The sequence below is a fragment of the Malus domestica genome, chromosome 12 (assembly GCF_042453785.1).
Source record: "Malus domestica chromosome 12, GDT2T_hap1".
Lineage (NCBI taxonomy): Eukaryota > Viridiplantae > Streptophyta > Magnoliopsida > Rosales > Rosaceae > Malus > Malus domestica.
The window spans coordinates 29,129,346-29,251,328 of NC_091672.1; the positions used below are offsets into that span (position 1 = coordinate 29,129,346).

At 37.2% G+C, this 121,983-nt stretch overlaps 11 protein-coding genes and 1 long non-coding RNA gene across 43 annotated transcripts in view; 4 read left to right on the forward strand and 8 right to left on the reverse strand.

Moving 5' to 3' along the window:
- Positions 1-1,635: 1,635 nt before the first annotated feature.
- On the reverse strand, positions 1,636-4,137 carry LOC103423570 (gibberellin receptor GID1C-like). 2 transcript variants are annotated; one of them, XM_008368635.4, is made up of 2 exons: positions 3,792-4,137; positions 1,636-3,153 (listed from the first exon to the last, which is right to left on the reverse strand). In XM_008368635.4, the coding sequence occupies exons 1-2, from the start codon at positions 3,888-3,890 to the stop codon at positions 2,158-2,160; spliced, it is 1,095 nt and encodes a 364-aa protein (XP_008366857.2). In that variant the 5' UTR covers positions 3,891-4,137; the 3' UTR covers positions 1,636-2,157.
- A 7,537-nt stretch (positions 4,138-11,674) lies between these two features.
- On the forward strand, positions 11,675-12,654 carry LOC103423571 (histone H2AX). The gene is made up of 2 exons (XM_008361661.4): positions 11,675-12,015; positions 12,317-12,654. Exons 1-2 carry the CDS (start codon positions 11,812-11,814, stop codon positions 12,536-12,538), a joined length of 426 nt encoding a protein of 141 aa, XP_008359883.1. The 5' UTR covers positions 11,675-11,811; the 3' UTR covers positions 12,539-12,654.
- Positions 12,655-13,848: 1,194 nt separating this feature from the next.
- Positions 13,849-18,009, forward strand: LOC103423572 (probable protein S-acyltransferase 17). The gene is made up of 10 exons (XM_029090074.2): positions 13,849-14,132; positions 14,227-14,320; positions 15,154-15,248; positions 15,332-15,499; positions 15,620-15,692; positions 15,797-15,849; positions 16,321-16,412; positions 16,514-16,566; positions 17,005-17,130; positions 17,347-18,009. Exons 1-10 carry the CDS (start codon positions 13,984-13,986, stop codon positions 17,623-17,625), a joined length of 1,182 nt encoding a protein of 393 aa, XP_028945907.1. The 5' UTR covers positions 13,849-13,983; the 3' UTR covers positions 17,626-18,009.
- A 514-nt stretch (positions 18,010-18,523) lies between these two features.
- LOC103434000 (cyclin-L1-1) lies at positions 18,524-21,547 on the forward strand. 2 transcript variants are annotated; one of them, XM_029090075.2, is made up of 7 exons: positions 18,524-18,701; positions 18,810-18,983; positions 19,092-19,173; positions 19,558-19,698; positions 19,896-20,065; positions 20,214-20,484; positions 20,784-21,547. In XM_029090075.2, exons 2-7 carry the CDS (start codon positions 18,832-18,834, stop codon positions 21,318-21,320), a joined length of 1,353 nt encoding a protein of 450 aa, XP_028945908.1. In that variant the 5' UTR covers positions 18,524-18,701; positions 18,810-18,831; the 3' UTR covers positions 21,321-21,547. The 2 variants fall into 2 exon arrangements, with proteins under 2 accessions (XP_028945908.1, XP_028945909.1); XM_029090076.2 differs by having other exon boundaries at positions 18,526-18,695.
- A 998-nt stretch (positions 21,548-22,545) lies between these two features.
- Positions 22,546-28,201, reverse strand: LOC103428206 (protein BONZAI 3-like). 2 transcript variants are annotated; one of them, XM_029090079.2, is made up of 16 exons: positions 27,849-28,201; positions 26,158-26,205; positions 25,850-25,998; positions 25,702-25,750; positions 25,550-25,606; positions 25,049-25,228; positions 24,813-24,947; positions 24,643-24,704; positions 24,428-24,524; positions 24,226-24,340; positions 24,047-24,123; positions 23,735-23,872; positions 23,454-23,612; positions 23,249-23,362; positions 23,062-23,158; positions 22,546-22,854 (listed from the first exon to the last, which is right to left on the reverse strand). In XM_029090079.2, the coding sequence occupies exons 1-16, from the start codon at positions 27,990-27,992 to the stop codon at positions 22,730-22,732; spliced, it is 1,746 nt and encodes a 581-aa protein (XP_028945912.1). In that variant the 5' UTR covers positions 27,993-28,201; the 3' UTR covers positions 22,546-22,729. The 2 variants fall into 2 exon arrangements, with proteins under 2 accessions (XP_028945912.1, XP_028945911.1); XM_029090078.2 differs by having other exon boundaries at positions 22,546-22,857.
- Positions 28,202-34,800: 6,599 nt separating this feature from the next.
- Positions 34,801-44,212, reverse strand: LOC103430493 (haloacid dehalogenase-like hydrolase domain-containing protein Sgpp). Of its 25 annotated transcripts, none has more exons than XR_011573962.1 (14): positions 43,868-44,212; positions 43,097-43,122; positions 42,920-42,950; positions 42,023-42,085; positions 40,842-40,974; positions 40,132-40,172; positions 39,955-40,037; positions 38,871-38,994; positions 38,516-38,667; positions 38,050-38,433; positions 37,688-37,805; positions 37,457-37,586; positions 36,368-36,674; positions 34,801-35,126 (listed from the first exon to the last, which is right to left on the reverse strand). XR_011573962.1 is itself a non-coding variant. In XM_070809605.1 (14 exons), the coding sequence occupies exons 8-10, from the start codon at positions 38,880-38,882 to the stop codon at positions 38,080-38,082; spliced, it is 249 nt and encodes an 82-aa protein (XP_070665706.1). In that variant the 5' UTR covers positions 38,883-38,994; positions 39,955-40,037; positions 40,132-40,172; positions 40,842-40,974; positions 42,023-42,085; positions 42,920-42,950; positions 43,097-43,122; positions 43,868-44,212; the 3' UTR covers positions 34,906-35,259; positions 36,368-36,674; positions 37,457-37,586; positions 37,688-37,805; positions 38,050-38,079. The 25 variants fall into 25 exon arrangements, 8 of the variants coding, with proteins under 8 accessions (XP_028945915.2, XP_070665706.1, XP_070665701.1 ...); XM_070809605.1 differs by having other exon boundaries at positions 34,906-35,259; positions 38,050-38,164; XM_070809600.1 differs by having other exon boundaries at positions 34,906-35,259.
- A 268-nt stretch (positions 44,213-44,480) lies between these two features.
- LOC108170931 (uncharacterized) lies at positions 44,481-49,427 on the forward strand. The gene is made up of 4 exons (XR_011573976.1): positions 44,481-44,623; positions 45,229-45,289; positions 46,855-46,923; positions 48,182-49,427. It is a non-coding gene; the product is annotated as an uncharacterized lncRNA (long non-coding RNA).
- A 1,774-nt stretch (positions 49,428-51,201) lies between these two features.
- On the reverse strand, positions 51,202-58,066 carry LOC103414125 (protein BONZAI 3-like). 2 transcript variants are annotated; one of them, XM_070809599.1, is made up of 16 exons: positions 57,670-58,066; positions 54,932-54,979; positions 54,635-54,783; positions 54,487-54,535; positions 54,335-54,391; positions 53,869-54,048; positions 53,634-53,768; positions 53,464-53,525; positions 53,277-53,373; positions 53,075-53,189; positions 52,896-52,972; positions 52,581-52,718; positions 52,292-52,456; positions 52,087-52,200; positions 51,900-51,996; positions 51,202-51,743 (listed from the first exon to the last, which is right to left on the reverse strand). In XM_070809599.1, the coding sequence occupies exons 1-16, from the start codon at positions 57,829-57,831 to the stop codon at positions 51,619-51,621; spliced, it is 1,770 nt and encodes a 589-aa protein (XP_070665700.1). In that variant the 5' UTR covers positions 57,832-58,066; the 3' UTR covers positions 51,202-51,618. The 2 variants fall into 2 exon arrangements, with proteins under 2 accessions (XP_070665700.1, XP_070665699.1); XM_070809598.1 differs by having other exon boundaries at positions 51,393-51,746; positions 57,670-58,024.
- Positions 58,067-64,845: 6,779 nt separating this feature from the next.
- LOC103423660 (protein BONZAI 3-like) lies at positions 64,846-71,540 on the reverse strand. 2 transcript variants are annotated; one of them, XM_070809609.1, is made up of 16 exons: positions 71,198-71,540; positions 68,455-68,502; positions 68,158-68,306; positions 68,010-68,058; positions 67,858-67,914; positions 67,392-67,571; positions 67,157-67,291; positions 66,987-67,048; positions 66,800-66,896; positions 66,598-66,712; positions 66,419-66,495; positions 66,104-66,241; positions 65,815-65,979; positions 65,610-65,723; positions 65,423-65,519; positions 64,846-65,266 (listed from the first exon to the last, which is right to left on the reverse strand). In XM_070809609.1, the coding sequence occupies exons 1-16, from the start codon at positions 71,357-71,359 to the stop codon at positions 65,130-65,132; spliced, it is 1,782 nt and encodes a 593-aa protein (XP_070665710.1). In that variant the 5' UTR covers positions 71,360-71,540; the 3' UTR covers positions 64,846-65,129. The 2 variants fall into 2 exon arrangements, with proteins under 2 accessions (XP_070665710.1, XP_070665708.1); XM_070809607.1 differs by having other exon boundaries at positions 64,846-65,269; positions 71,198-71,504.
- Positions 71,541-80,388: 8,848 nt separating this feature from the next.
- LOC103423573 (protein BONZAI 3-like) lies at positions 80,389-85,675 on the reverse strand. Of its 2 annotated transcripts, none has more exons than XM_008361664.4 (16): positions 85,318-85,675; positions 83,896-83,943; positions 83,595-83,743; positions 83,447-83,495; positions 83,295-83,351; positions 82,929-83,108; positions 82,693-82,827; positions 82,523-82,584; positions 82,306-82,402; positions 82,102-82,216; positions 81,923-81,999; positions 81,608-81,745; positions 81,319-81,483; positions 81,114-81,227; positions 80,927-81,023; positions 80,389-80,733 (listed from the first exon to the last, which is right to left on the reverse strand). In XM_008361664.4, the coding sequence occupies exons 1-16, from the start codon at positions 85,477-85,479 to the stop codon at positions 80,609-80,611; spliced, it is 1,770 nt and encodes a 589-aa protein (XP_008359886.1). In that variant the 5' UTR covers positions 85,480-85,675; the 3' UTR covers positions 80,389-80,608. The 2 variants fall into 2 exon arrangements, with proteins under 2 accessions (XP_008359886.1, XP_028945910.1); XM_029090077.2 differs by having other exon boundaries at positions 80,389-80,736.
- A 29,503-nt stretch (positions 85,676-115,178) lies between these two features.
- LOC103450979 (uncharacterized) lies at positions 115,179-120,318 on the reverse strand. Its single transcript, XM_070809610.1, has 5 exons — positions 120,283-120,318; positions 120,131-120,168; positions 116,704-117,914; positions 116,506-116,622; positions 115,179-116,394 (listed from the first exon to the last, which is right to left on the reverse strand). The coding sequence occupies exons 3-5, from the start codon at positions 117,826-117,828 to the stop codon at positions 115,468-115,470; spliced, it is 2,169 nt and encodes a 722-aa protein (XP_070665711.1). The 5' UTR covers positions 117,829-117,914; positions 120,131-120,168; positions 120,283-120,318; the 3' UTR covers positions 115,179-115,467.
- A 1,596-nt stretch (positions 120,319-121,914) lies between these two features.
- Positions 121,915-121,983, reverse strand: part of LOC103430494 (uncharacterized) — a 1,868-nt gene continuing 1,799 nt past the window's right edge. For both annotated transcript variants that reach the window (XM_017330978.3, XM_017330979.3), the window contains exon 3: positions 121,915-121,983. This exon is cut by the window's right edge and continues 485 nt beyond it. The gene's annotated coding sequence lies outside the window, so the exon portion shown is untranslated.

Consider the following 121,983-nt stretch of genomic DNA (forward strand, 5'->3'; position numbering starts at 1 on the left):
AGTTGAGTTTTTCATGGAAGAAAAAATGTATTAGGAATTGTTTTCATTATCTGTATGAATAATTTTTTTATTGATGGTGTCACATCCTGGCCCGGGCCCCCACCACATCCCGGACTCGACTCTACCGTGGCACGATTGTTTCTGGGAACTCAGACAAGAACTTCCCAGTGGGTCACCTATCCTGGGATTGCTCTCGCGCGAACTCATTTAAGTTTGGAGTTCCGATGGAACTAGTGAGCTCCCAAAAGGCCTCGTGCTAGGTAGAGATGAGAATATACATATAAGGCTTATAGGATCCACACTCGTGGACGATGTGGGATCTTACATATGGTATTACTATTTGATTTTATTTGTAATATTTGAATTTATTTTTTAATATATTTAACCTATTAGGCACAATAACAAAATTGTGCTAACATGACTTGGAAAAGAGGCACAAAAAGACCCTTATTTGTGTTTACCTCTTTGAGCACAAAAGACTATGGTTCCCAATGGTTAAAGGTAACGTTCTTAGAGCAAAAAGACCCTTATTTGTGCTTACCTCTTTGAGCACAAAAGACTATATGGTTCCCAATGGTTAAAGGTAACGTTCTTAGAGGGCACACACTGCACTGTTGTTATTGGTCTATGGACACATATGTTGGTGCCCTTTGGCCTCAAAGGGCACAAATAATTTTATTGTGCGTGTTGTCCATATTTTTTGTAGTGATTTCACACAATCTCTCTCTCTCCAAGACTCCAACGCTCAAATATCTCTTTCTCTTAAAAACTCCGAATTACCTGATTTGTGAACTCTGAAGTGAGAGATGCAGAGAGAATCCCAATAGGACAAAAGTAACCCACTTCCTTTTTTTTTTTTTTTTTCACCCTCTTGAAACGAATATGCACAGAGATGCTTGGATGCGACCAATTATATTGTACTTTGGTGCTGGTAAACTTTGTCCCCTAGCCAATTGCCCTCTTTTTCCTTTCTCCCTTTTGTGAAACCTTTTGGTCACTTGTTCGAAAATGTAATCAATCATTCGCTCTACTCATAAGGAAAAATTTTGCCTATACATGATCAGTGAGATGATATTGGGTACTGCAAAAGATATATGTCATAATTGAGACATAAAAGATGAGGATGGCTAGTGAAAAAGCAGAATCTCTTTTGCACAGATGGAAAAATCTTGGCTATGGCTATAGATATACGTAGGGAATGAGACGAGCGATTTTTTTTTTGCAAATGCACAATCTCAATCTCATTACCGTCCAATAAACGCTTGTCACGTATTCAAAAAGTGAATCACGTATTTAATAAATGTTTATCATGTTGTTGGAAAAGTGAACCACCAATTCAGTGAAAGCTTGCTACGTGGTGATTAGTGACAAGAGAATTTCTCAAATCATACGTTGAAATAGAAATATATTCCCATGATAAGGCTGAATCTCTCCTACCATATATACCGTTCTTCACATGCTTAGCAGCTTGTGTGGATGATGTAAGTCATTCAACTTCTTCAGGAAACAAGGTAGTTCTCCTTCTTTTCCAAAAGTTAAGCGGAAAAAGAAGTACCATTCACAGATTAATTACCAAAAGAATGTAGCAGATTAGAGACCGAGGAGTTTCAAATCCATTGAAAATTTGAGCAGAGATTTCAACAAAACATCCACTGATTTTAACATTTCTTAACACACGTAGAGCATAGCAAACATTGGCAACTGCCAATACACAAACATCTTACACAACATTAGAACACACACACACACACACACACACACACACACACACACACACACATATATATATATATATAAACATTACAAGAACAACTCGACCGTGGATAGATTCTGTTGTCTGCAAAAGCTTTATTGAACAACAACAACAGTAAAGCCTTATCCCGCTGAGTGGGGTCTGCAAAAGCTTTATCGAACCAACTAACAAAATACGATGATCTAGCTAGATACAGAATCATACACTCGTTTGCATCTAACAACCAAAGCTAGCCCTCCGCAGACAAGAACCAGGTGAAAGGAGGATCTTAGTACCACATTTATCAATACAACAGTAATTACTATAGCTAGCTGCACAATCTTACAAACTGCAAACAAACCCTTCATTATTCAGGGAATATCAACCTTAGGTTATACGTCACCGCATGGTAAAAGTCAATTCTATTAATAGTCGGAGCACACGAATTTACTTATCTCATCCATCACGGTGTAGAAGTGCTCATTATTCGGCAACAGGTAGAAACCAATTGTGGCATGCTCAAGATACATGAGTTTCACGTTTATGCCAGCCCTCTCGAGCCCTCTAGCATAAGCCAATTGCCAGTCCTGAATAAGATCCAAACCAGCCACCACAATAAGGCTCTTCGGGAACTTGACAGCTTCGAGGCTTTGACCCCGGGGACCAAATGGGTTACATGCTGGATGGTCCCTATCTTCTCCCTCAGGGAGTAAAGCTCTCCAGTACCAGTCCCGGTCTTGGATGGTGACAAAGTATTTCCCATCCAATCGCATCTCAGATTCAGTCCGCTCCTGCCCACCAAACATAGGGTTGAGCAGTATATTTCCCAGTACATTGATTCCAAATTCTACAGCTCTTAAAGCAACATTGTGTACAATGTTCCCACCAGAGCTATCGCCAGCGAGATAGATATGAACTTTTGAGTCCTTCGTACTTTTAAGCCATGGTCTAGATTTCACCCACTTCAGGGCTGTCCACCCATCATCATAGGCACATGGATAACGATTTTCAGGTGCCCGGCGATAGTTCACAGAAACCACTACAGCCTTGCAGACACCAACTAGTCGGCGGCACAAAATATCATATATACCGCTGTTTGAAGAGGAGTGTACAAAGCTCCCACCATGGAAGAAAACTATGACAGGAAGAACCTCCTTGTTCACAGGTCTCTTAAGATCAACAATGTTCAGCGGGGATAGATCAGCATTGTCTGGATGATAGATTCGACTTAGCAGGCTAGTTTCGCGGTCGATGATGACGTCAAACGAGACAACCCCATCAACGGGTTTAGCATTGGCTGGCACTTTCCGATCAAGGAACTCCGCCAAGTGGCGGTTGAAAGTCCCGTCAGGGCGGCGTAGAAGATTGTATGACAGCTTGAAATTGGAGATGAGGACCCATGTATTCAGTGGAACCACTGTCTGTTAAAAAAGCATCAGATCCCAGAAAAAAAATTACACATGTCAATGTCTTATTCCAACATAACCGCAACTAAAAATCCAAAACCGCAACTAAAAAGCATCAAATCCACTGCCGGTATTATAATACCGGCTTCATCACATCTGGAAAAAAAAGAAGAAGGTTTTGCTACGATTCAAGGGGAATAGAAACATCAAAACGAACAAAATCATTCCCATAAAGCTGTAGAATCGACCGAACAAACCGAAAAAAACAAAAAAAACATGTTCATGATCTGTAGCATTTTCTTAGACCGGAAGCTTTCCCATGACAAAACCACAATATTAAATCCATCAAACAATCAAATCTCCAAACAAGAACATCTTCAGAACATGATGAGCTCGAACAAGCAAAACAAACCCAATAAGCATATCCATGTCAAACATTAAAAACAGCTAAAAACCTCAACTCAAACAAGAACAACGTCTTCATCCCAAAGAAAGAAACAAAACAAAAACAAATCAGCTTTTTAACAACAAAATCACAAACTAAACACCATATCCCAGAGAATCCATTAAGATAACTCCATACAACATTAAAAAACAAAGAAAAAACAAACTTTCAAACTTTGAATCAGCAAAAACCAAAGAAAAGTTGTTACCCTGGATTCATTAACGTTGACTTCATTGCCCCCAGCCATGGAAACCGGTTCTGAAGAATTTCCACTCCAAAATCTACGCTTGAAGAAAACCCAACACATTTCGAGAGCACAGCAAACCCATCTTAAGAAACCTCACGTATTCAAACGCAAACGCAAAAGCAGAAACTAAAAAGCAAAGCCAGGCAGCCAAAACGAGCAAGCAAAAGCACCTAACTTTGAATCTCTCTCTCTCTCTCTCTCTCTCTCTCTAAGATCGTACTCTCTTAACCCATTGGTCTCAAGGGAAACCTTTCACTGTAGTGTATTCATGTGATGAAATCACAAATCTCATACAATATTCGAACTCGGGTTAGGGGGATTCCAACCTATGCGCTTTCCACTATTTTTGTTTTTATTTAATAATTTATTAATGATTCATGTTAGTTTTTTTTTTTTTTTTTTTTTTGGCCAAACGGTAGATTTGTTAGACTAGGGGTTAATAGGATTCGAACTCACGCCGTAGTATAAAAGGTAATATTTATCTCCACCACTGTGGTTAAGGGTCACTTGCAATTCATATGTTAGTTAAACAAGTTGCTACAAAAGGGCCTTATTGTGTTGGTGGGTGATGTCGCTTTTATACAACATAGTGGGGAAATAAGACATTCCGACATCCACTTAATATGGTGTCGGAGTTACTGTCGGTTGTAACTGACATAAACTGTTAATGTCGCTTATAACCGACATTAATTTTAATAATTTTAATACTAGTGTCACATTAAAAAAACTATTTTAATATTTTTAATACTAATGTCGCTTAGAACCGACATTAATTTTAATATTTTTAATACTAGTGTCGCATTAAAAAAACTATTTAAATATTTTTAATACTAATGTCGCTTATAATCGACATTAATTTTAATATTTTTAATACTAGTGTCGCATTAAAAAAACTATTTTAATATTTTTAATACTAATGTCGCTTATAACCGACATCAAGTTTTGGAAAAAAAAAATTAAAATGGCGGGTCACTAAACTTTACAAAATTTCAAACATTGTCAAATTTGAAATTTTCACAACACTCTAGTAGACTCCCGCACAAAATTCTAAATATAAAGGAAGAGATCACAGTCCCTACAGCAAAGCAGCTCCTTCTTTGCTCCTTCTTCGCAGCCATAGCAGCAGCAGCTCATTCTTTACTCTTTCTTCGCAGCCACAACAGCAACAACAACAATCGCGGTTTCAAATTCAATAGAGCCAAACCGATTACAAATTCTGTGTACAAATTCTTCAGATTTTGATATTTATTTTGGCTTCTTCTCTCAGATTTATTTTCAGTGGACAAGTCGCCAGTGCAGTACTTCATGCAATTTCTGGGTTTATGGGCGTTTTTTGTTGGGTGAAGAAAAGTAGGGATTAGGGATGGGTAGGACTTAAATCCAACTAAATTAGCACTTTAATTTTATGAAATCCTTCATCACCCTGACTTGGGAAACCGAATGGTGGTCTTGTATGTTGGGTTTGGAGTTAGGATGGTGTAGCATAGAGAACACCATGGTTTTTAGCGAGTGGGGATGGAACTTGATGTTCTAGTCCTTAATTCAACCCATCAACCCTCCTATTCAATCTCTGGTAATGTTTTCAAGCCATGCATGTTCGAATCGACTTGGAATCCAAGGTCTAAAATGCCAGTAATTTTCTGTTCTTCAATTCTAGCATCTGGCAATTTCCTCTGGCAGAACTCCGACGAGTTCTAAATCAAACCTGTCCCAAATTATGGAATTTCTCATATGATGTCTTCTTGCATCTCAGATTAAATATGGATTCGAAATCTGGGTCTTTAACCTTTGTGGTTTGTTCTTCACCCCAGGTTCTGATGTGGAGCTCTGGCGAGGAACTCGGTAATGTTGAGGGTCCCCTGAGCTCGAATGGGTTCTCATTAAACATTTCATGCTCTGCATGTTTGAATTTACCTAAATTTGGAGGTGCTAACCTATGCATAACTTTCGTTGATTCCCCAGAATTGTTCCAGCAACACCTGTTATTGAACTCCCATGGTATCAGAACATCCGATGAGTTTTGGATTAAATCCGCTTTAGAAGCATGAAATCTTGCAGCAGGTTAAGGGCCTATGAGAAGAAGGTGAGGATACAGAGAGGGTGAAGAAGACCATGAAAAAGAAAGAGTTCTGGAAAGAGGCAAAAAAAAAAAAAAAAAAAAACCAATTATTAGGTGGTGTCACTTATAGGCGACATTATAGTGGTTATTTTATTTATCCAATTATCAGGTGGTGTCGGTTAGGATCGACACCAGTCTGGTACTTAATGTTGCTTGTAGGCGACGCAATCTTCGATGTCGCTTTTAAGCGACGCTGTTGTTCTTTTTTATTTTATAATACTTTCCTTCTTGGTGACGGATTAAGGGGGATAAGCGACGCCAATACTCTTTTGTGACGGTAGTATTGGTGTCGGTTCCACTATGCGACATTGCACGATTTAATGTCGGATTTTTACCAAAAATCCGATAGTAAGTGGTATTTTTTGTCGGTTTTATAGCGCCATTGATATCTCCCTTTGTAGAAGTGTTGTTCAAGCAAATGTGGTTTCAGTAAGTTGGTTTGTCGTTGAGCATAACTGTATAAACAGTGTGTGATCCATGTCGAACAGAGACAAACGTTAACAATATGCGACATTCCCTTGTAGAAGGGCTCTCAAGTGTCTACCGCAGAAAACATAATGACGATTCCTAAGAGCTGACACAATCATTTACCATATCATCAACGCAATGTGCATGTTTTCACACTTAAATTTAAATTCAACGATTTACAAATTAGAGTGTAAATAAAATTGTTAATTAATTCAACTTTTTTGTATTTAATAATTCATTAATAATAAGCATATGTAAATGCAAGTTGGTTTTGTCAATAAGGTAACTATATAAACTGTTTGTGTGAATAATGTTGACAAGAAAAGAAAACCAATCATATATGAGATTATCTTGTGGAATGGCTCTCAAGTGTACGTCGCAAAAAATAGAATGAAGACTCTCAAGAGTTGATGCATTCATTTAGCATATCACTGTAACAATGTACCCACCATCGCAATCAAATTTAAATGCAGTTATTGACAAATTAGGTGTAATTAGATTTGTTAATTAACACATTTTTATTTTGGTACTTAAATTCATTAATAATGCAAATGTGAAAATGAAATTGACAAGTTGTTCATACAAATTTGGGTTATTGATTATTAAGTGTAACTGTATACGTTGTTTGACAAGTCGAACAAAGATGATAACAAACCATATTCGAGATTCCTTACTCAGTAGGACTCACAAATGCATGTTGCATAAAACATGATGATGACTTTCAAAACCTACCGCAATCATTTAACACATTATCAACACAATGTGTCCACTATTGTGCTTAAATTTAAAATTCAATTATTGACTTATTAGAGTGTAATTAAAGCATGTAATTCAATATTATAATGGAGAGGATGTTGGATTTCCATCATGCGTCTCGGATTCGAAAGTCAAATGTGAATGCGAGTTAGGCAAATTATTTTAATAAATGTGAGTTATGCAAGTTGGTTTATCGTTAAGTGTAACTATATAAACTATCTGACTATGTAAACCATAAGTCCAATTATCGACAAATTAGTATATTTTTGAAGCGTTAATCAAGTTGGGTTGTCGTTGCTTTGCAAAAGGAAAAAAGTTGGTTTGTTGAGTATAACTTTATAAACTACTCAACTGTGTGAACTACGTCGAATAGAGATGAAAACCAACCATATGATCTTGAATTTCTGTGTGAAAAAGACTCTCGCGGGATGGATTAAAGGTACGCTGCAAAAAACATGTTGATGAATTCAAAGAGTTGATGGTATCGTTTAGCAGCTCATTAGAGCAACCAAGCCCACTTACGTACTCAAATTTAAATTCATCTACCAGCAAGTTAGAACATGTATGATTAAATTCATTTTATTGTATTTAAGAATCCATTAATAATATATATGTTGATTATATCAATTGTGTTTGTTGAGTATAACTATATAAACTGCTTGATTTTGAGACACACCAGTCAAACTAGACGAAAGTAAGCCATACTTACCTCAAATAAAAAGAAATGACTCTGTATATAAGCAGCCGAACAATGTCCAGATAAATGTACTCATCCCAATAATTAAGTAATGAGGTAGCAAGTTTGTCCTTTTATATACCTTGATTATTGCATGTAAAGTAGGAAAAACTAATATCAAAAAAGAGGAAAAAAATAAGAAGATAAAAAGGAGAAAAGGAATTGGATTCCATCTGGATCTACTTTATCCCACATCTTAACCATTCATCATGTATTGTGAGATCATAAATCATTTGACTTTTTATTATTTAAAATTAAATACAAATAGTATGTAACGAAAACTGATCATACGATATACAATGAACGGTTAAGATGTAGAAATACCCTAAATCCTCACAAAATGGATCCGGAGAGGATCCTCTTCCGAAAGAAAAGCAGGTGCATCATATCATCTTTGTAGTGCTGGAGTCGGGACTCAAGTGGTCGTTGTCGACGAAGCTTTCACCATCAAACTTCTAGTTGGGGTGGGACTTTCACTTATTGTTGTAGCCCACTGCCCCTTGCAAGCATTCGAGTAAGTGCTAGGTCAACAATTAGGAACTGTTTTTGGATCCCTTCTGCCTTTAACCCGTTTGCCTTTCCTTTCTCTTTTTCCTTCTTCATCCTTCCATCTCCAAAGGAAAGAGACAAACATCCTTCTGCCTTTAACCCTTTTGCCCTTCCTTTCTCTTTTTCCTTCTTCATCCTTCCATCTCCAAAGGAAAGAGACAAACCTGCTATCATCATCCCACTAAGTCCTGGCTCTATTTGAATACCATTTACGTGTCATGAGACTCATGACGTGACGAGAGAAATACTAATCACGTGATATAACGATGTCAGATAATGAGAGAGATACTTAGCCATATAACAAGTCAATAAGGTTACCTGTTTTCCAAGGATGTGGGAAGAGAAAGTCTGTCGTACGCAAGCATACACTTAGTTAATTATATGACAATTATGCTAAAAAATGATTATGTATTTCAAACAAATGAAGTTGTGAATGACATCTTCGTGATTTGATGTTCTAATACATACACAGTCTATTTGTTATTATATAGTTGAATGACTAAATTATCTTCAATTAAAATTAAGAAATTAAACGTTTTTTTATCGTAAATTTTATTTGATCAAGATACGTTGTTTGCATATAGAGAATACGCGCATGGTGGAAATACAGGTATTACCCTATTTGTCCTGTTCTGCAGTTTTGGCTCTTCTATTGCCACTTTCCTGGTCGACGTGTTCATGATCTCTATCTTCCCCTCTCATTCCTTCATTTTGGGCCTGATGGGCTTGCATTGTTGTGGGTCTGGACTCTGAACTATGAAATGGGCTTAGATTGGATAATTCTTTTTCTTTGGGTTTAGGGGAAGTTGGACCACGAGCCTGATAAGGTCAAACTTCCGACTTGTCTTGGGCATCCATAGAATTTTTCTGATAGTCCTATGGACGGCCGAAATTCTCAGTTGTTTATTGGCAATAATAGAGTGTCTAGAGACAATTCTCGAGTGTGTAAAATCACAAAAAGTTGTCACATCATGTCCAACAAGAATAAGATCCCAATCCCATCCTTTCGTCGTATACGCGAACATGGAGAAAGAAACATGTGACAACGTCGCAATATCCCAACCTATTCACGCACGACCATGATTCTTGTCTCACTCAAACGTTATCGCACAATCAGTTTGAAATACTTCCATGAACTCACGATGACATTTTCGTTGCAGAAAAGTTCTCTTTCCAATAAGGGAGTCCAGTAGTAATTAAACCTAGCTGGAAATGAATTTTTTTTGGGTTTTTATATTAACACCCCACAAAATGTTGAATGCACCCCACATTAAAATTTAATATTAAATGACTTATTTACTCTACTATGCAATGACAATTTTGACCTTATTAGGTTTAAAAAAAAAATAAAGATTTATAAATACACCCCAAATCACTTTTAACGTATTATTTATCTTCTCAACTATCAAACATGTTGATTAAGAAAAATTGTTTTTGACGAATGGAACACGAAATCGATGTTTCAGAAGCTTCACATGAGGTAAGACTTCATAGTTTTCATTGTTTTAGTGATTTCGATGACATCGATAATTATTTAATCTTGTGTTTGCTGCATTATTTAAACTTCTATATTCATATTCATCTTTTAGTGTTCATATGGTTAGATTCAATCCTTGAAAATTAAAAATGAGTGTTATAAGATTTGAGAAATGTGGGGTGTAAAGAAAATGTGGGGTGTATGTACAAAATATAAGATGTATATTGAGAATGTGGGGTGTGGGGTATTATGGGAAAGTAAGTGGGGTGTATTAAGATAATTTTTAAGTGAAAAAACAAATGTGGGGTGTATTAAGTTTGTGGGGTTTATTCAACAATTTGTGGGGTGTTAATATAATTAGCCTTTTTTTTTTCCTCTTACTCCTCCCACGAATCCAAAAGTAAACGAGAGAACGTGGTCGCTGGATCTAATTAGATGCGGTACGAGAAAAAGTGTCATTACGGTGCACCCTTCACATGAAGAGGATCCTCTCCGGATCCACTTTGTGGGGATCCCACATCTTAGCTGTTCATCGTACATCGTTCGTCCAATTTTCGTCTGGTACTATTTGTATTTAATTTTAAATAAAAAAAGTCAAATGATCTCTATTTTCACAGTACGCGATGAATAACTAAGATTTGAAGATCTTTAGGATTCCCACAATTTGGATCGGAATGGGATCCAAATCCCCCTTCACCTTCATTGCTTGTCAGTCTTATCCAGTTCTCACAGAACTGACTCTTCCATCATGATTCGTGCAGCTGGAAGCAAAAGCATCTCAAAAGATTCCTGGGAATCTTGTTTCGTGGGCCCAACCCAAATCGTACTGGTACTAATCCCCGCACGCTTGATCAATTGGGCTACGGATTTTGACTAAAAGAAAAACAATTGAGCTCAGGATCAACGGCCCAAAACAATTGCACCACTGACTCAACCAAACGCTATCGTTTATTGGTTGTCAACGAAATGTGCATCTTGCCGATTCCATTCCACTCTCGCTTTTATTGGACGGTGATTTTCACACTTTATTTTACTTTTCATGCGTTTTTACAATTTTTTATATTTGTTTGCGTTTTTTAAGTTAAACAATTGATTCGTACTTATATTAAATAGAAATTTGAAAGACGTACGAGTAAATACGTGAGCAAATAATTATTTATATTCATTTAGCGGGAAAATTGGCCAATATAAAAGTTTATAGAGCAAATCGTGCAGTAGATCAGAGTTTAGGGCCGAGGGGGGGGGGATATTGCAAAATACTAAAAATAACAAATGACATTTATAGATGGGACATTTGGATGTGAGCAATTGGCTAGTTGCTTGTTCAAAGAGAACATTGGCCAAAATAAAGGCTTGGGGACCAAATCGACAGCATGTAAAAGTTAAGCGGGGCGGGGGGCAATGTGGAAAAATACTCCAACGAAAGAAAAAGCTCGCAAAACGGGAAAGCCAAAGCGGTGGACTATGAAAAACGAATATTTAAATTCCCGCGAATTTCCACACTAGGTGCCACGCTGGCAATCCGTGCGCCTACCCTCTCACCCAATCAGATCATAGCGTCGCCTCCTATATATTCCAAATCCCGAAAGATTTTTCAGTGTAAACAATACACGAAATAATACATCACTATACAAATAATAAAATATATATATTAAAAAATTAATAATTTTAAAAATAAAATTTAATACCACTCTTATTAAACACGATGTACCATTTATATTCCTATCCCAATTAAAAATTTCTCCCAACCCCAACACATTTCAATTTCACAAGCGCCATCTCTGTCTCGCGCATACTTCACTGTCGTCAAAGATTCGATCTTTTTCTAGGGTTAGGGTTTCTCTGTTCGCTATTTCTGTGATTCCGTCGCAGGAAAATGAGTTCGAAAGAAGGAGCGTCGACGAAGGGAGGCAGAGGCAAGCCGAAGGCCTCGAAGTCTGTGTCGAGGTCGCATAAGGCTGGCCTTCAGTTTCCGGTGGGTAGGATCGCCCGATTTCTCAAGTCCGGAAAGTACGCCGAACGTGTCGGTGCCGGCGCACCTGTTTATCTCTCCGCCGTGCTAGAATACCTCGCTGCTGAGGTTAGCTTGTTTTTCATCTGTGGGTTCTATTGTTTTTGGGTTCGATTTTGATTGTGCAATTTCATGTTTTTGGAATTTGGGTCGATCTAATTATGAGTATAATTTTCTGGGTATAATCCGATATCTGGATACAAATCGGATTAGTAATGTGTTATTAGGATTTGAAATTCAACATTTGTTCGTTATTGGTGGGTTTCGATTCCCTGGAGTTTGATTGGTTAAGATTTTCATGTTTTTTGGCATTGTATATCTCGAACTTTAATGGGTTTGATCTGATTTTTTCGTGTGAAATTTTGTCTAGGTGTTGGAGCTCGCCGGAAACGCTGCAAGGGACAACAAGAAGAACCGCATTGTACCAAGGCACATCCAACTCGCGGTCCGGAATGACGAGGAGCTAAGCAAGCTGTTGGGGTCTGTGACCATCGCCAATGGAGGAGTGTTGCCAAATATCCACCAAACCCTCTTGCCGAACAAGGGTGGAAAAGGCAAGGGCGATATCGGTTCGGCCTCTCAGGAATTCTAGGTCTCTCTTGTGGAGTGGAGATGATCAGTCGCTGCAGTTGTATGATATGATGGCTTTCTTTTTCCTTCTTTTAGTAGACCTTGAGATGCACATGGGATTTCTATGACGTAAATGAAGTGGTCGTCTATAAAAATATGATTTTTTGTTAAAGAAAATAATACCGGAATTTTTCTTTAAAGTTTTCATGATTTAATCCACTTTTATCTATCTTTGTAAAAGATAGATTGTTTTCATGATCGAGCGTCCTGGTATGAATTTGAGTTGATTGTCTATGAGAAAATGGGGGAAAGAAACGCAACCCGTTTAGTTAGAGGTGGGTATCGGGTGGTTCGGTTTGTTGTGAACTCAAACCTGCTGGCCAACCCAATGTGATTGGGCTGCCAATATTTGAAATCATTGTCACCCGTCGAAACATTCAAGCTATCCCCAATTGGGTTGGGCGTAATTACATTGTTCCCTGTATTAATCTGTAACAGTGGATTTAATGGGTTTTTCACTTGTAAAAAGTATTATCAAAAGCTTACAAGTGAAAATGAATTTAATACCAAATTAGATTGTTCATTGTGTAGTTTCCTAACTCTTTTTCTTTTGTAAAATATATCGTTGTACTAAAAAAAATTATACATTAATGAGTTTTACCATTGATTGAGCTGTAAATATATTTTTAATATAATATTTAAGTTGAAAATTGAAAAATAAATGAGAAAAAATAGTATTGGGGGAAAACATTACTGAAATTGGATTCCAAAATTAAGATTATCAACGGAAAGTCTTACATGAATTTTCTTAACCTCACGGTGCGATGAAGGTGAAAGCAAATAGATTTTATGATGGCTTTTGCACAAATTTACAAAATTGCATAAAAATCGTGATTATTAAGTCCACATTTGAGGAAAATGCAAATTTTGTAATTTTAGGAGAGATTTTTTATCATGATTAAGAAAAACTTTATAATGCATTTAAAAAGAGTTCTCACCATTTATTGAACCAAAAATATATTTCAATAGAATATTTAATCTGAAAATTGAAAATAAATAAAATAAAATAATAGTGCGACTCAAAACATTAACGAAACAGGACTCTATCCTAAAAAATATTAACAAAGAATCTTACATGAATTTTCACGATTCCACGAGACATTGAAGGTAAAAGCCTATTGATTTTGTGACGATTTTTGTCTTATCTTGCAAAACAGCCTAAAAACCGTAATAGTTAGTATTTACAACATTATTATTTTTATAAAAATGTAAGCCTTTTTTTTTTTTTTTTTTTTGATTAATTTACAAATTTGTCTAATTTGCAATTGAGGGCACATTCTTGGTAACGACGCGCAGTCAGCAACTGCAAGTCCTGAAATCAACCGGCGGCCCTTTGTCTCTCTCTTATCTCAGTCAGAGAGAAAGTCAGAGGAGTGAGAAACAGTACAGAAGAGAGAGAGAGAGAGAATGGAGGTACAGTGGATTCTGGTGTGCCATGGTTTAGTCACACTGCTCGTTCTAGTCTCCTTCCTCTGCGGCCAATGGCCCATCTTCGACGGCACCCCCATCCAACGCATCAACCACTTCCTCACCTTCGGCGCCTACGATTACTTTCAGTTCAGCATCCTCTCTCTCTCTCTCTCTCTCTCTCTCTCTCTCTCCTCCCCTCTCTCTATCTCTCAGATTTAATTTCTGATCTTTTTTGCGCAGACGGTTTGTTGGGTTTGTGTTTGGAGCCAGGGGGACAAATGCCATAGCTTCCGCGGAGTATTTCTGCTGCGATCGACCCAATCCAATCTTACAGGTTCCTTCTTTTTCCCAGCAACAGAATTGAATTTTACTTTTGTGATTGAAATTTGAAGAATTTTGGAGAAATTTGGGTTCTGGTTGGTTGAATTTGTTCATGAAGTTGTAATTTGTTTGGGAATTGAAATTGTGGGTTCAGTTATGGGATCATTCGGGTTCACGGTGTTGTTACTTTTGGTTAAAGTTGAACTTAGTTTTATCGGATGACTCAGCGAAAGAGATGCGGAACAGAAGTGGTGGCTTTCCTAAATCAATGGGTGTTTTAGTATTTTAAATTCTTGGTGAGAGGCTGATTCCAGTTATCCTTTATTGTTGTTTTCATTAAGGTTTCTGTACTTTCGCTTCCGCTAAAATATCTAAATTCCGCTGCCCAACTCTATCCTACATCAGAAAGGTTTTGTTTTTCGCTTTTATATGCATTTGCAATGGGATTTTTGTTCCATTTGGTAGTTGCATTTTGTTGAATTTCTGGTTATCTAGTTGCTTAGAGTAAGTAGGAAACGGGAAATTGTTGGGGAGGAGTTAAAGTGTGAGGAAATGTGGTTATATGAGGAACTTGACAATGGAGGATCTGATGCTCCCAAGTTACGGAATTTCCAGATAGAGATGTATGAATGTGCTTAAAGTTTGTAAATTTGAAAGAATCATTAGGAATTGCTCAATGTTCAGTCACTAGGAACTAGGTGGGAAAATGCTGCAATAGGAGAAAGAAAAAAACTAGGTATGACCGTAAACATGAATGCCTTCTATGTTTCCATTAGTAATGTACTCGGAATTATTTCCTTTTTACCTTTGATTCGGTATTAATCATTAGCTTTCTGCTTATTGTAGATCATTTATTTTGCAATAGTAGGAGGAACCTATTACTTGGTTGCAACTTCTTCCTTCCGTTACATTCCTGGCTATTATATAAGTGAAATTCACAGGTATGCGTCATGGATTAAGTTTATGTAAAGTTTTCCATTTTCTTTGTACTGAATCCTCTACACAACTTTTTTATTTATTTCAGGTATGCGAGCTTGTTGGCTGTTGGCGTTGGTGTCCTACTCTTTCTATTGGCTAGCTTTTCTGATCCAGGAACGGTGAAAGCTGATAATGTTTCTCTGTATCTCTTTGCTTATCCTTACGATAATATTATATATTCTGAGAAAGACTGTTCAACATGCAAAATTCCAAAGTGAGTCCTCACCCCCATGGTTATTGTTTTTAAAATAAATTTGTGCTGTTTGATTTTTCTTCCTTCCTTTTCTTTTCTTAATTTCTCCTTTTTGCTTGTCACTCTTCCTCTGTGGTTTAGACCTGCTAGGTCAAAGCATTGCAGCATATGTGATCGATGTGTTGCCCGTTTTGATCATCATTGTGGATGGATGGTCCGAAACTCTCCAACTATTCTTCTTTTTTCCTCCATTCCCTCCATATCTGGGCATTCCATTTGTTGCTTATTGTAAATTTGACCCCACTGTTTTTATTGCAGAATAATTGTATAGGTGAGAGAAACACCCGGTACTTCATAGCTTTTCTTTTGTGGTGAGTTCTATAGTGATGCAGCAAGTGTATGTTTATTTGTGTTGTGTGGCCTTTTTTTTCTTCACCGCCTATGCTTCCCAAAGAATTGATTATACATATTGAATTGTTGATAGGGATTTTGATGGTAGCAATTGTTTTACGGTTTGAGAATGTGCTTACTGATAATCAATGTTATCACCTAGAATCTCTGGTTGAATTTTAGCAATCCAATCTTGGCGTATGATGTTTACGTAAATAAAGATAAGAAAACTTTTAGAACTTATGGTCTTTGAGGTTTTAAATTTGTAGGTCATGGATTTTTCCATTTCACTCTTGAAATTCAGAGCAAATTACACTGGAGAAGCTCCAAGATTGCTGTCTTAAAGTTACTCGTCTAAATGCTCAGTCAATTTTAACTTTATTATAGCTGTGAGGTAATATATGGTAATCATTTATTTGTTGTTTGTTATCATTTATCTAGTGCTTTTTCAGGCACACTTTACTTTGCATATATGGAACAGTGGCGATTGGGTTAATTCTTGCTGGACAAGTTAAAGAATTCAAAGTTATTGATATTCTAACCGGTAAGTTGATTTGGTAAATTAATTTTCATACCAAGCCTCCTACTTGGTTGTGTTGCATCTGAACCTAACTGATGTTCCTTTCCTTAATTTCTTCGTTGCAGTTTATTATGGTGTAGATAATTCTTTTCGCCGTTTAACGCCACATGTTGTGCAGGTACGTTGATTTGTTTTGTTATGGGAATTGAGACGAGCAATAGCTTCCAATGATAAATAATTCAGTTTCTGAAGTTCAAAATCATTTTTGTATATTGCTGTTCTCGGCATATTTGGAAACATTTATATAAGCATACATAACATAAGTGAAAAAACTTGTACCCTCTGTTCATTGTCAAGCTGACTTACTGTACTTCTGGTGATCCCTTAGCCATTATTGTGTTTCTGGATACAACGTATTGAAAGAGCCTGTCTTTACATGGAGGTGACAAATAACCGTTCACTTTAACTGGTAGAAAAGGCCTAGTTGGACTTCACCATTCATTTACTTTCCATGATGTCTCCAATAATGAACTGTAGGCTTGAGATATCGGCTCTTTTTATTATTTTGGCTTTTCCATGTCGCTCATTGCTTAATTTTTTTTCTGATGTTTGACAGTGGTTGTTGGGCGCCTACAACATTCAAATACTTCTAATGGTGTTTCTTGCAATTGTTTCACTACTATTGGCGGGTTTCTTTGGTTACCATGCAAAACTTTGTCTTTCAAACACTACAACTAATGAGGTCTATTTCGCTCTCCAACTTTGCTAATAATTTAATTTGTTAATGTCTTGGTAAAGTTCCAAAGAAAGGTAGGCTAGAGTTAATTAGGCGGGGATAGTTCATTAGGCTTCACCGCTGCAACAGAAGGACTCCCAGGAGATAAGAAAGCTTTAATGAACATGGCTTCTTTTATTGCTGATACAGTGGAACTTAGCGTGTTTACTTCTTTTGAAACAGACTTTCAAGTGGCAAGACTACTTAAGCTGGCAGAGGAAGCTGAATGAAGCAAGGGCGAGTTCTGCAGCACTCAAAGCAAGTATCAATGGGACAGATAGTGAAAGAAAACCTCCAGAGAGCAAATGGAGAGCCATTTTCCGAAGATCACCACTCAAAGAGGTGGATGTTGTGGTTAAAAATAACATGTACGATAAAGGATTCTTCCAGAATATTCTTGAGGTCATTGTTCCCCTCTCAAGAAGACCGCTGGCTTCGCAAACCAAATCAAAGTCTGGCTAAGAAAGACTTCTGGCTTCCTGTTGATGTTGTATGCTTGCTTCTCGTTGTTTTTTCCACCAACTGATCGGCTTCAGAGCCTGTCAACCCAAAATTTCTCAATGGCCAGCAACAGCAAGAGACGGAGTGTTTTTGCTGTGCAGATGTAGCACGATCGGATGCTTATTCTAGCGTTCTGTAACATAACTGGTTCTTGCGGATGCCTAGGGGCTAGGCTGAATGTTTGTGGTTGGCGGATTATTTGACAAAAGTCGATTTGCGTACAAATGGTGTCATTTAGCTTAGGGGATTTTGCTTGTATAAAAGGCTAGCCAGACATTTTTCTCTTTTATTTTCTGTAACATGATACACTTTACTCACTTATTCAACACAAGAATGATTCAATTATTCTTTAAACTTGCATCGCTATGTTATTTGATATCTACGCCTCCCATTCGGGGAAATCTTATCACCTATTGTATCTCGTTACGTCACGTGATGAGAGAAATTCATACATGCTGACGTAAACAGAGAATAGTTAAGAATCTCCACTCGCACTCTCATGGTTGCTAGATCGAAAGCTTGTATTTTTATAGCCGGTCAAAAAGACTAATTTGGGCGAACGAGAGTTGATTGAGTTGGTAAATACCGTTTTTTTCGCTATATCAAAGCCTGAGTCGAGTTCCGTTGCCGACAATCCCTCTTGGTAGACGATCTGTGAAAACGAAAAAAATGACTAAAACCCTCTCTGTAAGTCCTTAAAGAGACTTGTGATATACCCTGTCCTTGGAATGAGATGGCTTCACCTCCCCCCTATACATTTTCTGCCAAAAAAACAAAAGTCTAATCTGGGGTAAAACTGTAAAAGAGGTGCAGTAAATGTGCAGGAATTAAAAAGAACACAAAAGTTAAGGGGCCAATTGAAAACAACCCAAAACAAACAGGGAGCAGAACCAAAAAACAGTTAATTTTTCCCCCAAAACACAGCCATCTCTTTACGTCGTCGTTTCACTACCATTCTGAAATGCTCAGAGCCAATTTCTTGGTCTCATGCATCTTCTCTTCGATTAACTTCTGGGCAACCAAACGGGAAGGTAAAGGTTCGTTCTCGTCCCTTCGATTACCAATTTTTCTCTGTAAATATCGAAACTTTTATTTTTATTTTTTCAGATTTAATTGAATTTTTTTGGAAATTTAATTTTGTGCAGAAGCTTGTTAGGGTTTTGGACGATGATATACACGGCGATAGACACCTTCTACCTGACCGACGAGCAGTTGCAGAACTCGCCGTCGAGGAAGGACGGGATTGATGAACCCAAGGAAACCACGCTCAGAATCTACGGCTGTGATTTGATCCAAGAAAGCGGAATTCTGCTCAAATTGTATGCTGTTTCCATTTTTTTTTTGTTTAAATTTGTAGCGATTATGGTTCTTCTTTAATTTGAGGGGGAATTACTAAATTTTGATTTGCTTGATTTGATCACTTGCAGACCTCAAGCTGTAATGGCGACTGGTCAGGTTCTGTTTCACCGCTTCTATTGCAAGAAGTCCTTTGCTCGCTTCAATGTCAAGGTATTTGCTTTATCTGTGCATTTAATTTATTCATTTATTGCGATTACCTGAAGCATTCCACCGCGATTAGGAGTGTTCGGTGTACTTATATCTTCGATTTGCCCATATAATTGTATTATACGACGTTGTTTTGACAACCCATGTTTTGAAATTGAGAGCAATGATTGATTCCTTTTAACTTTTTTCCTCCTAAGTTTTTTGTTATGTGTGCTGATGAAAATGTACCTCATACAATCGCATACAGCGTTTATTAGGAAAAAGATGTCCGCTGTAGCTGTAGTAGGTTAAATGAGTAGCTTTTATCTCTTTGTTTTCTTTCAGTATTCTCCAATCTCTCGTTTCATATTTGCATTAGTAATTTAGTAATGTGATGTTTTCTTGTAGAAAGTTGCGGCTAGCTGTGTGTGGCTTGCATCGAAACTGGAGGAATGCCCTAAGAAAGCCAGACAGGTGATCATTGTTTTCCACCGGATGGAATGCAGGAGGGAGAACCTACCCATTGAGCATTTGGATCCATATTCAAAGGTTAGACCGACATATGCTATATTTGTATAGATTTCATACTACAATCATTGTTTTTCATTATCATCCTTTTGAACCCAACGGATCAAATCTATTGTCTCCCTCTTTGGTGTGCACAAGTGAATGGTTTTAGTCCTTTTATTATCACACTTAGTAAAGCATATCAAAGTTTCAAGCTTTTTGTTTTTTTGTTTTTCCAGAAATATTCGGACTTGAAGATGGAGTTGAGTAGAACAGAAAGGCATATTTTGAAAGAGATGGGTTTCATTTGTCATGTTGAACATCCTCATAAATTCATATCAAATTACCTTGCCACTCTGGAAACACCTCGGGAATTAACACAAGAAGCCTGGAATCTAGCAAATGACAGGTACTTCTCTCAACATACCCCAATTGCTAATTTACTTTGAGACCTTCAAACTTTATATTGGTGTTTATTTATTTAAAATTTTCTTTTTGCTTGGTATATGTATAGATTCTGATTGTTGGTTAAATTCTCACGAACTTTTTACTTGCAGTTTGCGCACAACATTGTGTGTTCGATTCAAGAGCGAGGTGGTTGCTTGCGGTGTGGTTTATGCTGCTGCTCGGAGATTTCAAGTACCACTTCCTGAAAATCCACCATGGTGGAAGGCATTTGATGCTGAGAAATCAGGGATTGACGAAATTTGTAGGGTTCTGGCTCATTTGTACAGCCTTCCTAAAGCAAAGTACATACCAGTCTGTAAAGAGGGTGACTCTTTTACATTCTCTAACAAGTCATGGATTTCGTCTCTGCCAGTTACAAAGGTAATTCTGACTCGTTTTCTTCTAATTTTTTCCCCTCCCCGTTATGATTTATTTAGAGCCAGGGGGCTCTATGATATTCTCTCTTATCTCTACAGCTGCCATTTTCAACAGCTTATTGCATCTTGATACTGTAAGTGCTGCTGTTTTTCTCTAGGAAGGTTCATTAGATTCATACAATCACCTGCTTATCGGTGGTTTAACAGCAGCACTGCTGGCTGCAACCAAGAATGCAGCTGGAGAATATGAAGAAAATGAAAATTACATAACGTGGATTTTTCCTTCTCATTGCTGTTTTGTAGGAAGTTCCAAAGAATGCTCCCGCTCCCGCAGCTATTGATGATACCTCTAATTCAAAGGATACAACAGCATTGAATCCTGAATCTAGTGGATCAAAGGGTGTGTTGGTCAAGCTACCCGTTGACAAGCCAAAGGACTCTAAAGAGAGTGGTGATGAAGCCAAGAGCATGGCTGTTGAGGGAGAGGCAAGAGAAGATGTCAATATGAAGTCAAAGTCTGAACGCCGCATGGAATCAAGCGGTGATAAAAGCAAGGACAGAGAGAGGGACAGGGAAAGAGATAGGGAAAGGGACCGGGACAGGGACAGAATAAGGGCTCGGGATCGTGATAGGGGCAGGGATTCTGACCGAGAACGAGATCGAGAGGAGGCCGAGAGGGACAGAAACAGGGATCGGAGTCGTCGTTCAAAGGATAGAGCAAAAGACTCAGGGGGGCATTCAGACAAATCGAGGCATCACTCGTCACGCGATCGTGACTATCACAGTTCCTCGTATTCTTCCCGGGATAAGGATCGCCATAGACATCATTCGCATGCTTGAACTAATAGCCAAGACGCCTCTCCTTTTCCCTTGTAAGTGAACGAAACTGAACGTACTTCGGCTGCATTTTTACAATTTTTCAGATGTAAAAGTGAATTAGATTTCGGTAGGATGTGTGCAATGCACAGCATTGATCCTTCTAAATCTTCATTCTGTTGTTGGATAGTTGAATACTTGAATTACTTGTGATATCCTTACATCCTTCTTGGTTGAGAACCAAACTTGTACCTCCGAAGTGTCGTGATATCTGCACCTTTTTTTCTTCTTTCTCATGTCCGCATGTGAAAACGCTTTTGGTGAAAATGTTTTTCAAACCAATCCTTGGTAAAAATGCAAGCAAATCTTAAAAAATCATTTGAAGTGCTTTTCGCTAGGGATAATGCTAGGGAGATCAAAGTTTTAAAACCAAATAATGTGGTTATTGATGATTAGATTGTTACTTGAGTGTTGATTAACGGGCCTTTTACTTATTGGTGACACATTATTTAGTTTGCAAATTTGATTTAAAATTTTGATCTCCGTGCATTATCCTTTCACCAAAAGTGTTTTCAGTCATTTAAAAAGTACATCCAAACGAGACCTACACCACCATCATACCATAATTACTAATTATAACTAATTAACTAGTGATTAGCAAACTAATTATTTCGTGTGTAAAACTTAAACTTATAAATCTTCATGTTTTCGAAAACCGCTCTGCGCACTTTGGCTTCCTCCACTTCCAGCTTCGGCTGCTTGTCACTCACGAGCCTCGTTTGGTCTACATATTGAATTGGCTTTGGTTTTACCTGTTGCAACTGCTTCAGTGAAAGAGAACATTTTCCGTCATGAATATCATAAAGAGTCCCCTCTGCAATAGAATGGGGGATCAATGGTTAAATGACAGCTTAGTTGTTTACATTGAGAAATATGTTTTTTCTTGTATTGACAATGAAACTATCATGGCACGTTTTCAAAATATGAGATCTCATCGTGTACAAATTTAGTATTTCTAGCTTGTTTAGCACAAAGATTATGAATGAAAATTGTAGTTACCATTTATTTGTTCAATGATATTTTCGTCTTGTTTTTATTTTTGGAGCTTTTATATTGGAACCACCCTAAGTTAAAATCCTGAATCTGCCACTAACTGCAGTCATAAGCATTGTTAGTTGTCATGAAAACTTTTAATCATGCCAAAAATCATCGAGGCAGATGCTTGGACTGCAAGAAAGAACACCACCAGGGTCAAACAGAGATTTTATAAATTTCTGATAGATTCTAGAATTTGACGTTTATCAATCAATGAAATGCGTTGTAGTATCGAGCATTCGTATCTACATTTCACACTGTATTAACATGAGTGCTCGATAGTACAAAGTATTCGGTATGTCCCTTTACAACGGTACAAAGAAGAAATCCGTCAACGGTCAGGCAGGTGATGCTTGGGCAGCGGCATTGAAGGTGAGCGGCTTGATGTCCATGGAACGCATGTAACTCAAAAACTGTCCGGGCAGCTCTTCCAAAAGACCTTGAACAACAGAAATCTGCCCACCTGCTTACAAGTTACAAACCCCACAGATTTTGTCAGCTAAAATACGATAGAAGACCCGAGAAAAAATAAATTTACGATTGCCAATTTAATACAGGTTGAATGAAAGTCTGAACCACAGTTCTAGTAACTTCGCCTCACACGATGTTGACGTGCACCTAAAGGTACAATGGATGTTTAGAAAGAGAAATGGAGGTCATGGATACTTACTCTGCACATCTCTCATTGGAATGAACTGGACAATGTCACGCGTAGCTATGTGACCTGTAGAACTTTTTAATCGTTGCCCGTTGTCAGCGTCAAGGATCTGCCAAATACAAAAGATTCAGACGAAACTTCATGATATGCAGAAATCAAAAACCAGTATGTGAAAATCCTGAATAACCACAAGTATTACCTTCATTTGTTTGAAATCCGCATTACCAACTCCAACGATGAGGATTGATAGAGGAAGATTAGATGCCCTCACCAAAGCATCTTTTGTTTCTTGAAGGTCAGTGAGGATTCCATCCTAGAAAACAAGATGGCATTTATATTATCAATTTTGGTAAAACAAAGAACCGAGGAGTTAAAAATTCAATTTGAATTCGTCGGGCTCTTACCGTTATAATGACCAAGACGTAGTACTTGTTGGACGAGAGGGACCTGGTGGCAATTTTAGCAGCCCTGTTAACCACTGGGCCAAACAACGTCGGTTCTGACAGAGCAATATCGCGTTGAGCATTGGCATAAGCAGCCATTATGCCTTCAACTCCGACAACCTGTTAAATAAACGACACAATTGAATTTACTGAGATGGTCAAACAAAATTAGGCCAGTGTATTGAACGAGATTGCAAACCAAGGGTAAAAGAGCATTGCAAAGAGTTAAACTACTCCTTTACCTCAGATTCACTTGAATCTCCATTCAAGTTGAAGCAGTATGATACAGTTCCATTAGCCGTCCTTCCTCCAAAGCCCCAAGCAGGAAACCTCTTATCAGCATCGTAGAACTGAATGACTGGTCCTACTTCTGTTATAGCCTGCAAATGACAACATCTAATCAATCAATATGCTTTCGCTAAATATTGAACAGAAAGGTACCCGTAACAACAAAAACTCGAGAACAAACCTTAATTATGTACCAATTCATTACACGTCTGCGAAAAGAATGTGGTCGATAAGATAGAACTATCCCTATTGAAGCACATGCTTACCTGCTGGTAAGAATTCAGCCCGCCATTAGGATCAATGTAGTGCAAAGACTCGGGATTTCTAGGATCTCCATTTGAAGCTGGACAAAATTTAATATTCGAAACAAGAAAATATATCAAACCCATTAACTTTTGCAGAATGAAGACTGAATTAAATTACCAGACTATCAGACATTGCTTACCCGTAAAATCAACTGCAACCATGCAGTTAAGCTCAAACCCACTAGATATATAGTCAACAAAGGTGAATTGTTCTTTCTCACAAAACTGATCCACAAATAGCTGACTCTTCAAAACCTACGTTAGCAGATTACAAAGCAAACGTGAGTAAATTCAAATTGACATGAAATACTAAGGAATTGGACTGCAAGATTAAATATATACCTTTTCATGACCCGCACGAGAAGATGGAATAAACATGTTCGCCCCACGTTCTTCTCTGAGTAGTTTTTCAAGGTCTGCTACTGATTTTCGGAGTCTCCTGAGTAAAACGAATAGAGGGTAATTTCAAAACCTTCATTTTTTTGTGTTCCAGGCGCAAAACAATGATATCATGCAAGAAGTAACAAAACAAAGAGTTGGAACCAATCAATAATTACCCAATAAGAATGTGTTTGCCATTGCTGTTGAAATCAAAACACTCAATAACCAGCGGGGCGTCCTGCATCAAATTGAAGAAAATTAAATGATCTCTCTATTGTATTTGTCAATTACCAAAATTTATATACCCTAATTTAACAGGTAACCAAGCAATAATTCACAAGCTTACCTTGCTTCTGAACTGTTGCATACCCAGGCATACTGGTTTCCAGGTCGGGTTTAAATTGTTATCCACCACTTCAGTCTTGCAAATTGGAATAGAATCCCCAGTCTCAACAGTTCTTGATATTATTAAGAAAGGATCCTGAAGTGAAGAATCGGGAAAAGAAACCTAAGAATCATACAATATAAGAAATTTGTATATACAAGTAATAAGATCGCACGAAGCTTCTTTGAAATGCGTACGCTTTTAGAAAAGAGATCTTTGTTGTCCAAGTGGGCACAGCGGAATTTAATCTCTACAGCACTCCTAGAAGCAATAGTTTCCTCGGCATGCACGGTGAGTGTTCCAAAGTTTCTCAAACCTCCATGCCCCTTTTTGCCTTTCAGAGTCATTGTTGAACTTCGATTTTGTTTAGTCACAATCTGCCGTCAGAAAAGAGAGTACACAGCAAACTGTAAATTAGGTTCGACTTCATTTACTAGAAAACGATGAAATCTTAGGTACTGATTTCAATACATTTTGGGCAACAGTTTTGCTTATGATTAAGTAAAGAAAACCACTACAAGCTATATCGATAACTTTCCTTAGCTGCATCAACGGGTGAGTAGTGCAGTAACTATAACATTGAAAATTAAACATGAAAAGAAACACATAACTCAAAGTATTAATTAAATGAGTCTATATATACATATCACACCAGCTCAATGAAAATATATGAGCTGAACAGATTTCAAGAGACTTACCTCTGAAAGGTCACAACTGCCTTCTCCAAGAAACTCTTGATCCCTCAAATTCAGAGTCTGCAAGGCAACAAAATAAGAAGGTTAACACATGAATTGTATTAGGTTTTTCGTTCCAAAAGAAACGTTAAAAATTCAAAGAAGTCTCGTCATACCTTTACAGGTACATTGTGGAATTGTGTATCAACATCGTAGACACAGAATCTTGGAGGAGAACACAAGAAAAGAAAATAAGCAAACGTCTGATAAACTACAAAGATATCTTCAGAAACATAGGTGCTACAGAAAATATGAGAAACTTACATCAAATTCTGCACCATCTCGAACTGATAAGCTACTGAAACGTTCTGTATCCATTCCGGATTTAAATTGTTCAGTATGACTTCAGTTCTCCCGAGTTCCTCTAGCTTACCATCATTCTTCTTGAGGTATACAACCACCATAGGATCACTCTGAAAGAAAAATAGAGAATTTTTTAGCCTCGATAGTAAACTCGTAGCGGTCAGATGATACTATTACAATTTACAATAACTTTGTTACTAACTTAGATAAAACTTAACCAGTAATTTAACTGCTATGTTATCACAAGTAAGGTGACATGGATAACATACCTTGGAAAAGAGATCACGATCAAGCAGCTTGGATGCTGAAAAGGATAACTGTAGCACAAAATTGAAAAACATTAACACAAAAGAACAAAAACAACAATCAAGCCTAATTCATTAGACTTCTAGTTTGTCATTGCACTCGGTTTTGAAAGACAAAAGGTGAAAGACGAGGAAATAAAGAAACAAGGCCCTTGGAATTTGGAATTTGCACCAATCACTTGAGACAAATAATATTTTCAAAATACAGCTACAAAATTAAGAAAGATGATCACATTGTGGGAGTATAAATTTTTTAGAATCTTGTGAGGTTATAAAATATATGCACCCAATGTATGAATAAAATAAAATGAGACTTTGGATGCGGTCATTAGATATAAATATTCTTTGATTGAAACCTTATTGGTTTTTAATTTTTTATCGAAGTATCTGAAATTAATATGATAATTTATTTCTATGTACGTTACTATATTTTTTAAATTAAAAATTAGAAATTTTAGTTGTTTATATAAATGATATTTTAAATAAAAAACCATAATTTGTGGGATTAAAAATATTAAAATATAAATATACTATTGTGTGTGTGTATATATATATAAACATGGGTACATTCATCAAAATTAACCAAAAAAATTATTGTATCAAAACATGGGTACATTCTTCAAAATCACAAAAAAAAATAAAGATATTAGGCTTAATAATATTAGTAAATTTCTTTGATTAAACTTGATATGGATATATTTTAAAATTAAAGAAAAAAGAATTAATATATTCATATAAGTTTAAAAATTGATTAGAAAAAAATTGAATAGATTTTATTTGAAAAAAGGGTACATTTTACATATAACAAATTGATATATTTAAGAATGAGTACATTTTCAGATTAAAAGGTTTTACATGAATGGGTACATATAATTAGCATGGTACATTTAGCAAAATAAAAAGTACAAATAAAAAAAATATGAATAAAAATACAAATAAACTTTAAAAAATATGGGCACAAAAAGAATTAATATATAGGTACAAATTAAAACTAAAAAAAAAAATAGTACAAATTAAAAAAAAAAGAATTACAAATTAAAAATAGGTATAAACTAAAACTAAAAAATATATAATAAAAAAATTAATCATAAATATAAATATACTAATTATAATATTTTTAACATTAAATGAATATATTTAAAAATAAAAAAAATTTATTATTTAAATAATTAATGATGCTATTAATACATAATTACTTTCATAAAAAAATTTAAAAACATAAAATTTTAATCGAAGTAGTAAAAAGAAAGATGAGAACGTAATTTTTTCTAAAATATCTTAAAATAAAATAAGATTCGCAAGGTTATCTCGGGAGGGGATCCTCTACGGACCCAAACCCACCGGAGCCTCCGGATCCGTCTTCTTTAAAGGCCAAGTCGGCGTCGTGGGCTTTTCCGGAGTCGGCGTCGTGCTTTCCTCGGAGTTGGTTGTCGGAGAAGATGCAGAAGATGCATAATTGAAGAAGAAGACAAACAAAGAAGGAAGAAGGAAGTGAAGAAGAAGCAGAACCAAATCTGCAGAGAAGAAGGAAGAAGGAGGAAGATCCGGAGGTTCCGGTGGGTTTGGGTCCGGGGAGGATCCTCTCCCTATATTGATAGCCAAAATAACTAATAACTAATATCCAAGAAAAGAATGAGATAGAAATTCCGGTGTACCTCGAGTTGCGTAAAATGCGGGTAAGCACCATGCGCCCTGTAAAAGAATTCAATGGCATCGTTGTGAGCGCCGTCGTTCTCGGCGTCCGGTTCGGTGCCCACGGCGGCCTTGCCTCCCCTCAAGTCCGAAAGGCGTCCTCCCATCCCTTTAAATCAAAAATCCCCAACCTTTATCCGTACTCTCTCTCCTCTCTCTTCGTCTCTCTGAAATTCGGGAACCCGGAAGCAAATTGCGACTGTTAATCGCAAGATCAGTCTGCTAATTAGGAGATTTTGCGTGATTAAGGTTCGTTAAACCCTAAGGATTATGGGATTTGATTCTTTGCGATGCGCATATATGTATACATATTATAGGATCAGGATCCTCTCCTGAGCAAATGGAGAGGATGCTCCTGCCAGGGTCCATCGGACCGTTCAAATTTTATCCAATGGCTACGATTATTATAATTTTAGTAGAGCTCTCTGTTTGTAGCCGTTGGATAAATTTTGAACGGTCCGATGGATCAGGTCGGGAGGATCCTCTCCATTTGCTCAGGAGAGGATCCTGATCCCATATTATATATATATTGGTGCTTTATACATTATCCTCCTTAACAGTAATTTTTCAACGCGGATAATAGATGGTTTAATGTCTCGAAGCTTCACTTTATGAAATTATTTTTAAGGAAACTTGATATAAGTCTAATTTTTTGAATCAATAGTAGGAATAGTCTAACTTATTAAAATAAGTTTAATTTCATAAATTTAATTATTTAATTATCAATAATTATCTCTTCAGTGATAAGAATTATTATAAAAATCAATTTCTTTGTAATTATCTCTTTGATTATTTCTTTTTATTTACTTTTTGTTATTTCTTTGTTCTTCCCCCTGCTTTAAACCTCATTTATAGATTTTATTTTTAATTTTTATAATCAACCTATACCACAGGTTAATTGTATTTTATCTACCTATATGACAGATTCTTTTTTATAAACATCATGTCATAGATTAATGTGTCTTGTTTGTAGGTATATTATTATTTTCTACATTTTAATTAGATTTCATATCTCAGTTATAGGTATAATATACATTCATATATTTGTTACTTGAATTAGGTAGAATGTTTTGCAAATAGATTTATGTTTGTATATTAGTTTTTTTGTTATAAGATATTGATTAGATTTTTTAGAGTTGGAAAATGCATAATATTAGAAAATTTTAATTGATTTTTAATATTTTTAGAAAATATAAAATAAGTATAAAAAAAATGAAAACATATAATTAGATAATTGGACTCCCTCCTAAAAACACTTTATGTTTTTTGAGCTGGATCTAAAAGCCCCTATTTTTAATACATCAATATTTTCAGGATATTTTCTATTAAGGGGCTTTTCTCTCTCTCCCTGATCAAAATTTCCAGTCTTTCCAGGACATTCCTGCAAATATCATAAACCTCTCTCTCCCTCATCAAAATTTCCAGTCTTTCCAGGACATTCCTGCAAATATCATAAACCTCTCTCTCCCTCATCAAAATTTCCAGTCTTTGCACGACATCCCTGCCAATATCATAATCCTCTCTCTATTATCCAAAGGAATTCCCTAAATTAATATTTTATATTATTTAATACATATTTAGTAATATTTTATTATTACCATTGTCTTTCTTTTTTCATTCCTAATTTTTTTTTCCCTCTGATCTTCCTTTTTATTCCTAATTTTGCTCCGACCCTCTCCCTCCCTTCATCTTTTTCTTTTCCTTTCCACTCTCTCCTCCCTCAAAACAGCGTCATTCATCACCCCCTTTTGTTCTCTCTTTTTTTTTTTTCTTTCCTTTTCTTTGCTGTTGTGATTCCTCTAAATTATTTATGGCACCACAGATTCTGATTTCCCAACTTCAAATCCCACGAAAATTTGAAATCGTGCAAACGCTCCTCTCTGCAGCACCATGGATTTCACAACCACTTTGTTTCTCGCCCCTCTGAGAATTGGGCGGTGGGTGTGGTGGGTTTCAGCTCTGGGTATAGGTTGCCAGAGTTGCAGAGAAGCAGACGACTTGCAGCGTGCAGACATTGTACGCAGCTTTAGAGACGGGATTAGCAATCCCATATGTTTCGGGCGGCCTAGCTAAGAACTGGTAGTGAAGGATTTAGTCGGCACTGAGTCCAACTTAGTCCATTAAACTTAATCCTTGTTCCAACCAAACACGGATTAGAAATCCTAGCTAAGTCAATCCAGTAGAAGCAGAGATTTGAAGGCAAATCGATCAGACCGCAGAAGCAGTGCCGGAGTTGTACCTCCAGTTGCGTAAGAAGCTGGTAAGCACCATAAGCACCGTGCGCCCTGTAAAAGAATTCAATGGCATCGTTGTGAGCGCCGTCGTTCTTGACTTGGGTTCGGTGGGCCTCGTTAAACCCTGAGGATTATGGTATTTGATATTTAGGCAGTGAGATCGTTTCTTGCATGTATGTAAGAGGAATGCCTGCCAAGTGCGTGCTTTATATGTTTTCCTGCCTTACCTGGATATTTCCTCGAAGCTTCACCTTATGGAATTTCCTTGAAGCTTCAATTTGTGGAATAGTTGAACAGGTGAATAGTTGATTGATTTTCCTACTTGGTTGGAAATAATGAATATTCTTAAGAAGATTCCGGTCCAAGTTTTTTATTGAAATATCCAAGTTCCAACAACCCACCAACAAGTAAATTTGTATTCGAAAATGCTTAAGAAGATCCTCTAAACCAAATTAAAATAATGAAGAAATAAAATTAAAATAATTTCCTAAATTTTAAGAAAATGTTTCATGAATTACTAATTTTCTAAACCAAATTAGTGAGAATGATATGACGCGCAATATTTGCTCAATTTGTTTATGAACTGAAATAACCAAATAAACACATTCATCAAATAGATTGGTTTACTAGTTTGAGGACTAAATGGAATCGAACCAAATCAAACTGAATCGTTGAAATTGCTTACAAGGGTTGGTGCAATTGGTAAGGGCGTGAATGTGGTTAACCGCAATCCAAGTTCGATTCTCGCATCCAATAGTTCTCGTTGGTGCGAGATATGTAAATTTCTATGTAAATCTATTAAGTAGTAGCTAGCAGCAAGGTTTAAAATATCGATATATTATCCCGATATTTCTGATCATTGATATTTTAGACCTTGATAAGAACTCTACGTGGTATTAAGTCACTCATGTATCTTACCATACAATGTATAAAGTGTAAAATATTGTACTAATTCATTATATATAAATGATTATGGTGTGTTTAAACTTCTTTCATTAATTACTACATATTTTCTACACTCACAATATTTGTCAGCTCGCCATATAATCAACTTACATCAGTTAAATCCATCATGCAATGCATTTCCTTCCAATTTTTTGTAATAAACTAATAGATAATTGACTAAATAAACATCCTGCAAAGTTTCAATAAAAATTTCCAAGTTTTTCTTACAATTTCCGTGGTTTTTATTCAATTTTTATCGATATCAATAATATCCCGATATTTCCATCGAAATTTTCGTGTTTTTGAATTACCAATATTTCCGATATCATCGATATTTTAGACCTTGGCTAGCAGTTAGATGTTATGCGTAACGCTGATAGTAAGAGTAGCCAATTTCCTCATTTCTTCTTCGAAGTTGGACTTTGGAAAATTTTGAATTGTATGGCATGTGGGAAACAAATACTTGGGAATAAACTTAAGCGACTCGACTCCAATGTTTTTTTTTTTTTTTCCATAGAAGTTGATTTCAATATGTTTATGGAAATTTTTCTTACCGCGGTTTTGCTGGCGTCACCAGAATGACATATCAACTTTATATTCTATATATAAAAAAAAAAAAGGTTATCAACTTTAGACAAATTTGTCAACAATTTCTTGGGTATGCTTGCTGCTGATTGCTGACCATCTCATTGCAACGTTATTGAAATCTCAATCACACGTACATACGTCCAGTGACGTATTTAAGATTTGGATTTTGGGGAATTTCAATATTAAAAGTTTAAGTTTTTAGACAGAAACAAAGCCAGAAACACGTAAAGAAATTTAGTTTATTAACTGAGGTACTTCATGGAACACTAATGGGTTTGTTGTCGTCAGCTAAACTATGTTGCATAGATGTCAACACATGTCGACATATGCCGAAATAATCTGATTAGTGATATCGAGAGAATTTGTCAAGTGATGTCAGCGCAACTTGTCGAGATATGCATAGCAAACATTACATCAAACACTTGATAGGCACAAAATAACATGTACCAAATAAAAGAAAAGGGTCGTAGGAAGACGTTCACATGTATATTTTCTAGACTTCGAATGGTCCTGAGATCACTTGGTCCCAATGCGCATCCGCCTCTGCATGCGTGTAGACGTTTAGATAGTTTAAATACAATGTGAAATCTAGATCACACAAAATATCCCTTCATGTATAGAAAGGATTTGGATCCCATCCGAATCCAAATTGTGGGGATCCTAGGGATCCTCATATCTGAGTCATTCATCGTGCATCATGCGTTCATAAATTATTTGACATTTTTTTATTTAAAATTAAACACAAATAGTACCTAACGAAAACTAGCCGCACGACGTACGATAAACAGCTAGCATATGGGGATGCCTAGGATTCCCACAAAGTAAATCCCGAGAGGATCCTCTTCCGTTGTAATTTTAGTCACTATATATTTTTAACATAATATTTTATAACATTGGCCTATGAATTAAACCGTGGACATGAGATGGTGGAGTGGAATATTCCACTTTTAAGAAAATTTCGTTGGTAATATATATATATATATATATATATATATATATATGTACAAACCTTTTACTTAAAAAAAAAAAAGATTTCTATTCTTTTGGTAAAAAATGAGGACTATTCCATACATTAGACCATCTCTAACCGAGGGCTGGCCAGAGGGTTCGTTTTAGCCCTCTGGCTCTCCAAGATTCTCCAAGATATTAATATTTTAATGAACAGTACATGGCCATATTTGCCTCCATCTCCAACCGAGGCCCAGAGGGCCAGAGGGCTCGTTTTAGCCCTATCACCAAAAACCGTCTCCAACCGAGGGCCAAAGGGTCATAGGGCCAAACATAATTTATTATTTAAAAACTACAACTAAAATGTTGTTTAAGTTTCATGTTGTATAATTTTTATGTTGGTTAATTTTATTTAATGTTGTTTCATGTTACTTAATTTAACTTAATGTTGTATAATGGCTTAGGAAGTTATAGGAAAAAAATAGAATTTAAAAAAAATATGAAACAAATTTTGTGAAATAGAAGTTATAGGAAAAAATAGAAGTTATATGAAAAATTTTGTAAATAAAAAATAATAATAATAATGTAAAAATTTTTTTTTTTTAAATCAAATGCAACGGCTAGTAGCCGTTTCATTTGAATTTTTTTTAAAACAATCTTGTCGGTTATAACCGACAGGAATACACCATTATTTAGTATATTAAATAATAGTATGTATTCCTGTCGGTTATAACCGACAGGAATAACAAAACTATAAAAAAAAAATAGCCAGCCCTCCAGCCCTCTCTGATCCCGTGGGGCCCTCCCAGATTCCAGAACCCTCTGGCCTAGCCCTCAGTTGGAGACGGTTTTAGGGCTATTTTCGGCCCTCTAGCCCTCTGGACCCTTCGGTTAGAGATGACCTTAGTTGATTGATTTTCCTATGTGGTTGGAAATAATGAATATTCTTCACATGTGCATTTGGAAAGGTTGTGGGTTGGCGATTTGACTGATTAGTAGGGTTGGCGATTTGACCGATTAGTAGTTGGCGATTTTGGCTGACTAGGCGGAGACCAATTCGAGTTTTTGTTTGAAAGACAAGGATTGTCTGCCCTTTTTGTTTCCATGCCCTCCTGTACTCTTTTATTTTGTGTGGTTACAGTTAAGTCACGTCAACATTTTATATTGTTTTTTTTATAGAGATAATAAGACAAAATAAATAGTAATATAAAATATTGACGTGACTTAACCGTGACCACACAAACAGGATGGTATATAGAAGGACATGAGAACAAGGAGGCAGACAATCCTTGTCCTTGTTTGGAATATACGATGCCGGTCCCAGTTCCAACAGCCCGCCGACTAGTAAATTTGTATCGAAAATGCTTTAGAAGATTCTCTAAACCAAATTAAAATAATGAAGAAATAAAATTAAAATAATTTCCTAAATTTTAAGAAAATGTTTCATGAATTACTAATTTCTAAACCAAATTAGTGAGAATGATATGACGCACAATATTTGCTCAATTTGTTTATGAACTGAAATAACCAAATAAAAACATTCATCAAATAGATTGGTTTACTAGTTTGAGGACTAAATGGAATCGAACCAAATCAAACTGAATTGTTGAAATTGCTTACGAGGGTTGGTTCGGTTGATAAGGGCGTGCATGTAGTTAACCGCAATTCAAGTTCGATTCTCGCATCCAATATTTCTCGTTGGTGCGAGATATGTAAATTTCTACATAATTCTATATAAGAAGTAGCTAGCAGTTAGATGTTATGTGTAACGCTGTTGATAAGAGCAGTCAATCTCCTAATTTCTTCTTCAAAGTTAGACTTTGGAAAATTTTGAATTGTATGGCGTGTGGGAAACAAATAATTGGGTATAAAAGTTGACTTCAATATGTTTATGGATAAAGCTTAGTCTATAGCAAATTATTTAGACAAGACTTTTTACCGCGGTTTAGTTGGCGTCACCAGAATGACGTCAATATTATCACGAAAGCATGCATCAAATTAAATGGTATATCACGATCAGGTATCAACTTTAGATAAATTTATCAACAATTTCTTGGGTAAATATGCTTGCTGCTGACCATCTCATTGCAACCTTATTAAAATCTCAATCACACATATATACGTGCAGTGACGGATTTAAGATTTGGACTTCAGGGAGTTTCAATGTTAAAAGTTCCAAGTTTTTAGACAGAAACAAACATGCAAAAAACAATTAGTTTATTTACTAAGGTACCTCATGGAACACTAATAGGTTTGTTACCGTCAACTAAACTATGTTGCGTAGATGTCATCACCTATCGACATATGCCAAAACAATCTGATGAGTGATATCGAGAGAATTTGTCAAGTGATGTCAGCTCAACTTGTCGAGGCATGCATAGCAAACATTACATCAAATACTTGGTGAACACAAAAAAACATGTACCAAATAAACAGAGGGTTGTTGGAAGACGTTCACATGTATATTTCCTAGACTTCGAATGGTCCTGAGATCACTTGGTCCTAATGTGTAATGTGCATCCGCCTCTGCATGCGTGTACACATTTAGATCGTTTAAATACAATGTGAAATATAGATCACACAAAATATCCCTTCATGTATAGATAGGACTAGTAATATGCGCGCACGATGCTGCGAGACTTGAATGCACCAGCTTTAACTACATAAACAAGACACATTTAACCCGAAAAACATTCAACATAATCATGTACAAACAAAAAGGATAGATCTAGGAAATTATTAAAAGCATTGTAACCGTAGATCCAGGAAATTACAAAAATTCATCTAGTCAAGAGACAATATAATAGTTGTGGGAAGATGAGTATGCAACCAAGAATCTAAGATATACTTTGACTTGCAATTCCATTATAATTTCACACAAAAATAAAAGGACCAACTAAAGAATATATCGATATGATTTTCAACCTAGCTATAAAAAAGAGCTTTATAACAGCACAATCAACATTATTTGAACTCAACAAAAAAGAAACTGATTGCATGTTATAAATTCCATAGGTAATTTGATTTTGCAGATTAAAAAGAGTGAAAGAATATTGAAAATTACTAAACCCCATCACAACAAACCCATACCTCCCTTGCCTGTTCCCTTCAACCCTTGCAGAAAATCCTCCCATCTCTCTCACCCCTGTCCCGTCTCTCTGTCTGTGCAAATCAAAGAAAACAAACCCAAAACCAAATCCCTGAAATCCCTCGCCTAAATCCTCCCACATCTCTCTCGGACACCCCCTATCTCTGACCTGCAAACCCTAAACCAAATCTCCTAATCCTATCTTAGACCCCCCTCATCTCTCTGCCAATCGCACAAACAAAAACCCAAACCTAATCATTCAAATCCCACCAAAACCTAATCCTTGAAATCCGATCCAAACCTAATCCTTAAAACCCCTTTGTCTCAGACACCCAACACCTCTCTCCCTCAGATAGCCCTAAACGAAGTGCCTTACAGGATCGAATCGACCTGCAACACCCTCGGGCGAGATTGAGACTACTTTTCATATTTTCATTTTAATGTACTAGCAAGGAAACGATAGTATATTCCAAAATTAGCAGTTTACAGAGAAATATAAATAGAGTATGAGCCACAATCAACAACCAGTAAGACTGAACCACGGGAAATGAACAAACGAAAACCATAAATGACGACCAAAAGAGCCATCTTTACAAACACAAAAATGGTAAACAGAATGCTTGAAATTTAAGGTTTAATATGAACGGGTAAAACTGAAACAGCATAAGCTGATGCATACCAAAAGCTTGTCTCTTGTGGTATGAAGCCATATGTGAAGCCATCTGGGAATTTGTAGGCACATGAACATAATCCGTTGACTCCAAATCACTCTCAGAGTAACATGTATGCAGTGAGCTCAATCTGTTGGCAGCCTCAAAGTTCACCAAACTGTCTGAACTTCTGTTATGCGGTGAATCATTAGAACTACATGTCATTAACGCATGCCATCTACTGGCAACTGTCACTATACCTTGGGCACTACCGGAAATTTTAGTAGCTGCGTGCAAGGAAGGAATAATGCCGACAACCTGAACCATTGTGGAGACCTGAAAATTTGGAGAAGAAAGAGGAAGGAAATTTAATGCATTAAATTTTAGTCTGCAATCAATGATGATTAGAGAGTTTTCAGAGAGGTCCAGTGTTAAAAGGGGAATCCATTATGGTTTTGAATCTAAGCCTGTAAGATTGACAAGTTAATCAACGGAGAAGTAGATACACAAAAAGCATTGAACTTACTGCAAAATCGCCAATATTCATTATCCAATTAACCTAATTGTATTAAAAACCTAGCAAATCTGCATTAAATTAAGCATATTTTGCAGTAAATTATCCATCTTTTCACAGTAAAGCAATAAAAAGATCATGAGCAAGTAAATCTGGACCACTACGATCAAAATTCCAGCAATCAATAACCATAATTATAAATTTTGACAAACTTATAGTTGCTACAGTGTTTGACAATGATCATGTAAATGCAGAGGCTTGGCTGAAGGAGAGGCATTGAAGAAATCCAGAAATCCTTCCATGGCAAACTTAATTGTACAACCATGGCGTGTGTGTTGTATGCTAGATGCCCCCTCTTTTAACAACACACAATAGCTTATGCAAATGCAAAGAGACTTCAACATGTTTCATTTAAAATAAGTTTACATTTTGTAGCAAATGCGTATGGCGAAATAGTCTATAAATAATCATACTGGCAACCAAACAGAACAGTTCAAAAACTTCAATGGAAATATAAATTGCAGAAAAAAAACTTGAATTTCCAAACCCATTTCCAAACCCTCAAAATAAAAAATTCAACCAGAGTAAATGTAAGAAGAATTACCAAGAACTGAGAGCTGCAGACAATCAAAATGCTCATGATCTTGGTCGTGCTGATGAAATCCAAATCTGTACTTTCATGTCCTCCTCGGTCAATTCCTTGAGAAGCTTTGATATCGCCAACAATGTCTCCTCTTTGTGGTCGTGCCAACCGCATGCAATTGAAAACATTAAGCATCAAATTCAATAAGCAAGCAATAAATTTGAAATTAAGAAAGCATAAATAGCTTATTACCATCTGAGTTCTGTCAAAAACATCTCTAACGGCTCAATAAATGATACCCGGTCTGTTTCGGAACCGTTCATGGTAAAAGTCTTCCCACTACTGGTCTGCCCATAAGCAAACGCAGTGCCTGCAAATATTAAATTAAACGCAAAACACCATGAAAGCAGAACGAACAAAATTTGATAAAAAAAAAAAAAAAAAAAAAAAACACACCCCTGCAATTAAAACAGAGAAAAGAATTTGTTCAGTGAAACACCCCCAAAAGGAAACACCAGAGCCGTTCAATGTATGCAACAAAATGATTAAGCTAAGCTCAATGTGACCAAATTTGATTTCAAATAATGTAAAAAAGTAATGAGAACTAAACTAACCTTTCTTTTTCACATGAAGTAAAATGTCTTCTATGTCGTCTTTGTAGACAATGTGCTATTCATGAACAATGTTTCCTTCAGCTTTGAAATAGTATTTGGACAAAAAAACACAAACCTGTATTCATAAATTTCAAACCATCAAATAACTAAGTGAAAAAAAATCCTAGATTTAAAATTTGTAAAAGTACTGGATAATAAATGGAGAAATTGAACGTCTAAAAATAGATATTTAAGCATGGTCTGAGCATTGGTGCCCATATCAGGTGCGGGAACAGTATGAGTTCCAATGAGGTCATGGATTTTCTCCATTTCAACCCACGATCTTCAATCCATTTCTTCACTTTATAGAGACCATTCACGGGCTTCAATTTATATACAGCCAATCTGTTTCCATCAGGGAAATTATATAAGGTGGGAACCAGAAAGAAATGCTATGCACACAGCACAGAGAAAGTGAAGCTTTTACCTGCGAAACATGGCTTCCTTGTCTTCTGTGAACTTTAAGCCTCTTTCGAAGTCATCAGGAAAGAGTATCCTGGCAACATCATCATTATGCTTCCCAGCGAAATTCTCAATATAGTACTCCTCAGTAATCGGAACACCTCCGTTGAAACCTATCTGTTAACTGTCCCACTTCAGTACACCTTTCAGTTGTATATAAAGCTTATAAAAAGTATGAGCTACTTTCATAATACGGTTGATGCACCTTTTGTACTTTTCACAGTGCAATATGAATGTAGTTAACAATAGGTAAATTTATTGCCCGACAACTCGTAAGAACAAGGAAAAGACCAAACAAAAAGAGAAGACTAATACTCTACCTCTTGTAGCATTTCACGGAAGGCATAGTAATGAATTGGATCCGAATCACACAGCGTTCCATCAATATCAAATATTACTGCTTCAAGTGGAGCAACTCCAGAGAGTGAACTTTTGCTGGTTCCACTGACACAGAAAAGAAAAATAAAAAGACAATTAGGCATCAACATCAGATGGTGTTTTAGAGAAAAGTTTCTCTATCCTGATATTTAACACACAAAATTTGAAATCTAAAGCACTTAGCATACTTGAATAAAAGAAAATTTAACTTGACAAAGAAAAACCTAAATGATCCAAACTGTGAATCGCTCACTCCATTCCTAAATAAAAGAAAACCAAACCAAGTTCACCAAGAATTATGCATGATTTTTGAGAAGTTATACAATGAATGATATAACATTGTTAAACAAACATGGATAGGAGCTGATCTTAAAATTTATTTAGAAGTGGTAAATCTTATGCAAGCCAAAGAAGATTAGGAGCAATAAATTACGAAACATTTCCAACTCTTTTTACCTAGCATATCATGTCCTTTTATTGCTTGTGAGTAAGGCCTGATTCACTTCCTTAAGCCTGGGGATCTCAGCTTCTTCAAAATGAGGCATCTCTTAACTCTAAGGAACTGACTAAAAGGGCCATCTGGTTTAACATTCATAGTGAATCTCATCACCTGTGGTTGTATTTTAAGTATCTTTAAGAACCAATCGGCCATGGTTTGTAAGCCAGGACTGAACTTAGAAAAAGATGATTCCCAGTAACATTGATACTTAAATTTGTGGTAGAAGGACTGGAGTTTTCGCTCTTTTTTCTTAAAGATAAAGAGACAAAGACTTCAATTGGATATAAGGATTTAAAAGAATGAATCCACATTTTGACAATAAGCTCAGATTTGTTAGAACCATAAAGATATAATATAATCCACGAAATGATCAGATTTAATGTAATAACTGAAACTGAAATGACTATGTCCAATGAATGATTTGAAATCCATGTAATCCTTCAATCAGATAAATACAAACATTATATCCAAGCATAAAAACATGAACCAAAATTACTATGAAACTGGAGCTTAATAAACATACGCACCTGCAGTTATTGCCTCATTAAGAATATCATTGAAACGGTGTGAATCGAGTTTAGGATCAGAACATATCACTGAACAGAACAGTCTGCAAGAGATTGAAACTATAAGTATCAAAAAACAGGAATCCAAATAACCAAAAGGATAAATGCCTGTTCATATTCCCCTTGCACCGTTTGTACCTTTAATTCAACTCCGCTTCTAGTGATCAAAGATTTTGTTCCTGGAATGCAAGCTTTAATTACAAACCGGGCATATGATAGTTGCTCGTTTTCTTGGCATCCATAAAAGCTAAAAGCTCTGCCGATTAAAACCCTTTAACCCTTTCCCCACAAAAGTTACTGCGATCTAAGGAAACCCATATGAGAACTTGATTAAGAGAAAAAAAAAAAGGCTGCGTTTTGAAATTCCTCAGTACCAGCAGCAAAAAAATATTCAATTTGAGCTTCTAAGCTAATCCGAAAAACAAAAGTTTTCATTTTCTTAGCAACCAAACAAAAAGAACCAGGGCCTTGCAATACAAAAGCAATAAGCGAATATATATTTTAAGGTTTTCAGACGATGTGCAGCAATATATGCCAAGACATGGCAAGTAAGAAGAAAGGAAGATGAGTCAAAGTCCAAAAAGAGAACTATTACAGCTCGTCTTATGAGTCAGTTTCAAGTTAGACTATGCATCGTATTCCAAAAGTGAGTAAATATTCTAGTCATGTGACACAAATGGGCAGTAAAAATTTAAGTTTATGAAGGCATCAGTAAAAAGCTCCATGGATGTAGATAACAGACTATCAAAATTTCCAAAAATAGTGAGCTCCGTTGCTGAACAAAGCCAATTGCTTTCCTACCTTCCAAACGGTAAAATATTAGAAACTACTGGCAACAGAAAAATTACCCCGAAAGAAGGCTTGAAATCAGCAGGAGCTCCATCTTTATCGCCAAAGTCACCACTGAGCGCACAGGGTCCTCCATAATACCCATCCGTGTCAACACCGAATCTACGCTCTCCATCAAAACGAGATGGATAACTGGTAAAGATGATCAGCAAACCCAAATTCTAACCAAAGTCACTTCCAATCATGTCAAAATAAATTCTCACAATTAAAAAATGTTGCGAATCAGAAAAGCAATTTCTTCCTGCATGACCAACATTATATCTACCAAAAAATTATTGGTTAAACCCAAAAACAAAGACCAACAGATTTGACAACCATTTCAATAATCTATTGTGCCTGAAATAAGTTTCAATTACTCCAACCCTTACTGCAGATTTTTGAAACTCTGAAAGCAAAACAATTTTGGTTCAAAGGTATCAAATTTAATCAATCAAACCAACTTCCTACACAAAATACATGTACATAACAACTTATCAGCCACGTAAACAAACATTTAAAAATTAATATCAAATATCAAATCAAATTCAACAAAATCAATCAAAAAATCGAAAAAATTAGCAACTCCAATTAGAAAAATTAACAAAAACCTAATCTTTCTTTGGGTACCTTCAAAGAGGTACATGGAGATCTCGCAACAGTCAGAGAAATAAACAGATAAACATTTTCTTTTCCTATCATTTCAGTTTCTAAGGAACCAAACAAAGGATAAGAGGAAATTGGAGCAAATTCGAAGCGAAATGAAGAACTACAGATAAAATAGATAGCCAAAGCTTCTCAAAGCCACCCCTCCTTATTACCTCCACATACAAATGCTCCCCTCTTGAATTCACATATATAAACAGCAATTTATATTGAATCAAAGATCCATACTTTTATAATTACACTAAAAGTTTAAAACCACCTTTAAATATTCTATAAAAAAAATTCTCAGAAATGCATATCAGTCCAAGGTCTCAAGTTCTCAAAGTGGGGAATTATTGATTAGAACAGTTAATTCATTGGTCCTTTTGAACGAATCAAGCATGCCATTTGAAAACCAATGTATAGTTTTAGCATGTTTTTTTGTTAGATGATCAATCTACACATACACACGCATATGTACATGGATATATACAACATAGAAAATAAACATAACTAAAGATAAGGACCACCATCAAAATTGAACGGATAACGAAATTACCCTTGACATATCACCTTCTTTCCCATCTCTAATGCTGTCATAAGTCCCTAAAGTAGCAACCGCCTGAAACATGAAGAAAACCAGAGCAGAATACCCCACTCAGTATTATGCAAGTTCCCAAGAGTAGTCCACCACCTCATAACCTACTGCTAAACTACAAATGCAGTTCAGATTGACCATCAAATTACACATTCACCAGCCAGAAATCAAAAGCCTAAATTATGGACATTCATTAAAAGAGTATGTAAATAAGAAACGAAAAAGGAACCTGCATTTGGTTTCTTGAGAAGCAAAGGGCAGAAAGCAACCAAAACACAGACAAATGAACACGGTGCAAATCAATCAAAATCCACTTAATCCATATATAAGAAGAAACACTCTACGCATATACTTTGAGTAACATAAATTATACTGAAAAATTGAAATTATTATTGATTAAGCCCACCAAAGTTTCTCAATCACTTCGAATGTCAACTCATTGTTTGCAAAAGATATACAAAATATTATATTAGTTGGGTTACACAGGGTAATGCACTGTTACAGTGATTCTCACATGTTGAAAGACCGACAATCAGATTGTTGCACGTGCAAAAAACATGATTATACAAATCATATATAAGAGAAAGTACTATATAGGTATACTTCAAAGTAACAAACTTTATACGAAAAATCGAAATTATTATAGAGTAAGGACAACTACATTATACAATCAACTTCGAAGTGTTATCCATTGGTAAATTTTCAGTATTAATTCTATTGGATTATCCATAAGAAATTAAGAATCCAAAACTGCATCAATTCTTAGTTCAAAGTTCAAACCTACAGCCACTGTGCTTATGTGGTCTAGACCCAAACAGTACGAAAATCCAAGCAAAACAACCGAGGAAGTCTTTTTACCTAGCCGCAGCATGAGCTGTGTCAAATCCACCTACATGTCAAAACCCTATACTTAAGTTTCATAAAAAAAAATTTAAAAAAAAATAATAATAATTCCAAATAGAAAATCATGACAAAAAATTGGATTAATTGACACTAATCCAAGTCAATGAAATAGCCAAGGTTAAGAATCCATACCCGAATACACTTGTTTCGCACAGTTCCTGCACCCAATCAAAAATCAATAAATGGTACTAATACCAAATTTGAAAGAAAGTATTTGCATCTTGCATTCAAATTCCAAAAATCAACTCAAAAGAAAATAACCCATAAAAAATTAAATTAGAGTAAGCAAACCCAAATTAAGTAAATCAAACACTTCCAGACATAATGTCAAATATAAAAAAGAATTTTCCCTCGCCAGAAACCAAGAACCCTAATCTGATCAATGCCCCATTAAAAACAACCAACTAATCAAAACTTCCAAACCGACTGCAGTGGCGGACTGCAAACAATTTTCTTTTGCTTAGCGGGAGAAATGGAGGCTCTGGGATTGTTGGGGAAATGATGGAAGCCCATAATTTTGAAACCCCAGAGAGAGGAAGCTCCGAGTTACAGAAATGGAGGCAGGAGCCGATGCTATTGAAGAGATCAGCTCAGTTTTGGGGTTCTGGCTGCCAGGGTTTGAGAAAGGGGAAAGGAAGGCCAAATGCACACAGCCATGCTTTCTCCTCTCTCTCTCTCTCTCTCTCTCCCTGTCCATCTCTCTCTGTAAAATCAGAGAAAATCGCATAGGCCCTAACCTACCTAAATCTCTCTCTCACTCAGTCCACACCCGTAGCTCCCATCTCTCTCCAATCTGTCAGTCCCTCTGTCCCCCTCCTCTCCTCCCCCAACAACCCTCTGACCGATGCATCAACCACAGGACAAAATAAGCCAGCTTTTAATTCTGTTTACTGCCTTTAATACCTGGTGAGTAAATGGAAACTGGAAAGCTTAGAGCAACTCCAGCGGGATGAATTGCTGGAGGGACCGTGGGTGGAACAGGGCCGGATCGCCCGAGGGAGGAAAAACAGAAACAAAAATACTTATATATATATATATATATATAGCATAGTGGAGAAGAGAGAAGGAGAGAATAGGGAAAAGGAAAGAAGAGAGTCGGAGGAAAAACAGAGGAAAAAAGAAAAAAAAAGGGATTGGGCAAAGCTGCCCAACCTGGAAGAAGAAGAGAGGGCGAATTAGGAGAAGAGAGAAGGAGAGGATGGCCAACCAGAAGAGGGAAAGGAGGGAAAGGAGGGAGAAGGAAAATGAGGGGAGCAGTAGGGTTTTTTTTCGACCCGCGCGAAGACCTGGTTTTGTAGGGTGGTTTCCCGACGGCTTTCCGTCCAAATTTTCGGTTTTCTTCAACCTCCCATCACCCTCAAACACTCTCAAGATATCCCAGCATCCAATTCGACCCAAAAATCAACGAGTTTTGTTGTGATTTCGTGAAGAACACCCACACGGGTGCCGTGAGATCTTTGCTCCAAATCTACCATTTCTGAAACAATTTCTTTCAATTACCACTACCCATACACTTCCTTGAGCCTAGAAACAATGCCCAATTGTTGGTTGGGGCGGTGGAGTTGAGTAGAGGACGAATCAATCACACCCAAAACTAGGGTTTCCGATGGGTTTTGATAAAATTGGAGCATTTTCAAGCAAAATTGGCCTTGGTCACAGGTATGAAAGTTGTTCTACTCATTGAGATCTTCAAATCTGCAAATTTTAGTAATTTTTAGAGATAGTTGATTTTTCTGGCGAGTCGGGATGGCCAACCACCACCCACGGCGACGCATAGCCAGAGGGCCGCCAATGCTATTTTTAGGCTATATGTGATGTCTTGAATTCATTTTTTAGAATTGAATGACGTAGATTGATTGTTAGAGCCAAAATTCTCTAAGATACGTTAATATGCCATTATATGAATCAACGATCCGACTGTTGGATCGTCATCCAATTTTACTAGGTTATTATTCATAATTTTTTAGGAATATAGGAACTTACGGATTGGGAATCCGACGTACGGATCTTCTCGAATTGGATTGGTAAGTTCGTAAAATAAAATGTTAACCGCCACTTAGTTTTGGCAATTGGCGGAGATCCGACGGTTGGATCGTTTCGAAAATTTAGTATGTTATTCTATAAGTATAATGTGGATCCTTGAAAGTTACGGATCAGAGATCTGAGTTGTAGATCTTCTGGACCGAATTGCGTAGACTTATGTGCGATGTAAGTTATGTATTGTATTAACGAGAATTCTGAGATATGGTTTGATAATTGGTCAGAGGCGCCGATCGTTTGGGACGCCTTGATGTTCGTGCTAGGAAGTTGTAGCGCGGACTCCAGGTGAGTGGATCTTTCCTTGCTCATCATATGTTTCATGATTGATAATTATATAAATGCTTTTAAATAAAACTGAGAAATTTATGTCATGACATAAATATATATATATATATATATATTTATACGTTATAATTTACTATGAGATGGTTTAGTTAGATTTCATTGTGATCTATCCATATGCGTATCACTATAAATTATTATTGCAAACTACGAATGGCTTGATCCCTGTTTAGGGTAGTAGGCAGTCTAACGAGACGTTAGATGCAACTATATAAGAAATGAGATTAAATAATCGAGACCATAGCCTTATTTAAGGAATTGAGCAATGTGTGTGGACTTTTGGTTTTAAGTATATATGTATACGCTTGATGTTTTTCCTAGAAAATGCAATTAAATGATTTATGCTTTAAAAATGCCATACCTATTGAATAATGCTTAAACGATGAGTTGAATTGTTTACATATATATATATATATATATATATATATATATATATATATAATTGTGGTGTTGTGAAAGCTCTGAAGTGCAAAAGTGAACGCAGGACACACAGGTAAATTCAGGTAAGTTCAAGTAAGTATACGGTATTAGTTGAATTGATGGGGTTATGATATAACTACATTTTCGTTTTTAGCAACTCCGACACTGTCATATAAGTTGCAATAATAGGCAATTCCGGCATTGTCGTACAGGTTGCCTATGAGTCATACATGTTGTATTAGATGCATTTAAAGCTTATAAACTTGCACCCCGGGTGATTTTGATTTAGCCAGAGATATGGTACATGCCTATTTATAATGTTACATCCCACACCCTATGCTCACATTGGATCCAATTTAGGTGCACAGTCTTATCGTACAGACCACCATAGGTGGTTCCGACTCGTAGGTGACTAGCGATTTATCGCATGGCTATCTTGAGTGTGTAGAATTGAGCATAACTATATTACACCCAGTCTTGTCGTACAGACATTTTCAATGGTTCCGACTTGTGTGCAGAGTATGTCGTATAGGTCACTAGAGCTGACTCTGACTTACATGCTAGCCATGATTGATGAGATATGTGAAAAGATATAAATATGTTGTATAGGTCACTAGAGGTGACTCTAACTTATATGCTAGCCATGATTGATGAGATATGAATATGTCGTATAGGTCACTAGAGATGACTCCGACTTACATGCTAGCCATGATGGATGAGATATGTGATGAGATATGAATATGTCGATATATCACTAGAGGTGACTTCAACTTAGATGCTAGCATATAATTATGATGGGATATATGATGAAATGCTAGCATATATATAATGAATATATGTGATGAGCTAACATATGTGGTGAATACGTGATGAGCTAGCAGACGTGATGAATATGCAATAAGTTAACATATGATTATAAATATGTGAAGCATGACTTGAATCGATATATGTATATAAAGATGTATATTTTTATATTCTAAGTCTAGAAATTATACAGGTGTTGTAGTGATGGGTTATAGAAATTTACATGATTTCTATTAAAATTTCATTTACTGGGCCACTCACCTTTGTCTTGTCTTCCTCCCCAGGTCTTCTTAGCTGAGCTTTCTTATCGTCGAGGAATCGTGACAATTCTTAGTATTGAAGATTATTCGAGGGTACGATTCTTAATTCACTCTTCTGTACTTGCTTATGCTCTAACGTCACGTGAGAAGTGAGTTTATTCCCGCTCACCAGTGCACTCTGGTATTTAGGCACTTTTAGGTTTAAATTTATTCACAATATTTCCACATCATCTCACTTTATGGCTTCATCACCTTCCAGGTGTTGGCCAGCACAGATCGATTCAGAGTCCTAGTGGACATTCCGGGTCTGGGTGTGTCATGCTAAATCCTATTTAAAAAAAAAAATTAAAAACAATCCTAAATGCCTTATTTAAATCAAAATTTATACAGAGTAAGGAGGTTAAAAAGATTTGATAAGCTAATTAAACCTCAGGCAGAGTGTCACTCACACATGCCAAACTATACTATATCCCAAACCTCACTTAAAAATACACCAAAAAATTGGAATGATTTCATTCTAATCTCAAAACAGAAGGCCAAATATTGAGCATTAACTAATGAGAACTAAAATATGTATAAACTCAAGAATTCAAAGTTTCAAATGTGCCATGCCTTGGAAAAAAGTACAACCAAGATTTGGCAACCTTGGCCTATCAGATACCCCCAAAACAAAAATAACAAAGATCAATAAAAAAAAAGGTCAAAAGTTTAGAACAACAAACAACATAAAAAATTACAGAACGCTGAAAATAATATAACTCGTGCAGCACGTAGACTACATACTTAAAAGAAGTAACAACCTGCCCAACTTTTACTGCTTGCAGCAACTTTTCCTCTGTGAGAAAATCACAATAGCCTAGCAAATAAGATGTTACACCAATGAGTGTGAGTCAGCATTGTTGAACAACAAAAATATACAAAATAAAAAAAATAGAGTCCATACAAATTGAGTCAAACTACAAGGTAAAACAAAATGTAATCCAACCCAAAAGATGAAGATGGGCTTTACATATTGGCAAGATAGAACAGAACGGAACAGGACGGGACAGAACAAAGATTTCGTGTCATGTTTGATACTAGCAAGATAGAACAGAATAGAACAGGATTAAATGACTAACTTACCTTTTTATTTGACTCTCTCTCTCTTCCGTTTCTCTACTTTCTCTTCTTCCATATGTTTCTTGTTCTTCGCATGCCCAGATTGATCCTAGTAAAAATCAAAACCATACCTTCTCTTCATTTCATTTTCTTTTTCTTCAATTCAAACCCATATTTCTCTTCTTTTAATTTCTTTCTCTTCAAACCAAACACAGAAAAAAATCCCAAATTGTTTTTTTTTTTCAATTTACAGAGGCTTTATCGGAGCGTCGGAGAAGAAGGTAGAGCGCGGAGGGACTGAACCGGCAGCCGTGGTCTCCTCTCTGCTATGCGACAGAACCGGGTTTGGTGTTTGTTTGTTTGGGGGTTTTGGTGGAAATTGAATTTAGAGATCGATCGATCGATCATCGATGGCAAAAGTTTTGAGCAAAACCAGCCTGTTGTCGTCCTGGCATCATCATCATCAAAACCAAAAAATCAGTATCTTTGTTTTCCCAAAGAGTTGTAATTACAATAAATCAGGGTCTTTCTCTTGCTCTTTCAAACTGAATCTGGACATTTCATCACTATCCTTGTCCACAACAAAGAGTGATTTTCACGAAAAAATGATTGCTTTTGGGTTGCTGGGTTGGTGGTGGAGGAGGAGGCTACAAGAGAGAGGGAGGGTAATGAAGCTACGGGAGATAGGGAGGCTATGGGAGAAAGAGGGAGGGTAGACAGTGGAATTAAAGAAAAAGAGAAGGGGTATTGTTGTCCAAAAAAATTATAATTTTTTGTCACATGGGTTGGAACAAGTCGTTCCAGGGGTAAGGTGGAACCAAAAAATGACTAAAATTCGTTTTATGGGACGATGTATCTCAATCAATTTGGCGCACCAGATATGGGACGGAATGTCTCGTCCCACTGCGTTCCGTCCTGTCCCACTCGGTACCACAGGAAAGGGACCGGGACAGGGACAGAATACGGGCTCGGGATCGTGATAGGGGCAGGGATTCTGACCGAGAACGAGATCGAGAGGAGGCCGAGAGGGACAGAAACAGGGATCGGAGTCGTCGTTCAAAGGATAGAGCAAATGATTCAGGGGGCATTCAGACAAATCGAGGCATCACTCATCACGCGATCGTGACTATGACAGTTCCTCGTATTCTTCCCGGGATAAGGATCGCCATAGACATCATTCGTATGCTTGAACTAATCGTCAAGACGCCTCTCCTTTTCCCTTATAAGTGAACGAAACTGAACGTACTTTGGCTGCATTTTTGCAATTTTTCAGACGTAAAAGTGAATTAGATTTTGGTAGGATGTGTGCAATGCACAGCATTGATCCTTCTAAATCTTCGTTCTGTTGTTGGATAGTTGAATTACTTGTGATATCCTTACATCCTTCTTGGTTGAGAACCAAACTTGTACCTCCGAAGTGTCGTAATTTCTGCACTCTTTTTTTTTCCTTTCTCATGTCTACATGTGAAAACAAAATTAATAATTTTTTTATTTTAAAATGTATATGATAAGTACGTGTATTAAACTTGAGAGTACAACTACGGTCTCATTTGGAAGTGTTTTTAAAATTATTGAAAACACTTTTGGTGAAAATGTTATTCAAACCAATCATTAGTAAAAATGCAAGCAAATCCTAAAAAATCATTTGAAGTGCTTTTCGCTAGGGATAATGCTAGGGAGATCAAAGTTTTAAAACCAAATAAAGTGGTTATTGATGATTGGATTGTTACTTAAGTGTTGATTAACGGACTTATTACTTATTGGTGACACATCATTTGGTTTGCAAATTTGGTTTAAAATTTTGATCTCCTTAGCATTATCCTCTAACCAAAAGTGTTTTCAGTCATTTAAAAAACACATCCAAACGAGACATACACCACCATCATACCATAATTACTAATTATAACTAATTAACTAGTGATTAGCAAACTAATTATTTCGTGGGTAAAACTAAAACTTGTAAATCCTCATATTTTCGAAAACCGCTCTGCGCACTTTGGCTTCCTCCACTTCCAGCTTCAGCTGCTCGTCACTCTCGAGCCTCGTTTGGTCTACAGGATTGGATTCGAGCGTGTTAAACACGTACAGCATGCAGTCCGGAAACTGCTCAAACCGGCCTTCCTCAATGCGGTTCAAAGCAGCCCTTCTCTGAGTGCAACTGCAACCCAGCACGAATATTCGAGTACGAGGAATGTCGTGTTTGGATGAGGGACAGTATGGGATCCAACCCATCTTCATCTTCTTCAACGGGACGATTTCCTTAAAATCGTTTTCGGGATGTTCGGATTGCTATCTCTGAGGGAAGGCGGAGAAGGCGGCACGACCGCCACCAGAGTTGGTATAACAACATGTTCATATTCATTCTCCGTACTCCGGAAGAGGTAGACATTGTTGTTATTGTCAAAAGTGTCGATACGGAGCTTTCGGCCTTGTTCGAAAGCTTGTCGGAGATTAGAGAAGTCCCCCTTGAAGTTGTTGTGCACTTGTTCCAGCTGATCCCAGTCTTCTATCCCGAAAGGCAACGCCGCCTTCAGTAGGTCCTCCTCCAAGTACTCCGCTCCGGGCGGCTGGACCTGCTTTCGCTTTTGTAACGGCAGATCAATGTTGGTGGTGGAATTGCTAAACTGTTCATCCTCCACTTTCTCTCCCTCGTTTTACAAGATATTCGCAACAGGTTTTGCCGTCCTCTTAACTCCTCCATTCCGCATTCTTTTTTCTTTCGAGCAAAAACGCTTACGAGCGAAAGTGCTTCTCTAATATAAACAACTGTTTTGTTCCCGAGTCCAGTTAATTTCTGTTAGGAAAAAGAAATCAAATTATCACATGCTGAAATAGGCATTTGGCAAGCAGGATCCCATTTGAAATTTGCTTTTGGATAGGCAAAAATGTTTTACGACAATCAAAAGCGCTCCTAGTTAAGTTTTTTTAAAGAAAATTTGCGTTTTTTGGTCTGAAAGCAACTTTTTTGTGAAGCAGTTGAATTAATCAAATTTTTTACTAAGGACTCAGTCAAATTTTTTTTTTAAGAAGTACTTTTGCACAATCATTATATTAAAATTCAAAATTTTTTTAGGACTCATTCGCAACTTACAAACAAAGCACTTGGAAATAATTTCTGAAGAAGCATCTCATACGCGCTTTTTCAAAAAACACTTCTATAATACATGAGTACTTTCATTTTCTTGTCAACCGCAGTCATAAGCATTGTTAGTTGTCATGAACACTTTTAATCATGCCAAAAATCATCGAGGCAGATGCTTGGACTACAAGAAAGATCAAAATTTAGAGATTTTATAATTCTCTGATAGATTATTGAATTTGACGTTTATCAATCAATGAAATGCTTTGTAATATCAAATGCGTTGTTGTAGTATCGAGCATTTATATCTACATTTCACACTGCATTAACATGAATGCTCGATACTACAAAGTATTCGTGATGTCCCCTTACAAGGGTACAAAGATTTGCCATAGTTAATGTGGCCTCTCTCATTTTTCGGCTTGAACTTTAACTGCTTCATGTTCCAAAACCATCCTTAACTAACTAAACATGTTTTGTCCCGGAAGATTTCATAAAGGACCCCAACTAACTAATCACTAGCTAATATTTGTCACAGAATTTCTACGGCCATTTTTCGACCGGCCGGTGTAATGGCGGGACTCAAAACGAAAGAAGAAATTCATTGACGGTCAGGCAGATGATGCTTGGGCAGCGGCATTGAAGGTGAGCGGCTTGATGTCCATGGAACGCATGTAACTCAAAAACTGTCCGGGCAGCTCTTCCAGAAGACCTTGAACAACAGAAATCTGCCCACCTGCTTACAAGTTACAAACCCCACAGATTGCCAAATTAGTACAGGATGAAAGAAAGTCTGAACTCAGTTCTAGTAACTTCGCATCACACGATGTTGACGTGCACCTAAAGGTACAATGGATGTTTAGAAGGAGAAATGGAGGTCATGGATACTTACTCTGCACATCTCTCATTGGAACGAACTGGACAATGTCACGCGTAGCTATGCGACCTGTAGAACTTTCTAATCGTTGCCCGTTGTCAGCGTCAAGGATCTGCCAAATACAAAAGATTCAGACGAAACTTCATGATATGCAGAAATAAAAAACCAGTATATGAAAATCCTGAATAACCACAAGTATTACCTCCATTTGTTTGAAATCCGCGTTACCAACTCCAACGATGAGGATTGATAGAGGAAGATTAGATGCCCTCACCAAAGCATCTTTTGTTTCTTGAAGGTCAGTGAGGATTCCATCCTAGAAAACAAGATGGCATTCATATTATCATTTTTTGTAAAACAAAGAACCCAGGAGTTAAAAATTCAATTTGAATTCATCGTGCTCTTACTGTTATAATGAGCAAGACGTAGTACTTGTTGTTGTTGGACGAGAGGGACCTGGCGGCAATTTCAGCAGCCCTGTTAACCACTTGGCCAAACAACGTCGGTCCTGACAGAGCAACATTGCGTAGAGCATTGGCATAAGCAGCCATTATGCCTTCAACTCCGACAACCTGTTAAATAAATGACACGATTGAATTTACTGAGATGGTAAAACAAAATATAGTTCAGGTGTATTGAATGAGATTGCAAACAAAGGGTAAAAGAGCATTGCAAAGGGTTAAACTACTCCTTTACCTCAGATTCACTTGCATTTCCATTCAAGTTGAAGCAGTGTGATACAGTTCCATTAGCCGTCCTTCCTCCAAAGCCCCAAGCAGGAAAACTCTTATCAGCATCATAGAACTGAATGACTTGTCCTACTTCTGTTATAACCTGCAAAGGAAAACATCTAATCAATCAATATGCTTTCACTAACTATCGAACAGAAAAGTACCCATAACAACTAACCCTCGAGAACAAATGACCTTAATTATGTACGAATTCAATACACGTCTGCAAAAAGAATATGGTGGATAAGATAGAACTATCCCTATTGAAGCACATGCTTACCTGCTGGTAAGAATTCAGCCGGCCATAAGGATCAATATAGTGCAAAGACTCGGGCTTTCTAGGATCTCCATTTGAACCTGGACAAAATTTAATATTCGAAACAAGAAAGTATATCAAACCCATGAACTTTTGCAGAGTGAAGACTGAATTAAATTACTAGACTATCCGACATTGCTTACCCGTAAAATCAACTGCAACCATGAAGTTAAGCTCAAATCCACTAGATATATAGTCAACAAAGCTGAATTGTTCTTTCTCACAAAATTGATCCACAAATAGCTGACCCTTCAAAACCTACGTTAGCATATTACAAAGCAAACGTGAGTAAATTCAAATTGACATGAAATACTAAGGAATTGGACTGCAAGATTGAATAAATACCTTTTCATGACCCGCACGAGAAGATGGAATAAAAAAGTTCACCCCACTTTTTTCTTTGAATAGTTTTTCAAGGTCTGCTACTGATTTTTGGAGTTTCCTGAGTAAAACGAATAGAGAGGTTAATTACAAAACAATGATATCATGCAAGAAGTAACAAAATAAAGACTTGGAACCAATCAATAATTACCCAATAAGAATGTGGTTGCCATTGCTGTTGAAATCAAAACACTCAAAAACCAGTGGGGTGTCCTGAATCAAATTGAAGAAAGTTATATGATCTCTCTATCGTATTTCTCAATTACCAAAATTTATATACTCTAATTTAACAGGTAACCAAGCAATAATTCACAAGCTTACCTTGCTTCCGAACTGTTGCATACTCAGGCATAATGGTTTCCAGGTCGGGTTTAAATTGTTATCCACCACCTCAGTCTTGCAAATTGGAATAGAACCCCCAGTCTCAACAGTTCTTGATATTCTTAAGAAAGGATCCTGAAGTGAAGAATCGGGAAAGAAACCTAAGAATCATACAATATAAGAAATTTGTATATACAAGTAAAAATATCGCACGAAGCTTCTTTGAAATGCGTACGCTTTTAGAAAAGAGATCTTTGTTGTCCAAGTGGGCACAGCGGAATTTAATCTCTACAGCACTCGTAGAAGCAATAGTTTCCTCGGCATGCACGGTGAGTGTTCCAAAGTTTCTCAAACCTCCAAGCCCGTTTTTGCCGTTCAGAGTCAATGTTAAACTTCGATTTTGTTTAGTCACAATCTGCCGTCAGAAAAGAGAGTACACAGCAAAATATAAATTAGGTTTGACTTCATTTACTAGAAAACTATGAAATCTTAGGTACTGATTTCAATACATTTTGGGCAACAGTTTTGCATTTGATTAAATAAAGGAAACCACTACAAGCTATATCGATATCTTTCCTTAGCTGCATCAACGGTGAGCAGAATAGAAACACATAACTCGAAGTATTAATTAAATGAGTCTATATACATATCACACCAGCTCAATGAAAATATATGAGCTGAATAGATTTCAAGAGAATTACCTCTGAAAGAACACAACTGCCTTCTCCAAGAAACTCTTGATCCCTCAAATTCAGAGTCTGCAAGGCAACAAAATAAGAAGGTTAACACATGAATTGTATTAGGTTTTTCGTTCTAAAAGAAACGCTAAAAATTCAAAGAAGTCTCGTCATACCTTTACAGGTACATTGTGGTATTGTGTATCAACATCGTAGACACGGAATCTTGGAGGAGAACACAAGAAAAGAAAATAAGCAAACGTCTGGTAAACTACAAAGATATCTTCAGAGAGATAGGTTCTACAGAAAATATGAGAAACTTACATCAAATTCTGCACCATCTCGAACTGATAAGCTACTGAAACTTTCTGTATCCATACCGGATTTAAATTGTTCAGTATGACTTCAGTTCTCCCGAGTTCCTCTAGCTTACCATCATTCTTCTTGAGGTATACAACCACCATAGGATCACTCTGAAAGAAAACCACAGAATTTTTTAGCCTCGATAGTAAACTCGTAGCGGTCAGATGACACTGTTACAATAACTTTGTTACTTAGATAAAACTTAACCAGTATTTTAACTGCTATGCTATCACAAGTAAGGTGACATGGATAGCATACCTTTGAAGTGACATCAAGATCAAGCAGCTTGGATGCTGAAAAGGATAACTGTAGCAAAAAATTGAAAAACATTAACACAAAACAACAAAAACAACAACCAAGCCTAATTCACTAAATGGTGTCGGTTGTATGACTCTCCGTACGCCACTGCACTTGGTTTTGGAAGACAAAAGATGAAAGACAAAATCCAAAGGAAATAAAGAATCAAGGCTTTTGGAATTTGGACCCAGCAAATTATCACATTGTAAAAATGGTTTTGTCTTATGGTCCCCAAGTCAACATTGGCATAACAAAATAAAAATGAGAATCTTGCTAATGTCCTGTTTGTGACCCTCTCTAGGCCATCCATGCTAATAAACACTTGTGAAACATGCAACCTCACGTAACACACCAATCACTTGTGAAACATCCATGCAAATAAACATGATACACATAAAGTTGACATACTATTTTGGTCAAACATTTGGAACACATTGTAAACCAAATATGACTTGGGTCCTTAAATTGGGGGAAATCTTATTTCAGACGGTCAGATTTCATGCCTTGTCCAATCACTCAATAAGATGTTTGCACTAACAAGCGTATAACTGTTTACTTTCCACTTTAATAATTTCACTAACAAACATATTCACATAATACGTTTGGATGATATGTTGAAAGTCAATAACGTGTTATCTGTTCGTTAATAGACGAACGTGGTTAGATCGCCTAACACAAGAGTCTCACCAACATTTGGATGAGTGGGTATTGTGACGCTTGGCATTTTAGTGGGTATTGTGGATACATGGGTAACACGCCACCTTGCAATGAACTATGAATGAAAGGAAAACTAATGAAAATAGCTTGAAAACTTTAAGGGTGTGTTTGTTTGGGCTCACAAACTTTCATTGGACTGGACTTGACTAATTATTAGTCCAGTCCCATGTTTGTTAGGCAACGGGATTAAGTTAAGTGGGATTCAATCGGACTCGCTCCGACTATCTCCTTCGCTAAGAGTTCTTAGCGAGCATCCTAAAAAATGACGGGATTGCTAAGACCGTCTTCGAAAGAGTTCGCTCGTCCTGCTTCTCATCTTCGTCTTGCCGGTCCCGCTCCCTCATCCTAGTCTTGCTCTCTCATCCTCGTCCTGCTCTCTCATCCTCGTCCTCATCCTGCTCCTCTCCGATTTGGTTTTGCAGATCTAAAATTATTATTGGTTTTTTTTTTTATCGATTTTGTTGTTTTGGGTTCCAAATCTCTGAAATTTTTGAATTTTTATCACAAAAATTGGGTGCGATTGTGTTTTGTGATTGGGTGTGTTTTTTAATTGATTGCTACCCATTTATTTTCAATTTTTCTTGACAATTTGATGATCCTGAGAGATGGGAAATCCGTCCATCTCTCACTAGATGAACGAACGGGTTTGTAATCATTTCCCTTTTGGGTTTCTATCTTGAGAATCATGTGAAAGGGTTTTGATTTTTTGGTTTCTGGGTTTTTGAATTGGCGGCATATTATGGGTCTTTTAATCTTGAAGTTGTTGTCTTTGTTTGGTTTTTGGTGGCTATGTATATTTGCAGGGTCTGGATTTGTTTCTCAGGACCTCTATCAGCATGGGATTTTCAGTGCTTCCATTAAGCTGCCAGCTAATTACACTTCTGGAGTTGTTGTGTTTTATGCGAGTTCATTCTGTTTTTCTATTTGATTAAGGTTTTTAATTTGTTTCCCTCTTTGTTTGTTGTATGATTATATCTAAGGTTGTATGATTTTATTGTCAACAAAATAATATGACCCAGATTTTTACTTCTCAATTTTACAGTTTAGTAAAGATTCAATCTTTATGGTTATCTGATTAATCTGAAATTTGTTTGTTTTAAACTTGGTGGCGTGGAACCCAGAAATGTTATGGAGATCTATCAATATCCCAAGTAAAAACTTGTTTTTCAAACTTGGTGGTGTAAACAGTACTATTTTTATTATCCTGCTTCTTAATCCGGTACTACACCAAACGCTTCACTAAATTAGTCCAGCTTAATCTAGTCTAAGCTAGTCTAGCTTAGTCTTTGAAGCTAGTCCAGTCCGAGATAGTTCGGTGCAACAAACGCACCCTAAGTTTTAATGATAAGGACAAAATAAAGGATAAAGTGAATAGTATCACGTTTGACTTTTTAGTGTAAAAATATGATTTTTCGTTAAAGTGAACAGTACCGTGAACTTTTCGTTAAACCTCGAATGAAACTTCATCTTCAAGACTTCAACAATATAATAGTAAAATGGTCTGAACTTTTCAATTTTCTCTGCAACCTAACAGCAGAAACTCTACAACAACAAAACAAGTTTCCACGACTCGAATTTGTGATATTTCGATCATAAATGAGCAACATTTTCGTAATGCTAAAAAACTCAATAAATAAAAAACATTTGCAATAAAAAGAAAAAAAAAACAAAATTTGAGACAAATAATATTTTCAAAATACAACTACAAAATAATATTTGCAAAACTCAAAATATATCCACTCAATGTATGAATAAAATAAAATAAGATCTTGTAAGGTTATATTTATAGCCAAAATAACTAATAACTAATATATATGTATATTTCGCAAAACTCAATATATATGTAAATTAAATAAGAAATTCCAAGAAAAGAATCAAATAGAAATTCCAGAAAAACAAAGAAATTAGAAAATTCAAAGGTTCGAGGAGTAGGGATTTGAAGGCAAATCGATCACCCTGCAGAAGCAGTGCCGGAGTTGTACCTCGAGTTGCGTAAAAAGCGGGTAAGCACCATGCGCCCTGTAAAAGAATTCAATGGCATCGTTGTGAGCGCCGTCGTTCTTGGCGTTCGGTTCGGTGGGCCTTGGCAGGGCCCCGCCCACGGCGTCCTTGCCTCCCCTCACGTCCGAAAAGCATCCTCCCATCCACTTCAATCAAAAATCCCAAACCTTTATCCGTACTCTCTCTCTCCTCTTTCTTCGTCTCTCTGAAATTCGAGAACCCAGAAGCAAATTGCGACTGTTAATCGCAAAATCAGTCTGCCAGTTAGGAGATTTTGCGTGATTAAGCTTCGTTAAACCCCAAGGATTATGGTATTTGATTCTTTGCGATGCGCATATATGTATATATAGGCAGTGAGATCGTGTTTCTTGCATATATATATAAGAGGAATGCAAACTGGGTGCTTTATACGTTATCCAGCCTTATCCGGAAATTTTCTCGAACGCGGATTTCTCGAAGCTTCACTTTATGGAATTTTTTTTTACTGTGTCAATATTTTATATTAAGAGAATGGGAGCTCAATTAAGCTACCATTTTATGGAATTTACTTCAAGTATTTCCAAATAATGAAAGAAAAGTCTTTTTTTTAATGGAAAATCAATAAAAATCTTAGACAAATATAATAAAATTAACCTAGCTTCTCAATGTGAATAGAAGTTTTGAATTTCCTACGTGATCGATTTACGAGACTTCGTACTTATAATCAGAATTGTTTATATTGTAAATAATTACGTAAAGATCATATGTGCAAAAAATTAATAAATTATGAGATCATTCAATTATTGAATTATATAAAAATTTCTGAATGAATTTCATAAAAGAATCATGAACCGTCTATTTATTTGCTAAAATTGATTGACTAAACGATTTTTTCATTAATTTTTTTTGTAGAAATATTTTTACATAATGAATTATTATATGAACTGCTCTATTATTCTCTAAATCGACCACAAAATATTTTGAGGAAGAACTCATTTTAGGAGTCAAACCCATTTTTAAAAATACTTTTTTAAGTCATAGAATAGTTTTCATATTAAGAATGAAGAATTAATATTTTTTTAATTTTTCTCTTAATAAACAATATGAATGGACTAAGCCTCATAATGGGCGGCCATAATAGTGTGGTTCAAATACATCTTTGACGAATCGAATATAAGACATCTCACTTACAAGTGAAGAAAAATACTCTTATACCATAGTACTAAGTAGCAATATTTTGTGCTTTTAAAAGAAGGTGAATTAAATCTTAATATTTTTTGTACTTTGCAGCTTAGTCGAGTTGGCAATATGGTACTTCCCTTTCTCTCAAGTTCAAATCCTCATTTCATTTCTGTAATTTAGTTAATTTATATAAAAGATTTTATTTTTTGTCAAAACAAAAGTTCTTATTTTATTTATTTATAAAGAATAATACAAAAGTTAAGAAAAGGAATTTCACTCGCCTACGTTTTGGTATTTACCAATGAAGTTCACTTTTTTGGCTTAACTATTAATGTAGAGTTGATCGTTTCAATTTTTTTTTCATGTTGGGAAAATACTTTAATTATAAGAAAAGGAAGCAACAAAACGTGTGAAGTCCCAAGACTGCTCACCTAATTTGAGCCCCCCTGTGAAGCCGTCTTTCGTATGAACCTTCATATTTATCTAATGGTGGATAAACTTCTGAGTTTAGATTAAAGAATTATTATTGTCACTCCAAAAATTTCATTTTGCACTCCAAACTTTCTATATTAAGTAAAAAAATTACACTTGTGAGGAGTGTAGAATGAGATTTTTGGAGTGTTAATAACAATTCCCTTAGATTATTCCTTATGTTTTGGTAAATAAGAATAATCTAAACCCATAAGTTTATTCACTATTAGATAAATCTGAAAGTTCATACGAAAGAGGTCCTCACAAGTAGGGGTGAATTCACTTTGGGGCAAGGTGGGTCACTTGACCTCCACAAACTCAAAAATCCTCCATGCAAGAGTTGGATATTGCCTTTGAAAATCTGAGATGCTCGTGAAAGCTATCCTCCAACTGCTTTTTGAATTGCCTTTATGGTTCCTAGGCATGATAGTTGCTAGCCTTATGCATTTGTATGTGTTGCTATAGCCATCTGTCGATGGGCTCACTCGGCATATATTGGCATCTATCGACAAACTTGCTCAAAAACTACTGACATCAGTAGACATGCTTGCGCGAAAGATGTTGACATGTGTGCAATACGAATCGACAAATGATCTCAAACCTATCAAGGCTCGATAAAATGCTAATTTGCTTGCCATTCCGCCTAAAAGAAATTTTGCTCGCTAGTCTTATTGAACTCCTCCCAATATATTTCATCGATCTACCATTGCTCACAAGTCTTGAAAATGAAGCTTTAGGTGAGCAAGCACAAGGGATAATCAAGCAGATGAACGGTCTATACCTAACTCCAAATTCAACAACAATCCTCCACACCCAAAAAAATAAATAAGACCACAATAATGAAGAAATACAATTAAAATAATTTCCTAAATTTTAAGAAAATGTTTCATGAATTACTAATTTTCTAAACCAAATTAGTGAGAATGATATGAAGCACAATATTTTCTCAATTTGTTTATGAAGAGAAATTACAAAATAAAAACATCCATCAAATAGATTGGTTTACTAGTTTGAGGATTGAATGGAATCGAACCAAATCAAATTGAATTGTTGAAATTGCTTACAAGGGTTGGTCCATTTGGTAAGGGCGTGCATGTGATTAACCCTAATCCAAGTTCGATTCTCTCATCCAATAGTTCTCATTGGTGCAAGATCTGTAAGTTCATACGTAAATATATATATGTAGCAGCTGACAGTTAGATGTTATGCGTAAATCTTTTCGACTTAAAATTGTAGATATTCTCTAACGCTGGTAGTAAGAGTAGCTAATCTCTCTCTTTCTTCTTCAAAGTTGACTTGGAAAATTTCTACCTTCCCTTGCAATACTCCTGTCGGGGTAAGAGTAGCCAATCTCTTCCCTTTCTTCTTCAAAGAGGTCGAGGAGTTCCTGTCCCATTCATACTACTGTGGCTTATGGAGTGTGCCAATAATGCAATATAAAATATTGGGAAACAAATACTTGTGGATAAACCTAATGACTCGACTCCAATATGTCCTTCTTTTTTCTTTTTCATAGAAGTTGACTTCAATATGTTTATGGATAAAGCTTAGTCCATAGCAAATTATTTAGATAAGACTTCTTACAACGGTTTAGTTGGCGTCACCAGAATGACGTCAATATTATCACGAAAGCATGCATGAAATCAAATGGTATATCACGATCAGGTATCAACTTTAGATAAATTTATCAACAATTTATTGGGTAAATATGCTTGCTGCTGACCATCTCATTGCAACATTTTTAAAATCTCAATCACACGTACATACGTGCAGTGACAGATTCAAGATTTAGACTTTAGGAAATTTCAATGTTAAACGTTTAAGTTTTTAGACAGAAACAAAGCGAGAAACATGCAAAAAAAATTTAGTTTATTTACTGAGGTACTTCATGGAATACTAATGGGTTTGTTGTCGTCAGCTAACTATGTTGCGTAGATGTCAACACATATCGACATATGCCGAAACAATTTGATAAGTGATATCGAGAGAATTTGTCAAGTGATGTCAGGGCAACTTGTTGAGACATGAATAGCAAACATTACATCAAATATTTGGTGGGCACAAAAAGACACGTGCCAAATACGGAGGGTTGTTGGAAGACGTTCGCATGTATATTTCCTAGACTTCAAATGGTCCTGAGATCACTTGGTTCTAATGTGCATCCGCCTCTGCATGTGTGTACAAGTTTAGATTGTTTAAATACAATGTGAAATATAGATCACACAAAATATCACTTCATGTATAAATAGGATTTGGATTCTATTCGGATCCAAATTGTGGAGATCGAGGGATCTTCACATTTTAACCATTCATTGTGTATCGTGATGTTATAAATTATTTAACCTTTTTTTTATTTAAAATTAAACACAAAAAATACATGACAAAAACTGACTACACGATATACGATGACCAGCTAGAATGTAGGGATCCTTATGGGTGGTTTGGGAGTGAGGTGCTTAAACAAAAAGCACCCATGAAAAAAATCTGTGAGGGTTTTAGGTGTTTGGTAAACTGAAAAAAAATGGCTTATTTTGGAAGCTGCTGTGAGAATAAGCTGAAATTAAAGGAAAAAGCTAAAGCTGCTATTTGCAGCTTTGGAAAACTGGCTTTTTTCAAAGCACATGGAGCTACAGTGCTCTTTTAATGAAAAGACCCACTATCAAATTGCTTTTTTTTTCCAAAAGCACTTTTACAAAAAAATTTACCAAACACTCTGTTGATATTTCACAGCCGCTTATTCTCACAGCACAACTGCTTATTCTCATATCAACTTTTTTTTAAAGCACATCAATACCAAACCAGCCCTTAGAATCCTCATAAAGTGAAAGGATCCTCTTCTTTGTAATATACTACATTAGCTTAATTAGCTGCATTATTATTTTAAATATTTATGGTTAATTGCTTGGAAAATGTATTATAATATGAAATAATGAACATTCTTCACATACATGTATGTGGAAAAGGTTGTGGTTTGACGATTGACTGACTAGGCGGAGACCAATTTCACTTTTTGATTGCAATTTACGATACCGGTCCAAGTTCCAACAACCCACCAACTAGTAAATTTGTATCGAAAATGCTTTAAAAAGATTCTCTTCTATATATATACATAGAGAGAGAGAGAGGATTACGATGCAGGAATGTGCTGGAAAGACTGGAAACATTGAGGGTAAGTTTTGAAGTTGTTGATATTCCAACAAACATCGGAATTGATTAGTATTTTCCATGGTGAACGAAATTGTGACTGCATTTGCATGCACGACTCCCATGCACCTTACACGTGGTGAAGTCATCAAACGACAACCTCGCGGAAAATGAACGTTTATTGTCAATGATATAAATTTTACGCGTAAGCATAAATTTTATGCGTAAACTTTTTTTTACATGAGAGTTGTATCATTAGTACAAAATACTACAATTAAAATTACTCAGTGTTATGAAGTTGGTCTCATGTCTTGTGAGCATGTTTCCTATGCCGTCCTTGTTCGTCATGTTTATTCACACAGCGAATTGTAGGAAGGGAATTGTAGAGTATTTTCATCTATGTTAAATTGACATAACTAGGTCTCAAATCCAACCCAAAACACACAAGTCTACTCGTTTTTGGGTCCAAGGCTCACTAGTCGCTTATGAGTCTTGATCTAAATACATGGCGTTGACGTCACGCTCACCTAGCTAGGAGAGTGTGGGACCCACCACGATGGTTACTTACAATGTACTCAACACGTGGCCAAATATAAGAGGTTACTTTCAAATTTTCATTCTAATCCAGCCGTTCAATAATTAATTTCATCCGTTCAATAATTACTAAATAATTGAATTATACATAAAAATTAAATAAATCTCTGTAAATGTAACAACATTTACCAAAATCGAGATCATTATTTGTACGTGACTTTTCTTGAGATATCAAGTCCACCACTAAAACTTTTGTATCCAAAAAGCCCACTTCCTCATATGAACGCATTACGCACCCTACAACAAGTAGACACAGCATTTATCAATGAGAAGTGGTTTCCGTAAACTCATTTTCTCTCTCTGTAATGGTCTGCAAAATTGAAAAAAATGTGCACGGAAATCATTCCCCTTTATCAAACAGAGTGAGCTACAATTCATAACCTAAACTTGCCAAGGCAAAAGCTAACGTACTGTTCTGTCAAAAACAATGCTGTCAACCTTCAGCAGTACCAATTTTTTTTTTTTGTTGAAATTTGGTGACACCAAAATCACTATTCATCTTTTTCATTGGCTTTATATGTAGATGTAGAGTTGATCGTTTCTTTTTTTCATGTTGGGAAAATGCTTTAATTATAAGAAAAGGAAGCAACAAAACATGTGAAGTACCAAGACTGCTCACCTAAGTACTAGGATTGCTCACCTAATTGGAGGCCCTGTGATGACGTCTTTTGTATGAACCTTCAGATTTATCTAATGGTGAATAAACTTATGGGTTTAGATTATTCCTTATATTTTGGTAAATAGGAATAATCTAAACTCATAAGTTTATTCACTATTAGATAAATCTGAAAGTTCATACGAAAGAAGTTCTCTCAAGTAGGGACGAATTCACTTTGGGACAAGGTGGGTCACTTGAGCTCCAAAAACTCAGAAATCCTCCATGCAAGAGATGGGTACTGCCTTTGAAAATATGAGATGCTCTTGAAAACTGTCTTCCAACCGCTTTTTGAATTGCCTTTATGGTTCCCATGCATGATAGTTGCTAGCTTTATGCCTTTGTATGTGTTGCTATAGGCATCTGTCGATAGGCTCACTCGTCATATATTGGCATATGTCGGCAAGTTCGCTAAAAAACTATTGACGTTAGTAGACATGCTTGTGCGAAAAATGTTGACATGTGTGCAATACGAATTAACAAATGACCTAAGGCCTACTAAGACTCGATAAAATACTAATTTGCTTGCCATTCCGCCTAAAAAAAAAAATTGCTCGCTATTCTTATTGAACCCCTCCCAATATATTTCATCAATCTACCATTGCTCACAAGTCTTGAAAATGAAGCTTTAGGTGAGCACAGCACAAAGGATAATCAAAAGCAGATGAGCGGTCTATACCTAACTCCAACTTCAACGACAATCCTCCACACCAAAAAAATAAATAAATAAGACCACAATAATGAAGAAATAAAATTAAAATAATTTCCTAAATTTTAAGAATATGTTTCATGAATTACTAATTTTCTAAACCAAATCAATGAGAATGATATGACGCACAATCTTTGCTCAATTTTCACTAAGGACTCAGTTAGAATTTTTTTTCAGAAGTACTTTTGCGCAAGCATTATATTAAAATTCAAAAAAATTTTAGGACTCATTCGCAACTTACAAACAAATCACTTGGAAATAATTTCTGAAGAAGCATTTCATGCACGCTTTTACAAAAAACACTTTTATAATACATGAGTACTTTCATTTTCTTGTCAACCGTAGTCATAAGCATTGTTAGTTGTCATGAAAACTTTTAATCATGCCAAAAATCATTGAGGCAAATGCTTGGACTGCAAGAAAGATCAAAATTTAGAGATTTTATAGTTTTCTGATAGATTCTTGAATTTCACGTTTATCAACCAATGAAATGCTTTGTAATATCAAATGCATTGTTGTAGTATCGAGCATTCATATCCACATTTCACATTGCATTAGCATGAATGCTCGATACTACATAGTATTTGTGATGTCCCTTTACATGGGTACAAAGATTTGCCATCGTTAATGTGGCCTCTCTCTATTTTTCCCAATGGATTCCAAAACCATCCTTAACTAACAAAACATGTTTTGTCCCGGAAGACTTGTCATAGAATTTCTAAGGCAGGTGATGCTTGGGCAGCTGCATTGAAGGTGAGCGGCTTGATGTCCATGGAACGCATGTAACTCAAAAACTGTCCGGGCAGCTCTTCCAGAAGACCTTGAACAACAGAAATCTGCCCACCTGCTTACAAGTTACAAACCCCACAGATTGCCAAATTAGTACAGGATGAAAGAAAGTCTGAACTCAGTTCTAGTAACTTCGCATCACACGATGTTGACGTGCACCTAAAGGTACAATGGATGTTTAGAAGGAGAAATGGAGGTCATGGATACTTACTCTGCACATCTCTCATTGGAACGAACTGGACAATGTCACGCGTAGCTATGCGACCTGTAGAACTTTCTAATCGTTGCCCGTTGTCAGCGTCAAGGATCTGCCAAATACAAAAGATTCAGACGAAACTTCATGATATGCAGAAATCAAAAACCAGTATATGAAAATCCTGAATAAGCACAAGTATTACCTCCATTTGTTTGAAATCCGCGTTACCAACTCCAACGATGAGGATTGATAGAGGAAGATTAGATGCCCTCACCAAAGCATCTTTTGTTTCTTGAAGGTCAGTGAGGATTCCATCCTAGAAAACAAGATGGCATTCATATTATCATTTTTTGTAAAACAAAGAACCCAGGAGTTAAAAATTCAATTTGAATTCATCGTGCTCTTACTGTTATAATGAGCAAGACGTAGTACTTGTTGTTGTTGGACGAGAGGGACCTGGCGGCAATTTCAGCAGCCCTGTTAACCACTTGGCCAAACAACGTCGGTCCTGACAGAGCAACATTGCGTAGAGCATTGGCATAAGCAGCCATTATGCCTTCAACTCCGACAACCTGTTAAATAAATGACACGATTGAATTTACTGAGATGGTAAAACAAAATATAGTTCAGGTGTATTGAATGAGATTGCAAACAAAGGGTAAAAGAGCATTGCAAAGGGTTAAACTACTCCTTTACCTCAGATTCACTTGCATTTCCATTCAAGTTGAAGCAGTGTGATACAGTTCCATTAGCCGTCCTTCCTCCAAAGCCCCAAGCAGGAAAACTCTTATCAGCATCATAGAACTGAATGACTTGTCCTACTTCTGTTATAACCTGCAAAGGAAAACATCTAATCAATCAATATGCTTTCACTAACTATCGAACAGAAAAGTACCCATAACAACTAACCCTCGAGAACAAATGACCTTAATTATGTACGAATTCAATACACGTCTGCAAAAAGAATATGGTGGATAAGATAGAACTATCCCTATTGAAGCACATGCTTACCTGCTGGTAAGAATTCAGCCGGCCATAAGGATCAATATAGTGCAAAGACTCGGGCTTTCTAGGATCTCCATTTGAACCTGGACAAAATTTAATATTCGAAACAAGAAAGTATATCAAACCCATGAACTTTTGCAGAGTGAAGACTGAATTAAATTACTAGACTATCCGACATTGCTTACCCGTAAAATCAACTGCAACCATGAAGTTAAGCTCAAATCCACTAGATATATAGTCAACAAAGCTGAATTGTTCTTTCTCACAAAATTGATCCACAAATAGCTGACCCTTCAAAACCTACGTTAGCATATTACAAAGCAAACGTGAGTAAATTCAAATTGACATGAAATACTAAGGAATTGGACTGCAAGATTGAATAAATACCTTTTCATGACCCGCACGAGAAGATGGAATAAAAAAGTTCACCCCACTTTTTTCTTTGAATAGTTTTTCAAGGTCTGCTACTGATTTTTGGAGTTTCCTGAGTAAAACGAATAGAGAGGTTAATTACAAAACAATGATATCATGCAAGAAGTAACAAAATAAAGACTTGGAACCAATCAATAATTACCCAATAAGAATGTGGTTGCCATTGCTGTTGAAATCAAAACACTCAAAAACCAGTGGGGTGTCCTGAATCAAATTGAAGAAAGTTATATGATCTCTCTATCGTATTTCTCAATTACCAAAATTTATATACTCTAATTTAACAGGTAACCAAGCAATAATTCACAAGCTTACCTTGCTTCCGAACTGTTGCATACTCAGGCATAATGGTTTCCAGGTCGGGTTTAAATTGTTATCCACCACCTCAGTCTTGCAAATTGGAATAGAACCCCCAGTCTCAACAGTTCTTGATATTCTTAAGAAAGGATCCTGAAGTGAAGAATCGGGAAAGAAACCTAAGAATCATACAATATAAGAAATTTGTATATACAAGTAAAAATATCGCACGAAGCTTCTTTGAAATGCGTACGCTTTTAGAAAAGAGATCTTTGTTGTCCAAGTGGGCACAGCGGAATTTAATCTCTACAGCACTCGTAGAAGCAATAGTTTCCTCGGCATGCACGGTGAGTGTTCCAAAGTTTCTCAAACCTCCAAGCCCGTTTTTGCCGTTCAGAGTCAATGTTAAACTTCGATTTTGTTTAGTCACAATCTGCCGTCAGAAAAGAGAGTACACAGCAAAATATAAATTAGGTTTGACTTCATTTACTAGAAAACTATGAAATCTTAGGTACTGATTTCAATACATTTTGGGCAACAGTTTTGCATTTGATTAAATAAAGGAAACCACTACAAGCTATATCGATATCTTTCCTTAGCTGCATCAACGGTGAGCAGAATAGAAACACATAACTCGAAGTATTAATTAAATGAGTCTATATACATATCACACCAGCTCAATGAAAATATATGAGCTGAATAGATTTCAAGAGAATTACCTCTGAAAGAACACAACTGCCTTCTCCAAGAAACTCTTGATCCCTCAAATTCAGAGTCTGCAAGGCAACAAAATAAGAAGGTTAACACATGAATTGTATTAGGTTTTTCGTTCTAAAAGAAACGCTAAAAATTCAAAGAAGTCTCGTCATACCTTTACAGGTACATTGTGGTATTGTGTATCAACATCGTAGACACGGAATCTTGGAGGAGAACACAAGAAAAGAAAATAAGCAAACGTCTGGTAAACTACAAAGATATCTTCAGAGAGATAGGTTCTACAGAAAATATGAGAAACTTACATCAAATTCTGCACCATCTCGAACTGATAAGCTACTGAAACTTTCTGTATCCATACCGGATTTAAATTGTTCAGTATGACTTCAGTTCTCCCGAGTTCCTCTAGCTTACCATCATTCTTCTTGAGGTATACAACCACCATAGGATCACTCTGAAAGAAAACCACAGAATTTTTTAGCCTCGATAGTAAACTCGTAGCGGTCAGATGACACTGTTACAATAACTTTGTTACTTAGATAAAACTTAACCAGTATTTTAACTGCTATGTTATCACAAGTAAGGTGACATGGATAGCATACCTTTGAAGTGACATCAAGATCAAGCAGCTTGGATGCTGAAAAGGATAACTGTAGCAAAAAATTGAAAAACATTAACACAAAACAACAAAAACAACAACCAAGCCTAATTCACTAAATGGTGTCGGTTGTATGACTCTCCGTATGCCACTGCACTTGGTTTTGGAAGACAAAAGATGAAAGACAAAATCCAAAGGAAATAAAGAATCAAGGCTTTTGGAATTTGGACCCAGCAAATTATCACATTGTAAAAATGGTTTTGTCTTATGGTCCCCAAGTCAACATTGGCATAACAAAATAAAAATGAGAATCTTGCTAATGTCCTGTTTGTGAGACCCTCTCTAGGCCATCCATGCTAATAAACACTTGTGAAACATGCAACCTCACGTAACACACCAATCACTTGTGAAACATCCATGCAAATAAACATGATACACATAAAGTTGACATAGTATTTTGGTCAAACATTTGGAACACATTGTAAACCAAATATGACTTGGGTCCTTAAATTGGGGGAAATCTTATTTCAGACTGTCAGATTTCATGCCTTGTCCAATCACTCAATAAGATGTTTGCACTAACAAGCGTATAACTGTTTACTTTCCACTTTAATAATTTCACTAACAAACATATTCACATAATACGTTTGGATGATATGTTGAAAGTCAATAACGTGTTATCTGTTCGTTAATAGACGGACGTGGTTAGATCGCCTAACACAAGAGTCTCACCAACATTTGGATGAGTGGGTATTGTGACGCTTGGCATTTTAGTGGGTATTGTGGATACATGGGTAACACGCCACCTTGCAATGAACTATGAATGAAAGGAAAACTAATGAAAATAGCTTGAAAACTTTAAGGGTGTGTTTGTTTGGGCTCACAAACTTTCATTGGACTGGACTGGATTAATTATTAGTCCAGTCCCATGTTTGTTAGGCAATGGGATTAAGTTAAGTGGGATTCAATCGGACTCGCTCCGACTATCTCCTTCGCTAAGAGTTCTTAGCGAGCATCCTAAAAAATGACGGGATTGCTAAGACCGTCTTCGAAAGAGTTCGCTCGTCCTGCTTCTCGTCTTCGTCTTGCTGGTCCCGCTCCCTCATCCTAGTCTTGCTCTCTCATCGTCGTCCTGCTCTCTCATCCTCGTCCTCATCCTGCTCCTCTCCGATTTGGTTTTGCAGATCTGAAATTATTATTGATTTTTTTTTTATCGATTTTGTTGTTTTGGGTTCCAAATCTCTGAAATTTTTGAATTTTTATCACAAAAATTGGGTGCGATTGTGTTCTGTGATTGGGTGTGTTTTTTAATTGATTGCTACCCATTTATTTTCAATTTTTCTTGACAATTTGATGATCCTGAGAGATGGGAAATCCGTCCATCTCTCACTAGATGAACGAACGGGTTTGTAATCATTTCCCTTTTGGGTTTCTATCTTGAGAATCATGTGAAAGGGTTTTGATTTTTTGGTTTCTGGGTTTTTGAATTGGCGGCATATTATGGGTCTTTTAATCTTGAAGTTGTTGTCTTTGTTTGGTTTTTGGTGGCTATGTATATTTGCAGGGTCTGGATTTGTTTCTCAGGACCTCTATCAGCATGGGATTTTCAGTGCTTCCATTAAGCTGCCAGCTGATTACACTTCTGGAGTTGTTGTGTTTTATGCGAGTTCATTCTGTTTTTCTATTTGATTAAGGTTTTTAATTTGTTTCCCTCTTTGTTTGTTGTATGATTATATCTAAGGTTGTATGATTTTATTGTCAACAAAATAATATGACCCAGATTTTTACTTCTCAATTTTACAGTTTAGTAAAGATTCAATCTTTATGGTTATCTGATTAATCTGAAATTTGTTTGTTTTAAACTTGGTGGCGTGGAACCCAGAAATGTTATGGAGATCTATCAATATCCCAAGTAAAAACTTGTTTTTTCAAACTTGGTGGTGTAAACAGTACTATTTTTATTATCCTGCTTCTTAATCCGGTACTACACCAAACGCTTCATTAAATTAGTCCAGCTTAATCTAGTCTAAGCTAGTCTAGTTTAGTCTTTGAAGCTAGTCCAGTCCGAGATAGTCCGGTGCAACAAACGCACCCTAAGTTTTAATGATAAGGACAAAATAAAGGATAAAGTGAATAGTATCACGTTTGACTTGTTAGTGTAAAAATATGATTTTTCGTTAAAGTGAACAGTACTGTGAACTTTTCGTTAAAACTCCCTTGAATGAAACTTCATCTTCAAGACTTCAACAATATAATAGTAAAATGATCTGAACTTTTCAATTTTCTCTGCAACCTAACAGCAGAAACTCTACAACAACAAAACAAGTTTCCACGACTCGAATTTGTGATATTTCGATCATAAATGAGCAACATTTTCGTAATGCTAAAAAACTCAGTAAATAAAAAACATTTGCAATAAAAAGAAAAAAAAACAAAATTTGAGACAAATAATATTTTCAAAATACAACTACAAAATAATATTTGCAAAACTCAAAATATATCCACTCAATGTATGAATAAAATAAAATAAGATCTAGTAAGGTTATATTTATAGCCAAAATAACTAATAACTAATATATATGTATATTTCGCAAAACTCAATATATATGTAAATTAAATAAGAAATTCCAAGAAAAGAATCAAATAGAAATTCCAGAAAAACAGAGAAATTAGAAAATTCAAAGGTTCGAGGAGTAGGGATTTGAAGGCAAATCGATCACCCTGCAGAAGCAGTGCCGGAGTTGTACCTCGAGTTGCGTAAAAAGCGGGTAAGCACCATGCGCCCTGTAAAAGAATTCAATGGCATCGTTGTGAGCGCCGTCGTTCTTGGCGTTCGGTTCGGTGGGCCTTGGCAGGGCCCCGCCCACGGCGTCCTTGCCTCCCCTCACGTCCGAAAAGCATCCTCCCATCCACTTCAATCAAAAATCCCAAACCTTTATCCGTACTCTCTCCTCTTTCTTCGTCTCTCTGAAATTCGAGAACCCAGAAGCAAACTGCGACTGTTAATCGCAAAATCAGTCTGCCAATTAGGAGATTTTGCGTGATTAAGCTTCGTTAAACCCCAAGGATTATGGTATTTGATTCTTTGCGATGCGCATATATGTATATATAGGCAGTGAGATCGTGTTTCTTGCATATATATATAAGAGGAATGCAAACTGGGTGCTTTGTACGTTATCCAGCCTTATCCGGAAATTTTCTCGAACGCGGATTTCCCGAAGCTTCACTTTATGGAATTTTTTTTTATTGCGTCAATATTTTATATTAAGAGAATGGGAGTTCGATTAAGCTACCATTTTATATGGAATTTACTTCAAGTATTTCCAAATAATGAAAGAAAAGTCTTTTTTTTTAATGGAAAATCAATAAAAATCTTAGACAAACATAATAAAATTAACTTAGCTTCTCAATGTGAATAGAAGTTTTGAATTTCCTACGTGATCGATTTACGAGACTTCGTACTTATAATCAGAATTGTTTATATTGTAAATAATTACATAAAGATCATATGTGCAAAAAATTAATAAATTATGAGATCGTTCAATTATTGAATTATATAAAAACTTCTGAATGAATTTCATAAAAGAATCATGAACCGTCTATTTATTTGCTAAAATTGATTGACTAAACGATTTTTTCATTAATTTTTTTTGTAGAAATATTTTTACATAATGAATTATTATATGAACTGCTCTATTATTCTCTAAATCGACCACAAAATATTTTGAGGAAGAACTCATTTTAGGAGTCAAACCCATTTTTAAAAATACTTTTTTAAGTCATAAAATAATTTTCATATTAAGAATGAAGAAATTAATATTTTTTTAATTTTTCTTTTAATAAACAATATGAATTGACTAAGCCTCACAATGGGCGGTCATAATAGTGTGGTTCAAATACACCTTTGACGAATCGAATATAAGGCATCTCACTTATAAGTGAAGAAAAATACTCTTATACCATAGTACTAAGTAGCAATATTTTGTGCTTTTAAAAGAAGGTGAATTAAATCTTAATATTTTTTGTACTTTGCAGCTTAGTCGAGTTGGCAATATGGTACTTCCCCTTGTCTAAAGTTCAAAGCCTCATTTCATTTCTGTAATTTAGTTAATTTATATAAAAGATTTTATTTTTTGTCAAAACATAAGTTCTTATTTTATTTATTTATAAAGAATAATACAAAAGTTAAGAAAAGGAATTTCACTCGCCTACGTTTTGGTATTTACCAATGAAGTTCACTTTTTTGGCTTAACTATTAATGTAGAGTTGATCGTTTCATTTTTTTTTTTTCATGTTGGGAAAATACTTTAATTATAAGAAAAGGAAGCAACAAAACGTGTGCAGTCCCAAGATTGCTCACCTAATTTGAGCCCCCCCTGTGAAGACGTCTTTATGAACCTTCATATTTATCTAATGGTGAATAAACTTATGAGTTTAGATTAAAGAATTATTATTGTCACTCCAAAAATCTTATCTTGCACTCCAAACTTTCTATATTTAGAAAAAAAATTACACTTGCGAGGAATGTAGAATTAGATTTTTTAAATGTTAATAACAATTCCCTTAGATTATTCCTTATGTTTTGGTAAATAAGAATAATCTAAACCCATAAGTTTATTCACTATTAGATAAATCTGAAAGTTCATACGAAAGAGGTCCTCACAAGTAGGGGTGAATTCACTTTGGGGCAAGGTGGGTCACTTGATGACCTCCACAAACTCAGAAATCCTCCATGCAAAAGTTGGATATTGCCTTTGAAAATTTGAGACGCTTGTGAAAGCTATCCTCCAACTGCTTTTTGAATTGCCTTTATGGTTCCTAGGCATGATAGTTGCTAGCCTTATGCATTTGTATGTGTTGCTATAGCCATCTGTCGATGGGCTTACTCGGCATATATTGGCATGTATCGACAAACTCGCTCAAAAACTACTGACATCAGTAGACATGCTTGCGCGAAAGATGTTGACATGTGTGCAATATGAATTGACAAATGACCTCAAACCTATCAAAGCTCGATAAAATGCTAATTTGCTTGCCATTCCGCCTAAAAGAAATTTTGCTCGCTATTCTTATTGAACTCCTCCCAATATATTTCATCGATCTACCATTGCTCACAAGTCTTGAAAATGAAGCTTTAGGTGAGAAAGCACGAGGGATAATCAAGCAGATGAACGGTCTATACCTAACTCCAACTTCAACAACAATCCTCCACACCCAAAAAAATAAATAAGACCACAATAATGAAGAAATACAATTAAAATAAGGGAACTTTAACGAAAAGCACCCGGTACTGTTCACTTTAACGAAAAACCACATTTTTACCCTAAAAAGTCAATCTTGGTACTATTCACTTTACCATTTATTTTGTCCTTTGATAGGAGCATATTTATACGACTTAGTTAGCTTGTTTTCTTGCTTTTAATTAGCTAAACTATGATAATTATAGTGTTTAAAGTTATTTTCGTGCAATTTCAGGTTTTAGTGTCAAAGTATGCAAAAAGAAGCAATTTGGAACATTCTAGAGCATTTTTGGGCCAAGATTGGATTGTGCAAGCATGGAGGCATGAGGATGGACGAATTTGAAGACAAAAGAGGCTATGAACATGCTAAAAATCTGGTGAAACAAATACAAGTTGCAAGAAGGGATAAATTTCTAGAAGGATTGACCAAAACTTCACTCAAAACCAAGAAATTCTTCAATGCCGTGGGCATTGATTCACTTTCACCATAAATTTGAGTGATGATGCAATGCTTAAATCACCATGACATGTGAGTGGATGATGCAATGCTTAAATCACCATGACATGTGAGTGGATGATGCAATGCTTAACTCACCATGACATGTGAATGGATGACTCAATACCTAACCCACCAACAATTCCCACTCTTTGCCTTGCTCACCTACTCAATTCCACCAAAATTTTGTGTTAAACAAGTCCATCCTTTTCCTATAAATACCATGGCAGCAACCTCATTCAAAACAGACAGAAATTCATACACATTTACATTAGTTCCAAGGCTTGCAAAGAAGGAGGAGTGCTTGGAGTTTTGCTAGCCATTCCATTGGAGTTGTTGGAGCATTCTAGGTGTATTCTACTTTGTTTTTCTATGTTTAATATCAATTGTTTTTGTTTAATTGCAAGTATGAGGAACTAATCCCCTACTTAGCTAGAGGGAAGTTCAAAGCCATGAATATATTTGTAATATGAATTGATTACCTTCAGTTGTGATTTCTGAGTTGTGATTTAATTTGCTTAACTGCTTGATTGATAACTTATTTTTGTATGTCGATTAAGGATGCATACTTAATTTACATGCATGAATTTGATGCTAGAATATAAGGGAGTTTCACCTAATCGTTATGAACTTATATTCACAAGTAGTGAAGGTTGCTATTCACAATCACGTTAAGTAAATTCTTGGCATAAGTTTCATGCAAATCATAGTAACGAGTGCCTCGTCAATGCTTATGTTTTTCATAGAACTTAATGATTCTTGCTTGTATCTCTATTATGCAATTCATGTAGGGAACTTGTAGGGAATGTTTTGGGTTGTCGTATGCAATCATCCAACCCAATAACTTGTGGAAAAATTAAGGGTTAATTAGTGCAATTCACGGTTAATTTGGGGCGTTGAGATTTACAATTTATTGAAAGAACAACTGAAAATCAATTTAGGTTGCATATGTGTCATGTGTGGAGAAGAACCCTCTAGCCAGTCCGTCACCTATCCTTTCACCTTAATTCATGCTTTTGTCAATTCTGTAATTTATTTAAGTTTAATTTACTTCTCGTCAAAACCAAACCCCCCCCCCATTATTAAATTATATTATTTAGTTAGTTTTCATTGTTGTTAGTCTTTTAATTCAATTTCCGTCCATTTCAGTTCCTAGTGTCTAAATTGATTGTTTTCATTATGTTGAGTCATTCTAAGTGTGTTTCGAGTTATTAGAGTTTTTAGCCTAGTTTTGTGTCCTTGAGTCTTGTTTAATATTTTTAAATTAATTTAGAATAGATTAGCAATCCCTCCTAATCCCCGGCCTAGAACGATACCCTACTTATATCTATACTACAATTGTCAAAAAGAGGGTTTAATTTGTGTGTCAAGTAATTCTCGCATCATCCTTATCATTAAAACTCAAAGTTTTCAAGCCCTTTTCATTAGTTTTCCTTTAAAATAATTTCCCAAAATTTTAAGAAAATGTTTCATGAATTACTAATTTTCTAAACCAAATTAGTGAGAATGATATGAAGCACAATATTTTCTCAATTTGTTTATGAAGAGAAATAACAAAATAAAAACATCCATCAAATAGATTGGTTTACTAGTTTGAGGATTGAATGGAATCGAACCAAATCAAATTGAATTGTTGAAATTGCTTACAAGGGTTGGTCCATTTGGTAAGGGCGTGCATGTGATTAACCCTAATCCAAGTTCGATTCTCTCATCCAATAGTTCTCATTGGTGCAAGATCTGTAAGTTCATACGTAAATCTATATATGTAGCAGCTGATAGTTAGATGTTATGCGTAAATCTTTTCGACTTAAAATTGTAGATATTCTCTAACGCTGGTAGTAAGAGTAGCTAATCTCTCTCTTTCTTCTTCAAAGTTGACTTGGAAAATTTCTACCTTCCCTTGCAATACTCCTGTCGGGGTAAGAGTAGCCAATCTCTTCCCTTTTTTCTTCAAAGAGGTCGAGGAGTTCCTGTCCCATTCATACTACTGTGGCTTATGGAGTGTGCCAATAATGCAATATAAAATATTGGGAAACAAATACTTGTGGATAAACCTAATGACTCGACTCCAATATGTCCTTCTTTTTTCTTTTTCATAGAAGTTGACTTCAATATGTTTATGGATAAAGCTTAGTCCATAGCAAATTATTTAGATAAGACTTCTTACAACGGTTTAGTTGGCGTCACCAGAATGACGTCAATATTATCACGAAAGCATGCATGAAATCAAATGGTATATCACGATCAGGTATCAACTTTAGATAAATTTATCAACAATTTATTGGGTAAATATGCTTGCTGCTGACCATCTCATTGCAACAGTTTTAAAATCTCAATCACACGTACATACGTGCAGTGACAGATTCAAGATTTAGACTTTAGGAAATTTCAATGTTAAACGTTCAAGTTTTTAGACAAAAACAAAGTGAGAAACATGCAAAAAAAAAATAGTTTATTTACTGAGGTACTTCATGGAATACTAATGGGTTTGTTGTCGTCAGCTAACTATGTTGCGTAGATGTCAACACATATCGACATATGCCGAAACAATTTGATAAGTGATATCGAGAGAATTTGTCAAGTGATGTCAGGGCAACTTGTTGAGACATGTATAGCAGACATTACATCAAATATTTGGTGGGCACAAAAAGACACGTGCCAAATACGGAGGGTTGTTGGAAGACGTTCGCATGTATATTTCCTAGACTTCGAATGGTCCTGAGATCACTTGGTTCTAATGTGCATCCGCCTCTGCATGTGTGTACAAGTTTAGATTGTTTACATACAATGTGAAATATAGATCACACAAAATATCACTTCATGTATAAATAGGATTTGGATCCCATTCGGATCCAAATTGTGGGGATTGAGGGATCTTCACATTTTAACAATTCATCGTGTATCGTGATGTTATAAATTATTTAACCTTTTTTTATTTAAAATTAAACACAAAAAATACATGACAAAAACTGACTATATGATATACGATGACCAGATAGAATGTAGGGATCCTTAGGGGTGGTTTGGGAGTGAGGTGCTTAAACAAAAAGCATCCATGAAAAAAAGCTGTGAGGGTTTTAGGTGTTTAGTAAACTGAAAAAAAAGGCTTATTTTGGAAGCTGCTGTGAGAATAAGCTGAAATCAAAGGAAAAAACTGAAGCTGCTATTTGCAGCTTTAGAAAACTGTCTTTTTTTCAAAGCACATGGAGCTACAGTGCTCTTTTAATGAAAAGATCCACTATCAAACTGTTTTTTTTTTCCAAAAGCACTTTTACAAAAAAATTTACCAAACACTCTGCTGATTTATTTCACAGCTATTTATTCTCACAGCACAACCGCTTATTCTCACAACAGCTTTTTTTTAAAGTACAGCAATACCAAACCAACTCTTAGAATCCTCATAAAGTGAAAGGATCCTCTTCTTTGTAATATACTACATTAGCTTAATTAGCTGCATTATTATTTTAAATATTTATGGCTAATTGCTTGGAAAATGTATTATAATATGAAATAATGAACATTCTTCACATACATGTATGTGGAAAAGGTTGTGGTTTGACGATTGACTGACTAGGCGGAGACCAATTCACTTTTTGATTGCAATTTACGATACCTGTCCAAGTTCCAACAACCCACCAACTAGTAAATTTGTATCGAAAATGCTTTAAAAAGATTCTCTTCTATATATATACATAGAGAGAGAGAGAGAGAGGATTATGATGCAGGAATGTGCTGGAAAGACTGGAAACATTTTTGAAGTTGTTGATATTCCAACAAACATCGGAATTGATTAGTATTTTCCACGGTGAACGAAATTGTGACTGCATTTGCATGCACGACTCCCATGCACCTTACACGTGGTGAAGTCATCAAACGACAACCTCGTGGAAAATGAACGTTTATTGTCAATGATATAAATTTTACGCGTAAGCATAAATTTTACGCGTAAACTTTTTTTTACATGAGAGTTGTATCATTAGTACAAAATACTACAATTAAAATTACTCAGTGTTATGAAGTTGGTCTCATGTCTTGTGAGCATGTTTCCTATGCCGTCCTTGTTCGTCATGTTTATTCACACAACGAATTGTAGGAAGGGAATTGTAGAGTATTTTCATCTATGTTAAATTGACATAACTAGGTCTCAAATCCAACCCAAAACACACACATCTACTCGTTTTTGGGTCCAAGGCTCACCAGTCGCTTATGAGTCTTGATCTAAATACATGGCGTTGGCGTCACGCTCACCTAGCTAGGAGAGTGTGGGACCCACCACGATGGTTACTTTCAATGTACTCGACACGTGGCCAAATATAAGAGGTTACTTTCAAATTTTCATTCTAATCCAGCCGTTCAATAATTAATTTCATCCGTTCAATAATTACTAAATAATTGAATTATACATTAAAAATAAATAAATCTCTGTAAATGTAACAACATTTACCAAAATCGAGATCATTATTTGTACGTGACTTTTCTTGAGATATCAAGTCCACCACTAAAACTTTTGCATCCAGAAAGCCCACTTCCTCATTTGAACGCATTACGCACCCTACAACAAGTAGACACAGCATTTAAGTGGTTTCGTAAACTCATTTTCTCTCTCTGTAATGGTCTGCAAAATTGAAAAAAAAGTGCACGGAAATCATTCCCCTTTATCAAACAGAGTGAGCTACAGTTCATAACCTAAACTTGCCAAGGCAAAAGCTAACATACTGTTCTGTCAACGACAATGCTGTCAACCTTCGGCAGTACCAACTTTTTTTTGTTGAAATTTGATGACATCAAAATCACTATTCATCGTTTTCATTGGCTTTATATATAGATGTAGAGTTGATCGTTTCTTTTTTTCATGTTGGGAAAATGCTTTAATTATAAGAAAAGGAAGCAGACAAAACATGTGAAGTACCAAGACTGCTCACCTAAGTACTATGATTGCTCACCTAATTGGAGGCCCTGTGAAGACGTCTTTCGTATGAACCTTCAGATTTATCTAATGGTGAATAAACTTATGGGTTTAAATTATTCCTTATATTTTGGTAAATAGGAATAATCTCAACTCATAAGTTTATTCACTATTAGATAAATTTGAAGGTTCATACGAAAGAGGTTCTCACAAGTAGGGACAAATTCACTTTGGGACAAGGTGGGTCCCTTGAGCTCCACAAACTCAGAAATCCTCCATGCAAGAGATGGGTACTGCTTTTGAAAATATGAGATGCTCTTGAAAGCTGTCTTCCAACTGCTTTTTGAATTGCCTTTATGGTTCTCAGGCATGATAGTTGCTAGCCTTATGCCTTTGTATGTGTTGCTATAAGCATCTGTCGATAGGATCACTCGGCATATATTGGCATCTGTCGGCAAGTTCGCTAAAAAACTACTGACGTTAGTAGACATGCTTGTGCGAAAAATGTTGACATGTGTGCAATACGAATTGACAAATGACCTAAGGCCTACTAAGGATTGATAAAATACTAATTTGCTTGCCATTCCGTCCAAAAAAAATTGCTCGCTATTCTTATTGAACCCCTCCCAATATATTTCATCAATCTACCATTGCTCACAAGTCTTGAAAATGAAGCTTTAGGTGAGCACAGCACAAAGGATAATCAAAAGCAGATGAGCGGTCTATACCTAACTCCAACTTCAACGACAATCCTCCACACCAAAAAAATAAATAAATAAGTCCACAATAATGAAGAAATAAAATTAAAATAATTTCCTAAATTTTAAGAATATGTTTCATGAATTACTAATTTTCTAAACCAAATTAGTGAGAATGATATGACGCACAATATTTGCTCAATTTTTACTAAGGACTAAGTTAGAAATTTTTTTTAAGAAGTACTTTTGCGCAAGCATTATATTAAAATTCAAAAAAAAATTTAGGACTCATTCGCAACTTACAAACACATCACTTGGAAATAATTTCTGAAGAAGCATCTCATGCGCGCTTTTTCAAAAAACACTTCTATAATACATGAGTGCTTTCATTTTCTTGTCAACCGTAGTCATAAGCATTGTTAGTTGTCATGAAAACTTTTAATCATGCCAAAAATCATTGAGGCAGATGCTTGGACTGCAAGAAAGATCGAAATTTAGAGATTTTATAGTTTTCTGATAGATTCTTGAATTTCACGTTTATCAACCAATGAAATGCTTTGTAATATCCAATGCGTTGTTGTAGTATCGAGCATTCATATTTACATTTCACACTGCATTAGCATGAATGCTCGATACTACAAAGTATTCGTGATGTCCCCTTACAAGGGTACAAAGATTTGCCATAGTTAATGTGGCCTCTCTCATTTTTCGGCTTGAACTTTAACTGCTTCATGTTCCAAAACCATCCTTAACTAACTAAACATGCTTTGTAATATCTAATGGAGGGACTCAAAACGAAAGAAGAAATCCGTTGACGGTCAGGCAGATGATGCTTGGGCAGCGGCATTGAAGGTGAGCGGCTTGATGTCCATGGAACGCATGTAACTCAAAAACTGTCCGGGCAGCTCTTCCAAAAGACCTTGAACAACGGAAATCTGCCCACCTGCTTACAAATTACAAACCCCACATACTTTGTCAGCTAAAATACGAAAGAAGACCCGAGAAAAAAAAATTACGATTGCCAAATTAGTACAGGATGAATGACAGTTCTAGTAACTTCGCATCACACGATGTTGACGTGCACCTAAAGGTACAATGGATGTTTAGAAAGAGAAATGGAGGTCATGGATACTTACTCTGCACATCTCTCATTGGAACGAACTGGACAATGTCACGCGTAGCTATGCGACCTGTAGAACTTTCTAATCGTTGCCCGTTGTCAGCGTCAAGGATCTGCCAAATACAAAGGATTCAGACGAAACTTCACGATATGCAGAAATCAAAAACCAGTATGTGAAAATCCTGAATAAGCACAAGTGTTACCTCCATTTGTTTGAAATCCGCATTACCAACTCCAACGATGAGGATTGATAGAGGAAGATTAGATGCCCTCACCAAAGCATCTTTTGTTTCTTGAAGGTCAGTGAGGATTCCATCCTAGAAAACAAGATGGCATTTATATTATCATTTTTGGTAAAACAAAGAACCGAGGAGTTAAAAATTCAATTTGAATTCGTCATGCTCTTACCGTTATAATGAGCAAGACGTAGTACTTGTTGTTGTTGGACGAGAGGGACCTGGCGGCAATTTCAGCAGCCCTGTTAACCACTTGGCCAAACAACGTCGGTCCTGACAGAGCAACATTGCGTAGAGCATTGGCATAAGCAGCCATTATGCCTTCAACTCCGACAACCTGTTAAATAAATGACACGATTGAATTTACTGAGATGGTTAAACAAAATATAGTTCAGGTGTGTTGAATAAGATTGCAAACAAAGGGTAAAAGAGCATTGCAAAGAGTTAAACTACTCCTTTACCTCAGATTCACTTGCATTTCCATTCAAGTTGAAGCAGTGTGATACAGTTCCATTAGCCGTCCTTCCTCCAAAGCCCCAAGCAGGAAAACTCTTATCAGCATCGTAGAACTGAATGACTTGTCCTACTTCTGTTATAGCCTGCAAATGACAACATCTAATCAATCAATACGCTTTCGCTAAATATCGAACAGAAAAGTACCCATAACACCAAAAGCTCGAGAACAAATGACCTTAATTATGTACGAACTCAATACACGTCTGCAAAAAGAATATGGTGGATAAGATAGAACTATCCCTATTGAAGCACATGCTTACCTGCTGGTAAGAATTCAGCCGGCCATAAGGATCAATATAGTGCAAAGACTCGGGCTTTCTAGGATCTCCATTTGAACCTGGACAAAATTTAATATTCGAAACAAGAAAATATATCAAACCCATGAACTTTTGCAGAATGAAGAATGAATTAAATTACTAGACTATCTGACATTACTTACCTGTAAAATCAACTGCAACCATGAAGTTAAGCTCAAATCCACTAGATATATAGTCAACAAAGCTGAATTGTTCTTTCTCACAAAATTGATCCACAAATAGCTGACCCTTCAAAACCTACATTAGCATATTACAAAGCAAACGTGAGTAAATTCAAATTGACATGATATACTAAGGAATTGGACACTGCAAGATTGAATAAATACCTTTTCATGACCCGCACGAGAAGATGGAATAAAAAAGTTCACCCCACTTTTTTCTTTGAATAGTTTTTCAAGGTCTGCAACTGATTTTTGGAGTTTCCTGAGTAAAACGAATAGAGAGGTTAATTTCAAAACCTTCATTTTTTTGTGTTCCAGGCACAAAACAATGATATCATGCAATAAGTAACAAAATAAAGAGTTGGAACCAATCAATAATTACCCAATAAGAATGTGGTTGCCATTGCTGTTGAAATCAAAACACTCAATAACCAGTGGGGTGTCCTGCATCAAATTGAAGAAAGTTATATGATCTCTCTATCATATTTCTCAATTACCAAAATTTATATACTCTAATTTAACAGGTAACCAAGCAATAATTCACAAGCTTACCTTGCTTCCGAACTGTTGCATACTCAGGCATAATGGTTTCCAGGTCGGGTTTAAATTGTTATCCACCACCTCAGTCTTGCAAATTGGAATAGAACCCCCAGTCTCAACAGTTCTTGATATTCTTAAGAAAGGATCCTGAAGTGAAGAATCGGGAAGAGAAACCTAAGAATCATACAATATAAGAAATTTGTATATACAAGTAAAAAGATCGCACGAAGCTTCTTTGAAATGCATACGCTTTTAGAAAACAGATCTTTGTTGTCCAAGTGGGCACAGCGGAATTTAATCTCTACAGCACTCCTAGAAGCAATAGTTTCCTCGGCATGCACGGTGAGTGTTCCAAAGTTTCTCAAACCTCCAAGCCCGTTTTTGCCTTTCAGAGTCAATGTTAAACTTCGATTTTGTTTAGTCACAATCTGCCGTCAGAAAAGAGAGTACACAGCAAACTGTAAATTAGGTACCTATTTCAATACATTTTGGCCAACGGTTTTGCATATGATTAAATAAAGGAAACCACTACAAGCTATATCGATATCTTTCCTTAGCTGCATCACACCAGCTCAATGAAAATATATGAGCTGAACAGATTTCAAGAGAATTACCTCTGAAAGGATACAACTGCCTTCTCCAAGAAACTCTTGATCCCTCAAATTCAGAGTCTGCAAGGCAACAAAATAAGAAGGTTAACACATGAATTGTATTAGGTTTTTTGTTCTAAAAGAAACGCTAAAAATTCAAAGAAGTCTCGTCATACCTTTACAGGTACATTGTGGTATTGTGTATCAACATCGTAGACACGGAATCTTCGAGGAGAACACAAGAAAAGAAAATAAGCAAACGTCAGATAAACTACAAAGATATCTTCAGAAACATAGGTGCTACAGAAAATAAGAGAAACTTACATCAAATTCTGCACCATCTCGAACTGATAAGCTACTGAAACTTTCTGTATCCATACCGGATTTAAATTGTTCAGTATGACTTCAGTTCGCCCGAGTTCCTCTAGCTTACCATCATTCTTCTTGAGGTATACAACCACCATAGGATCACTCTGAAAGAAAACCAGAGATTTTTTTAGCCTCGATAGTAAACTCGTAGCGGTCAGATTACACTGTTACAATAACTTTGTTACTAACTTAGATAAAACTTAACCAGTATTTTAACTGCTATGTTATCACAAGTAAGGTGACATGGATAACATACCTTTGAAGTGACATCAAGATCAAGCAGCTTGGATGCTGAAAAGGATAACTGTAGCAAAAAATTGAAAAACATTAACACAAAACAACAAAAACAACAACCAAGCCTAATTCACTAAGTGGCATCAGTTGTATGACTCCTAGTACGCCACTGCACTTGGTTTTGGAAGACAAAAAATAAAAGATAAAATCAAGAGGAAATAAATAAACAAGGCTTTTGGAATTTGGACCCAGCAAAGTATCACATTGTAAAAAAGGTTTTGTCTTATGGTCCCCAAGTCAACATTGGCATAACAAAAAAAAAAAATGAGAATTTGCTAATGTCCTGTTTGTGAGACCCTCTGTAGGCCATTTTTCAATTCAGCCAAAAGGAGGCGGCTCAAATCAACATGCAGCCTCACGTAACACACCAATCACTTGTGAAACATCCATGCAAATAAACATGATACACATAAAGTTGACATAGTATTTTGGTCAAACATTTGGAACACATTGTAAACCAAATATGACTTGGGTCCTTAATATTGGGGGAAATCTTATTTCAGGCGGTCATATTTCATGTCTTGTCCAATCATTCAATAAGATGTTTGCGCTAACAAGCGTATAACTGTTTAGTTTTCACTTTAATAATTTCACTAACAAGCATATTCACATAATGTGTTTGGAAGATATGTTGAAAGTCAATAACGCGTGATGTGTTCGTTAATAGACGGATGTGGTTAGACCGCCTAACACAAGAGTCTCACCAACATTTGGATGAGTGGGTATTGTGACGCTTGGCATTTTAGTGGGTATTGTGGATACATGGGTAACACGCCACCTTGCAATGAACTATGAATGAAACTTCATCTTCAAGACTTCAACAATATAATAGTACAATGGACTGAACTTTTCAATTTTCTCTGCAACCTAACAGCAGAAACTCGACGACAACAAAAATATAATAGTAAAATCGGCTGAATTATTCAATTTTCTCTGCAACCTAAACTGCACGACAATAAAACAAGTTTTCACGACTCGAATTTGTGATCTTTCGATCATAAATGAGCAACATTTTCGTAATGCTAAAAAACTCAATAACTAAAACACATTTGCAATAAAAGGAAAAAAACAAAAATTGAGACAAATAATATTTTCAAAATACAACTACAAAATAATATTTGCAAACTCAAAATATATGCACTCAATGTATGAATAAAATAAAATAAGATCTTGTGAGGTTATATTTATAGCCAAAATAACTAATAACTAATATATATGTATATTTCGAAAAACCCAATATATATGTAAATTAAATAAGAAATTCCAAGAAAAGAATGAAATAGAAATTCCAGAAAAACAAAGAAATTAGAAAATTCAAAGGTTCGTAGGAGTAGGGATTTGAAGGCAAATCGATCACCCTTCAGAAGCAGTGCCGGAGTTGTACCTCGAGTTGCGTAAAAAGCGGGTAAGCACCATGCGCCCTGTAAAAGAATTCAATGGCATCGTTGTGAGCGCCGTCGTTCTTGGCGTTCGGTTCGGTGGGCCTTGGCAGGGCTCCGCCCACGGCGTCCTTGCCTCCCCTCACGTCCGAAAAGCATCCTCCCATCCCCTTCAATCAAAAATCCCAAACCTTTATCCGTACTCTCTCTCTCCTCTTTCTTCGTCTCTCTGAAATTCGAGAACCCTAGAAGCAAATTGCGACTGTTAATCGCAAAATCAGTCTGCTAATTAGGAGATTTTTCGTGATTAAGCTTCGTTAAACCCTAAGTATTATGGTATTTGATTCTTTGCGATGGTCATATATGTATATATATAGGTAGTGTGATCGTGTCTTGCATATATATAAGAGGAATGCAAAGTTGGTGCTTTATACGTTTTCCTGCCTTATCCGGAAATTTTCTCGAACGCGGATGCTTAGTAATTTCCTCGAAACTTTTTTTTTCCGTGCATCGATATTTCTATACAAAAGGAGGGGTAATTCGATTAAGCTACCATTTTATGGAATTTACCACAAGTATTTCCAAATAATGAAAGAAAAGTCCTTTTTCTTAATGGAAAATCAATAAAAATCTTAGACAAATATAATAAAATTAACTTGGCTTCTCAATGTGAGTAGAAGTTTTGAATTTCCTATGTGGTCGATTTATGAAACTTCGTACTTATAATCAAAACCGTTTATATTGTAAATAACTATGTAAAGATCATATGTGCAAAAAACTAATAAATTATGAGATCGTTCAGTTATTGAATTGTATAAAAACTTCTCAATGAATTTTGTAAAACCATCACGAATCATCTATTTATTTGCTAAAATTGATTGATTAAACGATTTTTTAATTAATTTTTTTTGTAGAAATATATTTACATAATGAATTATTATTTGAACTGCCCTATTATTCTGTAAATCGACCACAAAATAGTTTGAGGAAGAACTCATTTTAGGAGTCAAATACTTTTTTTAAGTCATAAAATAGTTTTCATATTAAGAATGAAGAAATTAATATTTTTTGAATTTTTCTTTTCATAAAAGATATGAATGGACTAAGCCTCACAATGGGCGGTCATAATAGTGTGGTTCAAATACACTTTTGGTGAATCGAACAAAAGATATCTCACTTACGAGTGAAGAAAAATACTTTTAGACCATAATACTAAGTAGCAATATTTTGTGCTTTTAAAAGAAGGTGAATTAAATCTTAATATTTTTTGTACTTTGCAGCTTAGTCGAGTTGGCAATATGGTACTTCCCTTTGTCTCAAGTTCAAATCCTCATTTCATTTCTGTAATTTAGTTAATTTATATAAAGTTCTTTTTTTTTTTATAAAGAATAATACAAAAGTTAAGAAAAGGAATTTCACTCGCCTACGTTTTGGTATTTATTAATGAAGTTCACTTTTTTGGCTCAACTATTAATGTAGAGTTGATCGTTTCAATGGTGAAAGGTATAGAAAAGCGAAGCAAGAGGCGAAGAAAGCTGTCAGAGAAGCTAAGTTAGCGGCTTACGACGATATGTATAAACGACTAGATACCAAAGAAGGAGAGTTGGATATCTATAAACTATCTAGAGCAAGGGAAAAGAAGACAAGGGACCTAAACCAAGTGAGGTGCATCAAGGATGAGGATGGAAAGGTTCTTGCTACAGAGAACGCGGTTAAAGACAGATGGAGAGGTTATTTTCATAATCTTTTCAATGAAGGACATGAAATGAGTGCTTCTTTAGGGGGGTTGAGTAACTCAGAAGAGTGTAGAAACTACTCTTTTTATCGTCGAATCCGGAAGGAAGAAGTGGTTGTAGCTTTGAAGAAGATGAAGCATAAAAAAGCAATAGGCCCAGACGATATACCAATCGAAGTGTGGAAACTTTTGGGAGAGACAGGTATAACATGGCTCACTGACCTTTTCAATAGGATTTTGAAAACGAAGAAGATGCCAAATGAGTGGCGAATGAGCACTTTGGTGCCTATCTACAAGAATAAGGGCGACGTACAAAATTGCATGAACTATAGGGGTATTAAGCTAATAAGTCATACAATGAAGCTCTGGGAGAGAGTCATTGAGCATAGATTGAGGCAAGAGACACGGGTTTCGGACAACCAATTCGGGTTCATGCCAGGGCGCTCAACCATGGAGGCAATCTATCTCTTACGAAGATTGATGGAAAGATATAGAGATGGGAAAAAGGATTTACACATGGTCTTTATAGATTTGGAAAAAGCGTATGATAGGGTCCCAAGAGACATTCTTTGGAGGATTTTAGAGAAGAAAGGAGTACGAGTAGCATATATCCAAGCTATAAAGGATATGTATGAAGGAGCAAAGACTGCCGTAAGAACTCATGAAGGACAAACCGAAAGCTTTCCCATAACTGTAGGATTACATCAAGGCTCATCCTTAAGTCCTTACCTTTTTGCGTTGGTAATGGATGAGTTAACACGACATATTCAAGATGATATTCCTTGGTGTATGCTTTTCGCAGACGATATAGTGTTGATAGATGAAACTCAGGAAGGGGTAAATGCAAAGCTTAACCTTTGGAGAGAAGTGTTGGAATCTAAAGGTCTTCGCCTAAGCCGATCAAAGACAAAATATATGGAGTGCAAGTTCAGTGCAAATGGAGGCCAAAACGAGTTAGGGGTGAGGATCGGAGATCAAGAAATACCAAAGAGCAACCGTTTTCGTTACCTAGGATCTATCTTGCAAAAGAACGGAGAATTAGATGGAGATCTCAACCATAGAATACAAGCTGGATGGATGAAGTGGAAGAGTGCATCCGGCGTGTTGTGTGACCGCCGTATGCCACTGAAGCTCAAGGGAAAATTTTATAGGACAGCAATAAGGCCGGCGATGCTGTATGGCACAGAATGTTGGGCGGTGAAACATCAACACGTACACAAAATGGGTGTAGCGGAGATGAGGATGCTTCGTTGGATGTGTGGGCACACGAGAAAGGATAAGATTAGGAATGAGGATATCCGGGGTAAAGTAGGAGTAGCCGAAATTGAAGGAAAGATGAGAGAAAATCGGTTACGGTGGTTTGGACATGTGCAAAGAAGGCCTACTGACGTTCCGATTAGAAGATGCGACTATGGGACAGAGGTTCAGGGCCGAAGGGGCAAAGGAAGACCTAGGAAAACTTTGGAAGAGACTCTAAGAAAAGACTTAGAGTACTTGGATCTAACGAAGGACATGACACAGGATCGAGCACAATGGCGTTCTAAGATTCATATAGCCGATCCCACTCAGTGACTTGGATTTTCCAAGTCTCCAACCGAGAAGTTTTCCTCACTCGGGAAATTAAGGGAACACTACCCCAACCTACATGCTCCACTCAGAAAGCTTCAACATACAAGCTTTAACAAAAGAAAATTCAAAGAACTTAGCAAAGAAGGCTTTGGTGTATTTAACACAATACGTTGAAATGAAGGAAAGCTTATTTATTGATATCCCCGATAAGCTACAAATATGTACATATACATGAGTCAAAATAAGCACACAAGAGGGAGCCTTCACAAAGGTTGCTTAGGAGAAGTCTCAGCAGTCGGTAGAGCCCCAGAAAGAGAAGGCACCGGAGGGGGATCATTTGGAGCCTCAGTACTGGACAGAACCCTAGAAGGAGGAGGCATCAGAGGTTGATCATTTGGAGCTTCATTACGCGGTACAGCCCCAGAAGACGAAGGCAATAAATGCCTTTGGAACAAACCCACAAATCTCTGATGATCAAGTAAAACCTGACCATCAGTTTCCTTCATCTGGTCAAGCTTCCTCTTCATGTTTGTAGCATAGTCATGTGCGAGCCGGTGCAACTGTTTATTCTCATGCTTGAGCCCTCTAATCTCCTGTTTGAGACTCATCACTTCAGCCGCCAATGATTCAACTTGGCGGGTTCGAGCAAATAGGCGTTGGGCCATATTAGACACAGAACCTGCACACTGAACACTGAGAGCCAGCGAATCCTTAACAGCTAACTCATCAGACCGTTTGGAAAGTAGTCTGTTATCTTTGGGAGTGAGAAGGTTCCTGGCCACCACCGCAGCGGTCATATCATTCTTCATCACGGAATCCCCAACGGTAAGAGGACCAGTAGGGGAGACGAATGATGGGCGCCATATGTTGTCTGGAGAAGGCGGGGCTGCCTCTTCAACAAGGTTCAAGTCAAAACGACGGTCGGAGGGGCCAGACATTTTCAAAGGTGTTGAAGAGAGAAGAGGTCGGACAAATCAAGATCTTAGAAGTGCAAGAATGAAGCTTCTACTGGTGGAGATTCAAGTGTGCTTTGGAACTTAATGCCAGCCCCTATAAAAATCTGCACTCGACGAAGCTTCAGAAATCGAAGAGGCGCCTGCTCAGAAATCGAAGAGGCGTTTGCTTTCTCAAAAGCTGGGCTGCTTAGAGATCACGAGGGTTGATCTCAGAAATCGAAGAGGCGTTTGCTTTCTCAAAAGTTGGGCTGCTCAAAGACCACGAAGGCCGATCTCAAAAATCGAAGATGCGCTCGCTTTCTCAAAAGCTGGGCTCCCCAGAGACCACGAGGGCCGATCTCAGAAATCGAAGAGGCACCTACTTTTCCAGCCTTTTCCAGCCTTGTCAGCACCTGTCACACGCACTCAGTTTTGCGGAAATTATGGGCATTCTGTCAAAGACTTCTGGGGAAGTAGAAAACACATGAATCTTACTGTTCAATCACCCACTTCCCACACGCAACAATAGCTCATGGGTACCACAGATAACTTTGCCAAAGTTCTCTGCCAAAGTTGAGCACGTGAAGCTTGCAGCTCCCACTACATCGCTCTGACCAAGAAGGGTAAAAGAATAGCAAAGAAACAGCACTAACAAAGTTTAGACCCATAAATTTTGAAGGTCTAGCTACCATATTATTACCCACAAGGGTAAAGGAACAGTACCACTGCTGGATAATTGGAAAGTCCCTGTGTGTCAACCTTTGTGCTTCGTGGCAAGGTAGACTAGCAAACATGCCCAACCTTTACTAACATTCGAGAAAACACTCCCAATAAGATTGCTTGCTCCAAAATCGAAGAGGCACCGTCCTCCGAATCTCGAGAGCCAGACTCTCAACATGACTACTTTCTTAAAAATCGAAGAGAGGGTAAAGGAACAGTACCATTGCTGGATAATTGGAAAGTCCCTGTGTGTCAACCTTTGTGCTTCGTGGCAAGGTAGACTAGCAAACATGCCCAACCTTTACTCACATTCGAGAAAACACTCCCAACAAGATTGCTTGCTCCAAAATCGAAGAGGCACCGCCCTCCGAATCTCGAGAGCCAGACTCCCAACATGATTACTTTCTCAAAAATCGAAGAGACACTGCTCCCCGAATCTCGAGAGCCAGACCCCCAACATGATTGCTTTCTCAAAAATCGATGAGGCATCGTTCTCCGAATCAATCGAAGAGGCGCTCGCTTTCTCAAAAGCTGGGCTGCTCAGAGACCACGAGGGCCGATCTCAGAAATCGAAGAGGCACCTACTTTTCTAGCCTTGTCAGCACCTGTCACACGCACACTCAGCTTTGCAGAAATTATGGGCATTCTGTCGAAGACTTCTGGTGAAGTAGAAAGCACATGAATCTTACTGTTCAATCACCCACTTCCCACACGCAACAATAGCTCATGGGTACCACAAATAACTTTGCCAAAGTTCTCTGCCAAAGTTGAGCACGTGAAGCTTGCAGCTCCCACTACATCGCTCTGACCAAGAAAGGTAAAAGAATAGCAAAGAAACAGCACTAACAAAAGTTTAGACACATAAATTTTGAAGGTCTAGCTACCATATTATTACCCACAACTGTAAAGGAACAGTACCACTGCTGGATAATTGGAAAGTCCCTGTGTGTCAACCTCTGTGCTTCGTGACAAGGTAGACTAGCAAACATGCCCAACCTTTACTCACATTCGAGAAAACACTCCCAATAAGATTGCTTGCTCCAAAATCGAAGAGGCACCGTCCTCCGAATCTCGAGAGCCAGACTCCCAACATGACTACTTTCTCAAAATCGAAGAGAGGGTAAAGGAACAGTACCATTGCTGGATAATTGGAAAGTCCCTGTGTGTCAACCTTTGTGCTTCGTGGCAAGGTAGACTAGCAAACATGCCCAACCTTTACTCACATTCGAGACAACACTCCCAACAAGATTGCTTGCTCCAAAATCGAAGAGGCACCGCCCTCCGAATCTCGAGAGCCAGACTCCCAACATGATTACTTCCTCAAAAATCGAAGAGACACTGCTCTCCGAATCTCGAGAGTCATACCCCCAGCATGATTGCTTTCTCAAAAATCGAAGATGCATCGTTCTCCGAATCTCGAGAGCCAGATACCACAAACCACTTTTTCAAAGTGCTCTGACAGAGTTAAAACATGTGAAACTGGCAGCTCCCACTACCGTGATATGACCAAGCAGGGTAAAGGAATAGCATTACTACTTGTTGTTAGGGAGACTCCTATATATGTCGACCTTCATCCCCAACGGACAGGCAGACCTGCAAAAATGCTCAACCCTTCATCATATCTGAGAGGGCACTCCCAACGAAGCCTTTCGAAATATTCAGCTTTCTTTCCCCCCGATAATACCTCTGCAAACAAGCTATACTAGAGCAAGAATATCTCATATCATCAGGGTTAAAAGCAAGAGTATCCCATATCATGCTTTTTCCCTGTCTTTTCTTTTGGCCTTGTTTTTACCTGCAAGACAAGGAGAAAGAGAGCAATCAGTCAGCACTTGGAATCAAGCTTCCAGCCAGGAACTGACTGCCTGGAACCCCTTACCTGATTACTTACCTGGCATTGCTCTCGAGTACTCATCTTCAACATCTTATGTTTCCAGGGAAGATTCCGCATCTGCTTGAGGAACAGATAGGGCAAGTGCGAAGGATACAAGGAAGCATGTGGAGACAAGCGTAACAGCACACGTGCCGATACATTCATTACTCTGTCAAAAGCAAAAGTATCCCATATCAGCAGGGTGGAACGTACTCTAGATTTGATGGACTTGTTTTGACCCTCAAATTCTTCAGTCGGCCTTATACTCTGGAGGAAACCAGAAAACCCTCCAGCTCAGTTCAAGAATAAGCCTGTGGAAAGTTACTTCTTCAAAAGCAAAAGTATCTCATATCATCTCTTCTCATTTTTCTTCTCTTTATCCTTCATGCTGCTGCAAGATGGGGAGAAGGTGAACAATCAGTCGGAGCTCTGATTGCTTACCTTGTATGTCACCTCTTTCAGCAGACCCCCTAGCTCGGCGACTTGGGGGACTCTTACTACATGGTTTGTATCGCGCTTGACCAAGCCTGAAACTACAAGTAAGCTTCAAGTGAAATTGATACATTACCTTGTGCATCTCCACCAGTTAAAGATACCACCCCTGGATGGAGGAAGAGTACTTCCAGAGAAGATGTCACATCTACCTATGAGACAGATAAGGCAAGTCAAGACGACACCACACTCCGATACTTAGAAGTTTCGTGATTACGAGATCATTCTCCCACAATATTTCCTAATGTCATTTGTACTAAATCATTCACTTGTACTCACTAAATGAGAGCTTGAACCTATGTACTTGTGTAAACCCTTCACAATTAATGAGAACTCTTCTATTCCATGGACGTAGCCAATCTGGGTGAACCACGTACATCTTGTGTTTGCTTTCCTATCTCTATCCATTTATATACTTATCCACACTAATGACCGGAGCAATCTAGCGAAGATCACAAAAAGCGATCGTTTTCGCTACCTAGGATCTATCTTGCAAGAGAACGGAGAATTAGATGGAGATCTCAACCATAGAATACGAGCTGGATGGAAAGAGTGCATCCGGTGTGTTATGTGACCGTCGTAGGCCACTGAAGTTCAAGGGAAAATTTTATAGGACGGCAATAAGGCTAGTGATGTTGTATGGCACAGAATGTTGGGTGGTGAAGCATCAACACGTACACAAAATGGGTGTAGCGGAGATGAGGATGCTTCGTGGGATGTGTGGGCACACGAGAAAGGATAAGATTGGGAATGAGGATATCCGAGGTAAAGTAGGAGTAGCCGAAATTGTAGGAAATATGAGAGAAAATCGGCTCCGGTGATTTTGAACATGTGCAAAGAAGGCCGACTGACGCTCCGGTTCGAAGATGTGACTACGGGACAGAGGTTCAGGGCCGAAGAGGTAGAGGAAGACCTAGGACAACTTTGGAAGAGACTCTAAGAAAAGACTTAGAGTACTTGGATCTAACGGAGGACATGACACAAAACCGAGCGCAATGGCGTTCTATGATTCATATAGCCGACCCCACTTAGTGGGAAAAGGCTTTGTTGTTGTTGTTGTTGGGAAAATACTTTAATTATAAGAAAAGAAAGCAGCAAAACGTGTGAAGTACCAAGATTGCTCACCTAATTTGAGGCCCTGTGAAGACGTCTTTCGTATGAAACTTCAGATTTATGTAATGGTGAATAAACTTATGAGTTTAGATTAGGGAATCGTTATTGGCACTCTAAAATTTTCATTTTGCACTCCAAACTTTCTATAATTAGTTAAAAAATACTTGTGAGGAGTGTAGAATAAGATTTTTTAAATGTTAATAACAATTCCCTTAGATTATTCCTTATGTTTCGGTAAATAAGAATAATTTAAACCTATAAGTTTATTCACTATTAGATAAATCTGAAAGATCATACGAAAGAGGTCCTCACAAGTAGGGGTGAATTCACTTTGGGACAAGGTGGGTCACTTGACCTCTCCACAAACTCAGAAATCCTCCATGCAAGAGCTGGATATTGCCTTTGAAAATCTGAGATGCTCTTGAAAGCTATCCTCCAACTGTTTTTTGAATTGCCTTTATGGTTCCTAGGCATGATAGTTGCTAGCCTTATGCATTTGTATGTGTTGCTATATGCATCTGTTGATAGGCTCACTCGGCATATATTGGCATCTGTCGACAAACTCGCTTAAAAACTACTGACATCAGTAGACATGCTTGCTCGAAAGATGTTGACATGTGTGCAATACGAATTGACAAATGACCTCAGACCTACCAAGAGTCGATAAAATGCTAATTTGCTTGCCATTCCGCCTAAAAGAAATTTTGCTCTCTATTCTTATTGAACTCCTCCCAATATATTTCATCGATCTACCATTGCTCACAAGTCTTGAAAAAGAAGTCTTGAAAAAGAAGCACAAAGGATAATCAAGCAGATGAACGATCTATACCTAACTCCAACTTCTACAACAATCCTCCACACCCAAAAAAATAAAGAAGACCACAATAATGAAGAAATAAAATTAAAATAATTTCCTAAATTTTAAGAAAATGTTTCATGAATTACTAATTTTCTAAACCAAATTAGTGAGAATGATATGAAGCACAATATTTGCTCATTTTGTTTATGAAGAGAAATAACCAAATAAAAACATCCATCAAATAGATTGGTTTACTAGTTTGAGGATTGAATGGAATCGAACCAAATCAAACTGAATTGTTGAAATTGCTTACGAGGGTTGGTCCATTTGGTAAGGGCGTGCATGTGGTTAACCCTAATTCAAGTTCGATTCTCTCATCCAATAGTTCTCGTTGGTGCGAGATCTGTAAGTTTATACGTAAATATATATATATATATATATATATGTAGCAGTTGACAGTTAGATGTTATGCGTAAGTCTTTTCAACTTAAAATTGTAGATATTCTCTAACGCTAGTGGTAAGAGTAGCCAATCTCTTCCTTTTCCTCTTCAAAGTTGACTTGGAAAATTTCTACCTTCCTTTGCAATACTCCCATCAGCGGGATCCGTAAGTGCCCCGTGTGGCGTGTGTCAATAATGAAATATAAAATGGGAAACAAATACTTGTGGATAAACCTAATGACACTCCAATATGTCTTCTTCTTTTTTTCCATATAAGTTGACTTCAATATGTTGGCGTCAGCAGAATGACGTCAATATTATCACGAAAGCATGCATGAAATCAAATGGTATATCACGATCAGGTATCAACTTTAGATAAAGTAATCAACAATTTCTTGGGTAAATATGCTTGCTGCTGACCATCTCATTGCAACATTATTAACACCTCAATCACACACAAGGAAGAAAATATCGGTAATATCGGAAATATCGGTAGTCCGAAAACACGGAAATATCGGTAAAATATCGATATCGATAAAAATTACATGGAAACCACGGAAATTGTAAGAAAAACTTGGAAATTTTTATTGAAATTTTGTAGGATGTTTATTTAGTCAATTATCTATTAGTTTATCATAAAAAATTGGAAGGAAATGCATTGCATGATGGATTTAACATTATCAAGTTGATTATATAGCGATCTGACAAATATTGTGAGTGTAGAAAATATGTAGTAATTAATGAAAGAAGTCTAAACACACCATAATCATTTATATATAATGAATTAGTACAATATTTTACACTTTAGTACCACATAGAGTTCCTATGAGGTTCAAATTTTTCACTATCTTCATCATCTCTATGTGTAGAATGAGTCTATTGTGAAGAGTAGTTATCAAATGATAAATCCCCAAAATAGTTTTGCATGTAATTGTTAATATGCCACCCATATGGATCCGAGATTGGTTGAGGTTGTCCATAAGAAAAATCATTTGAAGATTGAGTCTGGGATTGTTTCCATGAGTCGCTCGATTCCATCCCAACAGGAATGGGATATGAAGGGTAGGGAAATGGTTGGTTATGAGTATAACCGTAGTTACTACTTCCCAATCCAACAGAGTCTGAAGTTCTAGATAACGAGTCATCTTCTTGACTTGACAAAATCCCCTTGCCTCTTTCTCTGCGAGTATAGTCCTTCCCTATGGCACCAATTCCTGGTCCTGCCCGCCTACTGCCATGATCATCATCCTGTGTTGCATGCTGAAGTTTGCCTCACCAGTGAAGGGGCTCATATATCCGGGAGGTGGTGGTCCATAATAGTTTCCATATCCACCACCACTACCTCCAGCTCCACTACCTCCAGCTCCACTATGTCCTTCATCATTCCCACCTCCGGTGGTAGGTGAGTCTCCTGATCTTGTACTAGAGCTATCATTAGTATCAGCACGATGTTGTGGTTGTGTAGGATTGGAAGAAGGTGGAATTCCAGTGTTTCTTGGTCTTGGGTGCAAAAGTTCTTCGAAAGAGTCAGAGCTGCTAGATCCCACCTCCTCCTCTAATACTCTTTTTACATTTATCCCTTCATTACGTGCTTCTTCAGCAACTCTGGGAGCTGGGTTGCCTTCATCATCATCTAAATGAAGAGGTCTAATCCATTGAAAAAGTTGGTTACCCTCCGTATCATCATCTTCACCAACAATATCAAACACATCTAGTGGGTCACCACGGTCGACATGATCGATTTCTGCTTCCTTATCTCGAATTTGAAGCTTCATGTTGTAGTAGCAATAAACTAATTTTTCCAAGCTACTATGAGCCAACTTATTTCTTTGCTTTGTGTGTATGAGTGCAAATGTGCTCCAATTTCTTTCACAAGCAGATGAGAAAGCTGTTTGTGATAATACTTTTATTGCTAACTTTCTCACAGTTGGTGCATCGGTCCCATACATGATCCACCATTCAGCTACAATGAAAAATAATGTTGATAAGCCTAATAACTCCAACAAATTCTATTATAAACTTATAGTGAAATATGTTTATACTCACTAGGAGACATATTTGTTCGAGCAACAACTGATGTTGGTTCTCCAAATGTTCTTCTTGCATCTTTAAACCATGTTAGCTGAATACAATAAATTGTGTTAGTTTAATCCAACAAAGTAATTATTATAATTTAAGTAATTGTGTACCTCATTTCCAAATTGGCCAACTGCTGGTGATGCAGGGTCTAATTTAGAGTATACATTATGTACAGCACGTATAAGGTTACCATCATCTCCAACACAGGGTCTGTATTGGTATCGGGGATTCAAATAATATGCTGTTCAAAGAAACACATACTCTAATAAGAGAAATAATACTTATGCAACTAAAGAAATGAATTGCAAATTATGACATAATTTATACCTGCTGCATGCAAATCGTGGTATAATGTTTTATACCATCGGTCTTCAATTATTTTTATGACCCACCTTGCACTATGTTTTCTTTCCAATTCATCCTTCACTACACACATCAACTCATATACTGCCCCCATAGTAGGATACACTTCTGTGTCAACGATCCGTAAAACTTTGTAAAGAGGTTCAAACACTTGACACACATGTTCTGTTTGAGTCCAAAAAGCATAATCAAGCACTATACTTTCCACCATACGACCTGTATTTGAGCGGCTGAAATTGTGGTTGGCCCAATCGTCACTAGTGAATAGTTGCTTCAACCTTGCTTTCTTCTTGAGTAGGCTGTTTAATGCAATATAGTTGGTGGCGAATCGAGTGGTAGCTGGACGAATAATTTCTCCTTTGCAAAATTCACGCATCTTTGCCAACAACCAACCGTGATTGTAAATATAATTTGTGATCGTTCTAGCTCTTTTGACCACAGTAGCAACATTCTCTCTCTTCCCCATTGCCTCAAACATGAGATCAATACAATGTGCTGCACATGATGTCCAAAACACATTATGATGCTTCATTAACTTTTTTCCAGCTTTGACAAATGCAGAACCGTTGTCGGTCACGACTTGGACAACATTATGCTCTCCCACCTCCATGATTACATCCCTCAATAATTTGTAAATATACTTGTAATTCTTTATATGGTCTGAAGCATCAACAGACTTCAAAAAAATTGTCTTTCCCTTGGAGTATACCATGAAGTTGATGATAGATAATCTGGTCAGGCCGGTCCATCCGTCACACATGATTGTGCAACCATTAGTTTCCCACTTTGACCTCAACTTGTTAACATACTCGCCAATGTCTTTATACTCCATATCCAAATATTTGTTTCTTATCTCATAGGGAGTGGGAGGTTGTACTCCAACACCGGCCTGTTGACATCCCACTACCATATTTTTGAAATGATGTGATGATGCCTTCGCAGCAGGGACATTATCATAGATAAAGAACTTGCTAATTAGACACCCCATTCCCTTCTTCACATTACCTCCAGTGAAATAACTCCAAACACTCTTTTGACGTGCTTTGGATGACTTATATAAACTTGGGGCTATTGGTGGTGTTGGTTGTGATTCTCTAAGACTGCCTCCCCGTCTCATTTGTGCACCACCACTTGTCCCGGAACCTTATGCTCTATTAGGAATTTTATGAAGGTGTTCTTTTTCCCATGCTGACTGTTTGGAGGCACGTAATGCTTGTTTCAAACTGCGTCGTTCTTCAGGTCCCATGTCATCATCACATTCGTCCTCATCGTCATCATCATCACTGTCAACCGCTTGGCCATAGACTTCTCCCTGTAGCCCAGCTCGAATATTTTCCATTCCCTGTGTTATTTTTTCCTTCTGCTGTTTTTTATTTTTTAATAATGTGCTGATGAATGCCTTCACTTCTGGGGGGACATTATCGCATCGTTGGACATTTTTTGATGGATCTAATCCACTAAGATGATACTTCAGTCGTGTCACTCCGCCACTCTTCATTACCCGACCACAATATTTGCAAATTGTGCCATGTTTGTTTCCGTCTATTGGGTCTCCATGTTCCCAAGCTGGATCACGTTTACTGGACATCTTAAACGTACCTATATTTATTTTTCATGAAAATTAGACAATTATTTTTTGATAAAATAAGAGAACCTAAATAATAAAGTTATTCTACAGAAGAATTAAATACAAAGTAAAGAAAATGATTGTAAAAATTTAAGTAATTATACAAATAATATGGAATAATAAAACCTAATATTAATGAATAATAATCCAATTTGATAATAATTCAATTTAATGAATAATAATCCAATTTGATAAAAAAAAATCCTAATATAAAACATGGTGATGAATAATAATCCAATTTGATAATAATCCAATTTAAAGAATAATAATCCAATTTGATAATAATCCAATTTAATGAATAATCCACCAATTTGATAAAAAACAAATCCTAATATAAAACATGGTGATGAATAATCCTAATATATAACATAGTGATGAATAATAATCCAATTTGATAATAATCCAATTTAATGAATAATAATCCAATTTGATAATAATCCAATTTAATGAATAATCCACCAATTTGATAAAAAAAATCCTAATATAAAACATGGTGATGAATAATAATCCAATTTGATAATAATCCAATTTAATGAATAATAATCCAATTTGATAATAATCCAATTTAATGAATAATAATCCAATTTGATAAAAAAAAATCCTAATATAAAACATGGTGATGAATAATAATCCAATTTGATAATAATCCAATTTAATGAATAATAATCCAATTTGATAATAATCCAATTTAATGAATAATCCACCAATTTGATAAAAAAAATAATCCTAATATAAAACATGGTGATGAATAATAATCCAATTTGATAATAATCCAATTTAATGAAAAATCCACCAATTTGATAATAATCCAATTTAATGAATAATAATCCAATTTGATAAAAAAATAATCCTAATATAAAACATAGTGATGAATAATAATCCAATTTGATAATAATCCAATTTAATGAATAATAATCCAATTTGATAATAATCCAATTTAATGAATAATCCACCAATTTGATAAAAAAATAATCCTAATATAAAAGAATAATAATCCAATTTGATAATAAAAAAAACCTAATATTAATGAATAATAATCCAATTTGATAATGAAAATGGTAAGGGAAATAAAATAATAAATAATATTAAACATATTAAAATGATCATAGGGAATAATTATACAACATTACTTAATTACTTAAAAAAATTAACATGTAATGGTTAACATTACTTAATTATTTACAAAAATTAACATGCAAGTATTAATTACTTAAAAAGATTAACATACGAGTCCACACAAATTTATTTGTTGTTGTATAAATTACAATAATATAAATTTAAGTTTGTAAACTTACCTTAAATATGGAACCCTTTGTGTTCAAGCTTTGGAATGGATCTGGAGTGACTTTGAAAATGGTAAGGGAAATAAAATAATAAATAACATTAAACATATTAAAATTATCCTAGGGAATAATTATACAACTGTGAACACGGAAAATTCCTGAAACGAAAGAGACAAGAAACGACGTGCACAAACAAATATTTGTATTTGATGATTTTGGGTTACAATCTCTCTCTAATTTGATCATCTGATTCGATCTCCGTAAGGTGTTGATTTGTGGATGTTTCGTTGATCCAAGGGGGGCGTCGAGGCTTGATCTTGGATGAACAGTTGGAAGTTTCTTCAAAGGGCCGTGGGCTTGATCTTTGAAGGTGGATTTGAGCGGATCTTCAAGGGCTTTTGGGCTTGATCTTGAAGAACAGTGATGAACGGATCTTCAAGGGGTTTTGGGCTTGATCTTGAAGGACGGTTGAATGTGTGGATTTGTCGACGTTTGTTGATCCAAAGGGCCGTTGGGGCTTGATCTTGGAAGAACGATGAACGAAGAACACTTTCTTCAAGGGCCGTCGAGGCTTGATCTTGAAGGTGGATGATTGTTGATCCAAAGGGCCGTTGGGGCTTGATCTTGGATGAACGGATGATGAACGATGGTGCTTTCTTCAAGGGCCGTCGGGGCTTGATCTTGAAAGAGCGATGGACGAAGAACGAAGAACGAAGAGAGCTTTCTTGATTCTTCGGGAACCTGGATGCTTGAGAGCTTCGGAGTTTTAGAGCTTCAGAGCTTCAAGGTGTAATATGAATTCCTCCCCCAAATGAATGAAATGGGCTTGTATTTATAGAAATTTCCAATGCCTAATTTTGAATATAATATTCCAGATGAAATAAGTCGTTTCTGCCAGGTGTTGACACGTGTCTTATTTGATGACTTTTCCAACTCATTTCAATTTTCGTTGAGTCACACGCTACGTGTAAAATTTATGTAATACATGAGCGTTGAAACTTTGACTTATCGGTCAACATTTATTTACCGAAATTTCGATGTCTACAAATGCCCCCACTTCAAGTCGCGTCGTGTACATGTGCTTGTCGCGTGTAGGAGATGCGTTTTGAAGTCCCTTACTGTAGACGTCGATCCAAGGGCCGTCGAGGCTTGATCTTGAATTGGGCTGGAGATTTCTTCAAGGGCCGTTGAGGCTTGATCTTGAATTGGGCTTAAGATTTCTTCAAGGGCCGTTGAGGCTTGATCTTGAACTTTGTTTGAAATTTCTTCAAGGGCCGTCGAGGCTTGATCTTGAAGGTTGAAATTGGACCACAAGGAGCTTCATGTGGTAGATGATCTTTGGCTGTGGTAGTGGGTGAATCGGCACGTATTTTGTTGCGCTTGTTGACTTTCCATAGCTTTGATCTTGAACTGGGTTGGAGGATTTTCTGGATTCCTCCAATTGTTGATTTTCCACAGCTTATTCTTGAACTAGGTTTTGATTCAAGGGTGGTAGACACTTGATCTTGAATCGGACTTGTGATTTCCTCGATGGCAGTCGATGCTTGATCTTGAATTTGGCCGGAAACTTCTTCAAGGGTCGTTGAGGCTTGATTCTTGAAGGTTGACTTGAACACATGGTAAGCAGGCACGAGGTAAATGTGACAACCTGTTTCTTTGTTCAATCTTTCTAATTCACACCTGAGCAGTTTGGTCAACGGTATGATATTCAAGATTGATGAACTCTTCTTCCAGTTGGTGACTTGATCTTTAAGGATTCGATTCAAGGGTGGTGAATCGGCACGTGCAGCTCACAACGGCTAGTAAGTCGACCCAAGACTTTGAGGGTCAAAACAAGTTCACCGTCCTCAGGCAGATGCGGCATCTTCTCGAGTTCTTCATCTCAGACTCTTTCTGCTGAGTTGATTGTGCATGCTGCATTCTTCTCTGCTTGTTTCTTCAGGCAGATGTGGCAGCTTCTCGAGTTCCTCAGTTCGGACTCCTTCTGCTGAGTTGACTGTGCAGACCGCATTCTTCTCTGCTTGTTCCTTCTGCACCTTGTCTCCACATGCTGCAAGGTATCATTTTCACTTGCCTTATCTGTTCTTCAGGCAGATGTGGTAGCTTCTTTGGAAGTACAGCAGCAGTGGGAGACGAGTACTCGAGAGCAGTGCTAGGTAGGCAATCAGGGAAGGGTTCCAAGCAGTCAGTTCCTTACCCGAGTTTGAGTGGAAGTTCCGGCATATTGTTTTCTTTATCCTTGTTTTTGTAGGTAAGAACAAGGACAAAGGAAAGGACAGGGAGAACGCGTGATATGAGATACTCTTGCTTTCTACCCTGGTGATATGAGATACTTTTGCTTTGGAGTCATTGGCTTGCAGATGTACCCCAAGGAATAAGGAACATTGAATGACTCGAGAGGCTTCGTTGGGAAAGCATTTTTGGAGATGAAGAAAGGTTCTGTATGTCTGCCTTGCTATGGAAGGTGAAGGTGGACAGTTATAGGAAGTTCTTTGATACCTGTAGAGGTACTATTCTTTCACTCGTGTCGGCAACTAACGCGTGATTGAACAGTAAACTTTCACGTGCTTTCTCCTTCACCGAAAATCTTCGACAAATTGCCCGTGATTTGCGCAAAGTTGAGTGTGCATATGACAGGTGATGACGCGACTGAAAAAGACTGGCGCCTCTTTGATATCTGGGATCGGCGCTTCGACAAATTACCCGTGATTTCCGCAAAGCTGAGTTTGCGTGTGATGGGTGCCGACGCGTCTGGAAAAGCAAGATGCTTCTCCGATTTCCGAGCTTGACTCTCGATTTTTGAATGGCCTCTTCGAATTCTGAGCTCGCCTCTTCGATCTCTGAAATCCCGTCGAGTGCTGATTTTTTATAGAGGCATACAGTTCATTTCAAAGCACACTTGAATTTTCGCTTGTGAAAACTCCCTTCTTGTACTTCTAAGATCTTGATTTGTCCGATTTCTTCTTTCTTCAACACTTTGAAAATGTCTGGACCCTCCGACCGTCGTTTCGATTTGAACCTTGGTGAAGAGGCAGTCCCGCCTTCTCCAGACAACATATGGCGCCCATCCTTCATATCCCCTACTGGTCCTCTTACCGTTGGGGATTCGGTGGTGAAGAATGATATGACCGCTGCGGTGGTGGGCCGAAACCTTGTCACTCCCAGAGATAACAGACTATTTTCCAAACGGTCTTATGAGTTGGCTGTTAAGGATTCTCTGGCTCTCAGTGTGCAGTGTGCAGGTTCTGTGTCTAATATGGTCCAACGCCTATTTGCTCGAACCCGTCAAGTTGAATCATTGGCGGCGGAAGTGATGAGTCTCAAACAGGAGATTAGAGGGCTCAAGCAGGAGAATAAACAGTTGCATAAGCTCGCACATAGCTATGCGACAAACATGAAGAGGAAGATTGACCAGATGCAAGAATCTGATGGTCAGATTTTACTTGATCATCAGAGGTTTGTGGGTTTGTTCCAGCAGCATTTGCCTTCGTCTTCTGGGGCTGTACCGTGTAATGAAGCTCCGAATGATCAACCTTTGGCTCCTCTTCTTCCTCGAGTTCCGCCGATTGGTGAGGCTTCAAACAGTCAACCTCCAGCGCCTCTCATTTCTGGAGCTCTGCCGAGTGGTGAGGCAGCACCTGACGTCCTTGAAGATCCCCTCTTGTAAATTTGTTTTGATTTTTTTTTTTTTGTATGTATGTACAATGCAAATTTATGTAAAATTTCCAAAAAAGAAATAAAGAAAAACGGACTTTATTTCTCTCGATGCTTTTTTTTTTTTTTTTTTTTTTTGCTATATACATACATATATTATGTACATACATGTATATGTATATTTACATGGTGCAATCCGCACCATCCCACCTTCCTACTTGCTTTCCCTTTTTTTATTCTTTATTTTTTTTATTTTTATTTTTTTTAGGTATGGTGCCAGATCAATCCAGATTTCCTTTTTTTTTTTTTTTATTATACTTTCCTGCGGTGCCAGAGGCACCATTCCTTCTCCTTTTTTTATTTGTATATATATATAATTTTTTTTTTCGGTGGTACTCACACATGGTGCCATGATGAATCAAGATTCCATTTTTTTTCACATGGTGCCAGAGCACCAAAGACTCCACCATCCCTTCTTTATTCTTCTGGCATACATGTGTGTGTGTATATATATATATATATATGGATGGGGAATAGCATGGAGGGAGGCAAGGGCTGAGGTCGTTGCGGCAGAGACGGCAAGGATGCACAGAAGCTGGAGCAGCGGGAGAAGCATAGCCGTGAAGTTTGGACGGAAGAGGTGATAACGCCGGCGTTTTGGGGCTGCTGGTCGGAGAACTCCTCGAGGAAGGTGATGACGTGGAGCTTGAGGGACTCGAGTTTGGAGTCGATGAGGGCGGACGGGACGGGAGATTTGCAGGAGGAACGAAGACGACGGAGATGGAGCACGGCAAGGTATCAGGTGTCAGTGGTGGTGCTGGTGGATTCATATGCAGCATTGCCCTTGGATATGGGGCAGCTAGACTCTTCAAAGCTGTCGACGATGGCGGATGGGGAGCCGGTGCCGCGGCTCCATGAGAGAGGCGTTGTTGGGCTGCGTCTAGTGATGGAATCGGCACCGTTCATGCCGCTTCTCCTCTTATGCGAGACGCCGCCGTCGAATCTAGAACCGGAGGACGCCGCTTTCTTCCCCAAACCCTTGACATCCGGAGTACCAAACTGCCTAAAATCCGCTGGCGATCTTATATCAAGCAACTGAGCATTGGCCTCCTCACCCAATTTTGCATAAGCACTTCTGGCAGAGTCAACACCAAACGGCTTAGGAGGCTTCAGAACCTGAGACAGAATCAATGGAACCGCCAAAACTGCGAAACCGCCAGTGATAACTGCAGGATTATCGGTCACAAAACTGATAACACTGTCAAGAACCCCACCTACTTCCAAGTCTCCACCTCCACCACTCACAGTCTGCCCCAGTGCTTCCTCATTTGACAAAGCCTCGGCAAACCCGGCATTGAAAACCGAAGATAAGAGCAGCAAGCCGCCATGGAAACTCCAAGATGAAGACTCTTGTGAAGCTTTCAAACCTGTGGGGCTGGAGAATTTGGGAAGGTGTAATTTGGTGGTGGGCACGGTGTCGAAGTCGTAGCCGGCGGAGGGTATTGCGGTGCTTTCCATGCTGTTGGGTGAACCCAAAAAAAGGATTTTGGAGAAGGGTTTTGTGAGTTGGAGCTCGTCAGCTATGGCAACGGCCGGGTATATGTGGCCTCCGGTGTCGCCTGCGGAGAAGACCACGCGGAGGTTGTCGACGACGGCGTTTTGGGTTGCGAGAGCTTGGTCATTGGATTGCTGTAGAGACAAACAGAAGGTGATCTTCAGCTTCAAGGTCCTGGGTTTTGCTAAGGGGGTTGCGGGGAGTGGGAAATTTGGGAGCTTGGGAGTGAGAGAGAGGTGGTGGAAGGCGGCGGTGAACTGGTGGTGGAGGCCACCTTGCTCCGGGTGTGTGCAGGAGGTCTCGAGGTAGAAATAGCGGCTCCGGAGTTGGGCAGGGACGACTGCGGCGCGATTTGGGAACACCGATAACCTTAATCCCGGATTGGGTTTTGAGAGCTTGCCGAGGATGCCGTTGACCCGACCCGTGCGGCATAGATCAGAAACTTGAGTGGCTTCTCAGCGTCGTGGGAATTGAAGCGAGAGACTGACGCGGCTGATGATGATGTTGATGTCGACAGGTTGCTGAGTGGGCTGCCTTTGGTATCTTTTGGATTAGGACGACTTCTTTTGATGGGCTTGCAGCAGATTGGGCCTGGTGTTACTTTGGGATCCATATATATATATATATATTTTTTTTTTTTAATACATAAAACATATGTATTTTTTTTTCTTTTTTTTTTTTGTAAATACGTAAAACATGTATCTTTTTTTTTTTTTTTTTTTTTGTACAAAGAAATTGTAATAGCATCAAAACTTTTAATTAAATCCTTATTCCTTATTTTGGTGTGACTGAACTCAAATTTTGAATATTCGAGCTGCCTACGTACCCCTCCAAAAAAGAGATCAAGTCGTAACGTAGTTCAAATACATACATATTTTTGGTATATTTTTTTTTGTGCCGTTTGCAGTTTTAACTCATGCAGGCAAAGAGTGTTGGTGTCGTTTGCAGTTTCAACTCGTGCAGACAAGGAGCATTTGGTGTCGTTTGCAGTTTCAACTCGTGCAGACAAGGAGCTTTTGGTGCCGTGTTGCAGTTTCAACTCATGCAGGCAAGGAGCGTTTGGTGTCGTATGCAGTTTCAACTCGTGCAGACAAGGAGCATTTGGTGTTGCCTTTTATGCTCGTGCGGATCAGGAGCGTTGATGTCGCCTTTTATGCTCGTGCGGATCGGGAGCGTTGTGCCATGTAGTTTAGGCTCGTGCGGACAAGGAGCTTTGGTTCGTGCAGTTTAGGCTCGTGCGAACAAGGAGCATTGTGTCTTGCAGTTTAGGCTCTTACAGACAAGGAGCTTTGTGTCTTGCAGTTTAGGCTCTTACAGACAAAGAGCTTTGGTTCGTGCAGTTTAGGCTCGTGCGAACAAGGAGCATTGTGCCATGCAGTTTAGGCTCGTGCAGGTGATGAGCATTTGTGAATTTTGTCAAGCAATCCGGGAGAGGCGTTCCTCACAATTTTCATAGCAAGGAGCTTTGACCGCGTGATTGAAGAAGTCTTCGGGCAAGAAGTCGCGCATCGTGATGGCAACGGACGATTTTTGTGTCGCAATTTCATCATCTTCAACACGTTCACGTTGCTTTGAAGGTTGATAATAGCTGCTTTGCCCCCTTTCCGATTGGCGGACTTGTGGAGGAGACGTATGCTTCTTGTGCAATTTCTTAGGAGTGACTTGAGTCCATCCTTCAATTTTGCTTGTCTTGGAGGATGCCCCCAGCGGTTGAGGTGAAAACTTTGAGTCGGAAGAGCCAGAAGTGAAGGTGGTATAGTTTGACTTCGCCACTTCGTCAAGATCTAGCTCGATGATTCCTTTCTGAGCCAGCTTTATGATGAGATCTTTCAGCACGAAACATTTTTCTGTCGGATGACTGATGAAGCGGTGGAATTTACAGTACCTTGGACTGTCGGTGCGATTCATCTCTTCTGGCCGTTTGCACTCAGGCAAGCCGATCACCTTCTTTTCCAGCAAGTCTTCTAACATGGCAACCACATCAGAGTTGGGGAATGGATAGGTTTTCTCCTCAAGCTCCTTCAAAGTGTGTCTACGCATCTCTTGATCACGAAAGCCTTCGGCTTGAATCGCCTTGCCTCGTGTAGGGATTTTGACGGGAGCTGTGTTGACCGTCATTGCTTCCTTGGTGGGTTTCCACGTAGCCTTCTCCACCTTTGGCCCAAGAACTTTGTCGTTTTTGTAGTCGGCGATCGGTTCCTTCTTCCCATGATGGGCGATGCTCAACTCCATGTCATGGGCGCGAGTGGCCAATTCCTCGAAAGTCCGTGGTTTAATGCCTTGAAGGATGTATTGCAAACCCCATTGCATGCCTTGGATGCACATCTCGATTGAAGAGGTTTCCGAGAGCCTGTCTTTACAGTCGAGGCTTAGAGTGCGCCATCTGTTGATGTAGTCAATGACTGGCTCGTCCTTCCACTGCTTTGTGCTCGTTAGCTCTAGCATGCTCACAGTGCGACGGGTGCTGTAGAAGCGGTTAAGGAATTCCCGTTCTAATTGCTCCCAGCTGTTGATGGACTCAGGCTCTAGGTCCGTGTACCACTCAAAGGCATTTCTTTTCAGCAAGCGCACAAACTGTTTGGCGAGGTAGTCTCCCTCCGTCCCCGCGTTGTTGCAAGTTTCGACGAAATGTGCAACGTGCTGCTTTGGGTTTCCTTTTCCATCAAACTGCATGAACTTTGGTGGTTGATAACCCCTTGGCATCTTTAGGGCATCAATCTTCTTGGAATAGGGCTTCGAGTAGAACAATGAGGTTTGTGAGCTCCCTTCGTACTGTGCCTTGATGGTGTTGGTGATCATCTCCTGCAGCTGCTGGATAGAAAGAGATCCCATGAGTGCCGCTGCTTGGTCTGGCTCCGGCTTCCCATCGATTTTCTTCACCGAGGGTTCTTCATCTCCGCCAGCTCCTCCCTTTAGTGGATCATCCTCTGGGTCGGGTTTATCGCCATCTTGCGCCTCCAATCGGTTGACTAGTGCTGCAATTTGCAAGTCTTTTTCTTCCACAGTTCGGGTTAGCCTTGCGATTGCTTCATTCATTTGAGCCAGTAGTTCTTCAACAGAGGTAACGCCGATAGTCATGACTTTCCTTTAGACATCCAGGATGCTGATGAAGAACGTCGTTGGCTGCTTTGGGATGTCATCTTGTGTACCTCAACATCGTGCTTTGGTGCCCCCAGCGAGGTCAGGTTGATGACATACTCACACCTTGGATGCTCCCCTTGCTCTTTTAGCGGCACCAATTTTGAAGTGGCATGTTGAGGAGCGGTTGTGGCGCCAATGGATTGTCCATTTGCGGCAGAAGTGTTTAGGATCCTTCCCTCAGTGGTTGCAAGAACGACTTGTCCCTTGCTTGATGCCATTGACTTTGAGGTGTGCTTGGATTCCTTGAACGGAGAAAGAGATGAGAGGTAGAGATTGTCCCATTGGGCGTGCCAATTTGTGAACACGGAAAATTCCTGAAACGAAAGAGACAAGAAACGACGTGCACAAACAAATATTTGTATTTGACGATTTTGGGTTACAATCTCTCTCTAATTTGATCATCTGATTCGATCTCCGTAAGGTGTTGATTTGTGGATGTTTCGTTGATCCAAGGGGGGCGTCGAGGCTTGATCTTGGATGAACAGTTGGAAGTTTCTTCAAAGGGTCGTGGGCTTGATCTTTGAAGGTGGATTTGAGCGGATCTTCAAGGGCTTTTGGGCTTGATCTTGAAGAACAGTAATGAACGGATCTTCAAGGGGTTTTGGGCTTGATCTTGAAGGGCGGTTGGATGTGTGGATTTGTCGACGTTTGTTGATCCAAAGGGCCGTTGGGGCTTGATCTTGGAAGAACGATGAACGAAGAACACTTTCTTCAAGGGCCGTCGAGGCTTGATCTTGAAGGTGGATGATTGTTGATCCAAAGGGCCGTTGTGGCTTGATCTTGGATGAACGGATGATGAACGATGGTGCTTTCTTCTAGGGCCGTCGGGGCTTGATCTTGAAAGAGCGATGGACGAAGAACGAAGAACGAAGAGAGCTTTCTTGATTCTTCGGGAACCTGGATGCTTGAGAGCTTCGGAGTTTCAGAGCTTCAGAGCTTCAAGGTGTAATATGAATTCCTCCCCCAAATGAATGAAATGGGCTTGTATTTATAGAAATTTCCAAGGCCTAATTTTGAATATAATATTCCAGATGAAATAAGTCGTTTCTGCCAGGTGTTGACACGTGTCTTATTTGATGACTTTTCCAACTCATTTCAATTTTCGTTGAGTCACACGCTACGTGTAAAATTTATGTAATACATGAGCGTTGAAACTTTGATTTATCGGTCAACATTTATTTACCAAAATTTCGATGTCTACAACAACATTACTTAATTACTTAAAAAAATTAACATGTAATTGTTAACATTACTTAATTACTTACAAAAATTAACATGCAAGTATTAATTACTTAAAAAATTAACATACGAGTCCACACAAATTTATTTGTTGTTGTATAAATTACAATAATATAAATTTAAGATTGTAAACTTACCTTAAATATGGAACCCTTTGTGTTCAAGCTTTGGAATGGATATGGAATGGTTTTGAAAATGGTATGGGAAGAAGAAGAAACGAAAATTCTGTGAATGCCTCTGATACTCCACCTCTGATAAGGTGAAAGAATGTAAGTATATAACAGACATTGACACACTGACACTGTTTTGCATGTGAAAGAATCTTACTGACTGTCACACGATTTCATTATGAAAGCAGTATTATTTGTTGTCCATGCTCTGAAATTGCAAAAAGTTATTTGGATCATTGGATCAGAGAGCTAGAGATAGGTTTTGAATGATTTGGTTTTGAATTATTTGGATCATTTGATGCTTTTTTTTTCTTACACGCCAGCACACAGATAGTCAAAAACAGTGAAGAACTCACACTCCACCACACACACACTTCGAGAACCCCCACACCACACCACACACGCACACCACACACGGAGCTCAGTCTCTCTCTCGATCATTCCTTCCTTTCTCGAATCGTCTCAATCTCTCTCTTCTTTCTCTTCTCTCTCTGAGTCTTCGTTCTCAGTCTTCTCTCTCCCTTCCCCCTTCTCCAGTTCTTCCACACACACACACAGACATCATCTCTCGATCCTCCTCGTCCGTGTCTCCCTCTGCTCCTCCCATCTCACCCGCCCTAAACCCAGCCGTCGACACCACTCGATAACCGCCTTCTAAACCACCTTGTTCCATGGAGATGGACCGGAATTCATCGTAGTCCCAGTCGTCGACACCACTGAGGAGCACTACATTGTCCCAGCCGTCTTGGATTCGTGAGGAAGACGACGTTCCCAGGCTCCTACTTCTCTTCTTCTCGGCTTTTAATTTTAATTTTTGTACAGATTTCAATTTTTCTGCATGTTGCACCATTTTTGTACTGAAATCGATTTTAGGGATTTAGGAATTAGGGATTCAGTTCATTTGCTTTGATTTCGAATTTGGGGATTTAGGGATTCGGTTAATTTGCTCCGGCGTTCTTCTCGGCTTGTAAATTACAATTTTTGTACAGATTGCGATTTTTCTGCATGTTGCACCATTTTTGTACTGAAATCGATTTTAGGGATTTAGGAATTAGGGATTCAGTTCATTTGCTTTGAAATCGAATTTGGGGATTTAGGGATTCGGTTAATTTGCTCCGGCATTCTTCTCGGCTTGTAAATTACAATTTTTGTACAGATTGCGATTTTTCTGCATGTTGATTTTTGTACTGAAATCGATTTTAGGGATTTAGGAATTAGGGATTCAGTTCATTTGCTTTGAATTAGAATTTGGGGATTTAGGGATTCGGATTATTTGCTCCGGCTTTGTTCTCCGATTTAGCAGATACAAAATATCGCGATAGTTTCGAAAATATCGCGATATTATTGATATTATCGATAATATCGCGATATTTTTCCAAAAACAAGTTGGATAGTTAATAAAATATCGAGGTCCCAAAAAAACGATAATATCGGCGATATTTCGCCGATATTATCGATATTTTCTTCACTGATCACACATACATACGTGCAGTGACAGATTCAAGATTTGGACTTCAGGAGGTTTCAATGTTAAAAGTTCAAGTTTTTAGACAGAAACAAAGCTCGAAACATGCAAAAAAAATTAGTTTATTTACTGAGGTACTTCATGGAATATTAATGGGTTTGTTGTCGTCAGCTAAACTATGTTGAATAGATGTCAACACATATCGACATATGCCGAAACAATAGTGATATCGAGAGAATTTGTCAAGTGATGTCAGGGAAACTTGTCAAGACATGCATAGCATAAATTACATCAAATACTTGGTGGGCACTAAAAGACATGTACCAAATAAACTGAGGGTTGTTGGAAGACGTTCACATGTATATTTCCTAGACTTTGAATGGTCCTAAGATCACTTGGTCCTAATGTGCATCCGCCTCTGCATGATTGTACACGTTTAGATCGTTTAAATACAATGTGAAATATAGATCACACAAAATATCCCTTCATGTATAGAAAGGATTTGGATCCCATTCGGATCTAAATTATGAGGATCTAGGGATCCTCACATTTTAGTAATTCATCGTGCATTGTGCGGTCAAAAATTATTTAATCTTTTTTATTTAAAATTAAACACAAAAAGTACATGACAAAAACTGACTACACGATGTACGATGAACGGTTAGGATATAGAGATCCTTAGGCAGTGGCGGAGCCAGAATTTCATGTGAGGAAGGGCCCCACAACATGAAAAGTTGTAGTAAATTGCACATTTGGAAAACCAATCAAATTCAGTACAGAGAACTAAAAACATTGTGCAAACTCAAACACTTGAATACGAAGTAAGAGTTAAGCATGAAAGATTTGAAAATATAACAGAAGGACTAAAGAAATGACAAAGAAAAGTTGATAGCAAAAGGAGGGGAAGGGAAGTCTGCACTGAAATAAGAGAGATGGAGTGAAAAACGAGGCATGTAAAAGGAAAATAGAGTTTAGATTAAGAAGGGGCACACTTGAATTTAATGGTATTCCACTGATAAGGCGCAGCAACAACAATATGTTATTGTAGTAAGAAAAAAGGCAGGATGGGCCCAGGACTATTCTGGTCCCTTAGTAGCTCCGCCTCTGTCCTTAGGATCCTCACAAAGCGAATCCAAAGATGATCCTCTTCTTTGTAATATATTACATTAGCTTAATTAGTTGCATTATTATTTTAAATATTTATGGTTAATTGCTTGGAAAATGTATTATAATACAAAATAATGAATATTCTTCACATACATGCATGATGCATCTGGAAAAGGTCGTGGGTTGACGATTGCTGACTGGGCGGAGACCAATTCCACTTTTTGATTGAACTTAACGATACCGGTCCAAGTTCCAACAACCCGCCAACATGTAAATTAAATTTGTATCGAAAATGATTACGAAGATCCTCTTAAAATATGACTTTTCATCAATTTTCGTTATTTTATATTTTTGATATAATATTTTATTATATTGGTATATGAATTAAATCATGAACATGAGGCGGTGAAGAGGAGTATTCCACTTTTAAGAGTTCTTCTTACCATTATATATATAAATGTACAAACCTTTTATTTAAAGGGATTTTTTTAGTACTACGATCTAGAGATATTTTTTTCACTTCACTTGTAAGTAAGAGGTCTTAGGTTCGATTCTCATTAAAGACGAATTCGAACCATATTATTGCTAACTCTCTATAAGGCTAAACCCGCCATCTCTCATTTAGTGTAGATAATATCATTTAAAAAAAATCTATTCTTTTGGTAAAAAATGAGGACTATTTATTGAGCCTATCCATTAGTGACATTTAATAGTTTGAACCGTTTATTTTTTAATTTGCACTTTATAGATCATCATTGCAAAATATTAGTCAAATAAGAAATATTTGAAATATTTATTCTTTTTAGTTTTAAGTCTCACAATGAACTAACAATACTTTCATTTAAATTCGCGTTTCACGAGAATTGAATGTAATACCTCTCATTTAGTAAAGTAAAATATCACCAAATCGTAATAACAAGTAGCATTTAAGGCATCTAATTGAATTAAAAAATTAACAAATACTATGTTCTAAGACAAATAAATGAGGACTTTTGAATAAGGTTCTCTATACGGATAAAATTTGGGGAATTCCTTTGGATAAGACTCTCTATATATATACATAGAGAGAGAGAGCATTATGATATTGGCAGGAACGTCCTGCAAAGACTGGAAATTTTGATCAGGGAGAGAGGATTATAATATTTGCAGGAATGTCCTGGAAAGACTGGAAATTTGAGAGAGAGAGAGAGAGAGAGAATTATGATGCAGGAATGTGCTGGAAAGACCGGAAACATTGAGGGTAAGTTTTGAAGTTGTTGATATTCCAACAAACATCGGAATTGATTAGTATTTTCCATGGTGAACGAACTTGTGACTGCATTTGCACGCAAGACTCCCATGCACGTTACACGTGGTGAAGTCATCAAACGACAACCTCGCGGAAAATGAACATTTATTGTCAATGATATAAATTTTACGCGTAAGCATAAATTTTACGCGTAAACCTTTATTTACATAACAGTTGTATTATTAGTACGAAATATTATGATTAAAATTATTCAATGTTATGAAAGTTGGTCTCGTGTCTTGTGTTGTGAGCATGCTTCCTATGCCGTCCTTGTTCGTCATGTTCATTCACACGGCGAATTGTAGGAAGGGAATTGGAGAGCATTTTCACCTATGTTAAATTGATATGACCATGTCTCAAATCCAACCCAAAACACACATCTACACGTTTTTGGGTCGTCAAGGCCCACCAGTCATGGCACCAGTCGCTTATGAGTCTAGATCTAAATGCATGGCATTGACGCCACACGCTAGGGGAGTGTGGCGCCCGCCACAATGGTTACTTCCAATGTACTCGACACGTGGCCAAATATAAGAGGTTACTTTCAAATTTTCATTCTAATCCAACGGTTCTTGATATTTTCGTAAGAATAATTTTTTAAAATTCAAACAAAATTTAGAAAAAATTACAAAAATCCAATGGTAACACTTAATTATTAAGTTTTTAAGATGTACCACAATTCATTCATAAAAATTTTAACAATATTCTTTGGGGTGTGATATTTACACCCCATTTTACTTTTCACACACCATTCTAATTTTCGACCGTCGGATCGGATGAATTGAAGAAAATCAATGGATATAAATTAACCAGGAGTGTGTAAGAAGTAAAATGGAATGTGTGGTTAACACATCCCTATTTTTTATAGACATGGACATGGAGCATAATCATAGTCACCTACTAAATTAATTTTATCCGCTCAATAATTACTAAATAATTGAATTATAAATAAATCTTTGTAAATGTAACAACATTTACGAAAATCGAGATTATTATTTGTTTGTGAGAATTATTGGCCTAAGAGAAGAACTATACCACTCATGGACTTTTCTTGAGATATCAAGTCCAGCACTAAAACTTTTGTATCCAAAAAGCCCACTTCCTCATGTGAGCGCATTACGCACCCTACAACAAGTAGACACAGCATTTATCAAAGAGAAGTGATTTCCGTAAACTCATTTTCTCGCTCTGTAATGGTCTGCAAAATTGAAAAAAGAGTGCACGGAAATCATTCCCTTTTATCAAACAGAGTAAGCTGCACTTCATAACCTAAACCTGCCATGGCAAAAGCTAACATACTGTCATCTGTCAAAGACAATGCTGTCAACCTTCAGCAGTACCAATTAACAGAAACAGTACCAAGTTCAAGACTTTGTCCCTAATTTCGATCCGAAAGTTTAAATATTTGATACAAAGTTTTATTTTTCTTCTTGTTTTTTTTCGGTTAAGAAAAAAGTTCGAAGAAAAGATCCGGCCTGCATAGACGGAGGGGATGCAAGAACTTCATTTAGCGGAAGGTGTATGACGGACCTGCAAAAGCATAACGAGAGGAAACTGGTGCATGCACAGGATCCGGCTTGGTCACCTGGTAGGCTTCTGTAAGGTTATAACCTAATGGAGCATCAGCAGCAGCAGCATCTTGCCTCGAGTACAATGACAATCTCTCTACATGACGAACGGGTTCTCTCCTATACACAGGATCAGTCTCAATCCGGTAACTGTCTCTTCGTCTGTTGCTGGTTTCTCTCCTTTGCACAGGATCAGCCTCAATTAGGTAGTTCTCCCTCCTTCCACCAACGGAATAAGGCCCTGACATAACATCCTCTCTCCTATTGGGAGCCAGGTATGGGTCCGACAATGAAGAATCATAATAGGAGCGATAATATGGATCCCTTGCATATGCATCCACGGCAGTAGCAGATGTTGCAGGTGGCAATTCATGTCTGGTGCCAAGAGTATGAGTGTCATTCAAGTAAGGACGATCAGAATGAACATTCTCTCGATGTGTAGGGACATCATCTCTGTAAATGAAGTTTGTCTGTCGTAGAAGATGCTCTCCTTCATACTCCCTACGGCGCGATTCCCCAGAAGTAATTGAATGAGAAGTCACATTTCCCCTGTCTCCCCGAAGACCATAAGCTCGATATTCCTTTTCAGTTATGTACAAATCATGAGAAGTCTCCTCTCTTCTTGCAGGTGCCACTTCTCGGTATGCAACACGCCGGTCCCTTTCATGGGCAAACACCGGATAACTCCTAGCATCAGTATGGGCATAAGGATCTATAGTATGTGCATCCCTTTGTGAAAGTGGCCGTGATTCTCTCACCCCCTCATGAACTCCCCGATCCCGAGCTTTTGCTTCCGGCGAGGAACGGGGGGCTAAAACCGATGAATGCACTTGAGCTGGTCGGAAAAGTGCTGTGAGCCTCCTGACCTGAAATAAAAATATTGGATACAATCCCGCAAAAATGTAACAAAACGATGGCACCTCAGAACAGGAAAGAGAAAAAAAAGCAATTAATAAAAGGAGAGCGGGTTATCTTACTTGTCGGACTGTAAGTTCAGTTTTGAACTTGTTTTTCTTATCATAGTTTTCCTTTATTGCCTTCTTGAAAACACTTTCAGGCAGAGGGAGACAATCTTTCTCCACATTGAACCGCACCTGAAATTTGCAAGTCATCAGCACACAAATCTGGTTAACTATAAAAACGCAAACAAGGAGGTGGATCTAAGAGAATGTGACCTGAGCAGGGAAGGCCCCACCAAAAGCCTTTGGCTCAAGTTTTAAGCCTCCAGAAGAGGATGCTTTGTAAACCCCGTACAAAACCTTACGATCGAAATCATAGAGAAAAAGCTTCAACCCAGGTTTGATACCTAAAACAACTTCTTTTTTACCCATTGTAACACCCATGATACGGTATTGGAAACAGTCTGGCCTTGTCTTTCCACTGCACATGAAGATCAAACCGCCAAGCTTTTCTCTCTTATCATCACGTTTTTCACTGTTCTTTTCACTCTTGGCACTCTTGTCTGACTCACGTCGTTTTTCTGTACTCATCTGTTTTTGTTGGCTCTTTTCGGATTCATCAGATTTTCCTGGATTCTTTTGAACCTGATGGCTCTTCTCTGTAGCCTCTTCGTTCGAGATATTCTGTTGGTTCTCTTTCGTTGAACTCAGCTTTTTGCCATCTTGTTCTCTTGTTTTTCTACTCACGTTGTTACCCCTATTCCTTTTCCTTTTCCTCCCATTAACCTGTGAAGTATCTGCACCTCTACTAATTTTCAAACTGTTTTGAATAGGAGTTTTCTTCACGATTTTAGCTTTTCCCTTCAATGATCTTGGGATCCTCTTTCCAGAAATGGATGCTCCCGCAGAAGAAGTTTTCTTTTCAGATAAATCAGGTTTCTTAGACCCTTCCCCAGGAGAAGCCATTTTCTTTTCAGCTGACTCAGGTCCACTGAACGCTTCAGAAGACGAGGGGGCCTTCAGTTCAGATGACTCTGGTGTGCTGGATGTTTCTGCAGGAGAGGGGATTTGTTCAGATGACACTGGATTATTCAACACTTCAGCAGGTCCACCAAACACTTCAGCAGAAGAAGGGAACTTTAGTTCAGATGACTCTTGGGTGTTGGAGGTTTCTGCAGGTGAGGGGACTTGTTCTGATGGCTCTGGATTATTCAACAATTCAGCAGGTACACTGATCACTTCAGCAGAAGAGGGGACCTTCAGTTCAGATGACTCCAGTGGGCTGGTTGTTTCTGCCGGAGAGATGATTTGCTCAGATGGCTCTGGATTATTAAACACTTCTGCAGGACTCTCTATTTCCCTCCTGTTATCTGTTTCCATATAGTTATCATCTAGTTCCATAGTATATACATATACCAAACAATCGGGTTCACAAAGCCCAATGAATCCTGCAAATGATATGGTCAGGAAGTGATTTCTTTTGTTTTCTATCAAAAACAGAAGAACACAGGAACCACATATCCCGTCCAGGAGATGAGTCAATCGAATGTGAGAATGAAAAGGAAAGAAAAACTGAGTGAAAAGGAAAGGAAATGAATGTAAAAGCAACAGAAAGAAAAATAAATGGAATGAATGTAAAGCACCTTCCATACTTCGCCCTGTTCTGGCTATATGTAAAAACTTGAGCAGCATTGAAATTATATTTTTATAGGCAATACAGTAAATCCATTGAGACATTTTAGCTAAGCGGAACAGTATCATTGTCATTCCAAGAGAATTGCTCAAATTCAAAGTCCTCTTTAATATTTCAGTGCATAACACAGAATGGGTTTCTAATGTCAAGCCATTGTCATATCAATCAGTTTCAATACTGAAAAACACCAACCCTAGAAGCATGAATGTTACAAGGAGTAAAGACAGATGGTCCTTTATGTTTAAAGAAAGACAGGTAGTCTGTGCACATAAGCTCTGCCTATAGAGATAAAACCCCTTCCTCTGTATACACAACGAAGTAACAAAACAAAAAACACCCTTCCTCTGTATACACAACGAAGTAAACAAAACAAAAAACAACATTGAAGTTATCAAACTAAAAGATATACCTCTGTGTACATGTGTGTGCGTACCCCTATATATGTATATAATTATACATTACAGTGGCCATTAGGTATATCCATGCAAGATCAGTATGTGTGTGTGTGTGACGTTGTGCATATGGAGAGAACAATAACTTCCACACCTTTAGGTGGATGTCACATTCCCCATTTTATTCAACAAAGGACACATCCAGTGTGAAAACTACAATGTCGTCGTAATTTCACTAGAAACATGAGGAACACAAATCTCTTTCTCCACTATACTATATGTATGTGCAAACATAATCACATTATATTCAATCGCACAGGAAGTGGGAACAAAAGTAACAGTAAGACTAACTCCAGAAGCCGCCCTTCTGCAATTATATCAAAGCCATTTAAACTAAATTGTGACAGATGTAATCAAATAGAAGACTCCAGACTAACAACAGATGAAAATTTAGTAGGTTCACTACCTCAATCTAATGAAAATTCTGTCACAATTGATCACATCAATAAATTTCTAGTAAAAATCATGACAAAGGCTTGACTACTAAGTCCCTGACCATTTTACCACACTTGTTGGCTGAACAGAAACGTGCAACATGTGCAAATTTTGTACATGCGAAAAATATCGCAAGCTAAGGAATCTGCTCTGTTAGCTGATCTACTCAATTAAACCAAATTGAATGATTAATAAAAAGCATGACACCGATTTGACTATTTAAGTTTTTTCCATACAGGGCGGCTTGGCATTATCATGCTAATGCCACGCATGCACTTTTGGTACATCTGGCAGCATCAAGACCAACAAATTTCATATGCACAATTTCTTTTCCTGTTCTCTCCTAGTACCGTTGTTACTGAGATTTACGTTATTTCCTTAAGGTAACGGAAATAACCGTTGAAAATCTGAGGGACTCGATTCCATTATACTACGTGTCCTAATTCGAAGAGAAATCCAAAACAAAAGTGTGCGCGCCATTTGTTTGTTATTACCGGTAATATAGTTACTCTCGCCATAAACACTCTAAGCACACAATAAAGATTAGAATCACATCTAAAGCCTTTACTACCACAAAACCTCATGCTTCCATGGCAATGCCAAGACTTTCATTCGATCAGACCCACATGTGTGGTGATGATTCTGATGAATGAATGATATGCCCCGAAAGACTGAAGCCCAGATGCATATTTTTAACAACAAAAAATAGAGAATCTTTACTGTTATCTCAAGTAAAACCAATCATTTGATCAAAACCCAGTTTTGATCATGCAAGTATATTGCAAAAGAGCAATCCAACAACCAATTGAATCAAATTTAAAATCGACCCGACTAGTGCAAAATTGCAAACAATCAAGCTTTACAACGATTCAACACCCCCTCTATTTATCTAATTGTCTGCCCAGATAAATGGAAGCATAAAATACAAAATCAACTTAATATCTAAGACTCAGATCTCATACAATTTTAATTCAGCAGCATTATAAAACCCGGATCAAATTGTAAGCCCAAAACTACCAGGATCAAATTCAGCATAAAATTTTCACAGTCCATGCTTGCAAACACAAGCATTCATATTTCAATTAAAACCACTGAAAATTCAATATCTTTTTCGTTTCCTTACCTCTCCCACCGACCAAACAGAAGCCAGAGAATCTGAAAACCCAAAACCAAAAGAAATTTTTTAATCAGTGAGAAGCTGTTGTGGTTTTAGAGAGAGAGAGAGAGAGAGAGAGAGATAGAGTAAGATAGAGAGAGATGAGAGAAAGAGAGAGTACCTTCAAAAGGAACCAGAGACTGAGACGGAGAGAATCCAACGAACGTTACGGAGGAGGAAGAGAAAATCTGGAAAGGAACAATTTAAGGACGGTTTAGCTCTCTTTCCAGTCTAAATTTTTTCAATGACCAAACTGCCCTCCTTTTATAACCCTTTTTCTCCTCTTTTCGCATGTTTTTTTTAGGGAATTTTAACGAAAAACTCCAGTACTGTTCCCATTAACGACAAATTATATGTTTACACTAAAAATATAATCCTAAAACTATTCACTTTATCCTTTATTTTGTTCTTATCGTTAAAACTCAAAATTTTCAAACTCTTTCCATTAGTTTTTTTTTTTTAACAAACGATATTATATACTAAAGGGGAGGGGTTTAGGCTAAGCCTCACAATGAACTATTAATAATGTGATTCAAATTTGTATTTGACGATAATCGAACCTAAGAATTCTCACTTACAAATGAAGATGAATACCATTAAACCGTAGTACCAAATGACTTTCGCACTTTTTTTAAGGGCATAAAAAGTAAAAAAAATCAATCATATTTCCAACGATAACAAAAAAAATCTAGGTAAAGGGAAGGAAATAAAAAAGATTTGGCCCTAGGTTCAAGAGGCACACCCTATCCGCCACGGGTATGTAACTCACGTAATAAAATAAAAAAGATTTAGCCCTAGGTTCAACAGGGCACACCCTATCCGTCACGCATATGTTACTTTGTATACGTATTAATCCATATTCGTAATGACATTATTTTTATTTGATCATAATGCACGTGACACATCGATTTAGTACTAGAAAGTACGTGTATCCTCATTAATAAGTGTTATAACTTCGATATATCCTTAACACAACACAGGACACCGAAATTTAGAAACCTAATTAAATCCCATTTTGATTTTTCTTTTTATTTTTTCCTATTCTTACATTTTGGAGTTGACTATGAAATTTGAATGTTTTCTGTGTTATTTGCAAAATAAAACAAAGCCACATTTCATTCTATATACCTTAAAATTTATCTGCATTTCCTTAAAATGATTTATTTTCTAAATTTTTTATGATATTTATTCTATCCAACTCGTATCCAGTTGTTTTTGTTTTCCAATCCACGTGGCAAACATTCAGAATGGCTGTTGTACTACTTGTTTTTTTCCAGCCTACATGGCAGACATTCAGGAGGTTGTTGTAAACTTGTAATGACATTAAGTTGCCAATTGATTTTGCTTAATCGTATTTTTTTTCTCCCTAAATTTCATTTAGTGTCAACGCAAGAAAATTGTTTTGGCCATTCTTGTCCATGTCATTGGTCAACCTTAAACAATTTGACCACTTAAAAGATAATGACTTACACAGAACGAAAATTACCACATGAACCATAATGCAATTATAGTGGTGACCTCATTCGATATAAGTTACTCTCCTAAAGGAGGGAAAGGACTTATACCGAGGTGTTGTTTCAAACCTCTTACACTTCCCACATGTTTTAACTTCTCCATATGACATCGTATGATTAGTTGAGACTCTGAAACCTTGCTGGTCCAGTTTTTTGTAAGTGATTCTCTAAAGGAGGGTAGTTGATAGAGAAACAATTGCCAATTCATCATATAATTAGAGAGCAGAAGAAAGCTAATTTTCAGAAATTGGCAAAAGATTTTATAGTCACAAGAGTTTACATACAAGCCTCCTAAATTTTCCAAAG

Coding starts and splice junctions, on each gene's coding strand:
- LOC103423570 (XM_008368635.4), bottom strand. CDS start 3,890: ATGTGTTGGGTTTTCTTCAAGCGTAGATTTTGGAGTGGAAATTCTTCA. Junction 3,154..3,791: donor TCAACGTTAATGAATCCAGG/GTAACAACTTTT, acceptor CTTTTTTAACAG/ACAGTGGTTCCACTGAATAC.
- LOC103423571 (XM_008361661.4), top strand. CDS start 11,812: ATGAGTTCGAAAGAAGGAGCGTCGACGAAGGGAGGCAGAGGCAAGCCG. Junction 12,016..12,316: donor TAGAATACCTCGCTGCTGAG/GTTAGCTTGTTT, acceptor AATTTTGTCTAG/GTGTTGGAGCTCGCCGGAAA.
- LOC103423572 (XM_029090074.2), top strand. CDS start 13,984: ATGGAGGTACAGTGGATTCTGGTGTGCCATGGTTTAGTCACACTGCTC. Junction 14,321..15,153: donor GACCCAATCCAATCTTACAG/GTTCCTTCTTTT, acceptor TGCTTATTGTAG/ATCATTTATTTTGCAATAGT. Junction 15,500..15,619: donor TCAACATGCAAAATTCCAAA/GTGAGTCCTCAC, acceptor TCTGTGGTTTAG/ACCTGCTAGGTCAAAGCATT.
- LOC103434000 (XM_029090075.2), top strand. CDS start 18,832: ATGATATACACGGCGATAGACACCTTCTACCTGACCGACGAGCAGTTG. Junction 18,984..19,091: donor AGCGGAATTCTGCTCAAATT/GTATGCTGTTTC, acceptor GATCACTTGCAG/ACCTCAAGCTGTAATGGCGA. Junction 19,174..19,557: donor TTGCTCGCTTCAATGTCAAG/GTATTTGCTTTA, acceptor GTTTTCTTGTAG/AAAGTTGCGGCTAGCTGTGT.
- LOC103428206 (XM_029090078.2), bottom strand. CDS start 27,992: ATGGGAGGACGCCTTTCGGACTTGAGGGGAGGCAAGGCCGCCGTGGGC. Junction 24,525..24,642: donor GGCAAACACATTCTTATTGG/GTAATTATTGAT, acceptor CGTTTTACTCAG/GAGACTCCGAAAATCAGTAG. Junction 23,159..23,248: donor CGGATTTCAAACAAATGAAG/GTAATACTTGTG, acceptor TGTATTTGGCAG/ATCCTTGACGCTGACAACGG.
- LOC103430493 (XM_070809600.1), bottom strand. CDS start 37,492: ATGAGCATTTTGATTGTCTGCAGCTCTCAGTTCTTG. Junction 36,675..37,456: donor TCTGCAGCTCTCAGTTCTTG/GTAATTCTTCTT, acceptor CCAAATTTTCAG/GTCTCCACAATGGTTCAGGT. Junction 35,260..36,367: donor CCACAAGAGACAAGCTTTTG/GTATGCATCAGC, acceptor TTGTTTATGTAG/TTAAAGCTGGTGCATTCAAG.
- LOC103414125 (XM_070809598.1), bottom strand. CDS start 57,831: ATGGGAGGATGCTTTTCGGACGTGAGGGGAGGCAAGGACGCCGTGGGC. Junction 54,049..54,334: donor GCAGTTGTGTTCTTTCAGAG/GTAATTCTCTTG, acceptor TTCTGACGGCAG/ATTGTGACTAAACAAAATCG. Junction 53,526..53,633: donor TGCAACAGTTCGGAAGCAAG/GTAAGCTTGTGA, acceptor AATTTGATTCAG/GACACCCCACTGGTTTTTGA.
- LOC103423660 (XM_070809607.1), bottom strand. CDS start 71,359: ATGGGAGGATGCTTTTCGGACGTGAGGGGAGGCAAGGACGCCGTGGGC. Junction 68,307..68,454: donor ATCTTGATGTCACTTCAAAG/GTATGCTATCCA, acceptor GTTTTCTTTCAG/AGTGATCCTATGGTGGTTGT. Junction 67,572..67,857: donor GCAGTTGTGTTCTTTCAGAG/GTAATTCTCTTG, acceptor TTCTGACGGCAG/ATTGTGACTAAACAAAATCG.
- LOC103423573 (XM_029090077.2), bottom strand. CDS start 85,479: ATGGGAGGATGCTTTTCGGACGTGAGGGGAGGCAAGGACGCCGTGGGC. Junction 83,496..83,594: donor GAGATGGTGCAGAATTTGAT/GTAAGTTTCTCT, acceptor TTCTCCTCGAAG/ATTCCGTGTCTACGATGTTG. Junction 83,109..83,294: donor GCAGTTGTATCCTTTCAGAG/GTAATTCTCTTG, acceptor TTCTGACGGCAG/ATTGTGACTAAACAAAATCG.
- LOC103450979 (XM_070809610.1), bottom strand. CDS start 117,828: ATGGAACTAGATGATAACTATATGGAAACAGATAACAGGAGGGAAATA. Junction 116,623..116,703: donor GTGGGGCCTTCCCTGCTCAG/GTCACATTCTCT, acceptor TGCAAATTTCAG/GTGCGGTTCAATGTGGAGAA. Junction 116,395..116,505: donor CTGAACTTACAGTCCGACAA/GTAAGATAACCC, acceptor TTTTTATTTCAG/GTCAGGAGGCTCACAGCACT.